The 138,416-nt window shown below is 40.6% G+C and overlaps 1 protein-coding gene, 1 long non-coding RNA gene, 1 other non-coding gene and 1 pseudogene across 5 annotated transcripts; 2 read left to right on the top strand and 2 right to left on the bottom strand.

Moving 5' to 3' along the window:
- Positions 1-2,560: 2,560 nt before the first annotated feature.
- LOC129562063 (peroxiredoxin-1 pseudogene) lies at positions 2,561-3,155 on the bottom strand (annotated as a pseudogene).
- A 9,724-nt stretch (positions 3,156-12,879) lies between these two features.
- On the top strand, positions 12,880-13,920 carry LOC129561968 (uncharacterized). Its single transcript, XR_008687089.2, has 3 exons — positions 12,880-13,289; positions 13,540-13,584; positions 13,770-13,920. It is a non-coding gene; the product is annotated as an uncharacterized LOC129561968 (long non-coding RNA).
- Positions 13,340-13,470, top strand: LOC129562227 (small nucleolar RNA SNORA24). Its single transcript, XR_008687146.1, has one exon. It is a non-coding gene; the product is annotated as a small nucleolar RNA SNORA24 (small nucleolar RNA).
- Positions 13,921-16,809: 2,889 nt separating the features above from the next.
- On the bottom strand, positions 16,810-98,599 carry PRSS12 (serine protease 12). 3 transcript variants are annotated; one of them, XM_055434877.2, is made up of 13 exons: positions 97,927-98,599; positions 81,949-82,087; positions 75,356-75,534; positions 70,768-70,918; positions 63,626-63,804; positions 61,301-61,442; positions 57,809-58,005; positions 52,661-52,802; positions 43,064-43,269; positions 40,289-40,367; positions 39,301-39,423; positions 19,592-19,872; positions 16,810-17,117 (listed from the first exon to the last, which is right to left on the bottom strand). In XM_055434877.2, the coding sequence occupies exons 1-13, from the start codon at positions 98,414-98,416 to the stop codon at positions 16,810-16,812; spliced, it is 2,616 nt and encodes an 871-aa protein (XP_055290852.1). In that variant the 5' UTR covers positions 98,417-98,599. The 3 variants fall into 3 exon arrangements, with proteins under 3 accessions (XP_055290852.1, XP_055290851.1, XP_088692277.1); XM_088836151.1 differs by having other exon boundaries at positions 16,908-17,062; XM_055434876.2 differs by lacking the exons at positions 75,356-75,534; positions 81,949-82,087.
- Between the last annotated feature and the right edge of the window lie 39,817 nt (positions 98,600-138,416).

The following is a 138,416-nucleotide window of genomic DNA, read 5'->3' as shown; positions in this document are numbered from 1 at the left end:
GGAGTGAACTTGGAAGAGGATCCAAGAGGATCCCACAGCCCCAGCAACATACTGACTGAAACTTCAAAGATACACTGAGGCAACCTAGCTGCTATGGATTCCTGATCTACAGAAATTGCATGAGACGACAAAAACGCATTGTCTTAATCCACCATGCTTTAGGCTAATCTGAGACTCAGCAATAGAAAACAAATATGTTGAATGATATAGAAACACTAGAAATTGAAAATGGAGGATAGAACAGGGGCTCTGTGACAATCTACAAGGGTAGGATGGGGAGGAAGATGAGATGATGGTTTGGGAGGGAGGGGACATGTGTGTTTCTATGACTGATTCTTGTTGATGTCTGACAGAAAACCACAAAATTCTGTAAAGCAGTTATCCTTCAATTAAAAAAAATAATAAAGTGGCAAAAAAAATCAAAGACAACTCCTAGGCTTTGAGCTTGGAATAATTTAAGAAAATTGTGATTATCACTGACTATAAGTTACTCAATTTCATTGTAGTTTTGAGGCAAGGGACATGTTTGATCAACAAACATTTGCTGGAGTCTTATAAATATTTAGGGCTTCCCAGGTGGCACTATGGCACTACCCGTAAAGAACTCATCTGTCAATGTAGGAGACATAGGAGACGCAGGTTTGATCCCTGGGTCTGGAAGATCCCCTGGAGGAGGGCACAGCAGCCCATTCTGGTATTCTTGCCTGGAGAATCTCATGGACAGAGGAGCCTGACTGAAAAAAACAAATGTCCAGAACTGAAAAAAGTATTTCAGTAAAGATAATGGAGAAGGAATTCATTACCTATTTACTGATGAACAATTTTTAAAAATATAAGGCACTAAGAGTAAACATTAAGGGTGGCAAGAAAAGGGAGAGACTAAGAGATGTTCTAGAAGAAAAGCTTTTTCATCTCCTCGATACTATACTTCCATTACAATTTTGTTACCAGTAGTATCACATTGCTAGTACACACCAGTTACAAGTTTAAGTGTCCTAAGTATTTTAATGTGAAAATAGACTCACAGGCCGTTTCCTGACTATATTTTCTCCCACTTATCTCAACATTCATGAAAGATGTGCGGTTATGTAAATTTTGTTTCCCTGATGATTACCAAAGTTTCTACACTAAAACCCTAAATGGAAAAAGGAAGTATAGTTGAAGAATGAGTATTCTATAACAAATGTATAGAATACAGTTCATGTATCCAATGCAGAATTTAAGTATTTTCCAACCATCATTTTACCAGTCTAATGGCTCCACCTCCATTCTACCTTTAAAATCCTTAAACTAAACTTTACTTATAATCAATGTTTAATTCCTCTATCACTACATTCTCTCTCCTTAGAATTCACTCTAAGTCTCAAAGATTGAACAGCAGCTAAACTGATTAGGTATGACCTTGAATCCCCTCAAATAAATGTAGAAATATTGCCATCTTAGCCACAAATTTCACACTGAGGAGAGAAATCATCACAAATGCTCCACTTCTTGAAAATAAAATAAAAATCACGACTTTTTATCAAGTTTTACTGTAAAAATAGTTTCAGATTTACAGAAAAAGTTACAAAAGTGGTACAAGGAGTTCCCAGACACCCCTCATCCAATATCCCCTATTGTTAACATCTTACAATACCATGTATGCCTGCAGGCTCAGTCACTAAGTCCTGTCCAACTCTCTGCAATCCCATGAACGTAGCCCACCAGGTTCCTCTGTCCATGGGATTTCCCAGGCAAGAATCCTAGAGTGGCTTGATATTCGTGACCCAGAGATTAAACCTGCATCTCCTGTGTCTCCTGCATTGGCAGGCAGATTCCTGACCACTGAGCCACCTGATGGCACATTACTATTAACAAAAGCCCACACTTTATTCAAGTTTCACTAGCTTTCCATTAATGTCCTTTTCTGGCTCGAGGATCCCACATTGCCTTTAGTCATTACGTCTCATCTCCTCCAGTGTTTTTCAGACTTTGTTTTTCATGAGCATGACAGCTTTGAGCACAGTTTCAGTTCAGTTCAGTCACTCAGTCGTGTCCGACTCTTTGCGACCCCATGAATCACAGCATGCCAGGCCTCCCTGTCCATCACCAACTCCCGGAGTTCACTCAAACTCATGTCCATCGAGTCGGTGATGCCATCCAGCCATCTCATTCTCTGTCATCCCCTTCTCCTCCTGTCCCCAGTCCCTCCCAGCATCAGAGTCTTTTCCAGTGAGTCAACTCATCGCATGAAGTGGCCAAAGTATTGGAGTTTCAGCTTTAGCACAGTTTAGGGAATCCTAAAGTACGTCCATCAATTTGATGTTTTTTCTCAGTTCAATAAAACTAAAAAAGATCAAAAGTGCTACTGTACTACTGCACACATCAGCTAGCCTGCCCCATATCACAGCTCAGGCCTTCTTCAGAGGAAGAAAGGCTGACCTCCCAGCCCCTGCAGCAAAGGCCAGTGCTGTCCCACACATCTGGACCTAGAGCAAGGTGTGTTTTCATGACAACAGTACAAAAGAGGTTTTGTTCTCATGGTCACCTACTGCAGCCTGGCCCTAAAATGGCCCAGCACTCACTTCTGCTTAGAGAAATATTCTTTGCTCTGGGCATCAGGCTTCTTGGTATCACCACCAGGCTTCCAGCCAGCTGGGCACATGTCCCCACGTGTGTCAGTGAACTGGAAAGGCCTGAACTAGTCTGTCTCCTCCATAGAGCGGCCAACAGGAAGGTCGTCTATGGTAATCTGTCGAAAGATACCTTTATCATCAGTAATAGAAAGGTTCCTGAATGAGAAGCCCTCAACTGCCTTTAAGACCCCACAGGACTGAGCAAGGGTGTGCCCGGGCTTTGATATCAAGGGAATGTGCATGGCCCCCAGTCTTTCTTGTTTCTTGGGCATGCTGATCCATGCCAGGTGACAGAAGTTAAGAACCCACAGAAGTACCAGTCACTTGGCAGTTGAGTTTCTTAAATTCTTCTGCCCTATCACTGAAAGCAATGAGCTCCATGGGGCATGCAAAGGCGTAGTCAAGAGGGTAAAAGAAGAACACAACGTATCTTCCTTTGTGGTCAGACAGACTGATATCTTTGAACTGACCATCTGGCATAATGGTTGTTGCTTTGAACTCGGGGGCAGGATGCCCAATTTTCACATTTCCTGAAGACATATGCTATCAGCACTTCTCAGAGAGAAACCACAGAGACCAGTCAGGAGGAAGACACCCATCGATTTGATTTTGGCTGCTGCTTTTATCAGGGATAGACTGAGGTTAGGGCCTTGAGGAAGAATAACACAGAAGGCTGGATGGCATCACCGACTCGATGGAGATGAGTTTGGGTGAACTCCGGGAGTTGGTGATGGACAGGGAGGCCTGGCGTGCTGTGATTCATGGGGTTGCAAAGAGTCGAACACGACTGAGCGACTGAACTGAACTGAACACAGAAGGAGGTGAAGTGTTCTCATCACATCTTATGAGGGTTCACACTATCAATATGACTTATCACTGTTGCTGATATTGCTTACCTGCCTTAGACAATATTTACCAGATTTCTCTACTGTAAAGTTATGCTTTCCCCATTTTGCCTTACCCTACCCTTTGAAAGCAAGTTGCTAAGCACAGCCCATATTCAAGATGGTACTAGGGTAGGGAAGGAAAACTAAACTCCATCTCCTGGAGATAAGTGACTTTTTAGAATAAATATAAAATGTACTCAATTTCTGAAATACATATTGAGTACCTCAAAGCATCTGATAATGCAATTAAGTGCCCATTTAACATGAGTCACTCTGCTAGGCATTTCAAATAAGTGTTAGACACAGTTCTGCACCACAAGAAGTTTATAATGTAGTTAGGATACCACAAGAAAAATGCTGGTTAAGTACTATAGCGTTACAAAAAGGGAAAAAACAAAATCCAGTTGGAGTAATGAAGTAATGAAAAGTTTCACAGAACAAGAAATATTTAAGCAAAGTAAAGCTGAATATAATTTTGACAGATGAAAACGGAAATTCACATCCATTTATAATTTAAAACTCTGAACAGTAGACATAAAGAGAATGTACTTCAACATAATAAAAGCTATATATATCAATCCTACACCTAATATCATACAGTGAAAAACTGAAAATTTTCCTTCTAATATCAGGAATAAGACAAGGATGCCCACTCTCACCACTTTTATTAACATAGTATTGGAAGTCCTAGTCAGAGCAATTAGGAAAGAAAAGAAATAAAAAGTATTCAAATTGGAAAAAAAAGTAGTAAAACTGTCACTATTTTAGAAGTCATGATTTCATATACAGAAAACCCAAAGAGTCCACCAAAAATTGTTAGAATAAATGAATTCAGTAAAATTGTAGAATACAAAATCAACAAACAAAAATCTGTTACATTTCTATACATTAATAATAAAGTATCAGAAAGAGAAATTAAGAAAACAATCCCATTTACAACTGCCTCAAAAAGAATAAAATATCTAGGGATAAATTTAACCAAAGAGGTTAAAGACCTGTACACTGAAAACTATAATACACTGATGAAAGAAACCAAAGACACAAATAAGTGAAAAGAATGTCCATGCTCATGGAGTGGAAGAATATTGTTATAATGCCCATACTATGCAAAGCAATCTACAGATTCAACAGAACAGAGATCTCGGAAATAAACCCACATATACACAATCAGTTAATTTATGACCAAAAAACCAAGATTATACAATAGGGAAAGAACGGTTTTCTTCAATAAATGGTGTTGGGAAAACTGGAAAACCATGTGCAAAAGATCAAAAGTGGGCCACTATCTTACACCATTCACAAAAATGAATTCAAAATGGATTAAAGACTTGAGTATAAGACCTGAAACCATAAAACTGCTAGGAGAAAACATAGGTGGTAAGCTCCAAGACATCAATTTTGGTGTCTGATTTTGGTGTCTGTTTTGGTGTCTGTTTTGATTTTTTGAACCTGACCCCAAAGTAAAGGCAACAAAAGCAAAAACAGGCAAGTTGGACTACATCAAACTAATGTAGTTAGTTTCATCACAGCAAAGGAAACCATCAACAAAATGAAATGATAGTTTATGGAATAGGAAGAAATATTTGAAAATCATATACCCTGATAAGGAGCTAATATCCAAAATATGTAAAAACTCATAAAACTCAATAGAAAAAAATCCAATTAAAAAATGAGCATAATATCTAAATAGATATTTTTCCAAATAAGACACAAACAGCCCGGAGACACCTAAAAAGATGGGCAATATCACTAATATCAGAAAACGCAAATCAAAAATATAATGAGGTATCACGTCACACGTTAGAATGGCCATTATCAAAAAAGATAAGAAATAACAAGTGTTGGTAAGAATGTGGAGAAAAAAAGAGCTGTCATGCACTATTGGTGGGAATGCAACTGGTATAGCCACTATGGAAAACTATATGGGGATTCCTGAAAAAAATTAAAAAGAGTGTGATCCAGCAATTCCATCCTTGGTATTTATTCAAAGTAAACAAAAACATGAACTCAAAAAGATATATGTACCACCATGTTCATTTCAGCATTATTTTCAACAGCCAAGATATGGAAACAATCCAAGTGTCCACTGATGTATTAATATGAATGAAGAAAGATGTGGTGTATATACACATGGGAATATTAAGCTATAAACAAGAATGAAATCTTTCCATTTGTGACAACATAGATGATCTTAAAGGTATCATGCTAAATGCAATACATCAAAGAAAGACAAACACTGCATGATCACACTGATATGTGGAATAAAAAAAAACAATAGATTCATACTATAAACTGTCAGTTGTGAAGAAAGTCCTGGGGATGTAATGTACAACACAGTGACTACAGTTAATAATACTGTACTGCATATTTGAAAGTTACAAAGAAAATAAATCTTTAAAAATTTCTCACAAGGAAAAAAAACAATTTTATAACCGTGTATGAGGATGAAGATTAACTAGACTTACTGTGGTGACGATTTCACAATATACACAAATATCAGGTTATTATGTTGTACAACTGAAACTAATATGTCAACTACAGGAAGGAAGAAAACTAGATGGAAAGACATCCAGGATGGAGAAAAGGGCATAAAATATAGGAGCTCTCTCTCGGTCACTCGGCGTTTCTGCACTGTAACCCAATGGAGACATTTGAGATCTTCAGTAAATTTTCATAGCTTAGCATAAATGGGTGGTGCTTAGTCTCCCCAAAATCCATTATGCTGATGTCCTAACCTTTGGTACCCCAGAATATGACTATATTTGGAGATAAGATCTTTAAAAAAGTAATTAAGATTAAAAGAAGTCATTAAGACAGACCCCAATCCAGTATGACTAGAGTCCTTCTAAGAAGCTATAAAGATATAGGCACAGAACAAAGACAATTCTACTTTCGAAATACATCTGAATTTCCAGTCACCCCCTCCCACTAAAATTACCGTGGTTCAGGATTTTAGTAGTCTTTTGTAACTATTATCTCTTCTGCATGAAATGCTCTACCTGGTCAACACTTTTTTCAAGACATGGGTTAAACTCACTTGTTCTATATACTGTAGCATCTTGTTCATGACTCTGTAGTAGCCTTAGCCACTTTGCAGAGTTCATCATTTATGTTAGGTCTGTCTTGAGTTTTCTTTTTTCACAGTTTATATGCTATCTCATTAATTTCTTTAGTCAACAAGTATATATGCAACAAGGGGCAGGCAGGCTGCTAGATCCTGATGTACAAAGCAGACATTATCTTAGAACTCGTGGAGCATGTAAGTGACAAAGATGGATAATAAAGAAAATAATTATGGTATAGAACAATGAGTATAATGATAGGTGGATGACAGGAAGCCATGAAAATACATAATGTAATCATATGGGGTTAGAAAAAGGTTTTCCTGAGGCAATAATGTTTATCTGAGACCTGAAAGTTGAGTTAGAGTCAGCAAGGTTGAGAAATGGGAAGGTAGGATTAGAAGGGAGAATGTTCCATTCAGAGGAAATAGCATACAGAAATACTCGGAGGCCACAAAGAAAGGGAAAGGGTTGCAATAAAACTATAAAGCTATCAGGAAACATCTACCGAATGAATATAAGGGGACATGAGTCCATTTATACTGAGCATTCTGAAGAACACAAAACTCTTTTTGGTTTAATTACACAAAAAACTTTTACAATAGTTTGTGGACTTCCCTGAATTCTTAAAAAGAAACCACATAATTTCACTCTATTTGACAATTCAAAATTGTCAATAATAATTTCAGTAATTGTACTGATGTGGCAGTCATTATTAGCTGCCTTTATTCATATCCCCAAACTCTCTTCTCCTTTGTTAATGAAACCTGATCTAAAATGATTTTATATGCAAAAATAACCTCTTTTATAGTCATGGTGACTCCTCTGTGGATAGCACTGGTGTAATCTCCACACTTTTGACAGTGGCAATTCTGTACTTTTTGGGTAGTCCTTATTTTCATTTTATATGAACTCATGCTCCAAAGCTAAGGCAGGAAATATCCCAAATGTTCAGAAGAATTTAAAGGTAGTATTAAAACTATTTCATTTACATTTTGAACTTCTGTGAATATATCAGTTAAGAATGCTTTCAGGTGCAAACAACAGAAAACTAGAACCACAATGACTTAATCTCAGGATACTGTTTTCCCAACAAGAAATCTGGAGATAAATGGCAGTTCAGTGATTTAATAAGAATCCTAGCTCTTTCCTTTCTGCCATTCCACCACTCTCAGCTGCTGGCTTTTATTTTCCAACTTAGAACCTCAGGAGGACAAGATGGCTGCACAATTTCAAGCACCATGTCTTCAAACAAGTATTCAAAGGAAAACAAGGAGGGAAGGACTCAAAAAACTTTTTTTTAATATTTTCTCTCTCTTTTATTACGAAAGAAATGTTTTATCAGAAACCTCTTAACTCTCTTCCTCATATTTCACACTCAGCAAAAGTAGGTCACTTAGGTATGACAAGATCAATCACTGGCAAAAGGGATTGGAGTTGCTATGTTGCCTTAGATAAGGGCTTGACAAACTATGGTCCTGGACCAAACCCAGACTGATGCCTGTTTTTGTGAATAAAGTTTTATTGGAACACAGCCACACCCATTAACATACATACTGTCTACAGTCATTTTGAACTACAGCGGCAAAACTGATGGGTTGTGAGAGATCATATGAACTGCAAAGCCCAATATATGTTACCTGGCTTTTTATTAAAAAAAATTGTCTTCCTCTAGTGTAGACTATGATTAATTCCCTAAAACTGGCCATAAAGCCAGGATTCTTTAAACAAAAAAAGAAAGAATGGCTCTTGGAAAGGCAACTAATACTGACTAGCCCCTCCCCCACTGCCTCACCATCTTTCATAACATCATTTATATGGTAGGTAAAGGTACAGCGGCTGCACTTTGCTGGAGCAGCTGTGAAGAGATATCCCACAACCAAGGTAAGAGAAACCCAAATAAGATGGTAGGTATTGCGAGGGGGCATCAGAGGGCAGACACACTAAAATCATAATCACAGAAAACTAGTTGATCTGATCACATGGACCACAGCCCTGTCTAACTCAGTGAAACTAAGCCATGCCATGTGGGGCCACCCAAGACGGACGGGTCATGGTGGAGAGGTCTGACAGCATGTGCGCCACTGGAGAAGGGAATGGCAAACCACTTCAGTATACTTGCCTTGAGAACCCCATGAACAGTATCAAAAGGCAAAATGATAGGATACTGAATGATGAATTCCCCAGGTCGGTAGGTGCCCAGTATGCTACTCGAGATCGGTGGAGAAATAACTCTAGAAGTTGGTGATGGACAGGGAGGCCTGGCATGCTGTGATTCATGGGGTCACAAAGAGTCCGACACGACTGAGCGACTGAACTGAACTGAACTGAACTGATAGATCAATGGAACAAAAATAGAAAGCCCAGAGATAAATCCACGCACCTATGGACACCTTATCTTTGACAAAGGAGGCAAAAATATACAATGGAGGAAAGACAGTCTCTTTAACAAGTGGTGCTGGGAAAACTGGTCAACCACCTGCAAAAGAATTAAACTAGAACACTTTCTAACACCATACACAGAAATAAACTCAAAATGGATTAAAGATTTAAACTTTAAGAGCAGAAACTATAAAACTCCTAGAGGAAAACATAGGCAGTACACTCTGACATAAATCACTGCAAGATCCTCTATGACCCACCTCCCAGAGTAAAGGAAACAAAAGCAAAAATAAACAAATGGGGCCTAATTAAACTTAAAAGCTTTTTCACGATGAAGGAAACTATAAGCAAGGTAAAAAGACAACCTTCAAAATGGGAACAAATAATAGCAATCAAAGCAACTGACAAAGAATTCATCTCAAAAATATACAAGCAGCTCATCGATGCCAGAAAAATAAACAACCTAATCAAAAAATGGGCCAAAGAACTAAACAGACATTTCTCCAAAGACAAACAGATGGGTAACAAACACATGAAAAGTGGCTCAATATAACTCATTAACAGAGAAATGTAAATCAAAACCACAATGAGGTACCGTCTCACACCAGTCAGAATGGCTGCTATCTAAAAGTCTACAAGCAATAAATGCTGGAGAGGGTGTGGAGAAAAGGGAAAGCTCTTACACTGTTGGTGGGAATGCAAACTAGTACAGCCACTATGGAGAACAGTGTGGAGATTCCTTAAAAAACTGGAAATAGAACTGCCATACGACCCAGCAATGCCACTGCTGGGCATACACACCAAGGAAACCAGAATTGAAAGAGACACATGTACTCCAATGTTCATCACAGCACTGTTTATAATAGCCAGGACATGGAAGCAACCTAGATGTCCATCAGCAGACCAATGGATAAGAAGGTTGTGGTACATATACACAATGGAGTATTACTCAACTATTAAAAACAATGCATTTGAGTCAGTTCTAACGAGGTGGATGAAATGGGACCCTATTATACAGGGTGAAGTCAGAAAGAAAAACACCAATATGGTACATTAACGCATATACACGGAATTTAGAAAGAGGGTAATGACGACCCTATATGCAAGACAGCAAAAAAGACACGGATATAAAGAACAGAGTTTTGGACTTTGTGGGAGAAGGCAAGGGTGGGATGATTCAAGAGAACAGCATTGAGCCACGTATATTATCATATGTGAAACAGATGACCAGTCCAAGTTCCATGCACAAAACAGGGCACTCAAGCCGGTGCACTGGGACAACCCAGAGGGATGGGATGGGGAGGCAGGTGAGAGAGGGTTTCGGGCTGGGAGGGGGGGGGGTGGCAGTGGACACATGTACACCCATGGCTGATTGGCAAAAATCACAATATTGTAATTAGCCTCCAATTAAAAATAGTTTAAAAAAAGATATAAGCACAGAGAGAACAGGATGTGAAGAAACAGCGTCATCTAAAGCCAAGGAGAGATCTCTGAAGAAACAAACCTATGGACACCTTGATCTCACTTCTTGTCTCCAGAACTGTGAGAAAGCAAATTTCTCTTATTTAAGGCACCCAGTCTGTCGTATTTTGCCATATCAGCCTTAGCAAAATAACACAGATGCTCAGTTACAGATTCTAAAAATCACACCCATTTTGGCAAAATTCCCCTCTGTGATTTCTAATTTAAGCATTGTCATTCAACAGCTCTTTCTATTCAATAGTGACATGAAGAGTAAAGGTGAAAAGTGATATAAAGTCAGCCTTACGAACAGCTTTAGCTCTTTCAAGTTAAAATTTATTAAGCCCTTACAAACTTGTCCATTCCCAACCCTAACCATAACAAGAAATTTCACCCTAACTTTAGCAATTTCAAGAAGCTTCAGGGATCTCTTTTGTAGCACTTTATTAGCCAGCTATTGTTGTTATTTAGACACTCAGTCCTATTCGGCTCTTTGCGTCTCCATGGGCTGTAGACCACCATGTTCCTGGCCATGGGATTTCCCAGGCAAGGATACTGGAGTAGGTTGCCACTTCCTTCTCCAAAGGATCTTCTCAATCAAGGGACTGACTCTGCATCTCTTACACTGGCAGGATGGTTCTTTATCACTGAGCCACCTGGAAAGTTCAGCCATCTCCATAGCAGTATGCCTGGCAACTGCTGGGACACAGTGCTCCAACTCGTCCACTATAAGTAAAAGCTTCACCTAGATCCACCTTTTTGTTTCACAACAGGTGAAAACTAAAAGGGAAACAAACATTTCTGTGGCATTTAACAAGCACAAGTGCTCACTCAGTCCTGCTGACTCTTTGGGATCCCATGGACTGCAGCCAGCCAGACTCCTGGGTCCATGAAATTTTCCAGGCAAGAACACTAGAGTGGGTTGCCACTTCCTACTCCATGTACACGCCTAGGACTAAAAGTATTCCTAAATATCTTTAATTTCCTTTTACAAAAAATAGATCTATGCTTTACTTTCACCCTTAAAGAAACTAAGTCACGGATGTTAAGTAAGACCCAGGTGCGCTCTTTCAAGAGTCAACAGCAGCTCTGGAGACGCTAACTGTGGACCACAAACTGTGGGCGAGCGGGCAACAGAGGAAATGTTCACACACGCACGAAAAAGCGTCTGCCGCACGCTCCTGTTATCTTCTCCTAATCTGTGTACAAATTCGTGTGGCAACGCTTTCGACAATGAATACAAATACTCCTAAGAGATCAGACTGCCGAAAAGCAAAATAACTGATTGTAGACTATTGACACCTGCGCTTCAGAAACAGTAACTATTTCAGTGGAATAAGAGAAGCTACGGGCTTCCCTTGTAGCCCAGTCGGTAAAGAATCTGCCTGCAGACAGGAGACCCGGGTTCGATCCCTGGGTTGGAAGATCCCCTGGAGAAGGAAATGGCTAACCGACTCCAGTATCCTTGCCTGGAAAATCTCATGGACACAGGAGCTTGGTGGGCTGCAGTCCATGGGGTCGCAGAGTCGGGCACGACTGAGCGACCAACACTTACTTACGGGAGATACGAAGTTTTTTAAGCAGAGAAAAAAAATAAAAAGGTAGTTCCACAGAAATCAACCTACCAAAAGGTTAAGAAGAAGAGAACTATCGAACCTGGCGTTTTGGTAACAACAGCGACTTCTAAGGTAACTGTCCTAAAGTACACAAGAAACAACACAACCCTTCCACCTTCCTCACACAGCTGACGCGCGAGATCTGAAGGATTTCCTGGTCTGGCGAGAACTCGGTATGCGCATGCGTCAAAGTCAGACGCCGCGCTGCTGCTACTGCTGCTAAGTCACTTCAGTCGTGTCCGACTCTGTGTGACCCCATAGACGGAAGCCCACCAGGCTCCCCCGTCCCTGGGATTCTCCAGGCAAGAACACCGGAGTGGGTTGCCATTTCCTTCTCCAATGTGTGAAAGTGAAAAGTGAAAGTGAAGTCGCTCAGTCGTGTCCGACTCTTAGCGACCCCACGGACTGCAGCCTACCAGGCTCCTCCATCCATGGGATTCTCCAGGCAAGAGTACTGGAGTGGCTTGCCATTGCCTTCTCCGAGACGCCGCGCTAGCAGGGCTGATCTAGAAGACGCGCGAGAAGGCGGAGCACTGAGGAACGGGGCGGGGCCTGTATGCGCACGCGTCAAAGTCAGACGCCGCTTAGTAGGGCAGATCTAGAAGGTGCGCGAGGAAGGCGGAACACTGAGGAAGGGGCGGGGCTATCAGGGAGGTGGTGGCCAACGGGGGGGCTGGGAGGGCGGGGGCGGGGCTGGGAGGGCGGGGGCGGGGCTGGGAGGGCGGGGGCGGGGCTGGGAGGGCGGGGGCGGGGCTGGGAGGGCGGGGGCGGGGCGCATGCGCATAGGCTCGCCCCTCGCGGCGCCTCCCCGGAACGGCGTCATCAGCGCTATAAGAGAGCTTGTGCAGACGAGTCCGCCCTTTTACATCCGGTAAGCGTCCGGCTTAGGGTTAAGCGGTCGTTTGTGGTTTTGTGAGGTAAAGTAACAAAGAACACGGCTTTTCGGCCTAGTTTAAGATTCAGGAGATGGAGCGGTCTTGTAGTTGTAGATCGACGTTAGCTTTGAAAACGTCTAGGTTCAGAAGCTTGAGTGGACTTCATGTTCATTCGCTAGCGGGGCGGCCACGTGCAGCCCCGGGCGCAGAGTCGGAAGCCGGTCGCGGGTGGGTCGTGGGCCCTCCGGCAGAGGTTAAATACCGCTGATGACTCGGGTGAAGAAGGTCATGCGTTGTACCTTCGGTCCCATGTGGCCATCTTGAATCTGTTACTCTGCAATTCTTGAAGAGTAACACCGCATCCTGACAGCCCGCCAGTTTGATCCAAGTGGTGAGTAGTGTCTGTAGTTGTATTTGCTGGTCTTTTCTGGGGTTATGAATCTCCATGTATCTTTGGGACCTGTCGGCTGTGGCAGTCTCCCTTCCTAGCCATGGAAGAGCATATTCTTGTTTATTGGCAAAGCTGTCACCATTTAATTGGTATCAGATTCTGACTTGCACAAGTAACATTCTTCACTTTAAAAACCTGCAGTGTACTGGGTTAGTGGGCAAACATTAAACTGCTGTTCAAATGTTTCTAGGAAGCTGAGCTAATTGTTCCAGTGGATGATGGAAAGCATAACGAGGTACGTGCCTGTCCTATGTATCTCAAACCCTTAGTGCTAAGGATTTGGAAGGCCAGAATTGGCACATTGTGTTGCGTGTTGTAATTTAGATAGCCAACTGAATAGACTGTAACTGCTTTAGCTGCTAAAATTTTCACACTATGTACACAAATCAGAATTGCTGAGCTGGTTTTCTTCTTTTGCAGACATACCAAGAAATCCAAAGTGATGTGGGTGAAGTCTGATTTTGAGCATCCTGCAGTACACTGCCAAATGTGGTTTTAAATCTCGTGTATGGTATTTAAATAGATAATAAAAGCGTGCTTTTATTTATATAATAAAATGCTTATTTGTACATACAGTGTTCCAGGAGTGCATGATTTATGAGTACAATGGGAATGGTTTAGTTGCTAAGTCAGTCCAACTCTTTTGAGACCCCATGGACTGTAGCCTGCCAGGCTCCTCTGTCCATGGGATTCTCCAGGGGTCTTCCCATCCAGGGATCAAGTGCATAGGTAACTAGAGAACAAGAGGCAACCTGTTCTACTGTTACGGGCTCCAGTGGTGGTAGCATGAGTTAGTACTGTATATGGTATTTAGGGAACACATAGTATGTACAGTTAACAATTGATCTTCAAAAGTCGTTTAACAAAAAAGTTATAATAAAGGTTATATTTTATGAAGGAAGCATTCAACCTCAAGGTTCATAAAACTGAAGATAACCTGATACCTGACCTTTTAATTTAACCAATCTCTGGTCTAGCTGCAAGGAGGAAGCTAATTATGACTCTTAATGTTGGGAATTTTATTTGGCTTGGCTTTTATTATAATCATACTGAATGGCTTGCCTGGAGGTCCTTGCCCACCTGTAAATAGAAGAGATTAACACACTTCTAAAGCCTGGATATTCCTTGGAGATGTTTTGCAGGACTGGAGACCTTTTCACTTTACTGTATCTCCCTCTCTGTTCTGCCTTTTGACTTACTTAAGTTACTAATTGCTTCCTTCTCTCTGATATATTAAAGAACCTGGCTTCCAGACCCCAATAAGATGGTTATTTTGAGGTTCTAGCCTGCCATCTCAGTCTGCCGGCTCCCCAATTCTCTTCCTTGCCTCAACACCTCATTTTGGATGCACGTGGCAGAGCAAAGCTGGACTCAGTAACATAGTTAAAATTCCATTATGAATGTTTGCACCAGCACTGCAGTTTAATTACAAGGATGGCCCATGAGAAACTAGTGAGAATTTTCCTCACCTGCACTGTTTTTCCCAGGCCCTCGTGCATGTACATACTATAGCTGTCATCTCTAAATGTAAATGCTTGTACAGTTATTCCTTGTTTTGAAAAATGTTATAATGGCTTGGCATTGCAATTCTGCAAAGTAATAAATTATAAAACACTTTAAGATTAGCACCAGTTTATTTACAAAGCTCAGTTTACAAAAGGACACAGTATGATGGCAGAAGAGAAAGGGGATAAAAAGGTCCATTCGTGATCAGCCATTTAAAAGGATTACTTAGCATTCTTAATTCTGTAGTTTTGCACTCACCTCTTCACCTGTCTTTCCCTTGTATACACAATTCTTTAAACTACATATTGGGACAGGTTTTTGTTCTGCTACCAAGAATGCCCTGTAAGGCTGCACAGAAAGAAACAGCACCAAGTCGTGTCCAGCTCACCATCCACCAGGCTCCTCTGTCCATGGGGATTCTCCAGGCAAGAATACTGGAATGGGTTGCCATTTCCTTCTCCAGTAAGACTGCATAGTAAGCAGCTATCCCTTACTCCTTTGAGAAACGGAAAACTAGGTGGAAATAGACTCCGTTGGCTTCATTGTGACTCCTGGAGTTTGGCCTGAAAACCCTGTAAGTGTCTCATTGGCCTCTGCTTGTTAACCCATTTGGAAACTAGGGATACTATCAATTGTCAATGAGGTGCGTAGTCACCTGGTACATAACTGGCATATGGATTAAATATTGCAGTTATTATTAGGAAGAGAATGAGATGGGTAAGCATCACTGCCACAGTGGACATGAATTTGAGTGAGTTAGAGGACAGGAGTATGGCATGCTACAGTCCCTGGAGTTGGAAAGAGTAGGACACAGCAACTCAGCAAAATCTTGATTAGATGGGACTGTATAAGGATAGCAGGCTTCCCTGGTGGCTCAGAGGATAAAGCTTGCAACACGGGAGACCTGGGTCTCCCCTGTTTCGATCCCCGAGTCGGGAAGGTCCCCTGGAGAAGGAAATGGCAACCCACTCCAGTACTCTTCCCTGGAAAATGCTATGGACAGAGAAGCCTGGTAGGCTACAGTCGACGGGATCACAGTCTGAGCACGACTGAGCAACTTCCACTTATCAGGACAGTCAGGAAATCTGCAGGTTTCAGTTAGTTACCAGAAAGTTGCAATAGGTGGCGCTCTTACACCACGGTTTAGAAAAGAGCATGTGCTAAGGAAAAAACTTGTTTTACCAAGCAGCAAATTTGAAGTCATTAAAAGTAATCAGATAAATGTTGGCAAGTACACGGTGGATGAATGGAGGTATTCTTAATTTCATCAGGAATGCCAAATAGTGCTCGCAACATATAAGGTAGCTAGAATGTTTTTCTCTAGTTGCCATAGTGACTTGGTATAAAGGCTTCGTTAAGAAATGTATTGTGACATAATATATAATAGGATTGCTTTACCTTTTTGGCTTTTATACTTTTCTCACTTGTAAAAGGCCAGAAAGATTCATCTGTGGAGATTGCTTATCAAGCTTCAGGGAAAAAAATCAGCTTAAAAATTACATGAACAGAAAACACTGCCACTTGTATTTTAAGTAAAGGGTATTTTTTTATGTCAAAGGTAGGCTCTTAATATGAATATATACCATACTGATTCAGTAACAAAGGAGTTCTCAATCCAAATACATGTAAAAACAGCCTTATTGCACAATCAGTATACAATAATCTCTGGAGAATGCTGAGAAATTGAGACGACAGAATAACGAATGTAGTCTCCCATAAAACTAATTTGGGTAGGCAACAGTGCTAAATAAGAATAGTCATTACTACACTGAGGTATCTGTAACCAGAATGTTCACATCATGAATTCTCAAGCAGCAAAGAGGTACATCACTTTCATCACAGAACACAAAAACAGATCTCTGCTCCCATTAGTTGGCATCTCTGGTTCAATGCCAATGTTGGGAATTTCCAACATATCCTTTAAATACTATCTTCTTGACATTTCCATGAAGGATTACAGTTTGGTGACCCTTTTTATCCAAGGTACAAAAGCTGAGACTTTGGTATAAACACCAGGGGAATCCTTGGCTCCACAGCCGTATCCCCAGGAGGTCACCCCATACACAACCCAGCTCCCTGTCGGTCGTTCACACACGAGTGGTCCTCCGCTGTCTCCTTGGCAACTGTCCACACGTTTGTGTTCATGGAGGTTTCCAGCACAGAGCATCCTTCGTGTAAACCAACCCTTATAACGATGTTCACAAAACCTCTTGGGAAGTAAGGGGATGGCTGCTTGTTGTAGAGTTCTTGAGTAGGCTGGTCCTATGTGGGCCAAACAACTGCATTAGATTCCAGCTTACGATCTTAGAGAAAGAGCTATATTTAACAGTTAAATGAACATTTAAGAGTCTTGAAGATAAAAGTCCTATTGTGGCATTAGTGTAGTTTAAATGAGCGATAACTGTAAATGGTTTTTTTCTTCAATGTTTGCAGTTGAAGTGAAGTCGCTCAGTCGTGTCTGACTCTTTGCAAACCCATGGACTGTAGCCCACCATGCTCCTCCATCCATGGAATTTTCCAGGCAAGAGTACTGGAGTGAGCAGTTAACCATACTGTAATCCTTCACTGATCTGTTTCTCAGTACTGAAGTTTTTGAAGAATAGTTGAGTAACATTTACGGATTTGCCTGCTAGAAAAGGGTAACCTATGGAAAGCGCGTTTGTGCAGGCTATAGAATTTAACTTCTCTGTATTCAAATGCTGAGGGTGCATTCATGCTCATTCTGTATTAGCATATCCATTGTTCTAAAACTCATCTACATCAACTGGCAATCACTATCCTCAATATTTCATGAAGATGATTCAGAAACAGCTATATACAGACAGCCTTAAGTTTAACATCTTGACGTTAAGGTACTGTATTTACTAGTTTAGTGGCTAAAATGCATAATTGGTAGGTTCTCCGTGACAGCCTTTACTTGCATCTAAATTCCACCATTATTGTCCAGTGTACTCAACTGCAGTGATTCATAATAAAATCATTTGGTGAAATTTACTTCCTGTGTTACCTCTGTTCAGATGTAGTGTCTTAAGGAAAATGATTGAACTTTCCCTGAAGAAGTAATTTTAACACCTACACTTTAATCTTCGATTTGCATCATAGCTCAGCACAGTGTTTCCTTCAGAAAGCATTTACTCTGACCTGATTTTATTACATCATCCAGGAAGTGTTTCCATTTTTTATGATTTCTCTCAGGATTGGTCCCAGTATTCTGTATCTGCTACAGGTGTTTCTACATTTTGCTGCTATGAAATAGTGTTGAATCTAAAGAAAGTGTAAGTGTTAGTTGCTAAGTCTTATCTGATCTTCGCAACCCCGTGGACTCCCGGTCTAAAGCCAAGATTTAATGGATAAAATGAACACTGAAATATAAATTTACTAGGTAAAACCTTATTGAAATCATCACCTATAGAAATACGTATTGGATGCTGTTTTCAAGAGTACAGTTAACAGTGTTAATTATTTTTAATGCAGAGTAGTCAGCCCAATCATTTCTCCTTATTCAACAGTCATTTGTGAATCAAGTACCTGATCCAGGCGAGATTTAAGAGTTCTGTTTCAAAGACTATCCTGAGCAAGCACTGCTGTTTAGGACATCGTGTCCAATTTTGTGTGACCCCATGGACCGTAGCCCACCAGGCTCCTCTGTCCATGGGATTCTCCAGGCAAGAACACTGGAGTGGGTTGTCATTTCCTTCTCCAGGGGATATTCCTGACCCAGGAATCAAACCCACATCTCCTGCATTGGCAAGGGGATTCTTTACCCGTGAGCTCCTGAGAAAGCCCTAGCTGATGTTAATTCTAGCAAGACAATACAGAAAGTTGTTTGCCTGAGAAGAAGAGCATAAGCTGAACACTATCTGTGGGAAGAACAGAAAGGGGAGAGTGATGAAGGAGAAACCCAAGTAGGGTGTATCCCTCCTCTTGAACCTCAGCAGCTTTGTTTTGTTTTTTGGCTGTTCTTTATTTAAAAATCTCCATAAGATTTAGTTTGATAAAGGGCTCCATTACAAAAACAAAAACACCTAATACCAAAGCCCTTTGAAGCGTTGTGTATGTGTTATTCCCCCAGTAGTGTCGGACTCTTTGTGACCCCATGGACTGTGGCCCACCAGGCTCCTCTGTCCATGGAATTCTCCAGGCAAGAATACTGGGGTGGGTTGCCATTTCCTTCTCCATTTGCTGGGGTAGCTACATCAAAGTCATCTGGGAAAACTTTCAGAGACAGCCAGGCCCAAGTCCTAAGGTAGTGTCTACATCCTAATGGAAACCATAGTGCCCTCAGGACAGGAATCCAAGTTGCATGCAAGCATCTGACACTTGGCAGAATCTACAAACAACTAAGCCTGAACCCCCTTTTAAGATTTTGCTACCCACTGTACTGAATGGGGTACTGATGCTGTACCCCATGTACTGATGCTGAAACTGAAGCTCCAATACTTCAGCCACTGATGCAAAGAGCCAACTCACTGGAAATGACTCTGGTGCTGGGAAAGATTGAAGGCAGGAGAAGGGGGCGACAGAGGACAAGACAGTTGGATGACATCACCAACTCAATGGACATGAGTTTAAGCAAAGTCCAGGAGATGGAGAAGAACAGGGAAGCCTGGTGTGCCACAGTCCATGGGGTCGGAAAGAGTGACATGACTTAGCAACCGAACCACCACCCTCTGCACAAAGGGATAACCCAGACCTAGAAGGTGGCCGCATCTGCACTGTTTGGGTCTCTACGTTACCTGTGTCTCCCCATCCTGTTATGTAGCAGTTGGGGGCTCTCTTCTGTGGCCTCTCTCTCCAGCGTGGCAAGCAGGCTGGCAGAACGTGGCTGCTGAGTCTGGCACACTGCTCCTCCGGTCCTTGTAACCTAACCAGGGCGATGTCATAGTCATTGCTGTACGGGCGGTACTGCTGGTGGGTTACGATCTGCTCGACTCCGATCTCCTCTTCAAACTCCTCCGGCACCAGCGTATGATAATCCCCAACCCGAACCACGTAGTTCCTAGTACTGTTACCGTACCTGAGAGGCAGAGAGAGCTAATGGGAGGCTTGCTTCAAACGCTGTAAACTGGTCACTGCCTGCCAGGAAGCTTAATAGAGATACTTGTAACCCTTGCTTCCAAATCATTAACTCCTTTTGTAAGTTTCACCTTTCTTTCCATTTCTCTGACCCCACTGCTCTGTCTCTGCTCATGTTTTTTCTTCATTCGTTTCACTGTTTAACCCAGGTTACTGTCTGTTTTCTGAGAAGGATTAAAGGTGGAGGATGAATGAACCAGTCATTTTCCCACCATGAAAAAGGATCAAAACAGGAGCGAATGGAATAGGGTAAAATTACAATTCTGCCTTTGCTGTCATCTCTTTTTTTTTGTCATTTTCCAAGATGGTGACTTTCCCATGAAGTTCCATGAGGGCAGAAACCATGTCTGGTCTAACTCTGTATCTCCCAGATCACTTAATTAGCACAATCCACTTTACTCCCGTTCCTGTGAACTAAATGTAAACCAAAACTGTTATCTTCAGGCAACATACATTCATTATACGCTCTCCTCTCTTAAATCTTTGTTCAGACAGTGAGACCTACTTTGACGCTCATTTGAAATTACAGCCCACCCTTGTTTATCATTCCATTCCTCCAGCACTCCCACAATCCTTATCTGCTCTGCTTTTTCCTTTTTTAAAAACTCTACTTTCTAACAAACTATCTAGTTTACTTATCATTTATTATTCTGTCTCGCCTTGCTTAAACAAAAGGTACTCAGGGCGGGGATCTTTTATCTGTGTTCACTGATGAATCTTACACATCTAGTATAGCAACGCCAGTTAAGTAGAAATGCAGCATACATTGGTTGATTTAATGAATGAATGCAGATTTTTAATGAATGTCTTTTTTCCATAGGAACTACTCACATAAAAAATAAGCATAATATTTACTTGGTTGATAGGTCTCAGCCTGTTTTTCCGCCAGCATACCTTGATTCTGATACATCTACCTAAAGCAGTTTCTGAAGCTCGGCACTACTGACATTAGGGACCAGGTTATTCTTTACTGTAAAAGGGGTTCCTGTGCACTGTAGGATGTTTAGAAGCATCCCTGCCCTCTCTGTTCACTCGATGTCAGCTGCACACACACTCACATACACACACCCAAGTTTGACAACCAAAAATGTCTCCAGATGTTGCCAGATACTCCCTATGGTGCAAACTGTTCCCATTGAGAACCACCAATCTACAAGATGCAGTCCACCTCCTGATCACTTCCTCTTTCTCACTGAAGAGTACAGCACCTTGTTCACGTCCATCTGTGCGAGCGTGCCAAGTCGCCTCAGTCACGTCCGACTCTGCGACGCCATGGACTGTAGCCCACCAGGCTCCTCTGTCCATGGGATTCTCCAGGCAAGAATACTGGAGTGGGTTGCCATGCCCTCCTCCAGGGGATCTTCCAGACCCAGGGATCAGACCCGTTTCTCTTAAATCTCCTGCATAGCAGGTGGGTTCTTTACCACTAGCCCCACCTAGGAAGTCCCCACTTCTCCTCTGTGGCTACTTAAAACATTCTCAGCAGGACTTCCCTGGTGGCTCAGGGGAAGGTTCAATCCCTAGTTGGGTTCAATCCCTAGTCCAGGAAGATGGAAGACCACACGTGCTGCGGGGCAACTAAGCCCATGCAACTGAGCTACTGAACCTGTGCTCTGGAGCCCCAGAGCCACAATTATGAAGCCCACTCTAGAGCCCGTGCTCCGCAACAAGAGAAGCCACCACGGTGAGAAGCCCTCACACCACTTCTAGAGAGTAGCCCCTGCTCACTGCAACTAGAGACAAGCCCACACAGCAACGAAGTTAAATTTGCTCCAAGACTCTAATAGCCCTAAGTAGGGCTCTGACAACACTTCAATCTATAAAGTGGCTTTCGTAACTATGTCAACTCGAAAACCTGAACAATGCAACAAAGAGATCACCTACTAGTGATATATGAAACTAACAATTTCCTGCGAGTCCTTGAAATTCTCCATTTTGAACCTTAAATTATCACATATCTTAAAGTACAGAAGGCTTTTCATATATTGTGCTTAGACTTCTTGTGGGTTCCACTTCAAACTTTAGGATTATTTCATATCCTGAAACTGTAAAAAGTAACAGTCATGAAGAATAATCAGATATTTAAATAACTCATTTATACTTTCTGTGTATTGATACTGTTATATTATAAAATTAAATACTTCTCATTAATATACAGGTTTTTAAAGAAAAATCCCAAGTGATTAACTGTCACTGCATCCTTGAAAGAGCTGCTGAAAGGTTGCCTGTATCTCTGGAATGGAATTTAAGAAATTAATCTCAAGCTTCACTGTCCAGCTCAAGAAGCAGTGGCCACATGTGCTCTTGGAGCACTTGAAATGTGGATAGTCCAAAATGAGATGTGAAGTGGATGAAACTGGAGCCTGTTGTACAGAGTGAAGTAAGTCAGAGAAACACCAGTACAGTACACTGACGCATATATATGGGATTTAGAAAGATGGTAACACTGACCCTGTATATGAGACAGCAAAAGAGACACAGACATAAAGAACAGACTTTTGGACTCTGTAGGAGAAGGCGAGGGTGGGACGATTTGAGAGAATAGCATTGAAACATGTATATTACCACATGTGAAACAGACGACCAGTGCAAGTTCAATGCATGAAGCAGGGCACTCAAAGGCGGTCCTCTGGGACAACCCACAGGGATGGAGTGGGGAGGGAGGTGGGTGGGGGTTCAGGATGGGGGGACACGTGCACCATGGCTGATTCATGTCAGTGTATGGCAAAAACCATCATAATATTGTAATTAGCCTCCAATTTAATAATTTATAAAAAAATATAGTGGTGAATATTTACTACAAAAAAAGTACAAAATGTGCATAAGATTTCAAACATTTAGTATGAAAAAGAATATAAAATATATTGTTTCTATAGATAATAGGAATATAAAATATCAATTTTTATATAATATTTTGGATATACTAAGTGAGATGAAATATATCATTAAAATTAACTTCACCCATTTAGTTTTTTAATCTTTTAAAGTGGATACCAGAAAATTTAAAGTTACATATATGATTTGTAATCGTGGCTCACATTATATTCCTAACTGGTCTAGAGAAATAGTCTGGCATAAAGTAGGCAACCTATTATGTTTCTTTAATGCAATCTCTTATGTTGCTTATAACTCTTAAGCTCCAGTTATGAGACATTCCCTATGTATGTCAACATTTTATATTATTTAAGATAATTACATTACTGTTCAACCTAAAAACTTTTTTTTACTGCAACAATATTTTCTGTTCTTCAAAAGAGAGCTTTGACACTTAGCTAAAATAATCCTTGCATCTAAAAATCCTATATAAATATGTCCTACGTTATCTAAATTTTAGCCAGTGAACAAAGAAACAGGACATTATTACATGGAAATTTATTTTTTAAATATCCCAGTCTTAAAGTCTTGGACAATCTTGCCTTCATGTGTCACTTCATGTCTGGATTACTGCAACAGTCTGCTAAGTGGCATCACTACTTCAAGTTTTAACTTTTTCAAGCCATCCTTCACGTTGCAGCCAGAGCAAAATAGAAATATCTGGTAATATAACTACTCTTCTGTATACCCTTCAAGGGGTCCTGACTGTCTACACAATAAAGTTCAAATTCCTTCAGTGATACACAAATCCATCCAAGAACAGCACTGTCCACCACTCTGATACCGCTTCTGTGCCAGTCATTTTAGTGGCTTGAAGAGGTGTCTGACAAACCTGTCTTTATTCAAACTATTTGCAGTATCATTCCCCTGTCCTTCACCCTAAGATGGCAAAAACTGATTTTAACTTTTAAGTCTCAAGATCTAGAACACTCTTCCTGCCCTCCCAGAAAGCTGCCCAAGCCTTCCTTTGAACACTCCCAACAGCACTGTCAGAGCATTTACAACAGTTTCTAGGACTTGTTGGGCTCCCTGGGGGCTCAGCGGTAAAGGATCCGTCTGCAATGCAGGAGACGCAGGTTCGATCCCTAGGTTGGGAAGATCCCCTGGAGGAGGGCATGGCTTATTCTTGCCTAGAGAATCCCATGGACAGAGGAGCCTGGTGGGCTACAGCCCATGCGGTTACAAAGAATCGGACCCGACTGAGGTGACTGAGCGTGCACCCACACACTAGGACTTGTTAAGACGTCAGGTCTACCCTGTCAAAGGCTCCCTGAGTGTAAGCCCATGTTATGCCCACTTTTGTGAGCAAAGAAGTCAGCACAGAGAAAGCTTTTAATAAATATATGCTAAATGACTTCTTTTGGAAGACACACGCATACACTCTCATCCCTAAATTAATGACGTGAAAGAGATGTCTCACCAATTGCTATGTTGTAACAACACCATCACAGAAGTTTTTATTTCTTTGGAAAAATAAACAAAGGTCCCCACAAAGACGTACTGTTCTCATTAATGCTGATTGTTCATGAGAACCACCTGTACCACTTTTAAGACTACAAATGTCCAGGCCACACAAACTCTGAGAACATTACATCAACAGAGCCGATGTAGGACCACAGGTGATCCAAATTCACAGCAGGACTCTAGAACCATCGAAACAAAGACTGAAAGGCACCAGCTTAACTCCCGTCCCTTCATGCCTGGAATCTCACTGAAATGAAGTAAGCCTCCTAAAAGACGGCTGCTGCTGCTGCTGCTAAGTCACTTCAGTCGTGTCCAACTCTGTGCGACCCCATAGACGGAAGCCCACCAGGCTCCCCCATCCCTGGGATTCTCCAGGCAAGAACACTGGAGTGGGTTGCCATTTCCTTCTCCAATGTGTGAAAGTGGAAAGTGAAAAGTGAAAGTGAAGTCGCTCAGTCGTGTCCGACCCTTAGCGACCCCACGGACTGCAGCCTACCAGGCTCCTCCATCCATGGGATTTTCTAGGCAACAGTACTACTAGACTGCAATCACATGAACAGGTACACATTCCATACACACACACACTGTTCTCAGGCCAGGTGGACTTTAGCATGTATTTTCATATACTGCAGTGGTTGTTTAGTCGCTAAGTCGTGTCCAACTCTTGCGATCCCATGGACTGTAGCCTGCCTCTGTCCGTGGAACTCTCCAGACAAGAATACTGGACTAAGTTGCCATTTCCTTCTCCAGGGGATCTTCCCGACCCAGGGATAGAACTTAGGTCTCTTGCATTGGCAGGTGGCTTCTTTTAATGCTGAGCCACCAGGGAAGCCCATTTTTGAGTATACCCCCAAATTACTATGCTCACCAATCAGGAGTTGATATTAAACTGAGAATAAAAACAAAATATTTACATGACAAGAAGGAAAAATGCACCACTCTTGTTAAAATGAAGTTCTTTATTAGTATGCATACCTTTAAAATCCTGATTTAAGAGATGGACCAGCTAAACCCAAGAAGTGATTCCCACACTCCTTTCACTCCAGTTATTCTTAGAATAGATTTATGCTTGGAATTTGAAGATCATCTGACATAAGACTAGATTAGTTTGCTAGCCAAATATTTGTCTCCAGTGTCACCTCTCCTAGTGGGTATGATTATATACTTCACAGATAACACTTTGGCTGAGGTTACCAGTATAGTTTTGGGCTTAGAAAGCATTTTCTATGGTTCTAGACTTCTCAAGAAAACTTATCAAGGAATTCTCTTTTTCAATGTATTTTAAGGTATTTCTAGTTGAACTTTTGTTATTTTAATAGATTATTTTCAAAACTGCTTCTAAAACAAACATTTCAGATTTTGGCTGACACGCCATTCAGTTGTTTGCTTTGCTGAAATGCCTTCCACTCCCCCTCAAATAAAAACTGGATGAAATTCCTGTACAAGTTTGAGCAAAAGAGGATCTAAGACAGGGCAGATCCTCTATTTCAGTTTTTCTGAGATTCTAGAACTAAACAACAATTTAAAATTTCTAGAATTAAAAAGAGAAGAGTGAATTCAGGTGGCAGGGTCATTTTTCTTATGTGTGTTCTCTCTATAGATTTATCTATTCAAAAAGACAATATTTTACATCAGCCTGTACACATCTGGTACTACTAGAATCTGTCCTTGTCTGCTGTCTGAAAGTCAAAAAGTGGCTGACTAAGTTGCTTGGGTGAAGTGAAGTCGTTCAGTCGTGCCCGACTCTTTGCAACCTCATGAACAGTAGCCTGCACCAAGCTCCTCCGTCCATGGGATTTTCTGGGCAAGAGTACTGGAGTGGGTTGCCATTTTATACACATGTGGTGTGTGTTCAGGAAATGATTTTAGCATGATTGATGCTATTGTGTACATAACCAAAGATCTTGTTCTTGAATTCTACCATGTTCCAGGTCATGCTGGAACACAGGTTTAAGTACAGGACACATTTTGTTTTTAAAAAGTAAGTCCCATTACTTCTGTGCCTCATCTTTATAATTATAATCCCTAATAATCGAGATATTTCTGGTTTTCAGAGCACTAGTCTCTGACAATTTCCAGCTGCTATGGTGTCTCTAGGCAAACAGTCAAAAAGATAAAATCAGGTCAAGCTATAATTCTTGATAAAATAAAATTTGTTGCAGAACTACAGAAATAAAAGAATCCTTTTATTGAAGTACATTCAAATGGTGTTTGTTATCAGAACAAGCAATTAAAAGAAATTAGCATTCAGGAATTTTTCTCTTAATTATATTCCCATACTACCACAGAGACAGGGTCATTTTATTGTACTTGAATAATTATTTAAAATAGGAAACAGCAAAAGCAAGCAATTTGTATTGCATAAAATTCACAGGGTAACTGCAAAACAAAAACTTCATTTATCCAGGTTTCTGCTTCAAACTGCCAATGGGATGTTGCATTCCTATTAACACTAGGAAAAATGTGAAAAATGGGATAGAAGGCCTTTAAACAGTGATTTACTAACTACCTCAGTTACCCCTGTTAGCATAAAAGAATGTTTTGGACACCTCATAATATGTGAAAGCTATGAACATAGAGCTGCATTACTAAAATTTTGTCAGCCTGCCAATAAAGTACCTTTATCATATAGAGATGCTATAGAAAATCAGTATAACAGGATGGTGGATATGAGTAATTGTGTTCTGATCTCATCATCCCCAGGCCATCATTCCTAGATTATTCTGATATGAGGATTACATGAAAGAGTGAATATTCTACAGAGCCAAAAAAATAAACATTTAAGAAACTGTCATCCTATAGCATAAAATAACACAGATGGTGAGAGCAATCTATGCTGTATTGTCCAGAATGGCTGTTCAAGAGCACTGGACCATATTATCACTGCAAGAATTAGGCACCATAAAACGTCCCATGAAGAAGAAACTATAGTTAGGGCTTCCCTTGTGGCTCAGCTGGTAAAGAATCCACCCGCAATGCGGGAGACCTGGGTTCAATCCCTAGGTTGGGAAGATCCCCTGAAGAAGAGAAAGGCTACCCACTCCAGTATTATGACCTAGAGAATTCCATGGACTGTATATATAGTCCATGGGGTCACAAGGAGTTGAACATGACTGAGCGATTTTAAAGAAAAAACAATTTGGCTTTTGGGCTTCCCTCATAGATCAGTCGGTAAAGAATCTGCCTGCGGTGCAAGAGACCAGGGTCCGGAAGATCCCCTGGAGAAGGAAATGGCAACCCACTCCAGTATCCTTGCCTGGAAAATCCCATGGACAGAGAAGCCTGGTGGGCTGAGTCCAAAGGGTCACAAAGAGTCGGGCACAACTGAGTGACCAACACTTCACTGATAATTAAAGCAGTAGAAATACAAACAGAAAGGAAAAGGGTGTGAGAGAGCTAATTTCAAAATACTAAACTAGGTCCCCTCCCAGGGGGCCTTAAGTTAGACTCCCAAGAATTTAAAAGGAAGTGAAAGTGAAGTGAAAGCTGCTCAGTCGTGTCCAACTCTTTGCGGCCCCATGGACTATACAGTCCATGGCATTCTCCAGGCCAGAGTACTGGAGTGAGTAGCCTTTCCCTTTTCCAGGGGAGCTTCCCAACCCAGGGATCGACCCAGGTCTCCCACATTGCAGGCGGATTCTTTAGCAGCTGAGCACAGGGGAAGCCCTCAAAAGGAAGAGAGCGTCTCAGAAGCTAACCACATTGCTTCTGCAGTACAGTGTGCTGTGTGTGTGCTGAGTTGCTCAGTCGTCTCTCACTCTTTGTGACCCCATGAGCTGTAGCCTGACAGCTCCTCTGTCCATGGAACTTCCCAGGCAAGAAAAAGACGCCACACCCCCAGTGCAAGAGGCCTGGGTTCGATCCCCTGGCTGAGGAACTAGATCCCACGTATCACAACTAACAGCCAGTGCAGCCAAATAAATAAAAATATGTATATTTTTAAAAAAAAGGAATACTGGAGTTACTGGAGTGGGTTTCCATTTCCCCCTCCAGGGGATCTTCCCAACCCAAGGACTGAACCCATGTCTCTTTCATCTCCTGCTCGGCAGGCACATTCTTTACCACTGCACCAACTGGGAAGCCCCTTCTACACTACAGTGTCTACAATTCAAGAGGAAAATTCTCTATTTTTGCACATTTCCAAGTTTTTGATGACTAAAAGAAGGTTGTTTTAATCCAAAGTCCCTGAACCCAGAAGACAAAATTTGGAGTTTGTTCTAATCAGTGGTCACTGTCCTCTAATCACTGGCTTTCAGAAAACTTACTGTAATAAAGATGTGAGTTGTAGCCTCCTTGGGCACTTCAAAACAACAGACCAAATCAGATGGATGCGTAACACCTTTGCAAAACAGATTTCTCCCTATTAACATTAAGAGTCTTGCATTCTATCCAAAGCAAGTGAGAATGCTGCATATCATCAACTACCCCTCTGCTTCTTAATCAACTGTCTTTATTTTATACTGTGCAGATAATGGAAAGAAATTCAGAATGACATATGGAAGGAATTATCCATTGATCTAGGTTTAAAATACCACCATCTTCTAAAGAGTTCAACATTCTTAAATATATCCACTATCTGGCAACTGATCCCCCACTTTCATCATGTAACCATCATTTAGGGGGTCTATTTGTGCCAAGTAATATATTAGACACTTAGTTAATAAACACAAGTGAGACGATTACTGACTTGAAGCAATAATCTAGAAGGAACAAGCCAAGAGAGGAATAATGACCTTTAAAGAAACAAACCCAAACATGTACCTTAAAAAAAAAACCTTTAAGGGAACTCAAAAGTCAAATCAAAGTTTTCAACCTCAAGTGGAATTTTTGGACAATTTCCCTACTTTAATACTCTAAGCCTTGAACTCCATGGTCTATAACTTTTAGCAGAGAGAGACCAACTTAAAAGACAAGGAGTCCTGAGCAAGAAGAGGAAAATCTAATTATTTCACTTAAATTCTAAGCGCAAGAATCCAGTTTCTCTGCAATTTCCTACATTTTTCTCCAATAGTCAGTGAGATGAAACCATCCTGAATTGTCTACTTTAGTTAATAATAATCTTTGATTCCTGTTTTTGAACCCTCCCATAATAACAACCAACATTTGTTCTTAATTTTACAGATATAAAAAACCTTTACATATTTTGCAGATCATTTGTTCCTCTCTGTGGAACATTATTGCCTCCAATTTACAGATAAGAAAACTGAGGCTGCTGTTTATTATTTATTTTTAAATTTATATTATTATTTATAATTATAAATAATTATTATTTATTATTTTATTTTATTATAATAATTAAATTATTAAAATAATCTCTACAAAGTGCAACAATGACCAGTTGGAGGAGCTGGAACTGTAACTTTGTTCTTTTTTTCTCTTTTACTGGTGGTATTAAGGTTGCCATTTTTTTTCTTTTTTATTTATAAAATTTAATAAATGGTACAAAGCACAATGCCATAAACATTAGCAGTTAAAATATCACCAAATGAAAAAAATACTATAGAATACACAGTTGCAAAAAGCTACATTAAGTTATTTTACAACTGCCTCAAGCTGCACAAAGAAAAAAAAAACCCAATGCCTTACCTAAGTTATCCCTCTCTCAAAATAATGCCATTTATATTATAAACCACGAACTCCCCATCAAAAGACGGGAACTGCTTTTGTTAATTCATATATATATACATATGACTGTATCACTTTGCTATACACCTGAAACAAACACAACACTGTAAATAAAATATAGTACAATATAAAATAAAAATAAGTAACAGACCTTTGGGGCTTTACACCGAGTCTTTAGAGTTCCTATCAGAGGGATAACAGCACCACAGCCGCACTGAATCCTCATGAAGGAGGCACACGAATGACTGGATTACAAGAGTTACAGGAATGAGAGCTGCTCACTTCCCAGAAACTACAGCTCACAGAAAACCAACAAAGGCACGAGACACAGACCATTCACTTATGAATGTGTAAAACTCAAGAAAGTCCACATCATTCCTACAACATGTCGAAAGGGCCCAATTCACACAATACCAACTTTCTCATGGTTCTGGTTAAATTACATATACCAGTTTATAACAAATGGCAAAATCTGTAACTCTGTTCAAAGTTTTAAAAAATTACTGAAGAATAATTTCTTGTATTTCTATGCCACCATTATAGTTCTGGTTTCTAATTTCTTAATTAGTAAATTCAGCATGCAGGTTCTATCCCAGGCTAATTTATACACTTACGGAAGAAACAGCCTCTTAAATCCACAGAATGTTGAGGTGGGGACCCCCAACCACGTCAGATTCGTTTCACATATGATAATATACATGTTTCAATCCATTCTCCCAAATTATCCCACCCTCGCCCTCTCCCACAGAGTCCAAAAGACTGCTCCACACATCCAAGTCTCTGCTGCTGTCTCGTATTCAGGGTTATCATTATCCTCTTGCTATATTCCATATATATGTGTTAATGTACTGGTGTTTTAGTTTCTGGCTTACTTCGCTTTGTGTAATAGGCTCCAGTTTCATCCACCTCATTAGAACTAATTCAAATGTATTCCTTTTAATCACTGAGTAGTACTCCATGGTGTAAAAGTACCACAGCTTTCTTATCCATTCGTCTGCGGACGGACATCTAGGTTGCTTCCATGTCCTGGCTATTATAAACAGTGCTGCAATGAACATTGGGGTACATGTGTCTCTTTCAATTCTGGTTTCCTCGGTGTGTATGCCAGGAGTGGGATTGCTGGGTCGTATGGCAGTTCTATGTCCAGTTTTTTAAGGAAGCTCCACACTCTTCTCCATAGTGGCTGTACTAGTTTGCATTCCCACCAACAGTGTAAGAGGGTTCCCTTTTCTCCACACCCTCTCCAGCATTTATTGCTTGTAGATTTTTGGATAGCAGCCATTCTGACTGGCGTGAAATGATACCTCATTGTGGTTTTAATTTGCATTTCTCTAATTATAAGGGAAGTTGAGCATCTTTTCATGTGTTTGTTAGCCATCTGTATGTCTTCGTTGGAGAAATGTCTGTTTAGTTCTTTAGCCCATTTTTTGATTGGGTCGTTTATTTTTCTGGAATTGAGCTGCAGGAGTTGCTTGTATATTTTTGAGATTAATCCTTTATCAGTTGCTTCATTTGCTATTATTTTCTCCCATTCTGAAGGCTGTCTTTTCACCTTGCTTATAGTTTCCGTTGCTGTGCAGAAGCTTTTAATTTTAATTAGGTCCCATTTGTTTATTTTTACTTTTATTTCCAATATTCTGGGAGGTGGGTCATGGAGGATCCTGCTGTGACTTATGTCGGAGAGTGTTTTGCCTATGTTCTCCTCTAGGAGTTTTATAGTTTCTGGTCTTACATTTAGATCTTTAATCCATTTAGTTTATTTTTGTGTATGGTGTTAGGGAGTGTTCTAGTTTCATTCTTTTACAAGTGGTTGACCAGTTTTCCCAGCACCACTTGTTAAAGAGATTGTCTTTTCTCCATTGAATATTCTTGCCTCCCTTGTCAAAGATAAGGTGTCCATAGGTGTGTGGATTTATCTCTGGGCTTTCTATTTTCAACATCCATTTATGATAAAACCAATTATGATGAAACCCTCCAGAAAGCAGGCATAGAAGGAACATTCCTCAACATAATAAAAGCCATATATGATAAACCCACAGCAAACATTATCCTCAATGGTGAAAAATTGAAACCATTTCCCCTAAAGTCAGGAACAAGACAAGGGTGCCCACTCTCACCACTACTATTCAACATAGTGTTGGAAGTTTTGACCACAGCAGATAGAGAAGAAAAAGAAATAAAAGGAATCCAGATTGGAACAGAAGAAATAAAACTCTCACTGTGCTGTCTAGGTTGGTCATAACTTTCCTTGCAAGGAGTAAGCGTCTTTTAATTTCCTGGCTGCAATCAGCATCCGCAGTGATTTTGGAGCCCAAAAAAATAAAGTCTGACACTGTTTCCACTGTTTCCCCATCTATTTCCCATGAAGTGATGGGACCAAATGCCATGATCTTTGTTTTCTGAATGTTGAGCTTCAAGCCAACCTTTTCACTCTCCTCTTTCACTTTCATCAAGAGGCTTTTGAGTTCCTCTTCACTTTCTGCCATAAGGGTGGTGTCATCAGCATATCTGAGGTTGTTGATATTTCTCCCAGCAATCTTGATTCCAGCTTGTGCTTCTTCCAGCCCAGCATTCCTCATGATGTACTCTGCAAATAAGTTAAATAAGCAGGGTGACAATATACAGCCTTGACGTACTCCTTTTCCTATTTGGAACCAGTCTGTTGTTCCGTGTCCAGTTCTAACTGTTGCTTCCTGACCTGCATACAGGTTTCTCAAGAGGCAGGTCAGGTGGTCCGGTATTCCCATCTCTTTCAGAATGTTCCAAAGTTTACTGTGATCCACACAGTCAAAGGCTTTGGCATAGTCAATAAAGCAGAAATAGATGTTTTTCTGGAACTCTCTTGCTTTCTCCATGATCCAGCGGATGTTGGCAATTTGATCTCTGGTGCCTCTGCCTTTTCTAAAACCAGTTTAAACATCTGGAAGTTCACAGTTCACGTATTGCTGAAGCCTGGCTTGGAGAATTTTGAGCATGACTTTACTAGCGTGTGAGATGAGTGCAACTGTGCGGTAGTTTGAGCATTCTTTGGCATTGCCTTTGGGATTAGGATGAAGACTGACCTTTTCCAGTCCTGTGGCCACTGCTGAGTTTTCCAAATTTGCTGGCACATTGAGAACAGCACTTTCACAGCATCATCTTTCAGGATTTGAAATAGGTCAACTGGAATTCCATCACCTCCACTAGCTTTGTTCGTAGTGATGCTTTCTAAGGCCTACTTGACTTCACATTCCAAGATGTCTGGCTCTAGGTGAGTGGTCACACCATCATGTTTATCACTACGAACAAAGCTAGTGGAGGTGATGGAATTAAAGCAAGAGAGTTCCAGGAAAACATCTATTTCTGCTCCATTGATTATGCCAAAGCCTTTGACTGTGTAGATCACAATAAACTGGAACATTCTGAAAGAGATGGGCATACCAAACCACCTGACATGCCTCTTGAGAAACCTGTATGCAGGTCAGGAAGCAACAGTCAGAACTGGACATGGAACAACAGACTGGTTCCAAATAGGAAAAGGAGTACGTCAAGGTTGTATATTGTCACCCTGCTTATTTAATTTATATATAGAGTACATCATGAGGAATGCTGGGCTGGAAGAAGCACAAGCTGGAATCAAGATTGCTGGGAGAAATGTCAATAACCTCAGATATGCAGATGACACCACCCTTATGGCAGAAAGTGAAGAGGAACTCAAAGGCCTCTTGATGAAAGTGAAAGAGGAGAGTGAAAAGTTTGGCTTGAAGCTCAACATTCAGAAAACAAAGATCATGGCATCTGGTCCCATCACTTCATGGGAAATAGATGGGGAAACAGTGGAAACAGTGTCAGACTTTGTTTTTATGGGCTCCAAAATCACTGCAGATGCTGATTGCAGCCAGGAAATTAAAAGACGCTTACTCCTTGGAAGGAAAGTTACAACCAACCTAGATAGCACATTAAAAAGCAGAGACATTACCTTGCCAACCAAGGTCCGTCTAGTCAAGGCTATGGTTTTTCCTGTGGTCATATACGGATGTGAGAGTTGGACTGTGAAGAAAGCTGATCACCAAAGAATTGATGCTTTTGAACTGTGGTGCTGGAGAAGACTCTTGAGAGTCCCTTGGACTGCAAGGAGATCCAACCAGTCCATTCTAAAGGAGATCAATCCTGAGTGTTCATTGGAAGGACTGATGCTAAAGCTGAAACTGCAATACTTTGGCCACCTCATGCAACGAGTTGACTCACTGGAAAAGACTCTGATGCTGGGAAAGGTTGGGGGCGGGAGGAGAAGGGGACGACCAAGAATGAGATGGCTGGATGGCATCACCGACTCAATGGACATGAGTTTGAGTGAACTCCGGGAGTTGGTGATGGACAGGGAGGCCTGACGTGCTGTGATTCATGGGGTCGCGAAGAGTCGGACACGACTGAGTGACTGAACTGAACTGAACTTGCATGAAATGTTCCCTTGGTATCTCTAATTTTCTTGAAGAGATTTTTTGTCTTTCCTATTGTGTTGTTTTCCTCTATTTCTTTGCATTGATCACTGAGGAAGGCTTTCTTATCTCTCCTTGCTATTCTTTGGAACTCTGCATTCAGATGCTTATATCTTTCCTTTTCTCCTTTGCTTTTCGCCTCTCTTCTTTTCACAGCTATTTGCAAGGCCTCCTCGACAGCCATTTTGCTTTTTTGCATTTCTTTTCCATGGGAATGGTCTTGGTCCCTGTCTCCTGTACAATGTCACAAACCTCCGTCCTTAGTTCATCAGGCACTCTATCTATCAGATCTAGTCCCTTAAATCTATTTCTCACTTCCACTGTATAATCATAAGGGATTTGATTTAGGTCATATCTGAATGGTCTAGTGGTTTTCTCTACTTTCTTCAATTCAAGTCTGAATTTGGCAATAAGGAGTTCATGATCTGAGCCACAGTCAGATCCAGGGGGCAGTCTGACCCAATTCTGGATAAAAGTCCCCGGATGCCAGACAAAGTGACAACATCGAACCCTATTCCTATTCCTCCCTGTCTGACTTCTTCTGTATAAAATCCGTCAACAGGCACACCAGTGGACTTTAAAACTTCAGTGGCTTTCTAGATTAGTTGTTTTTCCAAACCCTGGGGGCCCAGTCATTAACACGTGCCGGGTCATACTAACCTTGGTCTTAATGGCCAGATCTCACTCTCTGGTTACCCAGTACCAAGTTCTATCGATTTCTCTCAGGGTGTCTACCTTCTCTCCCTCCCATCCTTTGCACCCTTCTACCTTTATTACAGTAGCCTTTCAACCAGTCTCCCTTCAGTTCCTACCACAGAGGGTTTAATCACTCGGTAACATGGGCCAATCTGAATCACTCTAACAAAAAGGATAGAAACACGTATGCAAATATTTTTCATATCATTTGAAGCTTGTTCACAGACTCCTAGATTAATAACTCTGCTTTTCCCCCTCAGATCTATCCCATACATCTCCAATGACGTATCTCCTAAAACTCCTCTTTGATCAGATTTCAAGGCTCAGGAACCTTTAGTGATTTTGCACTATTAAGTAAATGAAACAGAGATTCACTACCCTGACATCCCATACCATTCCCGCTTCTTTACTATAACTCCACTATACACATTCTGGATCCGTGATCCTAGCAACTGCCATCCTTCAAATATGCTTTATGCTTTCTCACCACTGTGTTCCCAACATGAGACATTCTCTGCCTCCAGCCTCTACCAATACATGAATTCAGCATCTCTGCTTCAACAGACTCCATAACAGAACACACTCCCTCCCACATACATCCCACTCCAGCTTGGAGCTGTCCTAACAACAGACCTCTTTCCTATGCTAAAATGAAAATTACGTCCCATTAGCATCTGTGGTATTTGAAGCAACACAGAGTACATTTAATCTGATTCCTGACACGCCCCCCTTTCTGCTTGCCTTCCCTGGGACACCATGTCACTTTCTCATAGGATGTCACTCAGAACTGAGCACAGTTCTCTCTGTTTTGGCCCCCAACACAGCTTGAGCACAGTAGGACAGAAGAACAAGGCTCTTCACTGCTCTGTGTTGGTGCTGTTCTGGCAGGGCTGCCCAAGGCTGATTAACTTTGTGGGCAACAACATTACCTCGCTGACTCTATTAAGGTTTCATGTATGCTCAGTCCCTCTTAGTCATGTCCGACTCTTTGCAACATCATGGACTATAGCCCACCAGGCTTCTCTGTCCATGGGATTATCCCAATACTGCAATGGGTTGCCATTTTCTCCTCCAGGGGATCTTCCCGACGCAGGGATGGAACCTGCATCTCTTACGTCTCCTGCCTTGGCAGGTAGATTCTTTACCACTGAGGCTGCAGGATGCTAAAACCCATAAGGTCTTTTTCACTTGTGCTGCATTTAAGTCATGCTTCCTGAACTAAACGCAGCATTTTATTCTTTATTCCACATTACTTGTTAGAACCAGCTTATCAAGATCCTTTGACACCATGGATCCTATCTTCCAACGTGTTATGTGTCCCTACCAATCTCCCAGCATCAAAAAATATAATTAACTTGTCATCAGTGTCCTTTTTCAGCTTAGCTATTAATATGTTGAATAGGGCAAGGATAAGTATCCTGTTAACTCCATTATATTCTTTCTCATCATCTTTCCTCAAATGTCCAGACCATATGCTATTCTATCCAGAAGCAAGAGGGTCTTAACTTTTAATGTTCATAAGAATCATCAAAGATGCTTCATAATAATGCAAACTCCTGGGTCTTAGCTCCAAAGATTCAGATCTAGGATAGTGGCTCAGGAATCAGTTATTAATAAGCTGAATGTAGCTAAATAATATTATGGAGAAAAGACCTCATTTTAAAAATGACACTATACCTTTTTTCATCCTATATGTCTTCCCTCCTCTGGGTTCCTATAGTGAAAAGTGAGGTGAAGTCATTCAGTTGTGTCCAACTCTTTGCGACCCCATAGACCATAGCCCACCAGGCTCCTCCCTCCATGGGATTCTCCAAGACCTCATGCTAACAAGGGTGCTATCTGTCTTATTCTCCAAGATATTTCTAGTGCATGGCACATTTCTGGGAACATTACAGGCTCAATAATTTTTTGTTAAGTTAATAAATGAATCTTTATTGTCTGTACCACGCATGTAACACATGAATATATTAAACCTACTAGTATATAGGTGAACTTTCAACTATTACCCATGAATGACAGAAAATATGTAAAATACAGATTTGTATCTTTTGCAGCACTTTGAACATGGAACATTAGTCCCTAAGTATTTATCAAAATAGGTAAGAGGAAATGAATAGAGATTCTAGAAAAAAAGATATATGAGAACTTAACAACACAACTTACATATCAGTGGGTAAAGAATGGAATGTTTAATTTTAGAAAGTACTGGAAAAACTAGCTATCCATAAGAAAAAATACAACATTAGGTCCCTTCCTTATACCATATACCATATACACACACAGAAAAAAACTATAAACAGATTAAAAATCTAAACAGGAAAAGCAAAACTATAAAATTTTCTGTAAAAAACTAGGATAGTATTTCTTATGGGGCTAAAGAAGGACTTTAAAAATTAGATATACAAAGCTTTTATAAGACTTCAGAAACTGACACACTTAAAAATATTAAAATTGAAATATCTTCGTAAGAAAAAGACCTTAAGCTGGTGAAAGGACACACCCCAGATAGGTAAAAGGCATTTTGTAACACATAATAACAAAGACTCTGTACAAAGAATATATCCAAAAAATGTTAAAATCAATTATAAAAGACAACTGAATAGAAAAATAACCAAAGGATATAAACAATTCACGAAAGAAGAAGACACGAAATCAGGAGAATAGAATTAAGAAGAAACCCAAAACCTCTTTAAGGTTGGCAAAAACTGAAAATGTTGACCGTATCAAATTGAGATAGGGATGTGAGGAAACAGGAACTTACAAACTGCTGTGATATAAACTGATACCATTACTCAGAACATAAACCAGCAGTGCCTAGTGTCATTGGCACCCACACTCCTGGGCCTAGAACAACGCTCCCACACGCTTGCACCAGTGAGACGTAAGTGTGAGTGGCGCCCACACTCCTGGGCCCAGAACAACGCTCCCACACGCTTGCACCAGTGAGACGCACACATCTGCTGCAGCGCTCTTTCTTAGTGATGACAGAATGGAAGCCACCTTACTATCTACCAGCAGGAGAATAAATACACTGTGGTTGGTTGCATCTTACAATAAGACTTAACTTTAACTGCCACACTCATATGGCAGTTAAAACGAACAAAATCTACATGGGTGGATTGTAAATACACAATGAAGCCACATAATCTCACAAATGAAAAACTACAAAACAAATTTTTGGTTGTAAGAATGTTTAAACACTATGGAAATGTTCTATTTAAAACATTTTTTGAGTATTTTTAAATACACAAAATTAGAATAGTGAAACCCCCTGTATTCATCACCTTGCTTCAGTCATCATTAATATGTGCCAAGCAATGGTACACATTTTTAAACACTAAAATTCATGCTGAGGAAACGGCCATTATCCAGGGCCACTAAGGAGCACAGGACGTCAAGAAAGGACCACCAGGTCCTGCAGGCACTACCACCATGAGCAGTGTGGCTCTGGCACACTGAATTCCTCTGCAGGGCTTCCCCTGAAGTCTGGAAAGACTTCAGACTGGACTGATAAAATGCCTGGTGGTGGTTTAGTCGCTAAGTCGTGTCCAACTCTTTGCAACGCAACGTACTGCAGCCCTCCAGGCTCCTCTGCCCATGGGATTTCCCAGGCAAGAATACTGGAGTGGTTTGCCCTATCCTTCTTCAGGAGACCTTCCCAACACAAGGATTTAACCCATGTCTCCAGCATTGCACGCGGATTCTTTACTAATTGAGCCACCAGCGAAGCCCAAAATGTCTGAGACAACAGGAAATGACCAGGATGCAAACTGACAGGTACACATAGAGAAGTCTTTCTCTATAAGACACAAAACACCAAGCAGACTCAAAGGTTCTAAAATTCAAATCAAAACACTAAACATGGACTCCCTAATCCTTAGCATTCAGAAGCAAATAATTTGAGGTCTCTTCCAGCTCTGTGGGCACATGATTTCATCCTCAGACATGTTCTTGGAGAAGCAATAACAAAGCTGCCTCCCCTCCAAAGACCCATCTTCTCTTCTCCCTAAACCTAGAGTTTGCTTTAATACCAGGGTAGCAAGTGACTTCCTGAGTGCTCTCTTTGCTCCTAATGTTACCCCCTTGCTTCCACAGCACCACTGGAGGAGACGAGGAATACCTATAGCCTGTCTCTGACACTCCAAGTGTCCAGTATGCTGTAGAGCAGGAAGGGGTTGGAAGAACTGGTAAGCAAGGGCCAAAGTGCATTATCTGGAACGGTACACACATACCTCTTGAAGCAGTGTGCTGCTGTAAGGACCCAGCAGCTACTCAGGAGCGTGGCCCCACAAAGGAGCCTACCGTCTCCATGGGATGACTTCAGCCGGAGGGCTACTTGCCAAGGCCAACCACCCCTAAGAAGAAAGTAAGCCACTCATCAGAAAAGCAAGGCACATTGTCCAGTGAAACAATGACTTAGGCGTGCAGGCAGGAGGAAAGGACTTGAGAATGTGAACTCCTTTCCTACTTTGAGAATGATATTCCTACAGCTTTGAGCAGAACACCCTGAAGATTTGCCTATAGCATCTGTGTGTATAGCCCCTAACTCTGACATCCCTGGAAACAATTTGTGTCTTCTTTATATTTTGTGATTTGAAGCGTATTTTCTCCATCACCTAAACACCCTAGAGAAGTTGGGTTTTTTTGTGTGTTTTTTTTTTCTGTTGGTCATGCCACATGGCTTGCAGGATCTCAGTTGCCCAATAAAGGATTGAACCCGAGCCATGGCAGGGAAAGTGCAGAGCCCTAACCATTGGCATGCATGCTAAGTTGCTTCAGTCATGTCCGACTCTTTGTGACCCCATGGACTGTAGCCCACCAGGTCCAGGGAACTCCCCTGAAGAAATATTTACTAAGCAAAACACTGGTTTTCCATTTGTAAATTCAATAAGCAAAAAAATTACAAGAATGAGTCAAGTCCAAAACAAATATATTCTAAATTAAATAAATGTGTAGTTATACAATTTTTCAGATTTCCTGGTAAATCAGTTTGTTTCTGCAACCCATCTATCTCATATATCAGGAGATAGTGATTTGAAAAACATGGTCTGTATAAATAAATATAGGTCAAAGGGCAGTGAAATTATTGGTGTGATCTGTATTTAGAAAATAAAATAAGACAAATCCACTATATAATAGTAGAAAATGCCCCAATTTGTAATCCCCTCTCTGTATAAATAATTCTCTAATATGGAAAATCACTTCTGAAGAAACTTTTACCTTAAAGAATTCTTCCCACCAATGATCCGCTTCTGCCGACGGGGCAATAATCTCAAACCACAAACAGATGAGAGGGACTCTGAAGCAGAATGAGGTTTTTAATTAAACTACCACATTGCTGATACTGGGGTAGAGATACAAGTGACACATTTCCCTGTAGCTGCTTCCTCTATTTTAAAGTGCCTTTCTCTTCAAATTATAGGCTATTTTTTTTTCTTATAATAAAAATTAGACATTGCTTTCTCAGCTAACGAAGGCAACAGTAATTCACAAGTAGACATGGAACTTTATGAGGTTTCCCACAGTCAGCTGTGAGGAGGTTTCATGGACTGTTGAATGGTCTGGCCCTACTCCTCTGCTGACTATGAAGACTGTTCAGGAGTTCAGAAATACTAAACAAGAGAACTACAAAAAATAATGATGATCTGAATTATTTAATTTTCACAGACAACACTCTTCCAAGACACATACAAATGTAACTCACAGAAGCAAAGCACATTCCCAGGAAGAAATTCTGACACAAATTTACATTTATTCAAATAGCATATTAATGTACGGAAAGGATTTACTAAGCCAGTTTAAGTGGCAAATTGGATTTAAGTCAAACATCTCAAAATAACAGATTTCTGTCAAGAGTATTAAAAAAAAAAGAAGAGTTAAGTTGAAAATATATGAAAAGGTGGTGTTTAAAAGAAGAGTAAATAAGGTATGACTAGTTTTAAAAATAATTTTAGAAAGTGTGTGTGTGTGCTAAGTTGCTTCAGTCACGTCCAACTCCTTGTGACCCTGTGGACTGGAGCCCACCAGGTTCCTCTGTCCATGGGATTTCCCAGGTAAGAATACTGGAGTAGCTTACCATTTCTTCCTCCAAGGGATCTTCCCAACCCAGGGATGGTTAAGTATATATGTTTAAAGTACAGTATATACTGTTTTTCTATCAGAGTAGGAAGAAAGGGTAGGAATTATGCCAAGACCATGAAAGTCTAGTCAGCATTAATATTCTCCCATAATAACCAGGTAAAAGGGAGCCAAACAGGATATCAGCAGTAGGTATTTCTTCATAGAGAAAGAGGTTCAGCAATGTGTACCAAAATCATTAATTTGTCAAATGAGCTCAGAGACATGCCGTCAAACCTTAATCCTCATCTCTTATGATATGAGTCCTCTACGTGACACTGTAAGTGAGAAGATACCAGATAATGTTCCAAGTCAGGTCAATGCATATAAAGCATATATAATGCATATAATGCCAACACAAAAAATGATGTAATATTCAGCAAGCAAAACCAAAAGTTTACATCATTCTGGGGCAAAGTAACAGATTGCAAGAAAGTAAAATTTATTGAAAGCCATAAAATTCACTAATATAAAAAAGTTATAAAGTAAAATGAAATTCATTTATGAAAGGATCCCATCAGATGACCAAAAACTGATGACTTGAGTTTTAATCATCTTATAAAAGTTAATAGGTCTTGAACCTCAACACAAAATCAACAAGTTAATAAGTCAGATTCAGTAATCCAGTTGATCTAAGATAAAATCGTTTTATTTCAGATATGTAGCATTGGGACCATGGAAAGGTATCAAAATGAGCACTGCTACACCTTTGGAAGGCATTAAAGCAAATGTATTAATAATGAAGAAATAAATATGGTATTTCATATTTTAAAATAGGTTTATTTTACACAGAAATATACTAAAATATTTCTTAGTTACTGAATTTTTATGTTTTTCTACTACTTAAGAAATTTTCCATAATCCAAAGAATTAGCTATGTTAACTTTGTAACTGTATTTAAATTAATGAAGGGAATTTAATTAAGTTACAGTCTATAGTTAGGAAAAATTTGCTCACCAAATCATGTAATATATGTGTATATATATATATATATAAAACAAAACATAAAGAGTTGCAAATATTCTTCACACTCAAAAGACTCTCAGATAATGAAGAATCATATTAACAATATCCAATTTATTGGATTGTCTTTAATGGTTATTAAAAGATGCTAGAAAAAGAGGATACTCAAGTATAGACACACCTGATTTTAAGAAAATCTTAAGTATCAAAACCATGAATTTTTAATCTGCATAAATAAACGACTGTTCTTTTCATAAAACATAACCATAGTTTCCTCCAAAAGAGATAGTTTTCCCCTTCTTCACTTAAAACAGTATTTGTTTCATAAAAATTAAACTCAGAGTTTCTATGAACTCTCCTATTTATATAAGTATGAACTATCCATCACTGTATTACACTGAAAGATTACTTCTCATTTTCCTTACATTTTTAAATTTCAGAGAGTAGAATGTACAAAAGATAATTTCTTTTTGCAATTAATTTCAAAAACTATCCCTGTTAAGATATTAATAAGAGTGGAAGAAGTGCCCTTCTCTGATTCACCTTTAAATTTTCATTTCTTCCTGCTTTTATGAAGCAAATATCATTTCTAAACCTTCAAGGATACCAGCAAGTTTGACAGTTTTATTACATTCAAAGAAGGAATGGTTATAAATGGCTAAGAATGTCAAAGAGGGACAATCTCAGAGATTACAAAATCCTCTAAACCCACTCCTGCCCCTGAACTCTGCCCTCTCTGGGAGTCCCACACAGGAAAGTTGGTGAAGAATCACTGCCTCTAAATACTAGCAGAAGGAGCAAGGGGTTGAATATATTCTTATGGAAGGGAGTTCATCACCCAAGTGCTGCTCAGAATAATGACGTGGGGATGAGTATTCTTTGACCTTCACAGACACATCCCAGAAGGTGACATACCTTTACTACTGTTTCCTGATGCTTTCTTCCCAAGATAATCACAAATAACTCCTGCGTCTTCACTGTGGCGGCAGTTGTGGTCTCCGATGTCCTGTCTGACACAGTCGGCCAGGGACCGTTCGTTCCCTGTGCACTTCACGTTATCCATATGGATGGGTCCCTCCCCTTCCCCGAAATACGCCATGCTCCTTGCTCTGGCTGGGCCCCTGGAAACAGAGCATTCTTGAGGATGTGGAGAGTCAGTCAATCGTACATTTGAATAAATCACAACATATACTCTCATCCAAGTATACTTCTTAACTTTCATATATTAATATTAGCATCTATATGTGCTAAAAAATTATTTTATGACTATCAAAAAACTTGAGAGATAATAACTATACATTCTTTGTTATCATATTCCACAGCTTCTTGATTACATCTTAATTTCTAATAAGAAAGTCACATGTCAAAAATTTATGAGTCTTAAAATCTAGTTTAAGCAGGAAAAAAAACTTCTCAAAAATATCCACTGTCTTCCAGAGCATAATACTCTCTTAAAATTGGTTTCCAAGAAAATTATGAGAATTAAATAATTACCTAGGGGGCTAAGAATTTTTAAAGCCCACTTTAGAAGTAAAAACGCACAATTTTCAACTGAGAAAGAGAAAACCAGGAACCATAGTTAAGAAGGCAAAATTACTTTAGGTATATCACTTTTCTTTGGTTTCTCTCTTTTTTTAATAATATATTACTTCTTATGAAATATACGAATACAGAATTTTCAGTGAAGTATTTCGAACTAACACCATATTCAAAACTCAGTTCCTGTTAAATTAATGACATGATTATGAATGGCCAAGTTTTAACGTTTGAATTATAGGAAAATTTTCCTTGTAACTTCAAGTTAGGGAAAGATTTGTTAAAAAAAAAAAAAAAGCATAGATGGTACACCTTAAATTAAAAGACTGATAAGCTCAACAAAAATTAAAAAACGCCACTTCACTAAAAACCACCAAAGGAAAGTGAAAAGATAAATTTTAAAGTTTTTGAGTATGTATACTATGTACACATATATAGTGTGTGTGTGTGTTGATGAATGCATTCTCTAACAGAGGGAAATAGCATACAACATACAAACAACTCAAAGTTCATTTATAAAATAAAAACCAGCAACCAATAGTAAAGCAGGAGGGTTTTCAATCAAAAGAAACTGTCTTATTAAAAATGACAATATAGACCAGATTGCTAAAATGAAAATACTTTCTACTTAGTTAGAATAAGGTTTTTATACTTTCCTTATAGTTATGCAAGGAACTCAGGCAAAGTAGTTTATTGATACGGATTATCTGAGGAATTTGCTTGAATAGTCCCCTTTCAGCTATGAGACCTGGCCTTACAGGCTTGTAGCTGGCAGTACACTCATTTCAAAAATGTACCTAAAATTTCTTCTGTGTTGGTGATGGCTACTCTGACATAAATTGCAAATAAAAATAAGATTTAACCAATTAGAAATACTTATAGTCATGGAAGATCAAACAGGCAACTTTAAAATTACTCTTTAATTCTTTCTACATATAAAACTTTTAACAGTTGTATAAGTAAAAATGCTCATTGTATCAAGTTTTCAAAATAAAAGCATGAAAAAACCCCAACCACACACTGCTAGGATTTGGCACACATTTATGGGGAAAATATTAACTACCATTATTGTTAAAAAAAAAAACTCACTGTACAGATTAGTGGATCTCAAACTAAGTGGACGATTCTTATGAAGGTGGTTCTGCATCAAATTTCAGTGTAGGGAAAAAAAAAGAATTTATTTCCTTACTATTGCACATTTATTTTAAAATTTTTATAGGTTTTACAAGTATATACATCCTTATATATTAATCTTTTTGTGGGCAGCTTAGATTTCTTCCCAGAAGTGAAATTTTTTATTCAACAGATATAAACATTTAAGATTCTGGATTTATACATTGTTTCATATAGGACAAGTCTTTGGAAAGCAAATTATGCATTTGAAATATGTATAATAAAATATAACTATTTAAAGGAAAGGTATTTTTCTAATTTACTTTGTACATCACAGTTCTGATCTGTCTGGAATTTATTTCTGTTAATATTAGTGAGGAATCTAGCTTTATTTCAGTCCCTAAAGTAACTGCTCTAATAACTCTTCCTGCTGACTTAAAGGGCATTTTTATTTACTAATTTATCATGCTTGTAAGTATACAAGCCACTTCTCAGTCTTTATAGTTCAATAATTCTACACATTAAAATTACCTTTGGGCGCCTTTAAAATATAGCACAATGAACCCCACTGGAGGTCAATTAAAGTAGAAGTAAGATGTTAAGTAAAGAGGGAGTGGGGCCAGGCCTGGGTAATATTTTTTATGTCCCAAAGTGATTTCCAGGCACAACCAAGGCTGTTAACCATCACTGACCTCTTTGCCTATTCCTGTGCCAGCATCACATAGACTCGATTTCAGATGAATTTGGAAGTGAAGCCCTTCTCCCCAGCCATCATACACACCAAGAAAAACAAAGACTTCGATGAGAAGAGCATTTAACGTACAGATTAATTTCCATTTTGTCTTCCCATTCAGAGTTGTGGAGTATCAAGAAGTCTTACAGCTTCTGCAAAGATTTACTAATAGCTTTTTTTCACATAGACCTCAATTTTTGTGAAGTTTATTCCTTGAATTTTTTTGAGATTTGTACCTTTTATAAATGACATTTAAAAAAATTTTCTACTTAGCGTATAGGAACATTTCTTTTTAAAAACTATATTTCATATTGTTACATTAATAAACACTAGTTCTAGTGTCTTTTCAGATGATCCTTCTGGGTTTTCTAGGTGGACATTGCATTATTCATATAACAATTCTGGTTTCTTAAAAATTCCAATACCTCAGTTCTTAATGATTAGTGGAAACTCCAGATAATACTGAGTCATTGCAGCAAAAACAGGAACACTTATTTGTTCCTATTTCATGCTTGTTTGTGATAATACAGTTAAGGTAGTTTTATTCTATTCTCAGCATCCTAGGAGATATGAGACAGGAATACTGATTTTTATCATGTAAGTTTTCAACATTATTATGATAATCATATATGTTTTCATTTATAGACAACACACCAAAATACATTAAATTGAATGCTTCAGCTGAACTACTCTCATATTCTTACAGAAAATTTGTTTGAGTGATATTGTTCTTTTAATATACTGCTGATAAATTCATTAATGTTTTGTTTAGAATTTTTAATATAGATTCATGAGTTTTCTTTTCTGTATGAATCCTTGTCTAGACTTAAAATCAAGTTATATTAACTTCATAAAATGAATGGAAAGATTTTCATCTTTTTTTTTTGCTGTACAACAACTATTATATTAATAACTCAGGAGCCATCTGTGTCTTAAAGACTGGTCAAAACTCTTCAGCAAAAACTCGAGTCAGTTCTCCTGTCATTAGTAATTTATTTTAATTTATTTGGGTTTTCTATCTTTTGTATCAATTGTAAAAAGATTTTTTTTTGGTTTGAGTTTTTAGGTTTTTTTTTTTTTTTTTTTGGCTATACTGCATGGCTTACAGTATCTTAGTTTCCCAACAAGGGCTTGAACCTGGGCCCCTGCAGTGAAAACACCAAGGCCAAACCACTGGACTGCCAGGGAATCCTCTTGATAATTATATTTTGCTGAAATGTACAGTTTCCTAGATAATTGTTCATTTCATCCAGCTGTGCAAATTCATTGGCTAAAAGTAAGTTTACAGTATTCTACAATTTTTAACCCTCTGTATCTGTGCGTATATTTCTTTTCTCTAATGTTTACTTAAATTCTTTTTCTTAATCAGAATTGCCGGAAATTGTTATCTCATTAATATTTTTTAAAAAATGGAAATAATTGCTGATAAGTGCCTGTGTAATGAAGAGCATCACCGACTCTGTGGACATGAGTTTGAGTGAACTCCAGAAGTTGGTGATGGACAGGGAGGCCTGGCATGCTGTGATTCATGGGGTCGAGGAGAGTTGGACATGACTGAGCGACTGAACTGAACTGAACTGAATGAAGAGCAATTTGAAATTCAAATAGCCATAATTTGAAGAAAATTGAAAATTAATAACATCCTGGAACTAATATCCAAGATGATTCCCATCAGTTTTGGGTGTGAGGACGAGCAAAGGTAGAAAGCAAATAACGATAAGCTAAATGTTTTGATGTTTTTCAAGAAGGGGAAATTACAGATAATTTGTGAAATTGGTAAGAAAATATCTGAATATCTTACTAAAAATTTAAAGAGAATTTCTAGTAAAACAAGAATGCTGAAATTTCAGACAACTAGAGATAGCAAAGAAAGAATATTAGATTGTTTGTGAATCAAAAGCTGGAAAGTCATACAAAGAACCAAAAATAAAGCATGATAGATAGCATAAAAGTAGATGACAGGTGGAAGTAAACATGTTGAAAATAAAATTAGACTCATTAAATAAACCAAAAGGATGATTTCTTAGAAATTTACCAGTCAATGCACAAACTAAAGAGAATGTACCATTTTAGATATATCAACAAGTAGAATTAGAGAACATTTTAACTAATAAAAGTACATAATTAAAGACATTCTAAAAGATATAGTGAAATCTAATACATTTTTCTTTGACTTTAAAAAAAATAATTAAAGACTGTGTCACCTATAGGGACTTCTGGGTTACAAGCATGAAGTAATTCATAGCTGATAATTTCAGTGAGACAATAGGCTCTAATACACGAGTCTTTAAACTGAGACCTGGCTTTGATCCCTGGGTTGGGAAGATCCCCTGGAAAAGGGAAAGGCTACCCACTCCAGTATTCTGGCCTGGAGAATTCCATGGACAGTCCATGGAGTCGCAAAGAGTCGGACATGACTGAGCAACTTTCACTTCACTTCAACTGAGTATCAAGTCCTCCTGGGAGTAGATGATGATTTTCCAAGAGATATGGGAACTGATATGTAGATCATCAAAATCCATGTGTATTCTCTCCTAAAACTGGTCTTGCTAAGTCAAGATCAACTTCTCTTTCAACATTTCCTTTTTCCCACTACACACACACAAAAAAAAAGAAAAAAGGCATGCCTTTCACTCAGCCAATCCAACCACAGTGCATTGCTTCAAGATTTAAAAGCCTCTGAAGTCCTGGGTGTTCATTGGAAGGACTGATGCTAAAGCTGAAACTCCAATACTTTGGCCACCTCATGCGATGGGTTGACTCATTGGAAAAGGCTCTGATGCTGGAAGAGATCGGGGGCAGAAGAAGAAGGGGACAACAGAGGATGAGATGGCTGGATGGCATCATGGACTCGATGGACATGAGTTTGAGTGAACTCCGGGAGTTGGTGATGGACAGGGAGGCCTGGTGTGCTGTGATTCATGGGGTCGCAAAGAGTCGGACATGACTGAGCGACTGAACTGAACTGAAGTGGCCAAAAGAACAGTTCAAAACAAATCATAGCAATGAAGCCTCCTGTTACCCAAGGACCAAAAACCCAACCCATTGGTCTAGGAAATGGGAGCTTTTGTCAACTTTTTTTCCTATCTTGAAAGATCATTTATCAAATGTGTTGTTTTTAATTAGCTGTGTACCAGAAATTATAACATCCTGAGAGCAACTTGTTAGAAGAATTTAATTTTTCTCTATCTCACTCTCTGCATGTGTACACACACACACAGTTTTTAAAACATGGTAACATTAGGATTCTGTGGGGAAAGAAAATTTAAACTAAAATTTCAAGGAGAAAAAGAAACTATGTAAAATTTGTGAAGGTCAACTTATTCATGTATTTTTAAAATGAATGACAGTATCAAAACAAGATATTTAGGTTTTACTGGATATAATTAAAAGAATGATGTAACTTCAACTTTTAAATGTCATATACAAATATGCCAGAAATTAAACTCTTTGCAACTATTTAAATATAAGATTAAAAATTAGATATAGTTAGTTTTAGGTCTCTATTAAGGCAATAGGGATGGGCTTCCCAAGTAGTGTTAGTGGTAAAGAAGCTGCCTGCCAGTGCTAGGAAGCATAAGATGTGCAGGTTCAATCCCTGGGTGGAGAAGATCCCCTGAAGGAGGGCACAGCAACCCACTCCAATATTCCTGTCTGCAGAGAGGCATGGTATTGTTGTCATGGACAGAGGAACACGGTGGGACAGTCCATAGGGTTGCAAAGAGTTGAACACGACCGAAACGACTGAGCACACAGGCAAAGCAATAAGGATACACCCTTTGAAAATTCTTTTAAGGGATATAACTCTAATAAACACAGAGTGCAAGAGCAATGTCATATTGAAGCATGCCAACGGAATCACACAAAGGTCAAAAAGAATGGAATCTCCATCATAGTTATTTAGTCCTAACGAGGTTAGCTGATAGCAACACATTCTCTGTCAACCCTCTAAAAAGGATGTGCTCATATGCTAGACTTCGTCAGTTCAGTTCAGTTCAGTTCAGTCGCTCAGTAGTGGCCGACTCTTTGCGACCCCATGAATCACAGCACGCCAGGCCTCCCTGTCCATCACCAACTCCCGGAGTTCACTCAAACTCATGTCCATCGAGTCGGTGATGCCATCCAGCCATCTCATTCTCTGTCGTCCCCTTCTCCTCCCGCCCCCAATCCTTCCCAGCATCAGAGTCTTTTCCACTGAGTCAACTCTTCGCATGAGGTGGCCAAAGTATTGGAGTTTCAGCTTTAGCATCAGTCCTTCCAATGAACACCCAGGATTGATCTCCTTTAGAACGGACTGGTTGGATCTCCTTGCAGTACAAGGGACTCTCAAGAGTCTATAAGCAGGGTAAAAAGACAGCCTTCAGAATGGGAGAAAATAATAGCAAATGAAGCAACTGACAAAGGATTAATCTCAAAAATATACAAGCAACTCCTGCAGCTCAATTCCAGAAAAATAAACGACCCAATCAAAAAATGGGCTAAAGAACTAAACAGACATTTCTCCAAAGAAGACATACAGATGGCTAACAAACACATGAAAAGATGCTCAACATCACTCATAATCAGAGAAATGCAAATCAAAACCACAATGAGGTACCATTTCATGCCAGTCAGAATGGCTGCTATACAAAAGTCTACATGCAATAAATGCTGGAGAGGGTGTGGAGAAAAGGGAACCCTCTTACACTGTTGGTGGGAATGCAAACTAGTACAGCCACTATGGAGAACAGTGTGGAGATTCCTTAAAAAACTGGAAATAGAACTGCCATACGACCCAGCAATCCCACTCCTGGGCATACACACTGAGGAAACCAGAATTGAAAGAGACCCATGTACTCCAATGTTCATCGCAGCACAGTTTATAATAGCCAGGATATGGAAGCAACCTAGATGTCCATCTGCAGATGAATGGATAAGAAAGCTGAGGTACATTTACACAATGGAGTATTACTCAGCAATTAAAAAGAATACATTTGAATTAGTTCTAATGAGGTGGATGAAACTGGAGCCTATTATACAGAGTGAAGTAAGCCAGAAAGAAAAACACCAATACAGTATATTAACACATATATATGGAATATAGCAAGAGGATAACGATAACCCTGTATACGAGACAGCAGCAGCGACTTGGATGTGTGGAGCAGTCTTTTGGACTCTGTGGGAGAGGGATAGGGTGGGATAATTTGGGAGAATGGATTGAAACATGTATATTATCATATGTGAAACAAATCTGAAGTGGTTGGGGGCTCCCCACCTCAACACTCTGTGGATTTAAAAGGCCGTTTCTTCTGGAAGTGTATAAATTAGCCTGGGATAGAACCTGCACGCTGAATTTACTAATTAAGAAATGAGAAACCAAAACTATAAAGGTGGCACAGAAATACAAGAAACTATTCTTAAGTAATCTTTTAAAACTTTGAATAGAGCTACAGATTTTACCATTTGTTATAAACTGGTATATATAATTTAACCAGAACCATAAGAAAATTAGTATTGTGTGAATTCTGAAGCACTTTCAACATGTTGTAGGAATAACGTGGACTTTCTTGAGTTTTACACATTCATAAGTGAATGGTCTGTATCTCATGCCTTTGTTGGTTTTCTGTGAGCTGTAGTTTCTGGGAAGTGAGCAGCTCTCATTCCTGTAACTCTTGTAATCCAGTCATTCATGTGCCTCCTTCATGAGGAGTCAGTGCGGCTGTGGTGCTATTATCCCTCTGATGGGAACTCTAAAGACTCGGTGTAAAGCCCCAAAGGTCTGTTACTTATTTTATTTTATATTGTACTATATTTTATTTACAGTGTTGTGTTTGTTTCAGGTGTACAGCAAAGTGATACAGTCATATATATATATGTATATATATATATATATGAATTAACAAAACCAGTTCCCGTCTTTTGATGGTGTGCTCATGGTTTATAACATAAATGGCATTATTTTGAGAGAGGGATAACAGGTATGGTATCGGGTTTTTTTTTCTTTTTGCAGCTTGAGGCAGTTGTAAAATAACTTAATGTAGCTTTTTGCAACTGTGTAATCTATAGTATTTTTTCATTTGGTGAAATTTTAACTGTTAATGTTTTTGGCATTGTGCTTTGTACCATTTATTAAATAAAAATTTTAAAAAAGTAAAATGCTGAAAGAAAAAAAAAAAAGAGTCTTCTCCAGCACCACAGTTCAAAAGCATCAATTCTTCGGCAATCAGCTTTCTTCACAGTCCAACTCTCACATCCATACATGACCACGGGAAAAACCATAGCCTTGACTAGACGGACCTTTGTTGGCAAAGTAATGCTTTTTAATATACTATCTAGGTTGGTCATAACCTTCCTTCCAAGGAGTAAGCGTCTTTTAATTTCATGGCTGCAATCAGCATCCGCAGTGATTTTGGAGCCCAAAAAATAAAGTCTGACACTGTTTCCACTGTTTTTCCATCTATTTCTCATGAAGTGATGGGACCAGCATTAGCTGACTACAAAAAGGGCAACTGCTTGCAAGCATAAGAGTTAAAACAAGAAGGCAGAACATCACTTGGTTTGACCTCAGCTCTAGAAGCAATGGCTCAGTATTTCCTAAATTAATGTTCACAGTGACTTTACAGAACATAACTACTGCAAATAACAAGAACCAACTGTAATTTCAGTAACAGCAGAGTCCCTTATAAGGCTACTGAGCTGCAACATAAATCACAGAGAAAAGGTTAAGACGTTTGGCTGACAGAAGCGTTGTTATGAATATTGTTGTTTTTGTTTAGTCACTAAGTTCTGTCCGACCCTTTTGTAACCCCATGGACTGTAGCCAGCCAGGCTCCTCTATCCATGGGATTTCCCAGGTAATAATACTGGAGTGGGTTGCCATTTCCTTCTCCAGTGTTATGAATAATTGAGAGTTATGGACTATTTGTTATTAGATAAAATCTACATTTCTTAAGTAACATAATGTATATGTCTTATAAGAGTACAGAAACATTTAAACAGACTCTACTTCATATTTCTGTACCAATCTGAATCAAGTCAGCATGCTGCCAGTATTTTCAACTGAATCATAAATACTAATTTTACACAAGAATAAGAGTAAAAAAATCATACGTTTTGTCAAGCAACCATCCCAAATAATTAGGTTTTCTTACTTGTAGCCAAGCTGTCGACAGATCACAGTTGCATCCTTATCAGTCCACCCATCATCACAAACTGTTCCCCACTGGCCATTGATAAAAACCTCCACTCGGCCTTCCTTCTTATTTTCTCCATCCATCAGTCTGATTGGAAAACCTAAATCACGAGTTAAAAGTAATACTCATTACTACTTTTATAAGAGCCAATACAAGCAAACTGATGTTAAAGTGTCAGAGACTTTATAAAATTGTATTTGCATTTAAAATGAGCTAAATATTAGATGGAAAGTGAGAGAGAGAGGACAGACCAATTTAGGGAAAAAAAAAAACAAACTGTATCCACTTTTGCAATATCTTTTGAAGCCCTGAGGTCAGAGTGCTTATCTTGCTCAACTTTATATTTCCAGACTTGAAACAGTGCCTGGCATTATAGAGTACACATAACATCTGTTTGTAGAATGAATGAATATATAGCCCTGTAAAATTGTGTATGATTTTATTACCTCTAACTTCTAGTTAGTAAAAGACATTCACTTGGAATTGTTTTTATTCTACATCTACTCACTTATCCACGAACATACCTAGAAATAACATTCCAAAGCTAGTATTTTTAAGAAGAATTTTTAGACATACTTTAGGATCCATGAGTAACTTGAAAGATGGAAGCGAAGGAAAAAAAAAATGCAAGCAACTAATAAGGACAATTTCCATCTCGGGCTTCTTATTTACTATTGATTCCCAAGGAAGGGCTTAAGTCATAAAAACCATTAAAGGTGTAAAAGTTGAGAAACTGATATCTAACAAACTGGGGGTTTATCTGAATTATGCAAAAGAAATGACTTGTAGAGTTTTCACACATCTCTATCGACACCAGTAAATATGGTTTTGTTTAATTAAAAGTCTCATTAAGGCTTGCATACTGCCTGGGGTTGAATTGTGAAGCCATTAGAATGGGCTCTAATCCAATTTGTACACAGAGATACACAGAAGGAAGATGTTGCGAAGAGACAGAGGGAGAAAACCCACCACAAGCTGAGGAGAGAGGCCTGGAACAGATCTTCCCCTCCCAGGCCTCAGAAGTTCCCACCTGTTGTGCACACCTTGATTTTGGACTTACAGATTCCAGAAGTGTGAGACAATAAATACCTGCTGTTTAAGCCACCCAGTGTGTGATCCGTTACAGTAGTCCAAGCAAACTAATATACTTTCTTTACTTTATCTAGTTACTAGAAGGGTCTCCAGCTTGCACCTCTAAGATTGTTAAGGATTCAAAGAATACCATCAAACATGGTGAAATTATCAGAACCTAAGGCGGTGACGTAAGCAGCTAACAAACCAAGTATCATTCAATATGTGTTCAACCCTATGTATGTAATCACTAGATGACATTTTTTAACTGAAAGAAAACACAGTTGGCAAGATAGACACATCCTACTTCAATTCCTCGAATTCTTCTTTGTTGCCCCAGATTGGCTGGCTCTCTAATCTCTGATCACACCCACTTCATGGAACAGGCATCATAGTGGAATCAATACAGCAAAGTCAAAATAACAATCTTCTCTATGCGTTGTTTACATTAGCTAAAAAATTTTTGCAATAGACATGTTACAAAACACAATATATTTAAAACTTTACATTTCTTATTATTGTAACTGAAATTTAGGGATTCTTTGCAAGAGAAGCAAGGGGAAAAGTGATTCTCAAAGAAAAAATTTAAAGAGATGAAACTCTTCAAGTTTTCGATTTTTACACTTTTTAGATCTTTGGTACAAAATTAAGAAATCATACACACATGGAATTAGATCTCCACATTTCATCCTAGTTGTTTTATGGGCAGTTTTTCACATTCCATGAAAATAAAAATGATAAAGTATTTTAAAGCCTAAGTTGCACACTTTGTAAAATTAATATATACAATATTTCTGAACCTAATTTTAGCCATTCATTTTATTAAATCATTGGACTTTTGATGCTTGAAGGGAAACTGAATGACAGAAACCATTCTATTAATACTACCTCACTAAGTTCTTTTTGTTATAGCAATAATAACATACATGGCTTATCTCTAAAATCTTAAAATGCCTGGGAAAACTAAACAGAGTATATAGTACCTTTCATTATATATCTCAAACTCTGATTACAACAGAGCTTTCTTTATTTCAATTGTCCTATAAAACTGATTTAATACTTTTTTTTTTTTTCCGAGCGCCGCTGCGCACCCGGGGCCCACAGCCGCGAGGACTTAATACATTATTTTTAAGAAAATAATATTTTTCCTAAAAGAAAGATAAAATCTAGCATAAAAGTAAAAACTGAACTTTATACTGTAAAATTCAGAGACAGTGAAGTGTGAAAGATATCTCTGTTAAGATTTAACACTCTGAACTTTAGAATTAATGCAGTATTGGTGGAGAGCAGTCAGGGCAATCGGGGCAAGTAAGTTTGAGATAGGATGTGGAAAATTCAGTAATTAATAAATGTATTTAAATTTTAAAAAAGAAAGCAGTATTAAAATAAGAAATCTACATATTTACCATCCCACAAATTTCCCCCAACTAGCATAGGCATTAACTATATTTGTACTAAATCACCTTTACTGACCTACAATATTGTTTTTGAGCATGCCATCTACCACACACCTAAAATTAGGAAGTGTCTACTGAACTACTAGTAATTTTGAGAAAAGTTTCATTCACAATTAAAGGTCAACAGTTTAACTGTGTTAAGAGTTGCCTTCAAACAGCTGAATACTCTAATAGTCTAATAGCTTTTATCATAGTGCCAAAGAAGTGAAAAAACTCAATTGTTTTTAAACTGCACCATTCCATGATCTCTTTGCAGTCCTTTTTGATACATGGGAAAGTAATGATCTCTTTGGATGAATAAATGGTAATCTGATTCTATTGCAAAAGAATAATTTGGCTCAGATATAATGTTCTTTGGACAAATGAATAGTTAATATATTAATAAAATTAGGACCAAAGAATTCATAATAATGATCTCATATTTTATTACTAATTATCACTCTCAACTTTTTAAATTTTTTAAAAATATATCTATCAATATAATCTTAGAAAATAAAGATTTTAAGGAAATTGAAAGGATTAGTTGTCCTAACTATATGTGTATATTTAACCACACAGGTCTTCAGAGAACTGAGATTGTAGTATTTGGTATGCTTCCCGGGTGGCACTAGTAGTAAAGAACCCACCTGCCAAAGCAGGAGAGAAAAGAGAGGGTAATCCATCCCTGGGTTGGGAAGATCCCCTGGAGGAGGGCATTGGCAACCCACTCCAGTATTCTTGCTTGGAGAGCCCCAAGAACAGAGAAGCCGGGCAGACTACAGTCCAAAGGGTTGCAAAAAGTCATACACGACTGAAGTGGCTTAGAACACATGCATAGTTACTTCATCACATGGAGTACTGATGGAATATGCCTGAATAGATCACTCCATGATCCAAATACCTGCTATCTGGGGCTAAGAGGTTCCATTTCTAGCAAACAGGCTCTATCTCTCCCAACCACATGTAATTATTCATCACATAATCCTAGGAGGATCATAAATCCTTTATAGGAAGAAAGTAGCAAGGGAGGAGACCAAACAGAAACAATTTAAAATATGACCTATGAGGGACAGGGTAAAATGCTGTATTTCTACCTGGTATCATTAGTGCTAGATTAGTGGAGTACGTCACTATGATCTCACAGGTCAGAGTACAATGGGGAATCAACATACACTTTGACAAAGTATGAGTGCTTAACTTCATGCTCAACTGCATGCTCAGTCGTGTCCCACTCTTTGTGACCCCGTAGACTGTAGTCCGCAGGCTCCTCTATCTGTGGAATTTTTCAGGCAAGAATACTGGAGTGGGTTGCCATTTCCTTCTCCATTTCCTTCCCGACCCAGGGATCAAGCCCACATCTCCTGCATTGGCAGGCAGATTCTTTACCACTGTGCCACCAGGGAATAGTTAATATTGTGGGATTCAACACATCCCATTGTTTTATAATATGAAGATGCCAGCTTCAGAGTCTCAAAACAGGAGGATATAAAAGGGGCTGACTCAAGCTTGAGGTGAGACTTAAGGACCACCAGTGGTTATTTCAACATTTATGTACCAAAAAATACACGTATAGATACAAACAGAGCTATGGTAGAGTCCTGGCAAGTTTTCTGAATATCTCCCTCTATATTTTTCATTCATATTTATTCTGGCCTCTTCATCAGATGTTAAGTCTGTCAAGGATATATAGTAGTTGCTCTCTGATCACAAAAGGACCTTTATCTAAGAATATGTAAGGTCTTCCCTGTAGCTCAAATGGTAAAGAATCTGCCTGCAATGCAGGAGACCCAGGTTGGACCCCTGGGTCGGGAGGATGCCCTGGAAAAGGAAATGGCAACCCATTCCAGTATTCTTGCCTGGGAAATCCCAGGGACAGAGCAGCCTGGCAGGCTACAGTCCATGGGGTTGAACAAGTTGGACACGACTGAGTGATTACCACTCCACACAAATATTTTAGATGTTCATATGTTAGATAAGCTAAGTACCTTTTATGTGAATATAAGTCTGAAGAAATTTGGAATGAGGGGGTAATAAATGATGTTAATGGGTTTTCAGTAACAGGATATCTTAGAAAGACAGGTGGGCTGTTTACTCCAATGAATCCACCTTGGCGTCTAGTGAGAAACTTGAAAGATCTAGGTTAGGACACAGCAATGGCTGGCTGGCAAGCAATGATTGACAAGGCCTCAGGACTAAAGACAAATGAATCATGGAGGGTGGGAAAGAGGCCTATTGTTTTGTTGTGATTTATTTTCAATCCTTTCTCAAATAGTTCATTAGAATTCAAGGTAAATGAGAGGCAGAATAGGTGACTAATCAGTTGGGGAATGGACATTGCAGTTTCTTTCTTCCATCTTTCAGATACATGAGAAACGTACGCTCATAGGTAGAGAAAAATTAGGAGTAAAATTTTGAAACATTGGTGGAAAGACTCAAAAGACTATTTTTCTCTGAAATAAAATTATTAAAAATTAGAGCATCTGGGGAAATAGACTTTTTGAAAAGCCAGAGATGAGAAATGTTTCACATTCCAGACCAGTGGCTAGACGTGCAGTGGCTACTGGAATATGAATACTCAAGAGCTATGGCAGGGCCTCACCCAGGGAGAATCTGAATCCGTTCCCGCCGGGGTAGCAGGAGATGCCAACATCTTCCCGATGGCTGCAGTCATGACTTCCCCAGGGTCTCCGTGAACATTGAAGGAAACTGGCTTCCTTTCCTGAGCAACTGACGCCATCCAACCATATAGGTCCCATGCTCTCTTCAAAGTGGTTTGCAGAGGTTTGTCTGCCATATCTGTGGCAATAAAACAAACATCATGCACACAACTGCTGTCTCTTGTTTCAAGGAACCACAAACCATAAAACAAGCAACCTCATTAAGTGTCATGACTTCAGAGGGTAAGTATTTGTTCTTTCTCCTATCCTGAGAACTCAGTTCTAACAGTAGTGTTCACTACATCACATATTTTGATGATCTTAATAATGTTTGATTGATTGAATGGGTAACAAGTGGATAATTAATCCTATTCCCCTAACCATTCTTGTGCTTGTCTGCAATTTAACCCACCATCCAGAGATAATGCAGACAAATAAATGTCAAATTCCTGACCGTGGAAATAACACAGCACACCAGAAAGTGAGAACACTTGTATCAGCCTCCGAAAGCCTTCTGAGTGCATTTGATTTCATTAGCTCTCTAAGCCCCTTTCCCATCCTGTCTTCCAAAATAAACTGTGTGAGGAATTTCCTGGAGGTTCAGTGGTTAGGACTCCACACTGTCACTGCCAAGCGTTGAAGGTTCAATTTCTGGTAGTGGAACTAAGATAATGAAAGCTGCATGGCGCAGTCAAAGAAAACAAATAAACAAAAAATAAAAACAAAATGTATGTATTGGTTCAGTGATTTCTCAAGCATCATTCCAATCCATGATGAAACCTGGATTTTAACTCATCAAAATCAGAGTAATCAGTTCAGTCGCTCAGTCGTGTCCGACTCTTAATAACAGTGCTTTTTATAAGGTTACATAAATCTGATCTTTTAAACTTTCATGAATTATACTTGTGTTTCAATTGACTTTATTTTTAACACTGCCCTACTGAAAAAGCCTAAGTGTATTATAATATATATACACACTGTAGAAATAGGAAAGATCCACAAAATTAAAAATTAGCAAATAAGTCAATCTCTATCTTCATTCATCTTCTCCCCAATTTGGTTCTTTTGTTCTGTAAAATCCAAACAAGCCTCCAGAAATCACTGGGCTAAAAGATACCTGAAGTGTCTTTCAATTGGTCTATATAAATAATTAAACTCTAACTCATAAATATGTTAGTCACTTCCATTCTATTTTATTATTTCTGTACTAAGAGATCTTTTGGTCTGAAAGATGAATATTCCTAATTTTTTCCCATGCACCTATTTATTAAATTTATTTAACATGATGAACATTTCAATAAATTAAAACAATGCAACTTTCAATGTCATTCTAAGGCTTCTATTTTGCTGACTAATTGATTCTTAGCTAGAAAAGTAATTATACTAAATTCCATACTGCTATCACTTTCAACTTACACCAGGTTTCCACAAAATGCAGCAATCTGATTACATCCGTTCATATCAATTATGTAAGAAACAGCAAGAGGCCATTCTACTTTGGGATTTCATTTGTACGAAGAAACCCAGAGTTCACCCTCTTTTTCATTCCAAAAGAGCATTCTCTTTCAGAAATTCCTCTGTAAACTAAAATGTAAATGTAGCAGGTGCCTATTCTACCTTCTAACACAATCATTTAGAATTTTAACAAATATTGAGAACACTTTCAGAACCATTAAGTTCTAATACTCTGCATATGCAAGAAAAACTGAACGTATCTGTGAAACAAAATAAATAAAAATGGAGAAAAAAAAGTCAGCATTTATTCAATTGTTTTCACTAATAAGGAAAAATATGAGAACAGTAAACAAGAGTATTTTTGAATTTTTCTAAACTTGTGAAAATGGGATACAGTTCTCAGACTAACAGAGATTTACTCAGATGAAATGGCATTTTAAAGTAATTCTTATTAATTAAATATCAATATTTATTTGGCTAGCATGTCATAGCCCTTGACCTCATAATTATAATTAACTGCACTGCCCATGAAAATTCAAAATATTTGTCAATCGCATATATCTATATCTTTGTAATGTCATTATTTACAACAGGAAAATTTAAACTACTTTAAATATTAAGTAAATTATCGTATGAACATCATCAGTTATGTTATTAAAAATTATGACTACAGTTCAGTTCAGTCAGTTCAGTCGCTCAGTCGTGTCCGACTCTCCGCGACCCCATGAATCACAGCACGCCAGGCCTCCCTGTCCATCACCAACTCCCGGAGTTCACTCAAACTCATGTCCACAGAGTCGGTGATGCCATCCAGCCATCTCATTCTCCGTCGTCCCCTTCTCCTCCCGCCCCCAACATTTCCCAGCATCAGAGTCTTTTCCAGTGAGTCAACTCGTCGCATGAGGTGGCCAAAGTATTGCAGTTTCAGCTTTAGCATCAGTCCCTCCAATGAATATAAAGTAAAAAAAGTGAATAGTAAAATTATATATCTACTACTAGAGCTGTTACAAAGTTATACACAAGTTTTAATAATGGAAAAATTAGGGGTAGTTTTTTATTTTCTCTTTTTTCCAAATCTCTAAAATTTTATATTATTTTTACAACTTTAAAAATATATGTTTAAACATAGCTTGAATGTTTAGCTTGAGTTAAAGCATACTTTTAAGTTTTAATAAATATTTGCAATTAATTCTATCTCAAGCTGAAATAATATAATTTTGCTTATTTCTTTTAAACATGAGACAATTACTTCAAGTATGACATAGAAATATGGAAAATAAGAAAGAATGGGCATTCATGGGCTTCATTCAGATATTAACTCAAAGGCATCATTTGCAATTACTTCAAGCAACTTAGGTCTTTACTCTGGAATGCATTATGTGTGTGACATGAAATACACTGCTCAAAGTGTGATACTCAGTTTTTAAGAGAATTAGGTCAAGGGTGAGTTCAAAAGGTCATCTCATGACAATAAAGCTGTTTTTCTCAAATAAAAGTGATAATTATCATCACATTATGAAAAAGGAAATAATGTAATACCAAAGAATTTGACATTAGACTTCTCTGCAATTTTAAACACAGTGATGTTATTACTAACAACATGCCATAGTAGCAATGCATCAGAATAAAACTCATCATTCACAGCATACAGTCTCACTTAAATAGACAAAACGGGACTCAAAAGTCATCCATGGCTCCAACTAGTCATTCAAGAAGAAGAGTGATGGCAGGAAAGGCAAATGAGATAAATAGCAAGATATGGTGATTTATCATCAAAGAGAATGTTACTGTTTTTTAATTGCTGAACTTCCATATATAGATAGGTAGATATGAGGGGTAGGAAGGTAGGTAGAATAGACAGGTAGATAATGATTGAGAATATATATTGTTAGTATTATAGACACTACAAGTAAGGGTAACAAAATAAGACTTTTAAAATATAGCTTGGCATTTAGCTATCTCGTATCAATAGGTCTTACTTAAATCCCAGTTGTCGGCAAACCACAAAGGTGTTAAGATCAGTCCAGCCATCATTGCAGACAGTCCCCCACTGTCCCCTGTGATACACCTCCAGGCGACCCTCATAGCTGCCTTTACCACCTGCAAGTCTGATGACGCCATCTGCGACAAGAAGGAGACACGGAGACTGAGCAAATAATGACCAGAAAAAGGCAGAGCAACATCTGAATTTCAGGAGAAATATCTTCCTACCCAGGTCTCTCTCTGGGCCCTTTTGTAAACTCCTACTAGAACTGTCCTTGGTAGCTCCAATAGTAAAGCGTCTGCCTGCTATGCTGGAGACCTGGCTTCAATCCCTGGGTCGGGAAGATCCCCTGGAGAAGAAAACGGCACTCCACTCCAGGATTCTTGCCTAGAGAATCCCATGGACAGAGGAGCCTGGAGGATTACAGTCCATAGGGTTGCAAAGAGGCGTTCACAGTTGAAGCGACTAAGCACACAAGCATAGAACTGTGCTCAGTGATCTGAGGTCATTAATGGGATTGTTCTTGAACAAAGTCATAACACATATCTGCCCTAACAAAATACTTTCCCTTTTATTTGTACTTCTGTGTCTAAGTAGAAAAATATACTCTGATATAATTCCAAAGTAATTATGTAGATTTCTCCAGATTAAATAATACTTGGGAAATTTCTTACAGCTTTAATCTCCTTAAGTATGAGCAATAATTGTCATTTAAATGTAAAAAGTATAAAAACACAGTAACTTGGAAATAGCTGAAAAATTTATCTGTGAATGAAAAAATACTGAACTATGAAGACAGAATAAGCTATTCTGGTTAAAGAGTGATCAATCATGTCAAAGTACTTATTATTATTCCTTAGGCATTCATAAAGGATTCCCTGGTGGCTCAGATGGTAAAGAATCCACCTGCAATGCAGGAGACCCAGGTTCAATTCCTGGATTGGGAAGATCCCCTGGAGAAGGGAATAAAAACTGGGGTACACGTTTTGCCTTTGCTCTTTTGTCGATAATACAAATCTAAATTTGAATCTTCTGAAATTAAATGAATACTTAATTCCCAGAAAATCCTGTAAAAAAGCTTCTAAGCAGATACACAATATAATAAATTCATTCCCCCAAAAGTATAAGAGGCCATTTCCATCCAAAATAATCCAAACACTTTCCCTTCTCCCAAATGAAATATATAAATAATCTTGGGAGAAAGTCATCCTTTTCATGAACCTCTAGGATCATTCAAAGTAAATTAAGGTCTCCTGAAATGGCAACCCACTCCAGTGTTCTTGCCTGGAGAATCCCAAGGACCAGGGGAGCCCGTTGGGCTGCTGTCTATGGGGTCACACAGAGTCGGACACAACTGAAGCGACTTAGCAAGCAGCAGCAGCAATAGAATCATTATTAATGTAAAATTTCACTGTTTGCAAAGCATTGTTACACCTTTTACCTCATTTGACCATCCCAGCAACACTACTATCCTCATTTGAAAGAGGAGGAAATGGAGGCTCAAGAAGATGAAGTGCTCCTTACAATCTGGTATAAATTTTCTATTTATTTTGTGTATAAATGTGTTATTCTAACAAAACAACAGTGTGTACAGAACTATGAAAATAAAAAAGTAGACTTTCAGTATTTTACAGTCTCTCAGGAGTATTTCATTTGACTTCTTTAAAGAAATATTAAGGCCCTAATTTTTTTCTTCAAGCTCTTTTTGCTATAGAAACAACAGATTTGTGATGACCCAACTTCTCTTGCCCGTCCATTTCTCTCTTCTTCCCCCCCAAACATTTAAGTACATACACATACACTCATTTGCACTCAGACATGTCCCTCTTGCAAAACAAGACATAGCTTGACAAGCATGCTGTGATTTGAAACAGTCTGAATTTTCAGCACAGCAAAGGTTAACCTGGCTCTTTAATAGTGTTCTTTAATCAACAATCCCATCAAATAGTTTTACCAGCTATAAACACATTCTGAGAGGCAAGACAGGTTAATAAATGAATGGACTAAATATATATTTATAATATCTAACATCCTAAATTTATCATTGCACACTGATTCTGACTACTGGGTACTATATATTGCAACAAGATCATATGTTCTTAATTACTTAATAGGATCGTGTAGCTTTCAACTGAAAAATTCAGAAATATCTATAAATAAAGAGATAGCATTTTAATACACAGTATATATCCTTTTCATGTCTTATTTTGGGGATTTATTTGTAAGTTCATTTAGTAATATTAGCTAAATTGAGGAGGGAAGTTAAGCCCAAATAGGGGTGAAGGCAAGAGTGGCTAAGTTGACAGGGTGGAGTTCCTACCTGTTAGAGGGATACAGGACACTCCAGCATCTTCTTTATGGCCACAGTTATGCTCTCCCCAGGAGCTCTTTGGACACTGCTCAATAGAAAGCTCATTCCCAGTGCAGCGTACTTCATCCAACATTACTGGGCCAGACCCTTCCCCAAAATACGCCTGATTCCATGCTTTGGCAATGCCACTGAACAAACATAAGAACATAAGTCAGATCAAAGGTTAGTCTGAGCTGTTTCTTCTTTTGCCTCTGGCAAAGGTAAACTTATGATTAATTTATAATTTTCCTTATCAGTTCACTCCATTGTAACTATCTTGGTCCAAAGAGTATCAAACTAAGACTGAAAGAGCTACAAGCTAGAGCCTGGGGCCCTGATGACTGTGGGACCACCGCCCTCTTCTCCTTCTGCCCTCAATCTTTACCAGCATCAGGGATTTTGCCAATGAAGTCAGCTGTTCACATCAGATGACCAAAATACTGGAGTTTCAGCTTCAGCATCAGTCCTTCTAGTGTGTATTCAGGGTTGATTTCCCTTAAGATTGACTGGTTTGATCTTGCTGTCCAAGGGACTTTCAGGAGTCTTCTCCAGCATCACAATTTGAAGGCATCAATTCTTGGGCGCTCCGCCTTCTTTACGGTCCAGTTCTCACAACTGGACATGACCACGGGGAAGTTCATACCGTTGACTACACAGACCCGTGTCAGCAGAGGAATGTCTCTGCTTTTCAACACACTGTCTAGGTTTGTCACAGCTTTTCTGCCAAGAAGCAAACATCTACTGATTTCATGACTGCAGTCACTGTCCACAGTGATTCTGGAGCCCAAGAAGAGGAAACCTGTCACTGCTTCCAGCTTTCCTCCTCTATTTGCCATGAAGGAATGGGGCTGGATGCCATGATCTTAGCTTTTTTAATATTAAGTTTTAAGCCAGCTCTTTCACTCTCCTCCTTTGCCCTCTTCAAGAGGCTTTTTAGTTCCTCTTTGCTTTCTGTCATTACGTGGTATCATCCGCATATCTGAGGTTGTTGATGTTTCTCCTGCCTATTTTGATTCCAGCTTGTAACTCACCCAGTCTGGCATTTCTCATGTCTTGTTTAAGCCACGGTTATTTTCAGTTCTTTGTTGCTGCTGCTGCTAAGTCACTTCAGTCATGTCCGACTCTGTGCAACCCCATAGACGGCAGCCCACCAGGCTCCCCCGTCCCTGGGATTCTCCAGGCAAGAACACTGGAGTGGGTTGCCATGGCCAAACATCTCTTCACTCAAATTTATTTGACTACATTTACTTCTCTCACAATTCAAAGTGACACCATATTCTCTAGAACCCCAGATTTCAATTCAGAAATTGCATCTTCAGCCCTTTTCAGCCATTTAATTCTTAGACTAGAGTATTTATATTTTTGGTTTACTTTTCAACAATACTGCATCTATTCCCCATTATTTAAGTTGCCTTTTTCTCCTTACATTACAACTATCTTGAGAATTTAAAACCAAAACAGGAATGCAATTTTGATATATGTAATTCAAATTTTACTATCCAGAAACAAGGTTTTATCGCAACAAAGCCACACTCATTCGCAAATTATTGTCTGTGGCTGCTTTTGCACTACACAAAAGCTCAGTGGAATAACTGGAAAGTCTAAAATACTCACTATCTGACCCTTTACAGAAAATGTTTGTTGACCCTTGCTCCAGAGGAAAGAGATTAATGAAAGCAAATATGGAAACTGATTTAGAGAGCACTGAAAGTTGGAGAACAGAAGCAGAGGACAGGGTGACTAACGCAGGTCATGGGGGAGCCAGACAGGAGAGCTTTGCAGAAAGGCAGATTAACAGTCTCCTTGGATCTCTGCCCTGTGACAACTGCTAGAAAAGACAAAGATCTGTTAAAGAAAATTTCAGTAAGCATAATTCCTTGAGGCAAGATTAGGTGCTAAAATAAAACCAGGGACCAATATGAGAGAAAATAAAATTTGATCCCAAACTCAGAAACAAAAAGTAAACTCCAGATGGTTTAAAAATCTAAATAGAAAGAAGGAAATAAAGGGAGCAAGGAGGGAAAGAGGAAGACAAGATGACTAAAAAGTTAATACAATGCAATGAAATAATAAGGACACAGTTCTCATAACCTTGGCAATAAGGGAATTTCCTGAGCAAGAATTTCTGAGAAATCAGAAAACAAAGACTAGAAAAAGTTAAACTTATAAATTTGAACTATGTAATAAATAAACCAAACACATAAATTTGAATTACTGTATAGCAAAATACAATCAGATCAAAACGCAAAGAAGGTGAAAGATATATTTGTAAAATATAACAGCAATCAAAAAAATTTTCTCATAAGTAAATAATCATAATTTATTATTATCATAATGAAAGACAAAACGACCAACATCAAAAATAGGGTAATGGAAAGAAACAAGCTATTTACAGAAGAAATACCCGTGGCCACTGAGCATATGGTAAGATGCTCAACTTAACAATGATCAAATTAAAACAGTAAGAATGTATTTTTACATATCCTTAAAATCCTTTGCACTAAAAATCTAGGCTAAAAGATTAAAAACAAAAGGCTTTCTATTCCCAAGAAAAAAATAACAAACCTAAAATACTCATTACTTGGGAGTGACTTGAGACAGGCTGGACAGAGTAACTGAAATACACTGCATTTCAAATATGTCAAAGATGTGGTAGAGGTTCTAGAAAAAGCAAAAGGCCTGATTAATAACCTCTAAACTGTGTTCCTCCCTTAAGGGAGGACACTAGATGGGAGATCAGAAGCCCTAGACTGTGACTCTGGGGAAAATCATCTATGTTATAATGCAGCCTTAAAACATCATTTGGGTGTTTTATTTTCTTCCTTATGTATCTCCATATTTTCCATTGTTTACAACCATTATTTTAAGGATCACAAAAATGTTTAATCAAAATAAACTAATCAGAAAAATTAATGCAATAAATTCAAGAACCAAAACAAAAAAACACTAACTAGGAAACCATGATGTAAAACAAACTAGGTTTCCTAGCTAATTTTTGAGCTTATTAAAAATTAAGATGATATTTATAAATTCACACAGTCCTTCAGCCTATTTCCTGGTGCCCTGGACGGTACTGGCTTTCAGGGGAATACCAAAGAAATGGATGACTCTGCCCTTCAAGAGATTGTCTAATACCAGGGAGAGCAACATAAAACTCATGGCTTGTTAAAGGCTAATAAGTACTATGTAAATTTGATAAAGTTGTGTGTTCTCTTCCCTTCCATTATGAAAAGTATGTCCACACCAGCCCTGGCAGTTCATTTGTAGTAACAGTCCTAGTTTTACTACTTTCTTACCATCTGACCGGGAGTTGATGGACAGGGAGGCCTGGCGTGCTGTGATTCATGGGGTCGCGGAGAGTCGGACACGACTGAGCGACTGAACTGAACTGAACTGAACTGAACCATCTGACTACAGAATAAATTTGTGGAATAAGGGGATCTCTGATATAATACATCGATTTATTAGGTTATTTTATGCAGTTGTTTGACCTACATAGCAGCAATCCCCAATAAACACTGAATTGATCCTATGTCTGATCTATCCAAACATTCCTAAACCTATTTAGCTAATCTGATTGTAGTCATATAAAATTTATCTGTTTTTCATAGAAAAAAGAGCTAATAAAAAGTACCACCTGACTAACTCAATCCCTGGATTTAGCTACTACTTTGAAAAGACACAGAATTGATTAGGCAATTCTATTGTGTAAAAAGAATTACTTGTTAGGTTATAAAAGATTGGTTCCTTGACCGCAAATATCATTTTGTGACACATAACATTTGGATGAAAAACTCATTTTTACTGGTCAATAGTCCATATTTCTTTCTGGAAAACAATCCCTTCTATCTCCAATAATGACATTTTGAAGTATACTGAATGATTACTGTATGCCAGACACTGGTCTAACAGCTTCAAATGTATTAACTCTTTCAATCCTCCCTACAACCCCATGATGTTATTATCCACTGTTTACAGATGAGAAAAACGAGGTGCAGAAATTAAACAATTTGCCCAGCATTAGATGGTAAAATTTGTCTGGCTTTACAGCAGACTCTGAAACACTTTGCTTTCTTTCAGTCTCTTGGGGCATTTTCAGTGAGGTGTCTGTGGCACATTAATATATAGTCTGTCTAAAACATGCTCATCAATTTCCTCCTACAATAAACTTTTCTCTGTTGACTTCCCTATTTCCTTCAGCCTGTATTCATATTTATTCTTATTAACACCTGCCTATTTTGCAAACAGTGTAACATGAAAGGAAAAATCCTACTTTGGGAGCCATAAATCTCAAGATTCCAGTCCTCACTCACAGTATAATTTGGGGACTTGGAGTTCTCAGAGAGCCTAACTTTCTCATCTGTTAAATAAGGCCTCCTTTCTGCTCAATAATTCGACATACCAATAATGTTTGTACAGTATTTTAAAAATTAATAAACAATAAAATAAGAGAACAAATAAATATTTTAAAAGGGTATGAGAAGAATTTTTATTTTGACCACTGAATAATATGGTTCTGTAAGATAATTTTATAGCCAAAAAAAACCTAAGAAGAAAAAAGTGTTCAAAAATTTAAAATTCTTATGTAAATTATGGCATATCCACAGAATAAAATATGATGTCACAGTTCCATGAGTAGCTATGCTTTTAAGAGTTCTGAAAGACATAGGAAATGCTTCAATGTTAAGTGCAATTAAAATGTCTCTACCTGAAACTTCACTGCATATGTATGCATTCTCAAGGTCAATTTTCTAACACTTGGCTGCTTCCTTTCCTGATCCTCATGTTTCTCTGAGTTCTGGGTTAATCAGATTTAAATATCTTAAGTACAGTCATTCTTTTTGTGTTTTAGGAAGCTTGCCAGCTACCAAAATCTACAGCCACCATTAAAAGATGAGGGTCAACAAAGACAGCATCTCACAAAGAAATTGTAACCAGCACTCCAGGGAGGCATGATATAGTTTCCCTTTGGGAAGTCAACAAAGCAAGTACCACTGAGATGAAACATGTAACATTAAAAATTATTTCACCTGAAAGTACTGTGCCTTTAAGTGCGCAAAACAAATTCTAGGGGAAGAGCAGTTGCAGAATACTGCTGTACTGCAAGCTTATGAGAGAAGTAGAAAATCAAAGGAAAGAAAAACAAAGCAAACGAACAGCACCAGCTCAGATCCTAGGGTACCTATAATAAAAAAAATCTCCACCAAGCTAGATTGTTGGTTATTGCACAGACCTGTGGAATATCTTCGTTGTCTTGAATATTTGAAGATATTTGTCATCACTTCTCCAAACACAAATCTCCTCATACAAAAGATAGCAATGAGCAAATGCTTGAGAAAGATGTAAACACTACTCAACCCACACATATGTTCAGCATTAATACAGTCTTCCTTGTGATTCTATCTCTACATTCTTTCCATGTCATATTGTTTGTCAACACAGTCTTTGTTTAAGAACTGTTTATGTAAGTGAAAAAAAAAATTTTGGCTCTCAAGAAAGAACTCTACATGACACCTTGAATTTTTAGAATCACTTTTAAAACTACAAAAGTGAAAGTGTTAGTTGCTCAGTGGTATTCAACTCTTTGAAACCCCATGGACTGTAGCCTGCCAGGCTCCATGCAATTCCATGCAAGAATACTGGAGTGGGTTACCATTTCCTCCTCCAGGGGATCTTCCCAACCCAGGGATCGAACCCACGTCTCTTGAGTAATCCTGCATTAGCAGGTGGGTTCTTTACCAGTAGCGCCACCTGGGAAGCAAATACTCGAGTGATGTTTATCTAATCAAACTTTTGGATCTAGCGTCCCATTTCAGAAGTTACAAGAACCAGAGGAGTAAGCTAACTGACACCAGGAGGAAGAAATGAGACAAATCCAGAAGGTAGGATATTCTACAAAACAGCTGGTGTTGTCTGTGGTCTCTGCAACAAGTCAGTGTTAGGAAAAACAAGAGACTGTTCTGGATTAAAAGACTTTGGGGATGTGACATTCAGATGCACCACAAGGTCCTGGGCTAAATTCTGCTACAGAGAAATCATCTGTCAATTACATGGTGGGAACACCTATGGAAATTTGAATATGACAGGATATTAAACAATGTAAGAATGATTACCAATTAGTTGTGATGATAATTTTGGCTATGTAGGACAATGTTCTTATTTTTAAAAAGGTGCACACTGAAGTATTTAGAGGTAAAATGTTGAAACATCTTTACTTTGTTTCAAAATACTTTAGTATTAACCCACAGTTTTGAAAAAGTTGGGGGGGAGGGGTCAGTTGCAAAAACAATTGCAAAAATATTACGGTTCAAGGTTCAAAAATCATGCTCCAGTGTCAAAGACTATGCTTAATTGGACAAAGTGAAACAAGAACTGAGAAGTTTTAAGTTTGAGAAGTCTCCACATCAACCCACCCCTACCTGCCACAACATGCTAAATAATTTTTTTCAAATTTAAAGTAAAATATCAACTTTCAGAAGACCTGCCAGTATAATTTGAGAGAGGCTTTTAGGCCTGCTATACCAGTGTTCAAAATCACTAAACACAAGGATCAGAGGACACAAAATTATAACATACTTTTCCAAAGTAACCATAACTAAAGCAACATATAATATTGGTTTTCTGTCTTTATTCCACAAGCTTCATTCCCATATCCTGTATAGAAATTATTTCCTTTGAACATTAATAAACATTCTTTGTTCTAAGCACATACCTAACAAATAAGGAAGCAATGGTCAAAAGTTTAGACAATATTTGGGGGAAAGAAATTGAACTTCAGGTAAAGCCTCACAACTAGTTTCATCATATGACTTTGCTAAGTTACTGCGGTTGACCGTGCTAGTTACTACCTGGGAGTCCTGTAAAGGCTCCTGATAAAAAGTGGTAAAAGGCTTAAGATTCTCAAGAATACAAAATCAGTTGAATTCAGATACAAACAAGTTAGATCTATAGGTATATAGATATTCTCTTCAAGGAGACTACAGTCAAATACAATGATTAAAAGGTGTCTTTTTCTATTTGTTCAAAGAAATGTGCAATTTAAACACATCTACCTTTGGGTATGGAAGTAATAAACTTAGAAATGTAAGCAAAACAAAACAAGAACAACCAACCTCAGACCCAGCTGCCTGCAGACCACTTCTGCATCTGCGTCATCCCACTGGTCGTCACAGACTGTCCCCCACTGACCGGCATGGTAGACCTCCACTCGGCCCTCACGCACACTGCTCCCCCCAACAAGGCGCAGGATGGGGAACACAGGGCCTTCAATATGAAATGAACAACAAATTAGACCTACACATTTACAATGATCTACAGAAGATCAGGTATATTCTATTTCTTTGCCATTCTCAATCATAAAGTTATATTTAATAAGCCACTTCAGCAATATGGACATACCCATGCAAGTCTAATATATTTTATGATAATCTCAACTGATTAAAATCCTCTAACTTGAATTACACTCATACAAATAGCTGGCAAGAGGAAGCAGTCTAAATTCACTTTTCCCCGAGGACCTCAGAAACCAGAAAAGACACACTCAAAACTGCAGTTATTGGAAATCCATTTGATTTTTATGGTATTGTGGGGGATAGCATTGATTTTTTACTTACAGTAACTTGAGCATTACCAACATGTAATTATTAAGAATGGCACATCTATGACATACTTGCTTTCAGCATAGAAACATTTTTACATTTGTAGAGATCAAGTTAAAGTTAACATTATCACATTATAAGAAGCTGGTGGACATCACAGGCAGTGCCTTCAAAAAACAATACTGAAGATTCATTTGTGTATGAATCAATTCATTCTCTGTGAAGAATACCAGAGGCTTCCCCACACAAATTCCTTATTATAGTCTACAATACCCTTATCGAGCTTCATCAGTTTTTAAATTTTTCTCTCTTTTTCTTAGTCTAGAATTGACGACACAGAGAATGCCTTTCCCTTTCACTCAAGTACTTCGGATACCCAGCTATGTAATAAATAAGGCATGTAACAAATATATTGTAATAAATGTAATAAATATTTGTTGACTGACTGGATTGGCAAGTGATGACTAAAAGCCTAGAAAGAATATCCCAAACAATGAAAAACAACTATGGATATCCATTCCTTCAATTTTGTTTCTTAAACAGCTATTAGGCAGAGAGGCACTGCACAAATGCTACCCTTAAGAAGTATATTGCCTCGGGGTATGGACAACCTGAGTATAGATGGGAGACCATTGAGAAGACCCTGCAGGGGTTCAGGTGCAAAAGGTGCTTGCCCACCACTGGGGGAAATTAGGGAATCTCTTCTAAAGAAGCTGTAGCTAAGAGGGCCAAGATGATGGATGGGACTTCATAAGTTAGACATGGGGGATGTGCAGTTCAGACAGAATGAACCGAATGAACAAAAGCATAGAAGCACAAAGCTGTATGTGTTTGGGAAACAGAACGGCCCTCTAATTTTTCTGGAATAAAGAATGTGAGATGGTCAAAGGTCCAGAACAGGCTGGGTCCCTATTAGGAAATTTAGTTTTATCTTTTGCCAAATACTCATTTATCCACATGAAATATGCCTCTAATAGTGTAAGCAGCTATCAATAAATGGTATTTGGACATTCATATTTATATTCAAATATCACATCAGAGAAGGGATTTAGATTAGTAAACATGTGCATCTACTCATATTCTGATATTTGTAACACAGTTTTCTTACATAAGTCAAGTAGCACTTGTAATCTGGAAAAGGATAAAGGTAGGTTTAATAAACATAGTTGTTCTCAACATTATATAGCAGCTTCTTATAATCAATGATCGCTGAATAATGATAAGAAACCTAAATTTACATGTTATCACATTTATTTTTCTTTTAAGAAGCTTGGAAAATATAGCAACAAACCAATGGCAACAGAATAAATTTCTTAAATTATTATATCCTTCTCTGCCTCTCCTCTCCCCATCTCCATGGTAAGCTTGGAGAAAACAGAAAAACAAAAAAATTTAAGAGGAAATTTAAAATTATCTACAACCTAGAAACATTATGGCATAATTACCTTACAGTTTTTAAAATGTTGTGCTTTATTTTTAAATGTAGTTTTTACACTGGTTGTATAAGTATCTGGGAAAATATAGAGAAGCTCAAAGACAAAATTTAGTCACCATCTCACAACTTCCCAACAAATACATGCACACACACACAAAAAAAAATCATTTGAAAGAAATTTCAGTGAAGTAGTTGACTCATATTTAACTTATGGATAAATAAAATTCCCAGACATTTTCATTTATATTGATATTTCCTATATCCAATACTCAGATACGATCTTTTTCTTTGTAAGTGTTGGAAAAGTACTAAAAGGCAAGATGCTAAACGTAAATTCCAAACTAAAAGAAAGTATTAATATTAAAGGTCTGCTGCTGTGCCTTAAGACAGACTCGGTGTTTGCTGATTTGAGCTATTTGTTTTCACATTCTCATTTAATTTACCATAAAAGCATATTTTTTCATGCTCACTTCTAATTTATCTCAACTTTTGATATTTTATATATGTTTACACCAACTTTAAATTTATCTTTGCAGCCAGAGTATAAACAAGGGGATAGATTATAGAGAATGGAGAATTTAAAAAGAAAAAAAAACAGTAGACAGAGATCCTGTAAAAAAGGATTGTTTTCAAAATTTTACTTACTTCACTACTTGAAAAACATTAACATATTTTATCAGTTAGGTTGAACACAGAATACAAGCAACATCTACCAAAAGCAGTGCACTGTTGAGTCCGATTCACAGCATCCCTGATGTAGCAACGTGTAAACATGTATTTGCCAAAGGCAGAATTACCAAGAGGTGGAGAGGCAAAGGAAGAAAAGGAAAAACTTACAAGACATAAAAATTTAGAATGCACCTTGCCCCCACAAAAGGACTGCAGGTCTCCAAGCACACCCTGGTATGATATTCTGCACCATTTCCATTGGTTTTTCCACTCAGTTCACAGGAATGACCCTACCTTGGATCTTCCTATGTTTTGCAGAGGGAGCTTGTCAATTCCTTCCCTGATATTTGTACTCAGTCAGAAACCATTGCCCTCGGCTGTCTGCTGGAATTCCAAGACCTGGGACATCTGATCACGCTGCTATCTCCAAGAAAATCCAAAAAGGTGTGATAGCCACAGGTTGTGGTCACTGTGAAACTAAAAGCCTAGAAAGAATATCCCAAACAAGGAAAAATAGCAGCAAAGGGAGCTTCTCCCACTGCTTCCGTTCACATGATCATACACACATCTGTATACCAAAATCATATACTAATCACCAATGCTGCAGATGGTGACCACAGCCATGAAATTAAAAGACGCTTCCTCCTTGGAAGGAAAGTTATGACCAACCCAGGCAGCATATTAAAAAGCAGAGACATTACTTAGCCAACAAGCGTCCGTCTCGTCAAGGCTATGGTTTTTCCAGTGGTCATGTATGGATGAGAGAGTTGGGCTCTAAAGAAAGCTGAGCACCGAAGAATTGATGCTTTTGAACTGTGGTGTTGGAGAAGACTCTTGAGAGTCCCTTGGACTGCAGGGAGATCTAACCAGTCCATCCTAAAGGAAATCAGCCTTGAACATTCATTGGAAGGACTGATGCTGAAGCTGAAGGTCCAATACTCTGGCCACCTGATGCAAAGAACTGACTCATTGGAAAAGACCCTGATGCTGGGAAAGATTGAAGGTGGGAGGAGAAGAGGATGACAGAGGATGAGATGGTTGGATGGCATCACTGACTCAATGGAGATGAGTTTGGGTAAACTCCAGGAGTTGGTGATGGACAGGGAGGCCTGGCGTGCTGCAGTCCACTGGGTCGCGAACAGTCAGACACGACTAAGCAACTGAACTGAACTGAGTACCTAGGACATCATGCATAGAAGGAGCCCTTACCCAAGGTAGCGATTTGTTTTATGGAATGTGCTATCTTCAAAGGAGAACACTAATACTATGATTCTATCCTATTCTATAAAGTGAAAATATTTTGTTGTAGTTGCTATATTTTATATTTGGTTTCAAGATGATTTTTAGCTTGATTCCATCACAATTTTTCATTACGCAAATAAGTGTTTCATATACAGTATATAATAATCCTATAAACAAATTAGATTAAAACAGAAAATATGTGAAGTGAGGTCAGGGCTTCCCAGGTGGTCCAGTGGTTAAGAGTTTGCCTTGCAATGCAGGGGACACCAGTTCAATCCCTGGTCTGGGAAGATCCCACATGCTAGGGGGCAATTAGGCCCAACCTTCCCAACTACTAAAGCCTGCATGCTCTAGAGCCTGTGCTCCACAGCAAGAAAAGCCACCTCAATGAAAAGCCACCTCAATGAAAAGCCACCTCAATGAAAAGCCCATGCACTGCAACTAGAGAGTAGCCCCCACTTACTGCAACTAGAGAGAGCCCATGCACAGCAGTAAAGACTCGGTGCAACCAAAAAAGTTTTTAATTAAAAAAAAAAACTGAGTTCAAATGGAAATCCAACTGTTAGATGAATTCCTTTGAAGACTAATTAGGTGGTGATAGACTATTAACAACTATTATCAACTATTGTTGATAGATTCAGATTCAAGTCTGTATTTAAACACTTAGGAAAACATTTAACTAAGACACGTTTTTCATCTGCAATGCTGAAAACAGAATAAAAGTAAAGCAAGAGAATATTTTTTTCTTTTTTTTACCACGGGAAAAGCTACACAGGACAGCAGCTGCCATCTTCTCAGAACACGCCCCGCCCTGCCAGATGTCTTTTTCACAAAGCAGTATATTTTCTTCATCTCCTCGGCAACGGACATTGCTCCAATAAACAGGAATAAGGCCCAGTTCAGAAAACGGGGTTTGTCTTGCGACTCCTTTTCCTCTGGAAGTACAATGCTCAAGGTTAGGTTGATCAAACGTAGGCTAACTTTTATCAAAGCACTAGGGTTTTAAAAAATGGACGAAATCAATAAAGGAGGATGTGGAAGAAAATGACAAACATAATGGATTATGTAAATTTCAAGGAAATCAAAACATTAGATCAGAACAGGGTGATTACGTATGGCAATCTTTCTAATTAACCTTGAATAACTAATGCTGGCATGTGCCTTTATCTACAGCTGATTTTAGAAGAAAATGGGCAAATACTACAGACATAAAACAGGAGTCTGGATGGTTATGTGGAAGAAGTGTGTCTGTCCTGTGATCTAATGGGACTTGGATTCCAGTCTGCACTCAGCTGCAAATTACTCTAACATGTCTCTAAATCCTTCCTTCTGATACACAAAAGAAGTCTGGATGCTTGAAGAGTCTTTCCTACTACAATATTTTAGGCTGTCATTTTTGAAACAATTATTATTACCACACCTAAGCGATGGCACCCCACTCCAGTACTCTTGCCTGGAAAATCCCATGGACGGAGGAGCCTGGTGGGCTGCAGTCCAGGAGGTCGCTAAGAGTCGGACACGACTGAGTGACTTCACTTTGACTTTTCACTTTCATGCATTGGAGAAGGAAATGGCAACCCACTCCAGTGTTCTTGCCTGGAGAATCCCAGGGACAGAGGAGCCTGGTGGGCTGCCGTCTATGGGGTCGCACAGAGTTGGACACGACTGAAGCAGCAGCAGCAAGCAAGGTAATATCAGGAGAGGCAATCCATTCCCATTTTTTAAAATTATATATATATAATGGTCTTCCCTGTTGACTCAGACGGTAAAGTGTGTGCCTACAATGCGGGAGACCCAGGTTCCATCCCTGGGTCGGGAAGATCTCCTGGAGAAGGAAATGGCAACCCACTCCAGTACTCTTGCCTGGAAAATTCCATGGACGGAGGAGCCTGGTAGGCTACAGTCCATGGGGTAGCAAAGAGTTGGACACGACTGAGCGACTTCAATGTCAAATGTCAATATATATATATAATAGTATTTGCTAGCAAGGCTTTGAAATCAATTAAGACAACTCATCTAGTCTACAAACTTTTAACCTCTCATATGTACAAAACTGAAATTAAATGTTTAAAAGATTAAATGCTTATCTGAATAACATGATGATCTAGAACCGTCTCCATGCAACAGCTTCCGTTAATCCAATAATAAATATTTGGGGTGTATTTAAAATATGAATCTGTCTTGACAGCAATAAAGCCAGGTTGCTCTGCCCTTATTTGAAATTCTCTTTTATTAATGGACTACTAAGAGATGATAGAAGGAATCAGATCAGCTTATCTGAAGTTGATGTTTGCAGAAAGGTAGTTTACATTCTTTTATCAGTCAAGAGAATCTCTGTAATTCACACCTCCACTACAGAGCTTGTTTTTGTTTTTAAATTTTTTAGAAAATTTAATTGGCATATAGTTGATTTACAATGCTGTGTCTGCTGTACCATAAAGTGAATCAGTTATGCATATACACATACCCATTCTTTCTGCTGTACAAAGAAGAGAATCAGCTATGCATACAGATATACTCATTCTTTTTTAAAAATTATTTTCCCATATAGGTCATCACAGAACACTGAGTAGAGATCCCTGCACTATAAAATAGGTTCTTCTTAATTATCTATTTTATACATAGTACTGTGTATATATGAATCCCAATCTCCCAATTTATCCCTCCCTACTGCTCCCCCTCAGTAATCCTAAAATTGTTTTCTACATCTGTAACTGTATTTTGTAAATACGTTCATTTGCACCATTTTTGTTTTCTTATGTCAGTCTCATAGGAAATGTCATTCTTCCCTGACTTTCAGGGATAATAAAAGCACAGGTAGAAAGGTACATGAAGGAAGGCACTGACACCAGCCTACAAATTTGTTACACCTTCAGGCTGTCAAAGAAAAAGCACCAAGCCAACTTTCTTTGTGACTTGCCCACCAGCCAAGGACTGTTTGCCAGACAAATTACTGGAGATAAAATCAGTAATTAACATGCTAACACCATAACTCTTTGTTGGGTCTCCCCTTCCTCTTGCTTTTATCCTGATTTATTCCAACCCTCATTGTAAAAAATTAGTGAAGTTGTTGCTTAACCTAACTGTTTAGTTAACTAACTTAACTAATTGTTGTTTAGTTGTTAAGTCGTGACTCTGCAACTGTAGCCCTCCAGGTTCTTCTGTCCATGGGATTTCCCAGCAAGAAAACCAGAGTGGGTTGCTACTTCCTTCTCCAGAGGCTCTTCCTGACCTAGAGGTAGAACTTGCATCTCTTGCACTGGCAGGTGGATTCTCTACTGATAAGCCACCAGAGAAGCCTAATTAAGTATGCTGTTGTTCTTCAGTCGCTCAGTCTTGGACAACTCTTTGAGACCCCAAGGACTGCAGCACACTAGACTTCCCTTTCCTTCACCATCTCCAGGAAATTGCTCAAGCTCAAGTCTATTGAGTCGGTGATGCCATCCAGCCATCTCATCCTCTGTCATCCCCTTCTCCTCCCACCTTCAATCTTTCCCAGCATCAGGGTCTTTTCAAATGAGTCAGCTCTTCACATCAGGTGGCCAAGCTTCAGCATCAGTCCTTCCAATGAATATTCAGGACTGATTTTCTTTAGGTAGGACTGGTTGGATCTCCTTGCAGTCCAAGGGACTCTCAAGAGTCTTCTCCGACACCACAGTCCAAAGGCATCAATTCTTCGGCGCTCAGCTTTCTTTAGACTCTAACTCTCACATCCATACATGACCACGGGAAAAACTACAGCTTTGATGAGACGGACCTTTGTTGGCAAAGTAATGTCTCTGCTTTTTAACATGCTGTCTAGATTGGTCATAAGTTTTCTTCCAAGGAGGAAGCATCTTTTAATTTCATGGCTGCAGTCACGATCTGCAGTGATTTTGGAGCCCCAAAAAATAAAGTCAGCCACTGTTTCCACTGTTTCCCCATCTATTTCCCAGGAAGTGATGGGACCAGACGCCATGATCTTAGTTTTCTGAATGTTGAGTTTTAAAACAACTTTGTCACTCTCCTCTTTCACTTTCATCAACAGGTTCTTTAGTTGTTTTCTGCCATAGGATGGTGTCATCTGCATATCTGAGGTTATTGATATTTCTCCCAGCAATCTTGATTCCAGCTTGTGCTTCATCCAGCCCAGTGTTTCTCATGATGTACTCTGCATATAAGTTAAATAAGCAGAGTGACAATATACAGCCTTGATGTACTCCTTTCCGTATTTGGAACCAGTCTGTTTTTCCATGTGCAGTTCTAACTGTTGCTTCCTGACCTGCATATAGGTTTCTCAAGAAGCAAGTCAGGTGGTCTGATATTCCCATCTCTTTCAGAATTTTCCACAGTTTATTGTGATCCACACAGTCAATGTCTTTGTCATAATCAATAAAGTAGAAGTAGATGTTTTTCTGGAACTCTCTTGCTTTTTTGATGATCCAGCGGATGTTGGCAACTTGATCTCTGGTTCCTCTGCCATTTCTAAATCCAGCTGGAACATCTGGAAGTTCACTGTTGAAGCCTGGCTTGGAGAATTTTTAGCATGACTTTACTAGCATGTGAGATGAGTGCAATTGTGTGGTAGTTTGAGCATTCTTTGGCATTGCCTTTCTTTGGGATTGGAATAAAAACTGACCTTTTCCAGTCCTGTGGCCACTGCTGAGATTTCCAAATTTGCTGGCATATTGAGTGCAGCACTTTCACAGCATCATCATTTGGGATTTGAAAGAGCTCAATTGGAACTCCATCACCTCCACTAACTTTGTTCGTAGTTATGCTTCCTAAGACCCACTTGACTTTACATTCCAGGATGTTTGGCTCTAGGTTGGTGATCACACCATCGTGGTTATCTGCGTCTGAAGATCTTTTTTGTACAGTTCTTCTGTGTATTCTTGCCACCTCTTCTTAATATCTTCTGCTTCTGTTGGGTTCATACCATTTTTGTCCTTTATTGAGCCTATCTTTGCGAGAAATGTTCCCTTTGTATCTCTAATTTTCTTGAAGAGATCTCTTGTTTTTCCTATTCTGTTGTTTTCCTCTATTTCTTTGCATTGTTCACTGAGGAAGGCTTTCTTATCTCTCCTTGCTATTCTTTGGAACTCTGCATTCAAATGGGTATATCTTTCCTTCTCTCCTTTGCCTTTTTCTTCTCTTCTATTCACAGCTATTTGTAAGGCCTCCTCAGATAACCATTTTGCCTTTTTCATTTCTTTTCCTTGGGGATGGTCTTGATCCCTGCCTCCTGTACAATGTCACGAACCTCTATCCATAGTTCTTCAGACACTCTATCAGATCTAGTCCCTTAAATCTATTCCTCACTTCCACTGTATAATCATACAGGATTTGATTTAGGTCATACCTGAAGGGTCTAGTGGTTTTCCCGACTTTCTTCAATTTAAGTCTGGATTTGGCAATAAGAAGTTCATGGTTTGAGCCACAGTCAGCTCCCAGTCTTGTTTTTGCTGACTATAGAGCTTCTCCATCTTTGGCTGCAGAGAATATAATCAATCTGATTTCGGTGTTGACCATCTGGTGATGTCCATGTGTAGAGTCTTCTCTTGTGTTGCTGAAAGAGGGTGTTTGCTATGACCAGTGTGTTCTCTTGGCAAAACTCTATTAGCCTTTCCCTGCTTCATTCTGTACTACAAGGCGAAATTTGCCTGCTACTCCAGCTATTTCACGACTCCCTACTTTTGCATTCCAGGCCCCTATAAATGAAAAGGACATCTTTTTTGGGTGTTAGTTCTAGGTCTTGTAGGTCTTCATCGAACCGTTCAACTTCAGCTTCTTCAGCGTTACTGGTCGGGGCATAGACTTGGATTACCTTGATACTGAATGGTTTGCCTTAGAAACAAACAGAGATCATTCTGTCATTTTTGAGATTGCATCCAAGTACTGCACTTTGGACTCTTTTGTTGACTATGAGGGCTACTCCATTTCCTCTGAGAATTCTTGTCCACAGTAGTAGATATAATGGTCATCTGAGTTAAATTCACCCATTCCAGTCCATTTTAGTTCACTGATTCCTAGAATGTCTACGTTCACTCTCGCCATCTCCTGTTTGACCACTTCCAATTTGCCTTGATTCATGGACCTAACATTCCAGGTTCCTATGCAGTATTGCTCTTTACAGCATCAAACGTTACTTCCATCACCAGTCACATCCATAACTGGGTGTTGTTTTTGCTTGGGCTCTGTCTCTTCATTCTCTCTGGAGTTATTTCTCCACTGATCTCCAGTAGCATACTGGGCACCTGGGGAGTTCATTTTTCAGTGTCTTTACTTTTTCATACCGTTCATGTGGTTCTCAAGGCAAGAATACTGAAGTGGTTTGCCATTCCCTTCTCCAGTGGACCATGTTTTGTCAGAACTCTCCACCATGACCCGTCTGTCTTGTGTGGCCCTCCAGGGCACGGCTCACAGTTTCACTGAGTTAGACAAGGCTGTGGTCCATGTGATCAGATTGGTTAGTTTTCTGTGACTGTGGTTTTCAGTCTGTCTGCCCTCTGATGGAGACGGATAAGAGGCTGATGGAAGCTTCCTGATGGGAGAGACTGACTGCGGGGGAGACTGGGTCTTCTTCTGATGGGCGGGGCTGTGATCAGTAAATCTGTAACCCAATTTTCTGTTGAAGGGCAGGGCTGTGTTCCCTCCGTGCTATTTACCTGGGGCCAAACTATGGTGGAGGTAATGAAGATAATGGCAACCTCCTTCAAAAGGTCCCAGGCATGTACTGCTACACTCAGTGTCTCCCCAACCCTGCAACTGGCCACAGCCGAACCTTACCTCCACCAGAGATCCTGGACACTCACAGACAAGTCTGGATCAGTCTCCTGTGGGGTCACTGCTCTTTTCTCCTGGGTCCTGGTGCACACAAGGCTCTGTTTGTGCCCTCCAAGAGTCTGTTTCCCCAGCCCTGTGTAAGTTCTGGCAGCTCCATGGTGGGGTTAACAGTGACCTCCTCCAAGAGGGCTTATGCCACAGCCAGGGCTGCTGCACCCAGAGTCCCTGCCCCTGCAGCAGGCCACTGCTGACCTGGACCTCTGCAGGAGACGCTCAAACACAGGTCTGTCTCAGTGACTGTAGGGTCCCTGGGTCCTGGTGTGCACAGCGTTTATTTGAGCCCTCTGAGCATTTCTGGCAGGTATTTCCTAGTAAGCAGGGGTAGTAACTAGTAAACTGCATTTGTCTGTAAAGGAACTCACTCTTTCCATTGGGGGCCCTTTCTTTAAAAGTCTTCTGAGAGAAGTGAGTGAGGGATGTGAGAGAAGGAGAAGGAAGAGGTAACCCCTCCAAGGTAACGGCGGGGGGCCAGCACTCCCTTCAGGCATCAGCAGAAAGATTCTGTCAAGGATGAACAAACTCACCCCAGCTGCAGCTGGTGACAAACGACTGAAGCATCAGCGTCGTCCCAGTGGCTGCCACAAACGACGCCCCAGGCTCCATTCTCATACACTTCTACTGTGCCTTCAAAGGCGCTTTTGCCAGCACGAAGCCGGACTGACCCTAAATGGAAAAGAATCCCCAAATCCTTGAATAGAACATAACCGTTCGAACATATTGAAGAAGTCCTCGGTAACATGCTGAGAGAGCCAGGCTTTCTCTGTTCACAGCAAGTCCTTCTTTCTTTAAATGAGGATTTAGCAGGCTCTTTTTTAAAATTAACATCCCAAAGTCAATGCTAAGGATACTTTCTTTTTTAACCCAGGCAAACAGAAGTCCCAAGGGAGAAAGTGGAAGGCTGTGACTAATGGCTGATGTTGCATCCCACAAATTTGATTACATCACAAATGAAGTTCTTATCACTTATATATCACTTTCCATCTTCACGAGAGGTCACAGATTTTAGAAAAAGAAAAACAGAAACAAATGCAATGCTGTTTATAAGTTACCTGCTATTGGCTGTTGTATCTTCCTTCTATCTGTTCCTCCACTAAAGAAGAATAAAATGTTTTTCCCCTTTTAGCCTCTACCAGTAGTTGTGAGAAGTCTAAAGATAATGTCTAAAATTTCAGAAAGATCTTAAGTGTCAGAAATATTGTCTAATGTTAGGCTTAGGGAAACTGCCCCTAGGGAGAGTGGTATGGTGTAACTGAATGGCCCTTGAACTTCACTTCACCTTACATAGCATCCCCACTCAGCTGCTCCACAGTCCATAATTTGAGTCATTCTTCTCAGTCTTAAGGGTCAAAATTTAAATTAGAGTATCCCTGGGAAGATAATCCCTGAGAAGATAATTTAGAAGTCCATTCTAAAGGAGATCAGTCCTGGGTGTTCATTGGAAGGACCGATGCTAAAGCTGAAACTCCAATACTTTGGCCACCTCATGCGACGAGTTGACTCACTGGAAAAAGACTCTGATGCTGGGAGGGATTGGGGGCAGGAGGAAAAGGGGACGACAGAGAATGAGATGGCTGGATGGCATCACCAACTCGATGGACATGAGTTTGAGTGAACTCCGGGAGTTGGTGATGGACAGGGAAGCCTGGCGTGCTGTGATTCATGGGGTCGCAAAGAGTCTGACACAACTGAGCGACTGAACTGAACTGGGAAGATAATATTTTAAGTCTTATCCCTTAACTGTGGATCAAAGTGGTTACTAGGCTCACTGTGGTGATTATTTCATAACATATGCAAATTCAAATCAGCATGCAGTACATCTGAAACCAACATAATAGCGTACATTAAATACATTTCAGGTTTTTTTTAAGTGTGCATCAAAGCACTACATTTCTCTTCTCACTGGCACTTGTTTTTAGAGTCGGTCCTAAGGCTGCAGTTGAGACATGTGCAGAGGTAGAATCAAACTCAGACAATTTAAAAATTTCATAAAAGTCTGTGAAAAGTCACTTAAGATGACCTTTATTTCATAGGTAAAGAAGTTAAGAAATTAAACTTTACTAAAAATTTCTGGAACATTTTACATATTTCAAAGTAATCTATGGTTTTATAATTATTTTTTCAAAAATAATAGATTCTAAATCACCCATTCATTTCATTTGCACTAGCCTAGTCATCTATCTGCAGCCATGAAATTAAAAGACGCTTGCTCCTTGGAAGGAAAGTTATGACCAACCTGGATAGTATATTAAAAAGCAGAGACATTACTTTGCCAACAAAGGTCCGTCTAGTCAAGGCTGTGGTTTTTCCCGTGGTCATGTATGGATGTGAGAGTTGGACTGTGAAGAAAGCTGATCGCCGAAGAATTGATGCTTTTGAACTGTGGTGTTGGAGAAGACTCTTGAGAGTCCCTTGGTCTGCAAGGAGATCCAACCAGTCCATTCTAAAGGAGATCGATCCTGGGTGTTCATTGGAAGGACTGATGCTAAAGCTGAAACTCCAATACTTTGGCCACCTCATGCGACGAGTTGACTCACTATAAAAGACTCTGGGAAAGGTTGGGGGCGGGAGGAAAAGGCGATGACAGAGAATGAGATGGCTGGATGGCATCACCGACTCTGTGGACATGAGTTTGAGTGAACTCGGGGAGTTGGTGATGGACAGGGAGGCCTGGCGTGCTGTGATTCATGGGGTCACAGAGAGTCAGACACGACTGAGCGACTGAACTGAACTGAGTCATCTATCACTATTATATTCCATACAATCATACTTAAAAAATATAACTATTCAAGAAACATATATCCTATATCTCATGATAAATACAAAGTGTCATTTAATTCAAACAAGAGGCAAGAACAAATGGAGGCAAAGTTGCACTGCCAAATCCTGGTTACTCAAGAGAGAATGTGGGCATGCATCATTCATATGGCAGATAGTCTAAAACTCATTCATATATATTCTAACCTTCTTTAACTCAGACCAAGCAAAAGGAAGCCCTATCCAGCTCAGTGAAAAGGTTAGGGGGAAACAACTGAAACCGCTCGCCCTGGTCAGGCACCACAGTAACCATCTGCGTGATTTATTTTATGACAGGAGGTCCTGGTAAAGAACACGAAACTGACAAGCCACCACCAACCAGAAGAATTTGGGAAAGCTCCAAAGGAGACACCAATCCCTATGTCCTACCAATTTCCCAGAATCCTCCTCGCTGGAATCCATCTTGACTGAGCAATGCCTGTACCAACAGGAAGGACCTGAGTCAGAATGATTGGCCAGAGATAACCCGGAAACTAATTTCATCACCACAGATCCCGAGACTGTGAGCCATGGGCAGAGAAGTTCTCCTGGATTCCCTTACATTACTGCTCTCCACCCAGGCACCCCTTCCCAATAAAATCTCTTGCTTTGTCAGCACATGTGCCTCCTCAGACAATTCATTTCTCAGTGTCAGACAAGAGCCCACTCTTGGGCCTTAGAAGAGGTCTCCCTTCCTGCAACAAAAAGTGTGAACTATAGAATATTTTTAAAGAAATATGTCCAAAGAATTTAACTGAACTTTAATGATTTTTTATAATCACAAAATGTCTTCTATAGAGACCCACATAATACTAATATCATGCACAGTAAAAATGTCTTTTGATTTTTTTCAAATCAAAGAATTCATTTGTTCACCTCAAACACATGTTATTTGAAATGATGTTTAATCTGAAAGTGAAAGTCGCTCAGTCGTGTCTGACTCTTTGTCGCCCCATGACTATACAGTCCATGGCATTCTCCAGGCTAGAATACCGGAGTGGGTAGCTGTCTCCTTCTCCAGGGGGATCATCCCAACCCAGGGATCGAACCCAGGTCTCCCACATTGCAGGCGGATTCTTTACCAGCTGAGCCACCAAGGAAACCATTTAATCTATTATCTATTAATTCACCACCACCACAAATACCACCACCATCAAATTATTCATGTCAAATGGTTGGACAAAAGTTCTAGTAATGAAAACAAACTGGAACTCTATTTATGCATGTTAAATAATCACAATAAAATGCAAAATATTGCCCAAATCACTAAAAAGCTTTCAAAGAAGAAATGAGGCAGGCATATTATCTAAATGATTAAGGCATCTACAAATGAGAAGAAAACTTGGCATAATGTGTAATTGTTACCATAATATCATTATAACAAAAATGATAGCACTGGAAATAATTTCCAGGTCAATTATCGGTTCTACCATCATTTCTCACATCCGCCAAACATGCTGCGAAAACCTGGATTTGTTTATCTGTATTTGCTATATGGCAAGAAATGTGGAGTGATCATCCAATTTTCCTTTAACAAATGGATACAAATATTTGCGATTCTGGAAAGGCAGTCTGCATGTCAATGACTAACAAATTCTCTGGCAGAATCCATTCCTTACACCATCACCCCCAAACCACACACCTGCCTAGCAGTGCCCCTCCACATAGTTTATCCTTTCCTTACGCCATAAAAATTTCCAAATTATCTGAGTAATCATCTACCTTGAACTCAGTAAGTATTTCTTACTGGTATGTAACTCCATGAAGTTTACACTTCTAATAATTTTTTGAAAGAACTTTTAAAAAAATCAGCATGATAATATGCCTAAGATAATAAAAGCATGAACACACAATTCATACTATATACAAGACAGGCGGTAGGTTTTGTTTGGTTTTGGTTTTACTTCATTCTTGCTTCACTTAGCTCTCTTAGAATGCTTAAGACGGTCGAACCGTAATAGGTTTCCCTTAATTTATGGATGAGGAAGCTGTGGAGACAATCAACTGAGCAGCTGCAGAGCCATGACAAACCGCCTGCCAGATTCCCTCCCTTGCTACCAGTCCCTTGCCTCTGAGCCTGAGCAAAGACTCGGGATGCAATAAGCACCTTTCAATAGTTCAGCTACCACTTTATGAAGTCTGCCATGTCGGCATTCACCAGCATGGTGAAATATTACAACAGATCTACCAAACATTACATGGGAGTAAACTAGCCAGGCAGATCCATAAGACAGTCTTAAGAGTTTCTCTATACTACACAACGCGAGAGAAGTGGCTTTCTGGTGATCCATATTTGAGGCTAATCCTCCAGCGGAGGCTGATTTGTCCCACGGGCTGTACAAATTTCTAGGACTATACACTGGCACAAATTTATAGGTACGCAATTACAAGAGGAAATATCTTTACTCAATGAAAAAAAAAACCAGAGAGAGGATAAAACGATAAAGCAATCCACAAAGGCCAGAGCCTGGTAAACTCATTTCTATTACTACCTTACTAACAATAAAATTCTTCAGACAAATTCTAGACCAGATTCTTTGGTAAATATTGCTCCATTGTCACAGCCTCTTATTGCCAAAAACTGATGTCTTCCTTGGTCCACGTTTTCCTACTTCTGCCCAGCACTTTGCGATGTTCCTCATAGTCTCAGCTCACGTCTCTCAGCAACACCTCGGTGAAACTAGGGTTGCATGGTCTTAAAGTCTCTCATGTGCCAATTTGATGGAAAATATTCTATTCTAAATATTGCTATTTTTAAAAAGTGTTAACAACAATATTCTAAAATTTGAAATCTCAGACAGAGGTTTTAGATCAACTACGGAGAAGGAAATGGCAACCCACTCAGTACTCTTGCCTGTAAAATCCCATGGATGGAGGAGCCACGTGGGCTGCAGTCCGTGGGGTCGTGAAGAGTCAGACACGACTGAGCGAATTCATTTTCACTTTTCACTTTCATGCACTGGAGAAGGAAATGGCAACCCACTCCAGTGTTCTTGCCTGGAGAATCCCAGGGACGGGGGAGCCTGGTGGGCTGCCGTCTATGGGGTCGCACAGAGTCGGACGCGACTGAAGCGACTTAGCAGCAGCATAGTAGTCATTACTAATTTACAGAGTAAACCAGTAATAGAAAAAAGTCTGGAACTATAAAGCTATGCATGATGGCATGTCATGGGGAGGAGCGCCTAGAGTTCATGAAAAGAATTTTCACAAAAACAAAGAAAACAGTCAGTTGTACCAGCCTGTTGATATTAACAACTACCTGAAGGCAAAATGTGCCAATACACAACAATGGTCAGAATTCTACTACCTTAATTCCCTGCCAAAAATGTTGAACTTACGGTAGGATGGGGTGGGAGGTGGGAGGGAAGTTCAAGAAGGAGGGGACATACATATACCTGTGGCTGATTCATGCTGATGTCTGGCAGAAACCAACACAATATTGTAAAGCAATTATCCTCCAATTAAAAATGAACACACCTTTTAAAAATGTTGAAATCACTGTCATTTTAGTTTACTACTATTTTTTATTATATAAACCTATCTCCAGTTTTATAAAGGAAAAGGAACATAAAAGATTTTTGTTACAGAATTTTGCTTTATGGATAACTTAGCTAAAAACAAAATAGGGATTCCTAAAACAAAGAGACATTCCAGAGGGGCTCTCCTCTGCCATGTTATCAGTCTCTCTCAATACAGGGTAGTCTAGAGAAAGAGAGCTAACTAGATTAAACTTCTCTTCACAACTTTTATTGGTTCTCAAGGCTACTGCAGTGGGCTCAATTCTTTCCCCCCCAAAGATGCTGAAGCACTGACTTCCAGTGCCTGTGAATGTGTGAATTTATTCAGAAATAGGGTATCTGCAGAGGATCAAAATAATGAGGTCATTAGGGTGGGCTCCCGTCCAGTATGGCTATGATCTTATAAAAAGGAGAGATTTGGACAGACACACATAGGGAGAACGCCATCCAGAGGTTGCAGCTACATTTCCACAAGCCAAGGAACTATCAGAAGCTAGCAGAGAGCCCTGGACGAGATCCTTCCCTAGTGTCTTGAGAAGAAGTATGGCTCTGCTGACACTGATCTTGGACTTCCAGTCCCCAGAACTGTGAAATAACAAGTTTCTCTGTCTAAGCCACACGGCTTGTGGTACTCATTACAGCAGCTCTAGAAACCGATAGACCCATTCTGGTCTTATCCCTCCGTGGACAGCTGGCAAAGCCTCCCTTCTCACCATCCATACGTCAAGAAGAGCTAAAGGACACATCAGGAAAGGAACCAAACAGGTCGGTTATCTCTGTTCTCTAAATCCAGCTCATTCCAAAACTAGCCAAATGAAAAGGTATGCCTATTTAGTTAACTCCTTAAGATATACTTATACAATAGCACTCACTCATGTGACAGAAAAAACAGCAAAAACAAAGATCCATCCCAGTAGTATTCTTAACAGAATTAAAAATAAATATTTCTGAAATTGTAAAAATCACAGTTTGATAAACGAGTAATAGAAAATTAATGTTATCACCCAAATCCTTTCTCATCCATTACTGAACTTCACAGAGGCACAAAATAATTAATTTTAGTCAGCTCTATTGTTCTGGTGGAATCAGAAATTCATGCTGGTGACATCAAGCTATTATTCAGATCTTTGACAAAAAGTATACTTAAAGCTGAAAGTGATGTAGAAATTTCAGTTTATGAACTATTAAAAAAACAGAACAAAAGTCCATTACATATTGGACAATTTAGTTCACATATTTGACAATGAATTAAATATAATCTTATGCCTTCTACCAAAGGCAAAATTGGAAAAATATACTAAGTGATCATTTTCTGTCTTAATTATAAAATACACACAAAAAAATCACATTGCCTAAAAACAAGTGAATAGAGCAATAGTTAGTTGAATTTCTCAAGTACAGTTGGTAAGGCTACATTAATTTTTATGTTTTTTTTTCCTACAGCTTATTTGACAGTATTAAGGTATTCTATTTTGTCAATGATTACACTTACCTATAACTGAAATCAGTTTAACATTGTGAAATATATTTTATTCAAATCATGCCATATCAAAATGAAATCATATTTTAACATAGGAAGCATCCCCTTAAATATCCAACTGAACTATATTCGCCCCATTAGTCCACATCTATAATTCATAAATTGTTCATCTATTATTTATGCAGATACCTTTCGTATTGAGAAAAATATGAACTTGTCAGGTTAAAATAAAAGCATACCTTTTGAATAAGCAATTATACCCATTTACATTGGGCTTATATAAGTTTATAAGCCCATCCGGAGATGGTGAAGGACAGGGAAGCCTGGAGTGCTGCAGTCCACGGGGTCCCAAAGAGTCGGACACGACTGAGTTACTGAACACCACCACCACCAATTATTCATGTATTTAAAACATTATATTATAATACGCAAAAGAAGAAGACAATATATGCATTTAAATCACTTTAGCAGAAAATGTTACAAATTGGGTCTGAACTATCCATTGTTCAGTTCAGTAGCTCAGTCCACACTTAAACACATGGTGTGGGTATTAACATTTTACTGTAAAACTCTAAGTGATGAAATCAAACTACACCTAATAGTGAGTTTATCTGTCTCCCAGAGTACATATCACAGCAAAGGTAATAAAAAATGCCTAGTATTATCTTGACATATCCACCAAAGTGGGCTTCCTTAACCAGAGGACTTAGGTGATTTCTTAATCATCTTTATAAGTTCTGTTCCTGGGCTTCTCTGGGGGCTCAGCAGTGAAGAATTCGCCTGCCAAAGCAGGAGCCATGGGTTTGATCCCTGGGTCGGGATGATCCCCTGGAGAAGGAAATGGCAACCTACTTCAGTATTCTTTCCTGGAAAATTCCATGGACAGAGGAGCCTGGCAGTCCATGGGGCTGCAAGAGGCAGACACAACTTATCGAAAAAACAACACCTACACCTTACAACAACAACAAACAGAAAAGAAGCAACTAATCTTAGGAAACATCCTGCTAAGAAATGCACAAAACAAACAGGAAAAGCGCAGATGCTACCAGACAGCTCAAAGACTGGCGGCGGCCGGATGCTGATGTACTGAGCGCAGTTCCTGGAGAAGGCGCTTGGGGGCAGCACTCTCGCTGCTGAGGGGGCTGTGCGCCGCCTCCACAATGTTCAGCTGCTAAGTCTGTTCAGCTCTGCGACTCCACGGACGGCAGCAGGCCAGGCTCCTCCGTCCTCCACTATCTCCCTGAGTTTATAACGGCCCCCAGCAAAACAAACACTGAAAGCACTTTTCAATTTTCACCATTTTTCATAAAAGTGAAAACTGTCTTTGGATTTCTTTTGGTTAGCGAAAACAAGTACTGATGTAGGTCTTTCTTAAAAGTGAAGTGGCATAAAGCAAACTTTCAAAGAGTGGGGATACCTGTATAAGGACTGTATGGCCAGGCCATCCCAGATGGAGTCCCCTTGCTCTCAGCACACCCCTCTGCTCCATCGGTCCCTGCGTTACCTACAACCTACTCATGTGACTGACCTTCCCTCTTAATCAGAGCCTAATCAGTAAACTCCTACATACTTGCCCCAACTCCAGCTAGGGACTGTGTGAACTCTTAGAACAGAGCATCTCCACTATGACAGCTTATCAAAGCGGTGGTGAGAGGTGTGGTCCTCTGCTGGCTTCCCTGGTAACCAGGGAGCCAACCTGACAAGTCAATTCCCTCTATAACTGGTTACCTCCCTCTCCACCTCCCAGCCCCAACTCTCACCCCTATTCCTCCTACCTCGCACCCCCTACACACACACGCGCGCGCGCACACACACACACACACAGCAAAGACTACTGCCATGTCCTGCCCACTGCCTGCCACACCTGGTGAGATGCTGCTTCAGGAGTTGGCTGCAGACATGTAAGGTCCCTGCCTCCATTAAACCATGGACATAGGAGGCTGGGCAGGTACCAGGGCTTGCAAGTTTGTGGTGTGCAGCCCAACAGGACAAACCTCAATCACGCTTTTTGACAGACTCTGTTGGTTCTCTTGAATAACTACCTGCTTCTCCCTCCCCATGTGTTCAGAGGTCAATCCTGACTAATATCGGCAAAGCATGGTAACTGCATTTTCATTCCCAGAGAGTACCAGGAAGGTCTGACCAATGAAATACAGGAGGAAATCTGTGCAGAAGTTCTGAGAAGGTCTCCTTGCTCTTTCAACGGGACATACATGAAGAGGGCGTCCTATCTTGCTTCTTCTATCTCAACATGAAATCTGGAATAACCATTCAGTTCAGTTCAGTTCAGTCGCTCAGTCGTGTCTGACTCTCCGCGACCCCATGAATCACAGCACGCCAGGCCTCCCTGTCCATCACCAACTCCCGGAGTTCACTCAAACTCATGTCCACAGAGTCGGCGATGCCATCCAGCCATCTCATTCTCCGTCGTCCCCTTCTCCTCCCGCCCCCAACCTTTCCCAGCATCAGAGTCTTTTCCAGTGAGTCAACTCGTCTCATGAGGTGGCCAAAGTATTGCAGTTTCAGCTTTAGCATCAGTCCCTCCAATGAACATCCAGGATTGATCTCCTTTAGAATGGACTGGTTGGATCTCCTTGCAGTATAAGGGATTCTCAAGAGTCTTCTCCAACACCACAGTTCAAAAGCATCGATTCTTCGGCGATCAGCTTTCTTCACAGTCCAACTCTCACATCCATACATGACCACGGGAAAAACCATTGCCTTGACTAGACGGACCTTGGTCGGCAAAGTAATGTCTCTGCTTTTTAATATACTATCAAGGTTGGTCATAACTTTCCTTCCAAGGAGCAAGCGTCTTTTAATTTCATGGCTGCAATCAGCATCTGCAGTGATTTTGGAGCCCAAAAAAACAAAGTCTGACACTGTTTCCACTGTTTTTCCATCTATTTCCCATGAAGTGATGGGACCAGATGCCATGATCTTTGTTTTCTGAATGTTGAGCTTCAAGCCAACCTTTTCACTCTCCTCTTTCACTTTCATCAAGAGGCTTTTGAGTTCCTCTTCACTTTCTGCCATAAGGGTAGTGTCATCATTAGTCTAAGGATAAAAGCCACACTTTGAAAATAATGGAATCAAGAGAGCAGCAGAGAGAGACGTACTATGTTGGAGCCCAACTTCTTGTAACATGAACAACAAACCTCCTTATTTCTTCAGTCATTTTGAGTTGGGTTTTCTATCTTTGCCACCAAAATTACGTGAACTGATCCAAGCCACACTCATATCCAAGTTCATAATCATCATCTGTTTTCTCTCCCAAACTTTCCACAGTCATCTTTATTTTCAGTTAGTAAAAACGTATATACATTTTGTGTCAATCTTTTTCCCTTCAACCTTATCATGAGCATTTTTCCATCTTCTATAGACAATCTTCGCAATTATCACTTAGGAGCTGCACCACACACTGACTCTTTGCGATCCTATGGACTGTAGCTCACCAGGCTCCTCTGTCCATGGGATTCTCCAGGCAAGAATACTGGAGTGGGTTGTCATGCCCTCCTCAGGGGATCTTCCTGACCCAGGGATTGAACCCACGTCTACATCTCCTGCATTGGCAGGTGGGTTCTTTACCACAAATGCCACCTGGGAAGCGCTTAGGACCTGCATAGTATACATCAAATAAAGGGATCTCTGAGTAATACATTATTGCTGCACATTTAGGTTTGCTTCACAATTATAAAACAAATTACTTTTACAAAGGTTACCTTCACACACACACACTATATAAATATATATGCTTCATAACTATATTCATATTTATATACAAATAAATATATATTTCATAAATATATATGCAGTAAGAGAGTGTATGTCTGTCTGTGTGCAGTGTGTGTCCAGGATAATCACTTGTAAAAGGCAATAGTAACTGAACATCTAATTTTCTTCTTAAAATCTTTTTTCACATTAGTAAAGAATCTGATAATGCCTCCAAATCAAAGTATTTTATATCTGCCTTAGCCTGTAAAGAAAATTGAGTTCAATATCTAAAATCCAGCCAGGAAATGTATCAAATCTGTTATTGCTAATAAATGACTTTAGCACCTGCTACATAGAATCAAAATGCAGCATTAAAAAAAATTAAAAAGGGACAGCTTTCAGCCAACTTTTTAATTAACCTTCACTTCAAACACCAGATGGACTTCAAAGAGTACAGCCTGTAAACAACAGCATTTATCCCACAAGTCCACTATCTCTATTTGAATCAGATTTGGGTGAACAGATTAGCAGGACATGACAAAATGATCTATGAATCATTCTTTCTGGTAAAATCTCAGTTATTAGAGCACTATTGTTTCTTATATCTATTTTACCCAGCAGTCACTTAAGGTTGAGTTCCACTCAGTTGCCTGTAACAAAGAGCAGTTCCCAGCACAGTGAAAGCAAGTTGCCCCACCTGCGGGGCCAACCTGAGACTAGAAAAGGGATTTCTCTTTCGAGTCAGGAAGTCGTAAATTACTGGGGCTTCCCAGGTAGCACAGTGGTGAAGACTCTGACTGCCAATGCAGGAGATACAAGAGATAGGGGTTCCATCTAGACGAATCCTTCGAGGAGGAAATGGCAACCCTCTCCAAGTATTCGCTCCTGAAAAATTCCATGGACAGAGGAGCCTGGTGGGCTACGGTCTATGGGGTCGCTGAGAGACAGACACAACTGAGCAACTGAGCACATTACTGGAGGTCATCAGCTGCCTGTGAATTCTTCCTGTAGAAACATAAAAACTAATCTGGCTCACATTCAGTTAATAGACCATATTCTGGTGAACTACGTTGGCCTGCCATATGTGCATGCATGCTAAGTTGTTTCTCCTTGCGATCCTACGGTCTGTAACCCACCAGGCTCTGCTGTCCATGGGATTCTCCAGGCAAGAATACTGGAGTGGGTTGCCATGCCCTCCTCCAAGGGCATCCTGACCCAGGCATCGAACCTGCATCTCTTATGTCTCCTGCATTGGCAGGAGGGTTCTTTACCATTCAGTCATTTCAGTTCAGTTGCTCAGTCATGACCGACTCTTTACGACCCCATGAATCACAGCACGCCAGGCCTCCCTGTCCATCACCAACTCACGGAGTTCACCCAAATTCATGTCCATCGAGTCGGTGATGCCATCCAGCCATCTCATTCTCTGTCGTCCCCGTCTCCTCCTGCCCCCAATCCCTCCCAGCATCAGAGTCTTTTCCAGTGAGTCAACTCGTTGCATGAGGTGGCCATAGTATTGGAGTTTCAGTTTCAGCATCAGTCCTTCCAATGAACACCCAGGATCGATCTCCCTTAGAATGAACTGGTTGGATCTCCTTGCAGTCCAAGGGACTCTCAAGAGTCTTCTCCAGCACCACAGTTCAAAAGCATCAATTCTTCGGCGATCAGCCTTCTTCACAGTCCAACTCTCACATCCATACATGACCACAGGAAAAACCATAGCCTTGACTAGACGGACCTTTGTTGGCAAAGTAATGTCTCTGCTTTTTAATTTTTACCATTACCGTTAGTACCACCCAAATCTAGCAGGATTAAGTCACAGAATGGCAGATTCAGCTGACACGACCACCCACCACTACACTGCTTAGGTGGATTCTGCTGCCCTCCCCTGGTTTTCCCTGACTGTGGCAATGAGTTTTCAGTTTCCAAATGACCTTGACTGCTCATTAGAAATGCACATTCCTCCGCCAGATTTCTAAGATTACTTAAACAGGGTCTCAAGGCTAGAGCCCAGGTATCTGCATTTTAATAAGCCCACTCCACCACCACCCCATGCCACGATTCTAATGCTTATTACAAGAACTAACTCCCGGAGCTGATTCAGGGTATTCCAATCCCCCAACGATTCTTTTATCATTAATTTGCAAGTTTCACACACCCAGGGCCCAGGCAGCATCTTGTTCTCAGACATTTGAGCCCCCGGAGTGTCCACGCCCTGCCCCGTTCACCTGAGGTCCCCCTGCCACCCCTGCAACTAGGTTTCAGTCAACTTTCCACCTTAGAGGCTCCAACTTCCTCATTTCTCTCCACACAACCAGGGACATGAAAATCTGGCCTCCAGCGTATTTTTCAAAGGAGGGATTCCATTACAATTAATCTTCTTTCCTTTTGTTCAAGCTGTTTTTTGTTTAAAAAAAGAAAGAGAACGAAAACCCTGGATATTTTCAAGTCATAAGAGACTGGAAATCACGTGCATTGGGCCAAACATAGTTTCCTTTCTCTTTCCTTTTAAACTAGTCTTTAAGCTACAAAAATAGAATCATTAGACTTTTCTATAGGTTTCCCAGGTGGCTCAGTGGTAAAGAATACATCAGTATGGCAGGGGACACAGGAAATTCAAGTTCGTTCCCTGGGTGGGGAAGATCTGGAGGAGGAAATGGCAACCCGCTCCACTCAGTGTTCTTGCCTGGAGAATCCCATGGACAGAGGAGCCTGGCGGGCTACAGTTCATGAGGTCAAAAAGAGCTGGACACAATTGAGCAACTGAGCACACAACTTTCTAAATGTTTATATAATTAAATGAGCTGTGGAGTGAAATGTGCATTATCTTATAATGTTCCTATGAGAATTAAATGAGAAAATTAATATAAAAATGCTTAGCTCAGCATCCAACACAGAATGAATCCTCAATAAATCCTACCTGTTACTATCAGGCTGGGCTGTTCTGGTACGTGCTCAGTGCTAGGAAAGTTCTTTGAATAAATCTATGCCAAAACTGCCTTCCTCCAGATAAGGAAACCAAAGCTCTGCGGGTTAAGAGTCCTACTCAACACTGTATAGCTTCAGGCTGAGCCAAAATGGACACTAGTGTTTTCCAGAGCACAATTCCATATTCTTTTCACCACACTATGATAGCTTTGTTTACACTCCTAACTGAAATGCAGAACCAAGAAAGCCATAGTTTCAGAACATGTCAGTCATTTTAAGGCACGACTATGCCCAGTCAGAAAGAGAGGGGTAAATGACAGACTGAGCCTGTAAGAGTAATTAAATTATTACATAGCCAGCAGATTGCTTTCCTGTTTCTTTTTTTGGCGGGGGGAAGAGTGTATTTATCTCCCATTTTGGGGGGTTTCTTTTGTTTCTCTTGTGTTCAGTCACTTTATTTCAGGAAGTACACACTATTATGCAGTGCTTAGAGTTTTGTGTAGTGAGAATTAGCTATCAACATAAAGGTATCCCAAAGAGTCTGTACTGATGTTAGGTTTAAATTTCCTTTCAACACAAGAGGGTAAGAAGAATGAACCGCCAAGCTATTCTCCTCACTCCGAATGTAAAATTTTTAAAATTATGTGTTAAACAGAGAACAACAGATCACTACAGTGTTTTAACTTTGAATTCCACTTATTTATATATGTATATATGTATACACAATAGGAAATATGAAATATAATAATGCAAAAATGAAAAAAGTGTCAGTGTTCGCTAACCATGAGCTTTTACTACAAATAGTTTCACAGTAAGGAGTGAAACAGCACTGGGGCTCGCTGCTTGATATCACCTCAAAATTTTTATAGCCACATTGGCATTCTGTCTGTGTAACAAGTATAGCGATGACTTCATTCTCCAGGATGAAGGATAATGGATCTTAACCTTCCTATCACTTCCCTTTAACTCAAAGCACTAAGGCAACTGAAGGCACAGATAAATAAAAATTTCTGAAGAGAAAGAATGGCCCTGTGAAAGTTTAACCTCCAAATCACGAAAAGGCACAAAGTACAATATATCTCAGAATCACAAATAACGAAGCCCCTGCCGCAGAGCTTGGATGGAGAGCTGCCAAAAAAATGTTTTTAGGGAAAATCCAAACTTTGAAGAACTTCAGGGTTTTTTTCCCACAACAATTAAAGAAGAAGGAAAAAAAAGCCCTAATAGTAAACAAAACGCCACCAACTCAAAACAAAGCACTGTTAAAAGGCAGGTGATTCACTTACATTAAATCTACTAACGTGATCTTTTACATTAATTAATGTGAAACATCTTACCAATTTTATCTCTTTACCAACTAATTCCGGTTTTCCTCAAATAACATATACAGTTGAATACTGGCGTTCTTGAAAACAGCACTTGACCATATCAAGTTGCTTTTTCCTTAGAATAGTTACTATTCCTATCTTTTCCCTTCCTTCCTTCTCCACCACGCTGTGCCCCAGAGCATGAACATCATTTGACAAGTCGCAGTTTGGCCCAGAAAGTTTGCAAAAACTTTGTCAAATACATGTCAACTGCGGGCAGAAATTGGGGGGGTGGGGTGGGGGGGTGGTAATTGTTATATTAGATTTAATATTAACCTTTCCAAAACAGGTAATTAGAAACTATCTTCTCTTTTGCTTCGCCACTTCTACGTAAATACGGTACCATTCTGAAGGCAAAGCTGATGCAGAAAACACACATCCACGCGCGCGCACACCCCCTTCCCCTCCCCCAACACACCTCACAGTGGCCGGAGTCAAGCCCGGCGCCCCGCGCCAAGCGCTCACCCAGGAGCGCGGGAGTGCAGCACCTTCCAGAGACCGTCACCCCCGGCAACCGCACACACAACGCGCCTCGCTAGTTCAAAGTCGCGGTGCCAAGGTACGCGGACGGTAAGTCCGTGGCCGTCCACCTTCACGCAGAGCGAGGCAAACCCAACCCCACCCGCTCTCCCTTTCTGCTCCAGGAGCACCTCACGCGCTCGCCCACCCAGGCGGGCTCCCCGCCGGCCCGCGGCCGCTCACCCCGTCTGCAGTCGCAGTAGCCCCAGTCCACCGTGCCGCGGGCGTCCCGGTAGAAGCACCAGGGTCTGCCCGCGCCGTCCGCGCTCCGGCAAAAGTTGTGGCGCTGCCCTCGCAGTTGCGCCCAGCCCGCCGGGGGCGGCCGCGCGAGGAACGGCGGCACGTCCGCCCAGCTCAGACAAGGGGCGCCGGAGCGCGTCTCGTTGGCCCCGGGCGCGCCGGCGGGGCAGTCCCCGGGAGGCGGCCGGGGCGCGCCGGGGCCGTGCGCGCGCGGGGCGCGGGGCGCCGGCGCGGGCTGCAGGGCGCGCGGGGGCGGCGGCGGCGGCGTCTTCCGTGGCCGCCGCTGGCTGGTAAGGTAATAAGGGTCCTGGGGACCCCGAGAGGGCGCATGGTGATGGCGGTGGTGGAGGGGATAACCGAGGACCGAATCAGAGCTGACCACTGCGGGGAGCGCCCCGAGAATCAGAGCCACCGCGAAGTGGGGGAGCGTCATGGTGCCGGGGCCGCGGCGTCTGGTCCATGCTCGCCGGCTCCGCGCCTCTGAAGGGGAGGCGGGGGCGGCGCTGCGCGTCCCCGGGGCCCCCGCCCGCCCTCCCGCGCGCGGCCCGCCTCCCTCCGCGGCGCCCGCGGCCGCGCCCCTGCTCGCCGCGCCCGGGAGCGGGCCCGGGCGGGGAAGGCGTGCGCTCCGCCGAGCCCTGGCCGGTGGAGAGGACCCTCCGGAGAAGGCGCGGGCCCGGGCACTCTGCCCCCTGGCGGCGGGCACAGGCGCGCGGTCTCGCCCCGGAGCCGGGCTCCGGCTGTCAGCGCGCCCGGCCGGGCCAGACCAGCTCGCTGGCACCCCGGCGGCTTCGGGGTGCCCGAGCCAAGTCCGAGGGTGCCAACGCCGGGGACGGTCTTGGCTGCTCCTTGCCAGCAGGCGACACCACCACAGACCCTCCGTCTGGCGGCTGCCAAACCTGCCAGCCCCTGCAGCCCACCTCTCCTCCACCCCCTTGCCGCGCCTCATCTCCTGTGTTTTGAAATATTTATAAGTGTGGATGGGTTTAGTCCCTTGATAAGTCCCGGGGTAAAAGTTATCAAAGCCCACTGGGAATGCCGAAGCCATTTTCCTGAGCTGTGAGCTCCTCAAGGACAAGACCACTTTTCCTTTCCCTTTATATCCCAGTGCTTAAAACTTAAACCGTGGGCAGCACTTATTAGGCTCCAATAAACATTTGCTGAAATTAAATTCCTGAACCGACCCAGGGAAAGCAGGTCGAGCTTTCTACTTCCTGCCACCCACTCTCCCCCGGAGCCCTGAACAACACCAGTTGTTTGGTTATTATTGGGATTCAGTGAAGCCCTCTTAATACCAAATTTCCTTTCTAACCAGAGAAGACTTCATCCGTCCGGGTCTCCATCCTATCCAAAAAGCCCATCCCTCTAACACCTGCCTCGTTTTGGCCGAGCATGGGACTTGAGTTAAGCCTACTCATTTGCCTTCCACAGTGGACTCTGTCCACCGGCAACTCTATAGCTGTTGGCTAGACCTTCAGTTCAGTTCAGTTGCTCAGTCGTGTCCGACTCTCTGCGACCCCATGAATCACAGCACGCCAGGCCTCCCTGTCCATCACCAACTCCCGGAGTTCACGCAAACTCATGTCCATCGAGTCGGTGATGCCATCCAGCCATCTCATTCTCTGTCGTCCCCGTCTCCTCCCACCCCCAATCCCTCCCCAGCATCAGACCTTAGCAAAGCCTTTTCAACAGCTCCCCCGACTTGCACCTCCCCACCTCTCCGGCCAGGAAAAAAAAAAAAAGTTGGTTTGGAATCTTTTTAAAAATCCATGAAGCTGTATGTTTTAGGGATTTCCCCTTTCAGTTGTTCCTGACTATGCCACTGAAGTTTAACAAGAAACCAGGAAGGCCAATAAAGAAGGTAATGCTTTACATCCTGGCATAACCGTGTTGAAGTGTAGGGGAGACCGGCTGTCCCACAGTATACTGTCGTTTAGTCGCTCAGTCGTGTCTGACTCTTTTATGACCCCATGACTTTTTTGTAGCCCACCAGGCTCCTCTGTTCATGGGTTTTCTCAGGCTAGAACCCTGGAGTGGGTTGCCATTTTCTTCTCCAGGGGATCTTCTTGACCCAGGGATCCAACCGGAGTCTCCTGAATTGCAGGCAGTTTCTTTAGTGCTGAGCCACCGGGAATCCCGTAGTACACTGTACTCTGAAGAAAACTTGAACGAGACTTAAATGTTTACTGTTAAAACCTACTTTCAGTTAGAAACTGAATTAATTTCCTACGCCCAACTCAAATAATTTTAGTTTAACCATTCTGAATCATCTTACTGTTTTCTTAATTGTTCACTCCTGTTAATGAAATATCTGATTTTTACTTAGAGAAGTGAAGAAACGAACAATATTAGGCATCCAGGAATGTGTTCGTCAAATCTTTATTCAGTATGTTTTTACTCAAGATGCTTTTACACACTGTTTCATTTTTTTTAAACTTACACTTTTCTGACCCCAAAAGCATAGTTAAAACTGTACTTGGTGAAGAAGAGTAAAGTTAAAATACATATTTGAGGGAAGTTGATTTACTTATTTTAGTGGGAGTCAGCAGAATTCATCAATCGCAGATTCTTTTTTTTTATTTAACCATTGATTTGTACACTTTATTTTTTTTAATTACTTCTTTATTTTTATTTATTTGTCTGTGCTGCATCTTAGTTGTAGCACATGGGATCCAGTTCCCTGACCAGGGATTGAACCCAGGCCCCTACATTGGGAGCACAGAGTCTGAGCCACTGGACCATCAGGGAAGAATCACAGATTCTGACAAATCATAGATTCTTTGCCTATAATAGGTGACAGTTCTAAAAGGAATCACCCTTTTTCTTCAAAACTGAGTCTCCACCTTCTGCCACTCACATGATGGTCCACGAAAGGCTCACTTGGGGATTCTGAGTGGCCCGCTGAACCCTGCTGCCCTCCTTTCTCTGCATGGCTCCTACACCCAGGCTTTCACACTTCCTGGGGGCCTGGAGGCAGAGCCAGTCCCAGTGCCCCTGTGCACCTTGAAGAGAGGAAAATAACAAGAAAGAAGTGCGTAAAAGAGAAGATGGTTGGAACTGAGCTCAAAAGAGGCGGGACCCTGGTGTGGCCTCTTCTCCACCTCGTTTTACACCTACGAGGAGCTGAAGATTTTCCAAGGTCTCAGTTCAGTTCAGTTCAGTTCAGTCGCTCAGTCGTGTCCGACTCTCCACAACCCCATGAATCACAGCACGCCAGGCCTCCCTGTCCATCACCAACTCCCGGAGTTCACTCAAACTCATGTCCATCGAGTCGGTGTATGCCATCCGGCCATCTCATTCTCTGTCGTCCCCTTCTCCTCCCGCCCCCAATCCCTCCCAGCATCAGAGTCTTTTCCAGTGAGTCAACTCATCACATGAGGTGGCCAAAGTATTGGAGTTTCAGCTTTAGCATCAGTCCTTCCAATGAATATTCAGGACTGAGTTCCTTTAGGATGGACTAGTTGGATCTCCTTACAGTCCAAGGGACTCTCAAGAGTCTTCTCCAGCACCACAGTTCAAAAACATCAATTCTTCAGCGATCAGCTTTCTACACAGTCCAACTCTCACATCCATACATGACCACTGGAAAAACCATAGCCTTGACTAGACAGACGGACCTTGGTTGGCAAAGTAATGTCTCTGCTTTTTAATATGCTATCTAGGTTGGTTATAACTTTCCTTCCAAGGAGTAAGCGTCTTTTAATTTCATGGCTGCAATCAGCATCCGCAGTGATTTTGGAGCCCCGAAAAATAAAGTCTGACACTGTTTCCACTGTTTCTCCATCTATTTCCCATGAAGTGATGGGACCAGATGCCATGATCTACTTAACATTTAACAGGTTATGAAGCTGACAAATACGAAGTGGAGTTACCCGCAGAAAATTCCACATCTGGATGTAATCGCTTCCATTTTAAAGCGTACCCTTTCCGAGATGATAAAACAGCATGCCTGTAATTGGACTGCGAAGTCAAGGGCCTCGATTTGGGTCTTGTCCTCTGTTTTACAGGGAGAGTATGGCTTCCACAGACCTGCTCTTCACATATTACTCCCCTCCTCTGCTAATCTCGTCCTTCCCTCTCTTCTTTCATTCCACCTGGCTGCTGCCAACATGCAGATGTTTAGGATTTCCAGTTCCCCATCCGATGGAGTGGATTCCCCCATTCCCTGACACGCGTTTCTCGCTCCTGCCTCAGACACATTAGGGTACCTGTGTTGGGAGCTGGGGGAGAAGGCTCCCTCCGCCCCGAGGGGCCCCACCCCGCCCCCGCTCTCCCCTCAGAAGCTCCTCACCCTGTCACACACAGCAAAGCCGAAGGATAGGGGGCGCCAACTCCATCGTGTTACAGCTTCACGAAGCCCACTGTGGATTCTTTCTCTGTCTTCCAGTCCCTTCAGCAGCACTAAAGGAGCAAGGAGAAGGAACAGAAGGAAACAGATGACACTCGGCAGGCCTTTCCCAGCACAAGCCTTGAAAGCCCCATGAGGTCCCCCAGGCTCTCTTGTCACTTCTGCAACCTCTAGTTCCATCGAACAACCTGGGTGACAAAGGCTCAAGAGCTCAACTGTCCCCAGCCTCCCAGCCAATCCTAACAAGGGAAATGAAGAGGGGTGTCTCCCTGCCCACCTCACAGCAGGGAGGAGCTGCAGCCTCGGGGGTGGAGTAGGCGCATACTGAACATGTGTGCATACCTGCACTTTACCGTGGCACGTGTTAAACAGGGACGTTCGGTTTTATGGCCATTTAAGGGATCCCTCGGAGAAGGCAATGGCACCCCACTCCAGTACTCTTGCCTGGAAAATCCCATGGATGGAAGAGTCTGGTAGGCTGCAGCCATTGGGGTCGCTAACAGTCGGACACAACTGAGCGACTTCACTTTCACTTTTCATTTTCATGCATTGGAGAAGGAAATGGCAACCCACTCCAGTGTTCTTACCTGGAGAATCCCAGGGACAGGGGAGCCTGGTGGGCTTCCGTCTATGGGGTTCCACAGAGTCGGACACGACTGAAGCGACTTAGCAGCAGCAGCAGGGAATCCCTATGCTTTACCTGCTTAATGGACTGAATGTACAGAGTTCTAAAACCAACACACCAAATAACTTTTGGATAAGTTTCCATGTACAGTTTGGGTACTGCCTGTATTTGGAAAAGCTGAAAGCAGTATATACTTGAACAATTCAAGTGCAAAAATATTGTTAAAAAAGAAACACAGGGCATTGTTCTCTCACATAAAATCAAAAATATATTAAATAATATTAATAACATAAGTCCCTGTCTAGGGACTGTGGAAGATTTAAAGTTATAGGACATTACCAGGCATTTGGTTAAGGGGAGTGGATACAATAAAAGAACATGTAGTATTTAGTTTAAAGTTCTAGGAAATGAAAGATTCAGAAAACAAGTAATGAATTGCTAAATGAATGGCACAGTGGTTTGGGCAAAGGGCCTCTGTTGGCAGGAAGTCTCTGACAATAGAGGTCAGGTTTATACCTCTTCCTTATATTGGTCACACTCTTTTTTGCCAGCCTTCTGCCATGAAGATGTATGAGGACCCATAGTTGCAAAGCTGTTCCGTATTTAACCATATATAAGACTCTTGAGAGTCCCTTATACTGCAAGGAGATCCAATCAGTCCATTCTAAAGGAGATCAATCCTGGATGTTCATTGGAGGGACTGATGCTAAAGCTGAAACTGCAATACTTTGGCCACCTCATGCGACGAGTTGACTCACTGGAAAAGACTCTGATGCTGGGAAAGGTTGGGGGCGGGAGGAGAAGGGGACGACAGAGAATGAGATGGCTGGATGGCATCACCGACTCTGTGGACATGAGTTTGAGTGTACTCCGGGAGTTGGTGATGGACAGGGAGGCCTGGCGTGCTGTGATTCATGGGGTCGCGGAGAGTCGGACACGACTGAGCGACTGAACTGAACTGAACTGAACCCGTGTGTAAGGGCTGTTGACCTTACATATGGTGACCGAGAGCCAAAGAAAAGTTCTGCTTGACTCTGTATTCATAATGCTTTTAAGAGGCATTTGATCTCTATTTTCCTTATTGTTTTAAATAGAATTTTATAAAACAGAATACTTTTTTCTTTCTATTTATTTTAAAAAGCTCACCTAACCTGGGTGTAATCCCTCCTGGAAATTAATTCTGTACATTCATTTTCAGGCTTACTCAAATTATACATAGGGTATATGAGGAATATAGATGTAAATATATAGATTTTCATTGTTGTTTTATTGCTAAGTCATGACGGACTCTTTTGTGACCCTGTGGACTGTAGCCCACCAAGGTCCTCTGTCCATGGGATTTCCCAAGCAAGAATACTGGAGTGGGTTGCCATTTCTCTCTTAGGAGATCTTCCTGAACCAGGGGTCAAACCAGCATCTCCTATGTTGGCAGGAGGTTTCTTTATCCCTGAGCCCCCCAAAAGAAAAAAGGTTAATTTGGCCTTGAAATATCTTAAGTGAGTTCCCTTAGTTTCCTAAGTCAAAGGCTCAGCATCTTTGAAAAAGGGATAGTAATCATGTTTCCAAGATAGATCTGATGGGGGGAGGTAACTGAGATAATGCCTGTAAACTGATGAGCAGAGCACTCAGAAAGTGCCGACTCTAATGTGGTAGCTTAGCCTCAGTAACTGCCTTTGAGTTCTTAACTCCTCAGAGTAAGTGACTCAGTGAAAACCGGCCTCAACAAAGCAGAAAATCCCCTCACTGACATGCCCCTGTCCCTTGCTGCAACCCAGCATCTCCCCTCTAAGATGGACGACAGATATGCAGCCACCCTAGCTCCACTTCCCTGATCACTAGTCCTGTCCAATGGGTTTTCTGTCTCCTCCCCCGACAGGTTTGGTACCTGAAAGCCAAGGCATTGCGGACAAACCCGAATGAAATTTCTGGTCAACCCAATACTAGATATTTTGAGTTAAAACTCTTCCTGAGAAGTCTGCCTAAAGATAATGAGTAGTTTTCAAATCTCTCAGTTGCAAGTGAGCTGTGGTCACTGGTAAAAGGAGTAAACAGATAGAAAGAAAAACCTGGCTAGAACTGTTTGCCCATGATCTGGGAAGCACGGAATCTCCACATTGAAAAGGACTTAGAGCCCCAACTCTCTGTCAAATGCAGGAAACCTTTCCAGAATTTCCTAACAAGTGGACTTCCAGATATTTTTAAAAACTGTGGGTGGGGGAAATTTCTATTTGGAAGCCAGCTCACTCCATCTCTAGAAAATCCAAATTGTTAGGAAAATCTTCCCATCTATTAAGCCACAAGTTGCCTCCAGGTGGAAACCTACTTTATCCAGCTATGATGCTGGTTATACTCTCCTACTGATTTAGAGTCCAGCAGACCTGGATTCAAATCCCTATTAAATTATTTATTAGTTTCTTGGCCTCCAGGGGTGGAGTGGTATTAAAGACTCCTTTCTCCTCAACTTCTTCCACGTTCAAGAAAGAGATGTCCCGATTTGCAGTGTGCAGATCCAAGAACAGCAATTGATTCGCATTACTGGACTCCCTTAATAGTATTATCATGGGAGGTAGAAGTCTGCATAAGCATAAATGATCAGTGTCCTATTTTCCCTCCTTTTGCTTACTGGTTTTCCTACTTCATCACTGGAATCTTAGGGACCATAAAGTTGAGATTTGGACCTGCGTTGAGTTTGGAAGAGAGGGAGAGAAGCAGTTTAGCTGTTTGGTTGTTTGCCTACCTGGTGGCTCAGATGGTAAAGAATCTGTCTGCAATGCAGGGTACCTGAGTTCAATCTCTGGGTCGGGAAGATCCCCTGGAGAAGGGAATGGCAACCCACTCCAGTATTCCTGCCTGGAGAAGTCCATGGACAGAGGTGCCTGGCGGGCTACAGTCTATGAAGTCACAAAGAATTGGATACAACTAAGTGACCAACACGTCCACTACTACTAGGAAACTACTTTGGGGTTTGGGATCAAAGCCTCAACTAGTTGTAGAAGTCTACATGTGCCCGGCTTGTATCCTGTGCATAAACGGGAGAGGGTGGGAGTAGATACAGGATTTAGGGGTCCTGGCTGCCCAGTCATTCCTCAATCACTGCTAACCTCTTTGATAACAGTTTCCCTGTCTGTAATATGGAAATAACTCTATTTAACGAAGCTGTAAGAATTAGAAACAGTATATTAAGGGCTAGACAGTGAGCACATGACTATCATTTAAGTATGTGAAGACAATTATCAGGACAAATACGGCAGTAAATGGCAACTCATAGAATTAAAAATAGTACCTCAGATATTATTTACCATTGCAGATTTCAATGGAAAAAAGTCACTCTTATTCCGTATACCACACTATGATTACATTAACTTTTCCACAGCTGCATAATATGTGGTTGTTACACAATAAACACAGTCATTCTTGTATTTGAGTTTACTCTTTTGTCTCTCTGACAAAATTCCCCATAGCCCTTAAAACCCTGTTCAAGCTATGACATCTTCCCTAATCAAATTCTGCTCTTGAAATATGGGTTAACCTGGCATGCCATACACACAAAATTTCTACAGTCACAATCACATTGTTCCAGACTTGTTTTCGTTGTAAAATGCCAATGGAAAGAATTATGCATCCTATAGTGATTGGTCCTTAAATGAAGCCAATAGGCAATGGAGTATTATTCGGCACTGAAAAGAATTGCTGCTGCTGCTAAGTCACTTCAGTCGTGTCTGACTCTGTGTGACCCCATAGACGGAAGCCCACCAGGCTCCCCCGTCCCTGGGATTCTCCAGGCAAGAACACTGGAGTGGGTTGCCATTTCCTTCTCCAATGTGTGAAAGTGAAAAGTGAAAGTGAAGTTGCCCAGTCATGTCCAACCCCCAGTGACCCCATGGACTGCAGCCCACCAGGCTCCTCCATCCATGGGATTCTCCAGGCAATAGTACTGAAGTGGCTTGCCATTGCCTTCTCCAACTAAAAAGAATTACTCAGCATGAAAAGATGTGGGAGGATCTTAAAGGTATGTCACTAAGTGAAAGAAGCCAGTCTGGAAAGACTATATACTATACAAGTTCAACTATTTGACATTCTGGAAAAGACAAAAGTGTTGAGACAGTAAAAAGATCGGTGGCTGCTAGTGGTTGAGGTGTTGGGGCAGGAATGAACAGGCAGAGCATGGAGAATTTTTAGGACAGTGAAAATACTTCATATGATACTATCATAATGCATACATGTCATTATACATTTGTCCAAGCACATGGAATGTATACCACCAAAAGTAAACTGTAATATAAACTGTGGACTTTGGGCGATTATCCTGTATCGGTGTAGGTTCATCAATTGTAGCAAATGTGTCACTCTGGTGGGGGATGTTGACAATGGAGGAAGCTATGCATGAGTGGTGAAGAGGGTATATGGAAATCTGTGTACCTTCCCCTCGGCTTTGCTGGAAACCTAAAACTGCTCTAAAAATTTTAAGTCAAGTTTTTTAAAATGTCAGCCAATGACCAGTGAACAAATCAGATCCTCAAATAAAAGGCAAATGAGCTTTTAATGCTTTTTTCTAATATGATCGTGTAGTGTCTACAAGAGAGATAACAAACTAGCCGCCACCAAGATGGACATGCCATCCAGATGTATTTTGTTTTGTGAAGCATTATTTTAATAATTGAACTGTATGTATTATTTGCAATCAGTAGCTCATCCATGAAATTATGGGTTACCAGCCTTCCTTGTGTGTGTGCATCTTAGAAAGCTTTTGGCTGCAAGTAAAAGACGCTTCAACTCAAACTGGCTTAAAGTCAGGTATTTTCAAGGATTATATGATCTCATTCAGTAGGAAGTACCAGCAACCCAGGTTGATTGCGTCAGTGCCTAACCACGCCTTTGAGGTGGCAGGCTCTTTATCTCTCTGTGTGGCTATCTGAGCGTTGGCTTCATCTTCAGACTGCCAACAAAGAACAAGACATCACATCTAGATAGAGTTCATGTCCGGAAGAAGAAAAGAGATTTGTTCCTTCTGTGCCCCTTTTGAGGAGCAAAATAATCTTTCCCAGAGGCTTCCAAGGATATTTCCCCTTGCTCTTTGTAGGCCATTCCTGGGTCCCATGCCTGTGCCTATGGTTTCCCTGGTGGCTCAGTGGTAAATAATCCACCTGCCAGTGCAAGAGATGCAGGAGGCATGAGTTTGATCCCTTGGTCAGGAAGATCCCCTGGAGAAGGAAATGGCAACCCACTCCAATATTCTTGCCTGGAGAATTCCGTGGACAGAGGAGGCAGGAAGGCTGCAGTCCGCGGGGTCACAAAGAGTCGGACACCACTGAGCCTGCATGCACACCTGTTCCTGCAGCAATCACTGACTGAAAGGATGGATTAGCTGTGACTAGCTTGGACTAATTTGGGGGGAACTTGGGAAGAGATCAACCGATGTATGCTACAAACTGAAACAATCAGAAGCTCTGGCACTGTCGCAACCCTAGTTCCCACACAGCGACAAATGTCTATGGCTGCTTCCATCCTAGACTTAGGGAACAGCCCTCAATTCACCATGGGTCCTACCTGCCTGGACTTTGCAAGCATTTGAGTTTACTACACCCAGTTTATACTTTTTTACCTGGCAGCAGTTTCATGCTAAATTATGATATTTCACAGATACTTTCACCTATGGATTCTGGAGACACATGATAAATGTCTACAGTGACATGACAGTGTTTTGTCCCACAATTTAGTGGTTTAAAACAATAAGCATTTATTATCTCACAGAGTTTCTGGGAGTCAGGAATTTGCGAGTGGCCGAACTGGGTGTTTCCGGCTTAAGATGTTTTATGAAGCTGCAGTCCAGCTGGTGATGGGACTGCAGTTATCTGAAGGCCTGGCTGTGCTAGAGGAATTGCTTCCCAGATCACTCACAGGCTGTTGGCTGGAGGCCTTAGTTCCTCAGCACAGGGAATTCTCATAAGGCCATTCCCAATAAGGCACTGGCTTCCACCGGGGCCAGTGATCCAAAAGAGCACAAACGTGACCAAGACAGAAATCACGAAGATTCTTATGATTTAATCTTACAACTGACATACTGTCACTTCTACCATATCCCATTGCTCACAGAGTAAACTAACTGTGCTACAGTGCAGGAGGGGTGTGAGTTCCAGGGGGTGGAGACAGCCCAGGGGGCTGTCTTTGAGACTGGCTACTATAGTTGCATTCTACAAAACTGTTCTATGCAGGAAATTTGTATATATGTATATAGGAATTGATAAAGTATTTATTTATTTATTTAGCTGATCGGATCTTAATTGTGGCACCCGGGATCTTTGTTACACCGCGCCAGACTGTTGCAGAACCTGGACTCTCTAGTTGTGCACACAGGCCGGGTTGTCCCACCACATGTAGGATCTTTGTTACCCAACCAGGGTTCGAACCCTGCATTGCAAGGCAGAGTCCTAATCACTGGACCACCAGAGAAGTCCCAGACAGGGAATTTAAACAGACACTTATTTGCAGTGTGACTACATGAATTTTCCCAATGTTAACTGAACTGAAATATCTTGGAAGTGTGTTGTCAATTAAACAATCACTTCAGTGAAACATCGGGTCAGCTGTAAGCAAAGATGTCTAGAATTACTTCTCATTATAAGCTAACTCAGTCTTGTTTTTTATCTGTTTGCAGGGGAAAAAAAACCCAAAAGATTTTATCAATGAATTCAGGTCTCCAAACTCCTAGTAAAAAACTCCCAAAGTGTACCAGCTGCCTGATAAGACTTAATGTATCAACCAGTGTGGAGATATTAACATTGTAACAGGGACAGAAGAATGCATGGAATGGACAAAGGAATTATGGGCTTTCAGGCATCCCCTGAACTGATTCCCAGGAGAGCAGGAATTTGGATAGGAGGAAGCCTCCTGCAATTGTACCACATGTAAGGCTGTCCCTAGTAGGCTACTGATAAAGAAAAAGAAACATGAAACAAAAATAGCCCTGGCTTAATTTGATGAGAGCACTTCTCAGCTGCCTCAGTGGTGAAGAATATGCCTGCCCAGCAGGGGACCACAACAGGTTTGATCGCTGGGTTGGGAAGATCCCCTGGAGAAGAAAATGGCAATCCACTCCAGTATTCTTGCCTGGGAAATCCATGGACAGAGGGGCCTGGCGGGCTACGGTCCATGGAGTTGCAAAGAGGCAAACACAACTTAGTGACTGATCAACAACAGCAATAACAATTTGATGAGGAGATCACAAAAATTCTCAGTTAAATTGTATTCACCACAACTCCCAAATTTTTGTAATGCAGTGAAGTTTCTTGTCCAAGAAATTTAAGCTTCACACCCTCAAACCAAAATCCCCAAAGCATTAAAAAGGCTCATACTCATGCATAACACTGCTATAACAACTAGAAATAAAATATGCTGGTGGAGCTGACATTAGAAAGACTTTCTTTTTTCCCCGTTCCATAAAACAGTTACATTGTGAAGTACAGTTTGCCCTCATTTGGAGACTGAAAGATAGATAACAGTTTTGAAACAGAGATTCATTGGCAGTATTTATAACTGAGTTGTGTAATAAACTCGGGGCATTAAAAATATGACGCTACTCTAGACTAGTCTTTATTTTTAGAAGGCTTAGAAAACCTCTATCCAGTGTTAAAAGTCTCTACATATGACTCAATGTTCTTTGCTATCCCATGGTCACTAGAAAAGTAAAATATGGTCAGTCAGTCAACAAGAAAAACAATACTAATTACACAGTACCAGTTCTGTTGGAGCTCACTTCTGAGCCTGAGCAAAGGCAACTTCATAGATGTTTCTGGGTTCCATCTAGGAAGCTGAAGTAAGAAATGTTAACTAATAAGGTTTTGTTCTGTGAAAGAACAGCTATTAATGTAATGCTTATGTCTTGTGGAATGTTTGTCTTCAGAAATGTTTTAGGTAAATTATTTCAAAGATTCAACAATAACTTTGAATAATATTAACCTTTGGAACTTAACTAGCTCAACAGGGCATATAATAATGAAGGCAGAAAGAAGAAATCTGTTAAGAAATAGATCTCTTGAAGAGTTTTTAAATGCTTGAACATAGGACATCAACACAAAAATCTGAGCAATAACATTAGTTTTAAGAATATAGATAATGCCATAATTTTGGTTCTTGATTGTGATACATAATAGTGTTTGAAAGTTATGATTTTATACTTCATAATTTTCAATGTTCTTTTATTTTCAAAATGTGTTTGATAAAGATTTATAAAGAAAGCACAAAGGGCACATTTAGTGGAATCCAAGTGAGCACTTAAAAATATATTGTCTTTTTCATAATGACTTTTTCTCAAGTGGTTGGATGGATTTGTGCTGGGCTTATATAAGCTCTGAATTGCAAATTCAGACTGAAATTGAAGAAAGTAGGGAAAACCACTAGACCATTCAGATATGACCTAAATCAAATCCCTTATGATTATACAGTGGAAGTGAGAAATAGATTTAAGGGACTAGATCTGATAGAGTGCCTGATGAACTCTGGACGGAGGTTTGAGACATTGTACAGGAGACAGGGACCAAGACCATCCCCATGGAAAAGAAATGCAAAAAGCAAAATGGCTGTCTAAGAGGCCTTACAAATAGCTGTGAAAAGAAGAGAAGCGAAAGCAAAGGAGAAAAGGAAAGATGTAAGCATCTGAATGCAGAGTTCCAAAGAATAGCAAGGAGAGATAAGAAAGCTTTCCTCAATGATCAATGCAAAGAAATAGAGGAAAACAACAGAATAGGAAAAACAAGAGATCTCTTCAAGAAAATTAGAGATTCCAAGGGAACATTTCATGCAAAGATGGGCTCGATAAAGGACAGAAATGGTATGGACCTAATAGAAGCAGAAGATATGAAGAAGAGGTGGCAAGAATACACAGAAGAACTGTACAGAAAAGATCTTCACGACCCAGATAGTCATGATAACGTGATCACTGACCTAGAGCCAGACATCTTGGAATGTGAAGTCAAGTGGGCCTTAGAAAGCATCACTATGAACAAAGCTAGTGGAGGTGATATTTCAAATCTTGAAAGATGATGCTGTGAAAGTGCTGCACTCAATATGCCAGCAAATTTGGAAAACTCAGCAGTGGCCACAGGACTGGAAGAGGTTAGTCTTCATTCCAATCCCAAAGAAAGGGAATGCTAAAGAATGCTCAAACTACCGCACAATTGTGCTCATCTCACACGCTAGTAAAGTCATGCTCAAAATTCTCCAAGCCAGGCTTCAGCAATATGTGAACCGTGAACTCCCAGATGTTCAAGCAGGTTTTAGAAAAGGCAGAGACACCAGAGATCAAATTGCCAACATCCGCTGGATCATGGAGAAAGCGAGAGAGTTCCAGAAAACCATCTATTTCTGCTTCATTGACTATGCCAAAGCCTTTGACTGTGTGGATCACAATAAACTGTGGAAAATTCTGAAAGAGATGGGAATACCAGACCACCTGACCTGCCTCTTGAGAAACCTGTATACAGGTCAGGAAGCAACAGTCAGAACTGTACATGGAACAACAGACTTGTTCCAAATAGGAAAAGGAGTACGTCAAGGCTGTATATTGTCACCTTGCTTAACTTATATGCAGAGTACATCATGAGGAATGCTGGGCTGGAAGAAGCACAAGCTGGAATCAAGATTGCTGGGAGAAATATCAATAACCTCATATATGCAGATGACACCACCCTTACGGCAGAAAGTGAAGAGGAACTGATAAGCCTCTTGCTGAAAGTGAAAGAGGAGAGTGAAAAGGTTGGCTTGAAACTCAACATTCAGAAAACAAAGATCATGGCATCTGGTCCCATCACTTCATGGGAAATAGATGGAAAAACAGTGGAGACAGTGTCAGATTTTATTTTTTTGGGCTCCAAAATGCAGATGCTGATTGCAGCCATGAAATTAAAAGACGCTTACTCCTTGGAAGGAAAGTTATGAGCAACCTGGATAGTATATTGAAAAGCAGAGACATTACTTTGCCAACCAAGGTCCGTCTAGTCAAGGCTATGGTTTTTCCCGTGGTCATGTATGGATGTGAGATTTGGACTATGAAGAAGACTGATCGCCGAAGAATTGATGCTTTTGAACTGTGGTGCTGGAGAAGACTCTTGGGAGTCCCTTGGACTGCAAGGAGATCCAACCAGTCCATTCTGGAGGAGATCAATCCTGGGTGTTCATTGGAGGGACTGATGCTAAAGCTGAAACTCCAATACTTTGGCCACCTCATGCGACGAGTTGATTTACTGGAAAAGACTCTGATGCTGGGAAAGGTTGGGGGTGGGAGGAGAAGGGGACAACAGAGAATGAGATGGCTGGATGGCATCACCGACTCTGTGGACATGAGTTTGAGTGAACTCCGGGAGTTGGTGATGGACAGGGAGGCCTGGCGTGCTATGATTCATGGGGTCGCGGAGAGTCGGACACGACTGAGCGACTGAACTGAACTGAACTATATAAGCTCTTGAGTGAAGCACTGGATCTTATTCATTTCTGGATCCTCTTTACTTAGTATAAGCTTCTCAATAAATATTTTCACTGACTCTAGTCTCTTATCTAGTTCTCTTGATGGTCAGTTGTTTACCTTTGTGAGATGGTTGCCTGGAGTTAAATGCACAGAAGGCAGTGAAATGCAGAGTTTTTTTCCCTGCAAGTTAAATGAGTTTTTATGGAAAATGTTAATAAAAACAAAGAAACTGACTTTATTTAGAACATTTTATTTTGCTACAAATATGTATATTCCCATTATATTTTCTTTTTTATACCTTCGGATGATAGATTGGATTAACAATTCTAGAGGGACTGTGACCAAACAATTTTTAAGCATCTGGAGATGACTTTGGAGCAACGGCATTTTTTTTAAAGTGTTTTTGATGGTCAGAGTAAATCATGTGCTTAGTTGCTCAGTTGTGTCTGACTCTTTGCAGCTCCATGGACTGTAGCCCGCCAGGCTCCTCTGACCATGGAGATTCTCCAGGCAAGAATACTGGAGTCAGTTGCCATGCTCTCCTCCGGGGGATCTTCCCAACCCAGGGATCAAACCTAGGTCTCTCACATTGTAGGCATATTCTTTACCATCTGAGCCACCAGGGAAGCCCATCATACAAGTGCAAAATCAATCATGGAATTCACACAACCACACTGTATCCCTCCTCCTATTTTGCAAATACTGGAGAATGCTGTGATTTCAGTTTTTATAAACTTCACTCTAGCCCACAGGTCTCATGAAGCTGCAGGATATTAAACAATCTTAAGAATGATACTGAATGAAAAAGAAATTGTTCTATATAAATTAGCAAAAATGAATATATACTATGTTCAGGAAAAAAAAAGTAAATGGATCCAATATTTCAGGAAGTTATAAAGTTAAAAAAGAAATGTTATTAACAACATTGCTGTATTTAAAGAAGAAAGATATGATATTAACAATGCTACTGTAGATGGTCCCTGACTTACAGTGGTTCAACTTAATGAATTTTTAACTTGATGACAGTGCAGTATGCATTCAGTAGAAATCATACTTCAGATTTTGAAGCTTGATCTTTTTTTCAGGCTAGCATTATATGGTATAATCGCATGATACTCAGTAGGAGCAGCTGCCCTCATGATCATGACAGTAAACAACCAACATACGTTAATAACCATTCTGTCTCCACACAGCCATCTGTTTTTGACTTTCAGTACAATATTCATATATATGAGCTATTCAACACTTTGTTATAAATTAAACTTTGTGTAGATGGTTTTTCCCAACTATGGGCTAATGTAACTGTTCTGAGCATGTGTAAGGTGAATAGGGCGAAGTTCTGATGTTCAGCACATTAGGTGTATTCAGTGCATTTTCAACATACAATATATTCAACTTACCCCATGGTCAGTATATCACCCCACGGTCAGTTGAGGAGTATCTGTTGTCAGTTGAGGAATATCTGTATTTCAAAGAGAAACTCTTACTCTATAAACTTGACTATTCCTAAATCTAAATGACTCTGTAGGAGTTGAGAATTTTTATGGTTGCTTACTTTTAAAAAAGGGCTTCCGTGGTGGCTCAGTCGTAAAGAATCCAACTACCTATGCAGGAGACTCAGGTTCGATCCCTAGGTTGGGAAGATTTCCTGGAGAAGGAAATGGCAACCTACTCCAGTATTTTTGCCTGGGAAATTCCACGGGCAGAGGAGCCTGCTGAGCTACATACAGTCTATGGGGGTCACAAAAACAGTTGGACGTGACTCAGTAACTAAAAAACAATAACTTTTTTAAAAATTTATTTATTTGGCTATGTTTGGCCTTAGTTGCAGCACACAGGATCTTTGTTGCATCATGTGGGTTCTTTATTTTTTTTTTAATTTTTTTAATCGAAGGATAATTGCTTTACAGAATTTTGTGGTTTTCTGTCAGACATCAATAAGAATCAGTCATAGGTACAACCATGTCTCCTCCTCCCAGAACTCCCTCCCATCTCCCTCCCCAACCTGCCCTTCACCCAGTCACAGAGCCCCTGTTTGAGTTCCCGTTGGCTATCTATTTTACTTCAGTACAGTTCAGTCGTGTCTGACTCTTTGCAACCCCATGAATCGCAGCACGCCAGGCCTCCCTGTCCATCACCAACACTACTGTAAATTTCTATGTTACTCTCTCCATACATCTCCCCTTCCCCCGTCTCTCCTCCCCCACGTCCGTAAGTCTGTTCTCTGTGTCTCTTTCTCTACTGCTGCCCTGAAAATAAATTCATCAGTGCCATCTCTTTAGATTCTACATATATGTGTCAGGATTCTATATTTATCTTCCTCTTTCTGATTTACTTCACTCTGTATAATATACTCTAGGTTCACCCACCTCATTCGAATGGATTCAGATGCATTCCTTTTATTGCTGAGTAGTATTCCATTGTGTATATGTACCACCGCTTCTTTATCCATTCACCTGTTGATGGACACCTAGGTTGCTTCCATGTTCTAGCTATTGTAAACAGTGCTGCAGTGAGCTATGGGATACATGTATCTTTTTCAATTTTGGTTTCCTCAGGGTATATGCCTAGGAGTGGGATTGCTGGGTCATATGGTGGTTTTAGTCCTAGGTTTTAAGGACTCTCCGTACTGTCTCCCATAGTGGCTGTATCAGTTTACATTTCCACCAACAGTGCAAGAGGGTTCCCTTTTCTCCACACCTTCTCCAGCATTTATTGCTTGTAGACTTTTTGATGGTGGCCATTCTGACTGGTGTGAGGTGGTATATCATTGTAGTTTTGATTTGCATTTCTCTAAAAATGAGTGATGTTGAGCATCTTTTCGTGTTTGTTAGCCATCTGTATGTCTTCTTTGGAGAGATGTCTCTTCAGGTCCCTTTCCCACTTTATGATTGGGTTGTTTGCTTTTCTGGTATTGAGTTGTATGAGTTGCTTGTGTATTTTGGAAAGTAATTCTTTGTCAGTTGTTTCCTTTGTTGTTATTTTCTCCCATTCTGAGGGTTGTCTTTTCACCTTGCTTATAGTTTCCTTTGCTGTGCAGAAGCTTCTAAGTTTAGTCAGGTCCCACTTGTTTACTTTCATTTTTATTTCCATTACTCTATGAGGTGGGTCATAGAGGATCTTGTTTGATTTATGTCTTTGAGTGTTCTGCCTATGTTTTCCTCTAAGAGTTTTATGGTTTCTGGTCTTACATTTAGGTCTTTAATCCATTTTGAGCTTATCTTTGTGTATGGTGTTAGGAAGTGTTCTGACTTCATTCTTTTGCACGTAGCTACCCAGTTTTCCCAACACCAGTTATTGAAGAGGCTATTTTTGCCCCATTGTATATTCTTGCCTCCTTTGTCAAAAATAAGATACCCATATGTGTGTGGGTTTATCTCTGGGTTCTCTATCATGCAGGTTCTTTTGTTGCAACACACAGACTCTCTCTAATTTTGGAGTGCGGCTTAGTTGCTCCAAGGCATGTGCAGGATCTTAGTTCCTGGTCCAGAGATCAAACCCAGATTATCTGCATTGCAAGGGAGATTCTTAACCACTGGACCACCATGTAAGTCCCAGTTGCTTACTTTTTATTTGCAAATAGTAAAGGCAAGAGTTTCTGTTTTGTGTGTCACTAAGTATTAGGGCTTCCCTTGTGGCTCAGAGGTTAAAGCGTCTGCCTCCAATGCGGGAGACCCGGGTTCGATCCCTGGGTCGGGAAGATCACCTGGAGAAGGAAACGGTAACCCACTCCAGTATTCTTGCCTGGAGAATCCCATGGACGGAGAAGCCTGGTAGGCTACAGTCCACGGGGTCGCAAAGAGTCGGACACGACTGAGCGACGGGACGGACGGAAGTATCTGCTGCAATTTGTTCCAAACTGAACTTGTTATGAATGCCAACTCAAACTTTATATGAAGAATTATAAATAATAAACCTAATAAGTTCTAGATCAAAAACACATGCTTAATTCTTCAGATTTGTCTGCCTACTGAACGCTCACATTCAAGGCTTATGTTAGCAGTGTACAATTTATAGGCAAGAGAAGAGTCAAAGTAATTGTCTTGACAATTTAGGTTAAATAGTGAGTTATTAATTGAACGCTTATGTTCACTAAGTGAACCATGCTATTAACCATAACATTAACCACATTATCAACCATATATTTAATACATATTTATTAATATTTCTTAAATTTCATAATATAGGCATTACTATCCCACTGACAAGCGAAGAGAAAACAGGCTTAGAGAGTCGTGTCCAACTCTTTGCAACCCCATGGATTGCAGCCCGCCAGGCTTCTCTGTCCATGGAATTCTCTAGGCAAGTATATTGGAGTGGGTTGCCATATCCTTCTCTAGGGGATCTTCCTGACCCAGAGATCAAACCCACCTCTCCTGCATTGCAGGTGGGTTCTTTACTACTGAGCCAACAGGGAAGCCCATAGATTTCAGTACAAATATACAATTCACCAGTTCTCAAAACAAAGCAAGGATTCAGTGGATTTGATTAACTTACAGTATTAAACTGAAGGCTAGAATCAGGCTTTAGTTAATTTCTGCTGTGCAGCTGTAGAAAAGTAGATTTCAGTGGCTTATTTGAGTTCAGTGACTGAATTTATCAGATAGATCTTCACACTTTAGTGCCAGCCAAATACATAGATCTGACCTGTTGAAAAGCTAAAAAGTCACATGAGAAGATGATAGCTCATGAGAGACCACCTGAGCTGTTGCCTGATCAGCTTATGGTATTATCACACAGGTGAGTTTTAATGGCATGATTTGACTGTTAATCAGTGCAAGCTCTGGATTCAGACCGCTTGAGTTCAAATCCATCCTAGTAGCTTACTATCAATTTGATCATTTGGGCAAGCTACATAACTTACATAAGCTTTATAAAATTATTATGAGAATTAAGTGGGATAATGCTTATAAAGCATTTATTTGGGTCTGGCTCTTTGAAAAAGAAAAAGAGAGGGAAAGGGATCAAAAGAATATTAATTAAAAGTGAGAAGCATTTAGTTCATTAAAATAGGTGTTTGAAAACTTCTGTTCATAAACAAAAATATTTTTTGAAGGAATTATGTACTTATTATCATATAAGCAAGTTGATTACTTCTTTTAGCTCAGTTTACAACTATAAAATGAGTTCAACTCTAATATTTACCTTGGGCTTCCCTGGTGACTCAGATGGTAAAGAGCTCGCCTGCAATATGGGAGACCTGGGTTTGATCCGTGGGTCAGGAAGAGCCCCTGGAGAAGAAAATGGCAATGCACCCCAGTATTCTTGCCTGGAAAATTCCATGGATGGAGAAGCCTGGTGGGTTATGGTCCATTGAGTCACAAAGAGCTGGACACAACTGAGCGACTGACAACACTAATACTTAACCTCAAGGACACTCATTGGTGATGATTAAATAAAATAATGCACTAACAGCATAATAGGAAAAGGTGTACGTCAAGGCTGTATATTGTCACCCTGCTTATTTAACTTCTATGCAGAGTACATCATGAGGAACGCTGGGCTGGAAGAAGCACAAGCTGGAATCAAGATTGCCGGGAGAAATATCAATAACCTCAGATATGCAGATGACACTACCCTTATGGCAGAAAGTGAAGAGGAACTCAAAAGCCTCTTGATGAAAGTGAAAGAGGAGAGTGAAAAGGTTGGCTTGAAGCTCAACATTCAGAAAACAAAGATCATGGCATCTGGTCCCATCACTTCATGGGAAATAGATGGAAAAACAGTGGAAACAGTGTCAGACTTTGTTTTTTTGGGCTCCAAAATCACTGCAGATGCTGATTGCAGCCATGAAATTAAAAGACGCTTGCTCCTTGGAAGGAAAGTTATGACCAACCTTGATAGTATATTAAAAAGCAGAGACATTACTTTGCCAACCAAGGTCCGTCTAGTCAAGGCAATGGTTTTTCCCGTGGTCATGTATGGATGTGAGAGTTGGACTGTGAAGAAGGCTGACCGCCGAAGAATTGATGCTTTTGAACTGTGGTGTTGGAGAAGACTCTTGAGAGTCCCTTATACTGCAAGGAGATCCAACCAGTCCATTCTAGAGGAGATCAATCCTGGATGTTCATTGGAGGGACTGATGCTAAAGCTGAAACTGCAATACTTTGGCCACCTCATGCGACGAGTTGACTCACTGGAAAAGACTCTGATGCTGGGAAAGGTTGGGGGCGGGAGGAGAAGGGGACGACGGAGAATGAGATGGCTGGATGGCATCACCGACTCTGTGGACATGAGTTTGAGTGAACTCCGGGAGTTGGTGATGGACAGGGAGGCCTGGCGTGCTGTGATTCATGGGGTCGCGGAGAGTCGGACACGACTGAGCGACTGAACTGAACTGAACTGAACAGCATAATACCTGGCATACAGTAAGTTCTGGATAAATGATGGCTATTAATATTATTGCCAAAATTATGTTATTAAAAAGTAAGTACAGAATAGGACACCTTAGGATCAGGGGAGGTGCAATGAAATATAACAGGGCTTTTCTGTACTACTTTGTTGACTTTGGCCCCAGATCAGGCCATTAGAGTGTCTTCTGAGAACAAGGTAAGAAGGAAGTTTGGACATAGTTTAGAGAAGTCACAGGTTCACTAATAGTAAGACTCAGCCTGCCCAGGAGCCAGGTTAACATTAGGTACTCGGGTTTCAAGTGGTCCATGCTTAAAAGCAAGCACAGCAGTCTTCTTCCAAGCAAAAATACAGATCCATAAACCTAAATGATACCTGAAAGAACTCCTACATTTCTGTATTTATTTTTATGTAAAGAAAGACAAAACAGATTGCTGGTTTCTGGAAATTTTAAGGAGCTCACCCTAGGCTTCTGTGTAATTTCTTGAATAGTATAATAACAGGCTAAAGGAATTGGTTTCTAAAAGATGGCGGAGTAGAAGGACGTGTGCTCATCTTCTCCTGTGAGAACTCCAAACTTACACCTCGCTGCTGAACAACTGTTGGCAGGAGAATGTTGGATCCCACCAAAAAAAGATATCCCACATCCAAGGGCAAATGAGAAGCACCAGCAAGACAGTAGGAGGGGCGAAACTGCGTTTAGAATCAATCCCCATACCCACCAGAGACACTCAGAGGGCTCAGACAAAACCTTGTGTGCAAACCTTGTGTGCACCAGGAGACCCCCACAGAGACTGAGCCAGACCTGCCTATGAGTGTTTGACTGTCTTCTGCAGAGCTATGGGTGAGCAGTGGCCTGCCACAGGGGCAGTGGCTCTGGGTGCAGCAGATCTGGCTGTGGCATAAGCCCTCTTGAAGGAAATTACCATTAATCCCACCATAGAGCTGCCAGAACTTACACAGGACTTAGGAAACAGACTCTTGGAGGGCACAAACAGAATCTTGTGTGCACCAGGACCCAGGAGAAAGGAGTAGTCTCCCCCATGAGACTGATCCAGACTTGCCTGTGAGTGTCCAGGAGTCTCCGGCAGAGATAATGGGTCAGCGGTGGCCTGCTGCAGGGTTGGAGGCGCTGAGTGAAGCAGTGCTTGGAGGGGACTTTTAAAGGAAGTCACCACTATCTTCATTACCTCCACCATAGTTTGGCCTCAGGTCAAACAAGAGGGAGGGAACACAGCCCCACCCATCTACAGAAAATGTGATTAAAGATTTACTGAGCGTGGCCCCACCCATCAGAACAAGACCCAATTTCCCCCTCAGTCAGTCTCTCCCATCAGGAAGCTTCCATAAGCCTCTTATCCTTCTCCATCAGATGGCAGACAGAATGAAAACCACATTCACTGAAAACTAATCAAGCTGATATGGACCACAGTTCAGTTCAGTTCAGTCGCTCAGTCGTGTCCAACTCTTTGTGACCCCGTGAATCACAGCACGCCAGGCCTCCCTGTCCATCACCAACTCCTGGAGTTCACTCAAACTCATGTCCATTGAGTCAGTGATGCCATCCAGCCATCTCATTCTCTGTCATCCCCTTCTCCTCCTGCCCCCAAACCCTCCCAGCATCAGAGTCTTTTCCAGTGAGTCCACTCTTCACATGAGCTGGCCAAAGTATTGGAGTTTCAGCTTTAGCATAAGTCCTTCCAATGAACACCCAGGACTGATCTCCTTTAGAATGGACTGGTTGGATCTCCTTGCAGTCCAAGGGACTCTCAAGAGTCTTCTCCAACACCACAGTTCAAAAGCCTTGTCTAATTCAATGAAACTACGAGCCATGCCATGTAGGGCCATTCAAGATGGACAGGTCATAGTGGAGAGTTCTGACAAAATCTGGTCCACTGGAGAAGGGAATGGCAAGCCATTTCAGTATTCTTGCCTTGAAAAGCCCGTGAACAGTATGAAAAGGCAAAAAGATAGGACATTGAAATATAGACTCCCCAGGTTGATAGGTGCCCAAGATGCTACTGGAAATCAGTGGAGAAATAACTCCACAAAGAATGAAGGGACAGAACAAAGCAAAAACAACATCCAGTCTTGGATATGACTGGTGATGGAAGTAAAGTCCGATGCTGTAAAAAACAATATTGCATAGGAACCTGGAATGTTAGGTCCATGAATCCAGGTAAATTGGAAGTGGTCAAACAGGAGATGGCAAGAGTGGACATTGGCATTTTAGGAATCAGCAAACTAAAATGGACTGGAATGAGAGAATTTAATTTAGATGACCATTATATCTACTACTGTGGACAAGAATCCCTTAGAAGAAATGGAGTAGCCCTCATAGTCAACAAAAGAGTCTGAAATGCAGTACTTGGATGCAATCTCAAAAATGACAGAATGATTTCTGTTCATTTCCAAGGCAAACTATTCAATATCACAGTAATCCAAGTCTATGCCCCAACCAGTAATGCTGAAGAAGCTGAAGTTAAACAGTTCTATGAAGACCTACAAGACTTTCTAGAGCTAACACCCAAAAAAGATGTCCTTATCATTATAGGGGACTGGAATGCAAAAGTAAGAAGTAAAGAGATACCTGGAGTAATAGGCAAATTTGGCCTTGGAGCACAAAATGAAGGGCAAAGGCTAACAGACTTTTGCCAAGAGAACGCACTGGTCATAGCAAACACCCTCTTCCAAAAACACAAAAGAAGATTCTACACATAGACATCGCCAGATGGTCAATACCGAAATCAGATGGATTATATTCTTTGCAGCTGAAGAAGGAGCTCTATACAGTCAGCAAAAACAAGACGAGGGGAGCTGACTGTGGCTCAGATCATGAACTCCTTATTGCCAAATTCAGACTTAAAGAAAGTAGGGAAAACCACTGGACCATTCAGGTATGACCTAAATCAAATGCCTTATGATTATACAGTGGAAGTGAGAAATAGATTCAAGGGATTAGATCTGACAGACAGAGTGCCTGAAGAACTATGGACAGAGATTCATGACATTGTATAGGAGGTAGGGATCAAGACCATTTCCAAGGAAAAGAAATGCAAAAAGGCAAAATGGTTGTCTGAGGAGGCTTTACAAATAGCTGTGAAAAGAAGAGAAGCTAAAGGCAAAGGAGAAAAGGAAAAAATATGCTCATTTGAATGCAGAGTTCCAAAGAATAGTAAGGAGAGAAAAGAAAGCCTTCCTCAGTGATCAATGCAAAGAAATAGAGGAAAACAATAGAATAGGAAAAACTAGAGATCTCTTCAAGAAAATTAGAGATACCGAGGGAACATTTCATGCAAAGATGGGCACAATAAAGGACAGAAATGGTATGGACGTAACAGAAGCAGAAGATATTAAGAAGAGGTGGCAACAATACACAGAAGAATTATATTAAAAAGATCTTTGTGACCCAGATAACCATAATGATGTGATCACTCACCTAGAGCCAGACATCCTGGAATGTGAAGTCATAGCGTCACTATAAACAAAGCTAGTGGAAGTGATGGAATTCCAGTTGAGCTATTTCAAATCCTGAAAGATGATGGTGTGAAAGTGCTACACCCAATATGCCAACAAATTTGGAAAACTCAGCCGTGGTCACAGGACTGGAAAAGTTCAGTATTCATTCCAATCCCAAAGAAAGGCAATGCCAAAGAATGTTCAACTACCGTATAATTGCACTCATCTCACATACTAGCAATGCAATTCTTAAATTTCCCGAAGCCAGGCTTCAACAGTACATGAACCGTGAACTTCCAGATGTTCAAACTGGATTTAGAAAAGGCAGAGGTATCAGAGATCAAATTGCCAACATCCATTGGAACATTGAAAAATCAAGAGACTTCCAGAAAAACATATACTTCTGCTTTATTGACTACATCAAAGCCTTTGGTTGTGTGGAACACAACAAACTGTGGAAAATTCTTCAAGAAATGAGAATACCAGAACACCTTACCTGTCTTCTGAGAAATCTGTATACAGGTTAGGAAGCAACAGTTAGAATTGGACGTGGGACAACAGACTGGTTCCAAATTGGGAAAGGAGTATGTCAAGGCTGTGTATTGTCACCCTGCTTATTTAACTTATATGCAGAGTACATCATGCAAAATGCTGGGCTGGATGAATCAAAAGCTGAATCAAGATTGCTGGGAGAAGTATCAATAACCTCAGATACACAGATGATACCATCTTATGGCAGAAAGTGAAGAACTAAAGAACCTCTTGATGAAAGTGAAAGAGGAGAGTGAAAAATTTGGCTTAAAACTCAAGGTTCAGAAAACTAAGATCATGGCATCTAGTCCCATCACATCATGGCAAATAGATGGTGAAACAATGGAAATAATGAGAGACTTTTTATTTGGCTCCAAAATCACTGCAGATGGTGACTGCAGCCATGAAATGAAAAGACGCTTGCTTCTTGGAAGAAAAACTATGACCAACCTAGAGAGACTATTAAAAGGCAGAGACATTACTTTGCCAACAAAGGTCCATCTAGTCAAAGCTATGGTTTTTCCAGTAGTCATGTATGGATGAGAGTTGGACTCAAGAAAGCTGAGCACCAAAGAATTGATGCTTTTGAATTTTGGTGTTGGAGAAGACTCTTGAGAGTCCCTTGACTGCAAGGAGATCCAAACAGTCCATCCTAAAGGAAATCAGTCCTGAGTATTCATTGGAAGGTCTGATGCTGAAGCTGAAGGTCCAATACTTCGGCCACCTGATGTGAAGAACGGACTCACTGGAAAAGACCCTGATGCTGGGAAAGATTGAGGGTAGGAGGAGACGGGGATGACAGAGGATGAGATCGTTGGTTGGCATCACTGACTCAAAGGACATGAGTTTGAGCAAGCTCTGGGAGTTGGTGATGGACAAGGAGTCCTGGCGTGTTGCATGCCATGATGTCCATGGGGTTGCAAAGAGTCAGACACAGCTGAGTGACTGAACTGACTGACTGAAAGGAATTGGAAGAATTCCCTTTCCTCAAACTCTGGTGGATAATCTTCCTAGGCTCCCATGCAAGCTGTTCTTACCTCCTCCCTCCTTTCTCCAGGCCTTCTGCATCATAGACACTCTGTGAGAGGTACCTGTTGTTGTTGTTTAGTCATTAAGTTGTGTCTGACTCTTTCGTGAGCCCCATGGACTCCTCCGTCATGGGATTTTCTAGGTAAGAATACTGGAGTGGGTTGCCATTTTCTCCTTTTGGGGTCTTTCCTACCCAGTGATCGAACCTCCATCTCCTGCATTGGCTGGCAGATTCTTTTCCACTTAGCCATCAGGGAAGCCCAAAGGTACCTGTGTTGTTGTTCAGTTACTAAGTTGTGTCTGACTTTTTGACCCTCATGGACTGCAGCATACCAGGCTTCCCTGTCTTCCACTGTCCCCCAGCGTTTGTTCAAGTTCATGTTCATTGAGTCCATGATGCTATTTAACCGTCTCATGCTCTGCTGCCCTGTTTTCCTTTTGCCAAGGTACCTGTTTCCTCAGCCAATTTTAATAGGTAACTTTTCCATCAGAAAAGGGGGGGGGTGTTACAATTAACGTGACCATTCATCAGTTGCATTTATTGATTTTTCTTAATGTCAGTAAACAAATTTTTATCATCTCTGTTACAAACATCTAAATAAGGGGATGCTGTGTAGCCTGGTGGACAGCACACAGACTGTCAACCCGAGGATGTTATATCAAATTCTCCCCAGCCATTCAACAACTCAGATCTTTGCTAGTTTCTCTCCGAGTTGCATCTGGGGGTGTCAGCACCACCTCAGAGTGATGTTGTGCAGGAACAAGAAAAATGCTGTGCTGACTACTTCATGACCACTGAACAGATAGTAAGTTTTCTGTTTCGTTTTTTCCCCCTTTGTCTAACCTCATCCTTTGTTCAATATTACTGAAGGACTAACAGTTTTTTTCCTACCAAAGCATGTTGAGTCAAGATGCAGTTTTACAATCCAGACTGAAGCAGGTCAGGGAAAGTTGCTACACATCCTTGAGAACATGCTAACCTTTAAAAAAATAAAACAAAACCCTCACCCAGTGTGCATTTGTGGCTCTGAAATCTGGTAAATAATGTGTAGTTAGTTAAAATCTCAGCTTCTTTGGGAAAGAACTGAAATTCCTTTGCCTTTTAAATCGGTAGACAAAGGAATTCAGACCAAATTAAAGTGCTGTTAAGCCTTTGAAACATAAAACAAGTAAGATATTACCTCTAAGGACTAAATTATGCACTGATACTCTTTTGGGTTCTCACATGGGAATTTTAACTTTTTTTACTTCATTAAAAATCTAAGATATTTAGGCCATTAATTTTTATCTATGTCAGTTTGTTGTTCTAGTTTAATGAAGATATCTGTGGTAGTCATTTCCCGCTTCCTCTTGATTTGGAATACCAGCTGTGGTGACTAACACTGTAGTCTGGGTTGATCCCTGGGGCTCCTTACCTATTTTGCAGCCATGACGAGGTTTTTTTTACCTTTCTTTCTGGAGCATACATTTGTAAACCAAAGCTTGCTGACATTGCATATCACCCAGGCTTTAGCTCTTGTCTTTATGATTTTACAGGTGCTACACCCAGGGTTTCCCTCTTTTCTCTGCATCCTCAAAAATGCTGTTTTAGTGGATTCTGCCTGACTTTCCTGAATCTCCTCTGGATCAGAATTGGCCTCTACTTTAATTTTCCCTTTGAATTATCTTTACAATTAAAGAAACTCTTTCCCTGCGGTCTAGCCTGCTGACTTTGTCTTGGACTTTTTGTCCTTCGCTTACTTTCTTTGGCTACATTCCTTCTCATTGCTATTGCTGTTGCTGATTTCTTCCCCCATTGTATGACGCTCACTGATAGTTCAGGCCTCTCATACTTACTACTCCCTCTCCAAAGAATGCCCTTCTCTGGGTCTTCACAGAGCCACGCTTCAACTCTTGGGTCTCACTCAGATACCACCTCTCCAGGTAGTCTCCAAATCTGCACTGTCTAGCTAAAAACTCATCGTCAGCCTCCCCCCAGGTCTCTCACCATCCCACTGAACTGCTCCCCTTCCTTCACAGCACCAACTGCTGTCTGAGGTGATCTTTGTCTTTTACTGTGGCTGTTGTCTGACTCCACACTCAGGAAGGTAAGCGCCATTAGGGCAGGAACCTGTCACTTCTGCTGTCCACAAAATCCCTGGTGTGTAGCACAGTTCCCATAGAGGTTTCACAGGTAATTTCTTGAAGAAATAAATGAATGAATCAGTGACTGTCTTCATCCTCTTCTCCACCTGTTTAATCGTACCAATTAATCAAGATCCGTTTTTTCAACCTATAAATATCCTTCAAGACGACTCTAGTCCACAATGTTGTTTAAAACAATGGTCCTCATTTTAAAAATACAAGGCTATCTGTTATTAATAGAATTCCTCGCGACTCTGCCCTGAGTTTCAGTGGCTAGTCCTCTTATCTGAATGATTAACCTTGATTTAGGTTGGAATCGATCAGATTGGACCTCATTCAGTTCTGAGAGACTTTTTGGTGAATGAGTGTGTGTGTGTGTGTGTGTGTGTGCGTGCTTAGTCGCTTAGCCATGTTCGACTTTTTGCGATGCCATGAACTGTAGCCACCCAGGCTCCTTTGTCCATGGGATTTTCCAGGCAAGAATACTGGAGTGGGTTGCCATTTCCACTCCAGGGCATCTCCCCAACCCAGGGATTGAATCTGTATATCTTGCGTCTCCTGCATTGGCACATGATTCTTTATCACTGGGCCACCTGGAGCTCAGGCATTAGCCCCAAAATATAGCTCAGGATTCTCAAGAGTGCCCCCAGCCTCTTCGAGACAATACATTCTAGTGTGATCGCCCCTTTTCATACCAGCCTGCTTCAGGCAGTGAGGATTTCAACCCAGACCCACTCCAGAATGGTTGTTGAAGTGAAGTGAAGTCGCTCAGTCGTGTCCGACTCTTTGCGACCCCATGGACTGTAGCCTACCAGGCTTATCTGTCCATGGGATTCTCCAGGCAAGAATACTGGAGTGAGTTACCATTTCCTTCTCCAGGGGATCTTCCCGACCCAGGGATCGAACCTGGGTCTCCCACATTGGAGGCAGACGCTTTAACCTCTGAGCCACCAGCTGATATCAAACCAAGTTAAGCCCTATATGAGGTACATAAAAATAAATAAATAAATTTGGTACTTCTTGCTTTTCCATATTCCTCACTTTGAGCACCCTCTGTAGCAGTGTACCTCCTGAGTGGGATTCCAGGACCTGCTCTCCTAGGTCCGGCACTTTCCAGCTATTCATACCTTCATATGCAGAAGGTGGCTTCAGGAATACAGCCTCAAGGCTGCAGGCTCTCCTCTCTGCAAGTCTCCTATCACAAACACTGCGTTATGGACAGTACGCGCCCCCTAAATCGCTTCAATGTCCAACTCTTTGTGACCCCATGACTGTAGCCCACCAGGCACCTCTGTCCATGGGATTCTCCAGGCAAGAATACTGAGTAGGTTGCCATGCCCTCATCCAGGGTTATGGACAGTATCAGATCCTGAGTGTTTGCCAGCAGTTGATTTGATACATTCCTTTGTGCTGGACTGAAAGAACCCTCAGGGCCTCTTCTCCACCTCCAGGAGTCTTAATTGTAATAGCTTTTTAAGATAACCATCCACTTCGGTGTGTCACCCACAGGAATGAGAGGAGAGGTTAAAACTCTAGACCAGGTAAGAGGTGAAGGAGCATCAACAGGTTGAGACTGGTGCTTCTGATGAGGAGCTTGTTGAGCAGCTCACATTTTGCTGCATATGTGGCCAAGGACTTTTTCTCCCAGCTCTCCAGAACTGGATAAAGAAGCGACTTGAGCACAGTTTGGGGTGCAAAAAAATTAAATGGTCCACTTGAGCTGTAGATTTCCTACGGTGATTTCTGCACTCTACATTCCTGATTGTTCTCTCAGCTCTTCAGCCATTTTCCCCGAAGGCTCTCTGTCTCTTCCCACGCCCGTTGCAGTGGTAGATTTTCTCCATGGCTTACTCAGTCTGCAGTTGCTCTCTCCCTGCCCCATTTGTGTTTTCCTCGTTCCCTTACATGCTCTATCATTAAAAAAAAAATCCCACTCTTGGAATCTGTTATGTGTGTAATGGACATACCACCTCTGAAATATTCCCTTCAGGAAAGGAATAGAGGGAAATACAGGAGGAAAAAGGTTCAAAGAAGCTTAGATCTGTTTCTCATCTTCCCTTGTGTGGCAGAGGGAAGGGCAGAGTCCAGGCTCTCCCTCTTTACAAAAAACCTGCTCACCTTGGAGGTCTCTCATCAACCTTGATGGATTAGAGCCTAATTGTCTCAAGTCATTAGGCTCTCAGATTGTTAGTTTACCTTTTATTTATGCTCTTCTCTGTTAATATTATCATTATTAATATAAATCATAAGAGAAACAATGAAATTACTTATATTCTTTGTTATTATAACCTCCTCTAATCTTGAATTAGGTCATTAACTTTTGTTGTCATGCAAACGGAAGCGAAGTCACTCAGTCGTGTCCAACTCGTAGCAACCGCATGGACTGCAGCCAACCATGCTCCTCCGTCCATGGGATTTTCCAGGCAAGAGTACTGGAGTAGGTTGCCATTTCCTTCTCCAGGGGATCTTCCTGACCCAGGGATCGAACCCAGGTCTCCTGCATTGTAGACAGACGCTTTACCATCTGAGTCACCAGGGAAGTCCAAGGGTAGTGTAAAAATCAACATATTAAAAGATGAAGAAAGCTATTGCATCTTTTTATTAGGCATTCAGTGGGTATTTTGACAGAAGAGAAATGTAAGATTTTGTATAAAATTAATTGATTCCAGTATAACTTTTCACACAAACAAAATGAAATGTATAATTTCAGCTTTTTGATTGAAACAAAACCTCTTTGAGGTTTGAATAATAAACTATGTGTGGTGTGATTGTAAGATTGTATCTTAACTTTTCTAGAAAGCATGAAAAAATGCAGCTGCATTTTTTACCACAGTAACATTACAATCACCTGGTCTGTTGAAATTACAAGTCAAGAAGAAGCCTTTTGTCTTTGCATATACATGACCTCTGTGGAATGGCACTGTATTTTTTCAAACTGTTAAAGATGGACTTGTTGCTAAACAGATAGAGGTTACTATTTAGTGAGGTTTAGTTAGTGTGATCAGAGAAGGCAATGGCACCCCACTCCAATACTCTTGCCTGGAAAATCCCATGGATGGAGGAACCTGGTAGGCTGCAGTCCACGGGGTCGCTAAGAGTTGGACACGACTGAGAGACTTCACTTTCACTTTTCCCTTTCATGCATTGGAGAAGGAAATGGCAACCCACTCCAGTGTTCTTGCCTGGACAATCCCAGGGATGGCAGAGCCTGGTGGGCTGCCATCTGTGGGGTCACACAGAGTCGGACACAACTGAAATGACTTAGCAGCAGCAGCAGCAGTTAGTGTGATAATGAGGGCCCAAGGGGGAGTTTTCCAAGACAGCTGGCTTTTAAATTCACAACGTGAACTTAGCTGGGAAGAAGCATAGACATTAAAAAAAAAAAAAAATAGGAGCTAGTACAGTGTTCTAACAGCACAGTGGTGAAAGGTAGCAAGAAATGAATAGTGAATGCAAATGTGAACCAATTCAACCCAGAGTACCAAAGCAGTACTCAAATTTCTCTAATCAAGGTTCAGATAAAAAGGTAGGGAATCACTTATTTTTTAGAAACATAATGACTATGAAAACATAAATAATTTCTGGAGGAGAAAAACCCATGAGCTCTATTCTGACTTGTAGCTTAAAAGTCTGCTTTTTGTTTTGTGTCATTCGGCTAATAACAGCTCCCATTACTTCATTCCTACAATGATAAGTGAATTTAATGTTATCTTGTTTGATCTTGTTGAATGATAGACATTTTACATGAGGATACAGAAGTTTGGTGAGGTTAAGTAAGCTGTGTTGCAGCTTAGGAGGTGAAACCAGGACTCAAACCCAGGTCTTACCAGATGCCAGAGCACTTGCCCTTCACTGCTGCCCTGTGCTGCCCCTTGTATTGGCAGTTTGCAGGCAGTGAGAAGGACACAGGTGTCTTCCAACCTGCAAACAGATGTGTACAATACTTTGTGAGCTCACTCGTGAAAAACTAAACCAAAGCAAAAATATGAGAGCATTAAGGTTTAAGAAAACCTAAACAAAGCCAATGGAATTCACAGTCTGAGTTTTTGTCTCATTTCTTTGATAGGTAATGAAATATGGTTGAACTTGGGAGCCTCTCAGAAAAGTGGAGACATTCGTGGGAAGAAATATGCAAAACACTATAATCCTTTGGACTGTTGTTCTTATAAAATATAGCTATCTCTTTCAGACAGCAACAACAATTAGTCATGACTTACACATTCTTTTTAAGATATATCAGAGTCCATTTAAAGTTCCAAAATGTAATACTCAGCACAGAAATAGAGTAACAGATGTTATAACCAAATTAAGGGTTCTTCCCAGACATCTTTTATTGACATTAGAGTGGTACATTAAAGCCTTTGAATAAAGTGCTACACTCTCAACCTGAGGATTTGGTAGAAAATAACTTCTGAAATTGATGTTTCAATTTCAGCTGCTTGTGTACGTGCTGAATTGCTTCAGTTGTGTCTGACTCTTTGCAACCCCATGGACTGAGGCCATCAGGTTCCCCTATACATGGGATCCTCCAGGCAAGAATATTGGAATGGGTTGCCATGACCTTCTCCAGGAGATCTCCCCAACCCAGGGATGGAACCCAGGTCTCTTAAATCTCCTGCATCGGCAGGCAGGTTCTTTACCACTAGCACCACCTGGGAAGCCCTCAATTGCAACTATTCGATTCAAATGGATGTTTCTAACAAGTGGCTTTCTAGCTAATGAATATGTTTACAGATACTTTAATTCTTTCTTAATGCCTTCTTTCTACTCTTTTCTAAAATTTATCACATTTCTGCAATTATTTGCCTGTTATCTCCCTCTGTCACTAGACTGAGCCATTGAAGTGCAGGTGCTGTGTGGGAACCTTCTTTGTATATCCAGGTCTTTATTATGCCTGGTAACAAGTAGACACTGAAATTTTTACTTGTTAAAGCACATAACATAGAAGAGTTTTTCAGCCTCAGCACTGTTGATATTTTGCGTCATATAGTTCTTATTGGGGGGTGGGTGCTGTAGCATACGTTGTAGGATCTGTAACAGCATTCCTCACATCTACTCACTGGATGCAAGTGGTCCCCACCCACCGACCCAAAATACCTCCAAAAGTTTCCAAATGTCTCCTGAGGGGGACGGGGAATCACCCACAATTGAAAATCACTGACAGACGAGAATGCACACTCATGCACAGATAAAAACATGATGCTTTTAATATATTAACTTATTTTTTCAAGTTTCTTTGATTAGGCAACAAGTACACAGCATAAAAGAATCTAAAGTATGAAAGGATATATAATAAAAGGTAAATTCCTCTCCCTCTTCCATCTCCCAATCAGTTTTTGTATATTATTCTAGACCTGAAATATCCAACAGATGCCACTAACTCCATGTGATTGTTGTGAACTTAAGCTGTGGCCTGTTCTAACTGAGATGTGCTAAGTATAAAATCTGTGATGGATTTTGAAAACTAAAGAAGTGTAAAATATATCATTAATAATTGTTTTACATTTACATGTTAGAATCATCACCCCTCACCTAGAAGACTGCATCAGCCTCTAACACTCCGGCTTCTCCCAACTCCCTCCTCCACAAAGTCAGCCAGGAGAATCTTGCTAAAAATGCAAATCTCATCATCATTCTTTCCCCACCTCCCCTACTGACAACACTTCAATGACACCCCTTGTTTGGGGTATAAAGTTCAAACACCTTAAAAAGGCTTATAAGGCCTTTTCTGATGTGGTCCCTGCTTGCTTTTCAAGTCTTGACTCTCGCTGTAACTCTGTCCCTCCTAGAGGCCATTCTTTCTCCTCTATCCTGATATGTTATAAGACTCTCAGGCCTCCAGAAAAAAAAAAAAAGAATGACAATATCTTAGATATACTATGTAAAATAAAATATATAATTAAAATTAATTTCACCTTTAATAAAGCCATTTACTACAGCTACTAGGAAATTTTAAATTACATATGTGACTGACATTATATTTTTGTTGTATGGCACTTTAAAATAAATTTTCTATGGAGTTATAAACATAGATATGCATATATAATAATAAACTTTAATATGTATACATTGTTTTATTTTATACTTAGCATAAAAATTGCATATGGTACTTCAGTCAGTTCAGTTCAGTCGCTCAGTCGTGTCTGACTCTTTGCGACCCCATGAATCACAGCACGCCAGGTCTCCCTATCCATCACCAACTCCCAGAATTCACTCAAACTCATGTCCATCGAGTCAGTGATGCCATCCAGCCATCTCATTCTCTGTCGTCCCCTTCTCTTCCCGCCCCCAATCCCTCCCAGCATCAGAGTCTTTTCCAGTGAGTCAACTCTTCGCATGAGGTGGCCAAAGTATTGGAGTTTCAGCTTTAGCATCAGTCCTTCCAATGAACACCCAGGATCAATCTCCTTTAGGATGTACTGGTTGGATCTCCTTGCAGTCCAAGGGACTCTCAAGAGTCTTCTCCAACACCACAGTTCAAAAGCATCAATTCTTTGGCCATCAGCTTTCTTCACAGTCCAACTCTCACATCCATACATGACCACAGGAAAAACCATAGCCTTGACTAGATGGACCTTGGTTGGCAAAGTAATGTCTCTGCTTTTTAATATACTATCTAGGTTGGTCATAACTTTCCTTCCAAGGAGTAAGTGTCTTTTAATTTCATGGCTGCAATCAGCATCCACAGTGATTTTGGAGTCCAAAAAATAAAGTCTGACACTGTTTCCACTGTTTCCCCATCTATTTCCCATGAAGTGATGGGACCAGATGCCATGATCTTTGTTTTCTGAAGGTTGAGCTTCAAGCCAACCTTAGTAAATAGTTAATAGATACTCACTGATTGAATCAATAAATAATTGAGTGATTATATGTATACATATACAATTGACCCTTGAACAACTTGGAGGTTAAGTCCAAAATCTGTGTATATTTTATACTTGACCCTCTAAACATGCTTGCTATTCCTCTGAATCCAAGGTCCTATATCCCCTCATTCAGCCAGCCTTAGATAGTGTAGTACTGTAGTATTAACTGTTGAAAAACATTCGCATATAAGTGGACCCAAACAATTTGAATCCATATCACTTCCACATACTTCATTTTATTCAAATAGTATAAATATTTTATTATGATCTTCATTTACTTCATCTGTAAAATGGGCATAGAACAATATTGTGAAAATTAAGTATTTATGTACGACTAGTACCCATCAGATTACTATAATCACGTATCATTACCCTTCCCTTCTTTGTTATCATTATTGTTTTTGTTGTTACTATTTTTTTAAGTAACTATTTTAAAGATGAGGAAACCAAATATCAGGAAGGATAATGCCCCTAGGTTGCACAGCTGGCAACTTGCCTGGGTGAAACTGGAACCTTGTGCTTTGACTTACAAATTCATGCGCTCATCTCCATCTCATGATGCCTCATTATAGTCATTAAAAAAAAAAAAAGAAAACATGTAGTGCCCAGATCCTGTTTTTAAATTCCATTTCCTTGTATCCAGTATGCTTGCCTGGAGAATCCCATAGACAGAGTAGCCTGGCGGACTATCGTCCACATGACTGAAGTGACTGATCACCCAAACACTCACCTTATAAAAGGTACCAGCGCTTCCCAGGTGGCACTAATGATAAACAATCTGCCTGCCAATGCAGGAGACATAGGAGACATGGGTTCAATCCCTGGGTTGGCGAGATCCCCTGGAGAAGAAAATGACAATGCACTCCAGTATTCTCGGCTGGAAAATTCCATGGACAAAGAAGCCCCATGGGCTACAGTCCACTGGGCCACAAAGAGTCGGACACAACTAAGCGACTGAACACACACACATAAAACGGACCAAGATCCTTAGAATATTGTCTTATCTCCACGTCAGGATTCAGTTCAGTTCAGTTCAGTGCAGTCGCTCAGTCATGTCCGACTCTTTGCGACCCCGTGAATCACAGCACACCAGGCCTCCCTGTCCATCACCAACTCCCGGAGTACACTCAAACTCACGTCCATCGAGTCGGTGATGCCATCCAGCCATCTCATCCTCTGTCGTCCCCTTCTCCTCCTGCCCCCAATCCCTCCCAGCATCAGAGTCTTTTCCAGTCAGTCAACTCTTCGCATGAGGTGGCCAAAGTATTGGAGTTTCAGCTTTAGCACCAGTCCTTCCAATGAACACCCAGGACTGATCTCCTTTAGAATGGACTGGTTGGATCTCCTTGCAGTCCAAGGGACTCTCAAGAGTCTTCTCCAATGTCAGGATTAGGAAAGTACAAATATGAAATATTTTGATATGCCAGTCAGAAAGTGCTCAAAAATTGGATATGCAGGAGCTTTGTTTACATTTCTGAAACTTACAGGTAAATTTCCAATAATTTCAATTATTTCAAAATATGAAGTCTAAAAAATAGTAAAAGCAATGGGGAAATTTAGTTTGGAATGTCAAAACACATATCTATGTAATTTATGGATTAAAGAAGTTATAGTGGAAGTTGATATTTAGGATTGAATGAAATGAATCTACTTATCCAAATTTGTGGGGTACAGCCATGATGACAGTTGGAAGGAATTACAAAACTTTTAAAACTTATGTTAAAAATAGCATAAATATAAAGGGACAAGTGGATATTAAGTACCTCCAAGTGTGATGCATTTAAGAAAGACATTATATCATCTTTTTAGTATTTTTGTCAAAAATATTTCAACTGCTTCTAATTGTGAGGAAGCAGTCAGACAAACTGAAATTGTGGACATTCTACAAAACACCTGGCCTAGATGCTTAAAAAAGGTGGTCATGAAAGTCAAAGAAAAAAGCCCAGAACCCTCTTTTAGGTTAAAAAAAAAAACAACTTTTTTTACCTAGAGTAAAAAGAGGCTAGGGTAACCTATCACCTAAATGCAGTGTTTGACCCTTGTTTGCATCTTGAATTAAACAAACAAACGAAAAGCTATAAACATTATTCAGACAATTGGGGAAATTTGAATATAATATTGTTGCTGCTAAGTCGCTTCAGTCGTGTCCAACTCTGTGCGACCCCATAGACAGCAGCCCACCAGGCTCCTCGTCCATGGGATACATAGTATTAAATTTCTTGATTGTGGTAATGGTATTATGTTTGTGTGGAAGAGTATCTTTATTCGGTAAGGGTGAGCTATGACATCAGTAATGATATAGATAGAAAGATGATAGAACAATGTGACAGCTGTTAGCACTTGGACTAGAGGATGAGTACTCTGATTTTTTTGTTTCTTTAGTGGCTCAGTCGTGTCTGACTCTTGTGACCCCACAGACTATAGCCCACAAGGCTCCTCCGTCCGTGGGATTTTCCAGGCAAGAATACTGAAGTTGGTTATAGTCTCCTTCTCCAGGGGATCTTCCAGGCTCAAGAATCGAACCTTCACCTCCTGCACTGCAGGTGGATTCGTCGCCATTGAGCCACCTGGGCAGCCCTGATGTGCTGTGCTGTGCTGTGCTTAGTCACTCAGTCGTGTCCGACTCTTTGCGACCCCATGGACTGTAGCCCACCGGGCTCCTCTGTCCATGGGATTCTCCAGGCAAGTATACTGGAGTGGATTGCCATGCCCTCCTCCAGGGGATCTTCCCAACCCAGAGATCAAACCCAGGTCTCCTTCATTGCAGGCAGATTCTTTACCATCTGAGCTGCAAGGGAAGGTCCAAAGCCCTGAGAGTTGGGTGTTAGTTATATTGTGAGGTGTTTTGTTTTGTTTTTTCCATTATCTCAAGCTTTGAATTTAACAAACATTTGTTAAGCTCTATGTGCTGAGAGTATAAAGACAAATAAACAAGGCTCTCTTCCCCAGGAAATCCTAGTTTTGTGGAAGAGTTAACACGATCATTGCTGCAGTACCTGCTGGTAGTATAGATGTTAAAAAAAGTACACAGAAAATAAGGAGGAGATTTTGTTAATGAAAGTTATTATCACTATAAAAACTCAAAAATGAAGAAAAACTCAGAAAATTGAATTCTTACACGCCCAGAGATGATTTTGTCCACATGGTGCCGATTTGATTTCCTTTCAATGCTCTGACTGCACGTTTCCAGCCCTCCTTTCTCACTGTCACTCTCACACTCTCTCTTCCCAGTGGAGGATGGAGATACTAAATTGAAGTCACACTGTATTTTCAGTTCTGTTCTGTGACTCCTCCACTCATTATATCACTGTAGAATCTTTTCTGTGCCTTTAAAAATTTCTTTGAAATGTCCATTTTAATGGCTTCATAGTATTCAATTACATTGTTGAAGATTTTGACCATTTCCAAATACTGTCTATTGTGAATAATTATAATAAGGAAATGATTCAGAGATAAAGGGTCTGAATGTCAAAGGAAATAGCTACTGTTAGTTTGAAAATGGGTGAATTTTTATATACTCCTTTCATTTATAATGTAGCATGTAACCCTTATCTAATTTTCCAGTTTATAATCCTTATCTAATTTTCTAGTTTATAATACTGCTATGTTCAGTTCAGTTCAGTCGCTCAGTTGTGTCTGACTCTTTGCGACCCCATGGACTGCAGTACACTAGGCCTCCCTGTCCATCACCAAACCCCAAAGCTTGCTCAAACTCATGTCTATTGAGTTTGTGATGCCATCCAACCATCTCATCCTCTGTCATCCTCTTCTCCTCCCGCCTTCAATCTTTCCCAGCATCAGGGTCTTTTCCAATGAGTCAGTTCTTTGCATCAGGTGGCCAGAGTATTGGACCTTCAGCTTCAGCATCAGTCCTTCCAATGAATATTCAAGGTTGATTTCCTTTAGGATGGACTGGTTAGATCTCCGTGCAGTCCAAGGGACTCTCAAGAGTCTTCTCCAACACCACAGTTCAAAAGCATCAATTCTTTGGTGCTCAGCTTTCTTTAGAGTCCAACTCTCACATCCATACCTGACTACTGGAAAAACCATAGCTTTTGACTAGATGGACCTTTGTTGGCAAAGTAATGTCTCTGCTTTTTAACATGCCGTCTAGGTTGGTCATAACTTTTCTTCCAAGGAGCAAGCATCTTTTAATTTCAGGGCTGCAGTCACCATCTGCAGTGATTTGGAAGCCCAAAAAATTAAAGTCTCTCACTGTTTCCATTGTTTCCCCATCAGTGGTATTTTATACTGAAATAACAATATAATTTGTGAACTCCGGGAGTTGGTGATGGACAGGGAGGCCTGGCGTGCTGTGATTCATGGGGTCGCAGAGAGTCGGACACGACTGAGCGACTGAACTGAACTGAACTGACTGAACAATATAATTTAATGTAAGCTTATATATTAATATTATAACTTAAGGTAAGCTTATATATTAGGGCTTCCCTGGTATCTTAGACAGTGAGGAATCTACCTGTAATGCAGGAGACTCTCTGCATCAGGAAGATCCCCTGAAGAAGGAAATGGCAATCCACTGCAATACTCTTGCTTGAAGAATTCTGTGGACAGAGGAGCCTGGCAGGCCACAGTCCATGGAGTCACAAAGAGGGAACACAACTGAGCGACTAACATTTTCATCTT

Source organism: Moschus berezovskii, chromosome 5 (assembly GCF_049115385.1).
Source record: "Moschus berezovskii isolate FMDL1 chromosome 5, NW_MosBer_1.0, whole genome shotgun sequence".
In the NCBI taxonomy this organism is placed as follows: domain Eukaryota; kingdom Metazoa; phylum Chordata; class Mammalia; order Artiodactyla; family Moschidae; genus Moschus; species Moschus berezovskii.
The sequence above is the reverse complement of the archived record's forward strand: the minus strand, read 5'-3'. Positions and strand labels throughout refer to the sequence as shown.

Coding starts and splice junctions, on each gene's coding strand:
- PRSS12 (XM_055434877.2), bottom strand. CDS start 98,416: ATGACGCTCCCCCACTTCGCGGTGGCTCTGATTCTCGGGGCGCTCCCC. Junction 75,535..81,948: donor TGTCACCAGCTGCAGCTGGG/GTGAGTTTGTTC, acceptor TTGTACTTCCAG/AGGAAAAGGAGTCGCAAGAC. Junction 39,424..40,288: donor GGTGGGAAGAATTCTTTAAG/GTAAAAGTTTCT, acceptor CTTTCTTCTTAG/GGGTGGTTGGCCTTGGCAAG.